At 48.8% G+C, this 140,362-nt stretch overlaps 5 protein-coding genes and 1 long non-coding RNA gene across 18 annotated transcripts; 2 read left to right on the forward strand and 4 right to left on the reverse strand.

Moving 5' to 3' along the window:
* Positions 1-7,181: 7,181 nt before the first annotated feature.
* On the reverse strand, positions 7,182-18,805 carry MRPL22 (mitochondrial ribosomal protein L22; the record flags this gene model as incomplete). Its single annotated transcript, XM_032125362.1, has 7 exons — positions 7,182-13,176; positions 14,285-14,354; positions 15,167-15,244; positions 15,555-15,620; positions 16,740-16,875; positions 18,103-18,148; positions 18,679-18,805. Coding segments are annotated over 7 exons (735 nt in total), but the record flags the coding sequence as incomplete, so codon positions are not given.
* Positions 18,806-18,872: 67 nt separating this feature from the next.
* Positions 18,873-35,950, forward strand: GEMIN5 (gem nuclear organelle associated protein 5). Of its 2 annotated transcripts, none has more exons than XM_032124895.1 (28): positions 18,873-19,049; positions 19,236-19,390; positions 19,893-20,074; positions 20,399-20,550; positions 20,768-20,899; positions 21,065-21,197; positions 21,594-21,753; positions 22,358-22,570; positions 23,251-23,336; positions 23,815-23,909; positions 24,595-24,731; positions 25,920-25,993; positions 26,378-26,559; positions 26,664-26,803; positions 27,225-27,396; positions 27,619-27,846; positions 28,339-28,452; positions 28,648-28,776; positions 29,093-29,188; positions 29,469-29,606; positions 29,962-30,109; positions 30,222-30,341; positions 31,223-31,433; positions 31,988-32,245; positions 32,905-33,067; positions 33,672-34,245; positions 34,683-34,779; positions 35,346-35,950. In XM_032124895.1, the coding sequence occupies exons 1-28, from the start codon at positions 18,899-18,901 to the stop codon at positions 35,499-35,501; spliced, it is 4,596 nt and encodes a 1,531-aa protein (XP_031980786.1). In that variant the 5' UTR covers positions 18,873-18,898; the 3' UTR covers positions 35,502-35,950. The 2 variants fall into 2 exon arrangements, with proteins under 2 accessions (XP_031980786.1, XP_031980787.1); XM_032124896.1 differs by having other exon boundaries at positions 20,771-20,899; positions 35,346-35,560.
* A 947-nt stretch (positions 35,951-36,897) lies between these two features.
* On the reverse strand, positions 36,898-44,740 carry CNOT8 (CCR4-NOT transcription complex subunit 8). Of its 2 annotated transcripts, none has more exons than XM_032124898.1 (7): positions 44,647-44,740; positions 43,195-43,397; positions 41,760-41,953; positions 40,164-40,325; positions 39,258-39,402; positions 38,509-38,619; positions 36,898-38,203 (listed from the first exon to the last, which is right to left on the reverse strand). In XM_032124898.1, exons 2-7 carry the CDS (start codon positions 43,309-43,311, stop codon positions 38,054-38,056), a joined length of 879 nt encoding a protein of 292 aa, XP_031980789.1. In that variant the 5' UTR covers positions 43,312-43,397; positions 44,647-44,740; the 3' UTR covers positions 36,898-38,053. The 2 variants fall into 2 exon arrangements, with proteins under 2 accessions (XP_031980789.1, XP_031980790.1); XM_032124899.1 differs by having other exon boundaries at positions 43,195-43,394; positions 44,647-44,724.
* A 244-nt stretch (positions 44,741-44,984) lies between these two features.
* On the forward strand, positions 44,985-60,220 carry FAXDC2 (fatty acid hydroxylase domain containing 2). Of its 10 annotated transcripts, none has more exons than XM_032125348.1 (12): positions 44,985-45,162; positions 48,700-48,831; positions 50,075-50,190; positions 51,492-51,556; positions 52,679-52,726; positions 55,095-55,186; positions 55,287-55,384; positions 56,100-56,221; positions 56,539-56,744; positions 57,634-57,739; positions 58,792-58,958; positions 59,914-60,220. In XM_032125348.1, exons 3-12 carry the CDS (start codon positions 50,118-50,120, stop codon positions 60,068-60,070), a joined length of 1,134 nt encoding a protein of 377 aa, XP_031981239.1. In that variant the 5' UTR covers positions 44,985-45,162; positions 48,700-48,831; positions 50,075-50,117; the 3' UTR covers positions 60,071-60,220. The 10 variants fall into 10 exon arrangements, with proteins under 10 accessions (XP_031981239.1, XP_031981245.1, XP_031981244.1 ...); XM_032125354.1 differs by having other exon boundaries at positions 48,711-48,831; XM_032125353.1 differs by having other exon boundaries at positions 48,720-48,831.
* A 1,002-nt stretch (positions 60,221-61,222) lies between these two features.
* On the reverse strand, positions 61,223-107,397 carry LARP1 (La ribonucleoprotein 1, translational regulator). 2 transcript variants are annotated; one of them, XM_032125345.1, is made up of 20 exons: positions 106,975-107,397; positions 91,215-91,241; positions 78,369-78,430; positions 76,766-76,831; positions 75,847-76,015; positions 75,130-75,261; positions 74,813-74,956; positions 73,987-74,149; positions 73,610-73,754; positions 73,216-73,390; positions 72,202-72,371; positions 71,571-71,930; positions 70,308-70,431; positions 69,500-69,705; positions 69,298-69,404; positions 68,781-68,932; positions 68,363-68,507; positions 68,072-68,181; positions 67,452-67,579; positions 61,223-66,891 (listed from the first exon to the last, which is right to left on the reverse strand). In XM_032125345.1, the coding sequence occupies exons 1-20, from the start codon at positions 107,315-107,317 to the stop codon at positions 66,670-66,672; spliced, it is 3,150 nt and encodes a 1,049-aa protein (XP_031981236.1). In that variant the 5' UTR covers positions 107,318-107,397; the 3' UTR covers positions 61,223-66,669. The 2 variants fall into 2 exon arrangements, with proteins under 2 accessions (XP_031981236.1, XP_031981235.1); XM_032125344.1 differs by having other exon boundaries at positions 75,847-76,018.
* Positions 107,398-108,352: 955 nt separating this feature from the next.
* LOC116451541 lies at positions 108,353-109,806 on the reverse strand. Its single transcript, XR_004243225.1, has 2 exons — positions 109,511-109,806; positions 108,353-108,583 (listed from the first exon to the last, which is right to left on the reverse strand). It is a non-coding gene; the product is annotated as an uncharacterized LOC116451541 (long non-coding RNA).
* Positions 109,807-140,362: the final 30,556 nt, after the last annotated feature.

Below are 140,362 nucleotides of genomic sequence, written 5' to 3' on the forward strand. Positions count from 1 at the left end.
AGGAATTTAGAGATTTGTTACACCAGTAAGAAACTCACTTTTACTAGGGCAGCTAGGACTCCTTGGGAAGCTTCTTCCTCCTGCCTTCAAGCCTCCAGGCTAAGGAATTCTTCTCCTGTAGCTGCAGGGAAGCTCCATGGGTGGTGTTTCCTCCTGCCAGCACCAGCAGGTAACCACAGCCTCACCTGGGCAGCTCCACACCCCCAGAGCCTCCAACAACAGCTGTGAGGAGAAGCTCTGAGTACTTCACCACAAACCCTTTTCACCTGGTTTGACCTGGGCCACTTACTCAGGAGCAGAGTGTTTCAAGGAGAAAATACTTTTAAACCCAAGGCACCTGATGCTCCTGCCAGATTTGTCCAGTGTTCCTGCACTTTCCTTGCAGAAAGCACAGCAGATTATTGTTTGTCCCCTAAGGCTCCCAGATTTTTGTCTCACCATCTACTATCTTGAATCATAAACTGCTTGATTGTTTGCCACTTCAGGGAGCACATAGCTGAGCCCTGCCTTGGGCTGCTCTTTTCAATGTGCCTCTATTGGGTTGTAGCCACTTTTAATTTAAAGCCCTCATAATTTTTTTTTGTTTGTTTTAAGCATGTGTTGAACTGTTCTTGCTGGAGAGATGTGTTTTCTCAGCAGAAATGGAACTTGTACTGATGCAAAGCAGCCTTCTGTGTAACCAATACGTGGTAACCTTAACATGTTTCTATATGGCTCAATAACTAGGTCATAGTCAGCATGAATAAAAAAATGCTACAGATCAGATTGCTGTCTGTCATGCCCCACAAGAGGAACTCACAGCATCATTTTATGTGATTAACTTGATCTCAGTGTCCAGTTTTACATTTGAGAATGTATGTCCGTGGTCAGAAACACATTAAAGCAAACACTTAACTCCACCCATCAGTTATCTCCTGTCTCAGCCTTCCTGAAATGAGTCATTAGCTGCATTTCATCTGTTCAGTTCCAAAATCCTCAAATTCAGCTGCAAAAACGGAACCCCTTTGATCTTAGATTGCCACTAATTCATAATTGATAACCCAGTCTGGAAGGAAAGGAAAAAAAATTCGTCCCCATTAGTTGTTCCACTTAATATGTTCTGGTGCTTCAATTATGCAAAACCCAACTCTCAGGGCCTGACTGCCTTCCAAAACGTGACTCAATGGGGGGAAGAGAAAAACCCAGATCGAATTATTCCAGCTGTAAATCTTTGTAATAGCATAGATGTCACGAGAGCAATACTCAACACTGAACAATTCTTGTTTGTTTTCCAAGCTGTTCCTTTGTAGAATTCCCAAGGCATCCATAAATGACTCCAGAGAGCTCAGTGGAGGACTCAGGACTCGTTCTCCCTCACTTACATTTTTTTGGTCAGGTCATTAGGCTGTGAGTTGTAATGACCCTTTTTGGCCCAAGGCACTAAAAGCCTTGGAGTAATATATGACCTGGTAAGTGAGTAATCAAGAAGGAATAATTAACACAAGTCATTACGCTCTTTATTTCGTAGAAGAGAAACTGTCACTTCTTTCTGAAGACCTTTGAATTATAAATGTTTAGACTATGAGCACTGTGAAGAAAACAGCAGTGCAGACATCACTGGGCCAAAGCGTGTTTTTCTACTGGGAGAGTGACAGAAGCAGGACTACACAGCAGGGAACTCAGCTAAAAAGGCACAGATGCCTGCAGCACCTCATGAATAACCAGCAATCAAAGATATGGATATGACTGTACCTGTGTTCTGTCACCCAGCAGGTTGTTGGGCTTAAAGAAGAATCTTTGGACTTAAATTTCTCTCAGACAGAACTGTACAACCATGCAGCAAACTCCCAGGAATCAGGGGCAATTAAAGCCTGCAATTGCACAGGTGCTGCTCAAGATCAGGAGGATCACCTGTTCAGGACATTTTGGTTCCACAGTTCTCCCAAATTCACCCACATTAGCACAAAAAGAAAAAACTTGGCTTGATTTTCTAGTGGCTTGTGTCAAGTGACTGATGGAATTCGTGCTTTAGGAAGATGTGAACTCCAGGTGGGAGTTTTCCTGGAGCAGGGCCAGGACAAGGCCTCTTTTCTGGAGGGCATCACAGCTTTTCTTTTTCAGGTACTTACAGAATCTCCCCTCTTCTGTCACTGCTTTTCTATAAACTCCAATCTCTTCTGCACTTGTCCTCAACTGCCAAACCTGGTTGACATCTCCTGACACTGCTGGGAAGCCTGGGAGATACCAAGTGCAAAGGCAAGAGCTTCCTTTCTGGAGCAAACTATGCCGAAGAAACACAATTATTTTGCAACAAATTCACATCTGCTCTTTTCTCTTATGTACAGTGAGTTTCCTACTGTGACAGAGTAAAGTCAAAGGCTTAAGGCAAATGGAGGGAACATCTTCACGTTGCGTTTATTGCCAGAATGTGTCAAAGTCATCACATAAACCGCCTTGCATTTTCTGGTACATTTTAAGGGCTAAGCCATTAACCTCTTACAAGAATAAATCTATCGAGTTCTCCAGGCTTCCCTTGCTCTGTTATTACTTCTCTGTCAAAATCCTCTTGGTACTTGGAAATTGTGGGCTACACTGTGCCTTTTACAGACAGACAGATGCCACTTGTCCTCACAGACCACCCCCTTCTCTCTCTTTCTTTGCCATGTGCTGCAACACACCTGCTGTTACTCTTGCGCTCCTGGTATTCTCATTCCCTCCCAGATTTCCTCTTATTTCTCCAGAGAAATACATGCCTCAGCCTTACACAAGTTTATGAGAGCAGGAAACTCTCAGCTGACTTCCTTGGGCAGTGCAGGCCCTTCCCCACCCCTGTCCTGCAGGTGACAGAGCTCTGGCTTTGCTGGCAGACTTTGGGGATCTTGTCTTGTGGCCAGCAGGACTGGGACTGGGACCATTGATCCAAGGCCAGTTCCTGCCTTGCATTTGGCTTCTCCTGCTGCATGTTCTCCTGTCGTTTTTACTTTTCACAGACACCTGGCAAAAGAAAAACAACCCTGCACCTCACAGACATTTTAATAATTCATATTCAACTTCAGTCACTGCAAGTTTAATAAACAAGTACTTATTGGAATACAATCACTTCTTCTTAAAGCGGGCAGTTTTTAGGAATGAAATCACAATAATTACCTGTAAGAATATGTATGAATAACAAACATTCAGTCCTCCTGTTTTCACTGTTTCGCTCATTTGCATGAAAGACTTCCCCACTGTTCCCCTTGCCTCTGTTTTAGCAAAGACTTTGCTTTTAATTGGACTGAATATTCAGCTGGGTTCAAACCCAAATTTGTATGTAAAAAAGCTACACGTAGCAACCAGCTCATTCTGGAATCCATTAAAAATAACAAGAGGGGTTGGAAAGAGATTATTTCAAGAGCTCTCTTTCATTCACAGGAAAACAGATTAATTGCACTTGCAGAGAAGCTCTCCCAGGCAAGAGAGATGCAGGTGATAATACTGAGTCCTCCTGGTTTTTTCTCTTGTCCACAAGGCAAAACCATGAGGATTTCTGAGCTAATTTCATCCCCGAAAACCAGCTTGCCATGCACTGAGAGCCTGCAATCAACACCACCTCTCTCTGCAGCCTCCTTCCTTCAGCCCTCCCTTGGGATGCATTGTAGGTCCCTGTGAAATTCAACCTGGCACTAAATGGAAGAAATGGAGAATACTGTACAAAACCAAAATAAACCAGATGTTGTTAAGTGGCAACTACAATAAAAACACCTGCAAGAGCCAGGAAAGCAGGTTGAAAAACTGACTGACATCCTCAGAGAAGGTAAGCTCAGCAGCCTCAGCTTTGTGCTGCAGCAGGGGGGTGACCACATCCTGACAACCCACCCTTGACCCAGTCACCCTCTCACAGGGCTCCAGTGAAATTTGGGCTCACCAAATAAAAATCAGCATGTTGCCCTAAGAGCAGAGCACAGTGCCAAACTGCAGCCTGCCACCTCAGCTGCCACCCCTCTAGGAGGACTCAGGCTCTGTTTTCATTCCAGGGGAGGTTTTTATTTCTTTCACTTAAAAAAATAGCTATTTTCATAAAAAGCATCTTTCCCGCACTCCTGCTCACAGCAAGAAAATGGAAAGTGATCCAGATTCTCCTTCTAGCACTTGACAGGGGAAATTTTCAGGATGAAAAAGAAACACTGCTGTAACAAGACAATTAATTGTTTTGGGGGACGTGTTGTGGAACACTTGAATGGAAGAGAACATGAGAGTAGGAAAATTTTGACTTTCTCAATAGGGAAAAATAATACCTTTGTAAATCAGAGGCACACACACCGAGGCTGTAGCTGAATTTTTGAAGGGCAAGTCCTCTACTGAGACTTTCCTCACTGGCTGCCCTGCAGTGACCTCATGCAGCAGCCCCTGTAGAAGCCTTGAAGTCTCCATCTCCAAAGGCACAGGCTCGGATGTGCCTCCTGAGGAGAATGCACATTTAACTCCAGGGCTACAAACAGAGGCCAGGTGAAGGAGCAGCATGTTCTCCTGTGTCAGGTAACACACAGCCTTTCAAGCTGCTCCTCAAAGCAGAACATCTTCCTTTGGACCACAGAGCCACAGGCAGCTCCAGCTTAGGGTACTGGAGAAAGGTTTGTGATCAGAAGGGCGCTGATTAGAAGCCAAATTAAACAAGGTAAATTTGTAGAGGTTTTGAGAATAGGTTTTATTGACTGCCACACACCCTTAAGTGCTGAAAGTCTGCTGATCCCAAAGGTCTGGGCTGCTAAATAAAAGTCACAGGAACCAAGGAGGTTTTCTTTGAAGTCTTGCTTCTAGTTGCTTATAACTCGCAGTTCTCAAACCAAATGAGCTGCCTTTTAGCTCTCTGTAGACAAAGATTTGCACTCACCCTCAGATTTGCACTATACCCAAGGAGCGCCCAGAGCTCAGGCACTCCTCTGCACCATGCAGGTTCCTGTAGGAGTTCATCCCTGGAAAGAACAGTGGGGTCTTCTGGTGAAAGGCACTAAGTCCCACTTTTTCCTACAGATCGCACATCTCAAGTTTGTTGGGTTTTTTTTTAAGAGCAAACTAAAAGGAACTGAACATTAGTGTGGCTTAGTTCTGTGGCAGATAGCTGATAGAAATTAACAGAGCTCTGACCCATATTCCTAATCCACACCTCTTGCCAAGCCAGGAATGGGGGCTGAAACACAACCAGGAAGAATATAGTTAATATGAGCCTTGGCTTCAACAAGGTCAAGTACTCATCTTTCACCTTCATTTTGATAACCCTCACGCCAAAACCAGAAGAGGAAAGAGGCATTTATTTCATTGTCCCGGAGTTCATTCACTCTGTTTTATAAGAGCCTGTAACTTTGTGTCTTCTGCCAGCTCATTTTCCCTGGTGCACTGGCAGAGAAGCATGCTGGGCAAACACAAAAATCCCAACAAAAACACTGACCATGTTTGGATCTAACCTACTTTGGGAATCTCTGGGATGCAGAGGAAGTTGAACTGGCTACCCAGTTCCAGCCGTGTAAGAGCGCCCTGGCTTCTTTTTAAGCTTTTTTTTATGTACAGATCAAACAAACAGACTTCCAAGCGCTTTCATTTAATTTTGATGCCAAACTTTGATGTCTTCACCATTTACAGTAATCATTTTTATGTGCATTTAATATTATTTTTTTTATTTCAAAATGCTATACATAAAAAGACCAACTTCATTTAAAATATGCAGCATTTTTGCTATTTGAAAACTCTGCATTTTTAATTTGTTTCTTATCAGCAGAGTACTTCTGGGGCAAGGAGAACATCAAGTTTTTAATGCCTTTCAGTTGATTTAAATTAATATTTTATGTTTTTATTCAAAAGAGCTGGCTAATAGAAGGGTGCTGACATTTTTTTCACACTCTTTCTCTGGCATGTGTTATATGCAAAGTAATGGTTATTTCTTAAATGTTTGGTGTTTTATTCCATGATGAGTACCCAAAAGATGACATTTCCACACAGCTTAATGCACTTGGATCACTGCTCAAATGCCCAAGCTGGGGAGGAGAGGGACCACAGCCTCTCAAGATTTATAATATATCAAACCATTGTTTTAGAGGCAAACACCTACCTTTGTTGCTTGAAAGCCCCATCCCCTCAAAATAACAAAGCAGGGAAGTGTTTCCCTCCCTGATTCTGTGTCGCTGCTGAGCTCTTTTCGAAAAACATAAAAAGCCAGAGAGGTAAGAGTGAAACTTTTAATCAAAAGGGCCCTGAATGATTTCTATTGCATTTAATAACTGCTTCATCACAGTCTCTAGATGAAAGTGCTGTATTGGATTCCATAGCTGACAGGAGTGGTGAGGCAGAGGACAGTCTTCAATGGGGAAGCTGCACCCCTCTCCTTTTAAAATCGATGGAGGAGGAGAGTATCTGAAGTCACCTGTACACTGCTCAATGCCTCCCCTCCCTTTACCCCATGTAAGAGGCTGATAGAAATCTGGTACCAACAGGATGGAGCTCAGAGAGGAGTCACTGGGGATGCAAACTCTCAGACTATCCCTGCTACAGGTACCACAGTCACATCTAGAAATGTCTGGAAAATGGGGGAACTTAGAGGAGGACTGTAATCACTCAGCCAAGTCCCACACAGCACAGGTTACTGCAGTGTTAGCACATTTTTACAGAAAAGAAAAAACAAAACATTATTGCCATTATCCATGAGGGCAAAGTACAGGGGAGAAAGTTTTCCTCTGTAGGGCAGATGAAGGAGGAGGAGAGCAGTGAGAAGAAATCATTAGTAAAATAATTGGCTGCCTGTTCTGCGCAGTTGCCACAAAATGTTTATGCTGTCAGTGCCATGAGGGTGTTGACTTGCCAAAGTCACAGCTGTGCCAAGGAACTGTCAACCACAGGGGCTGCTGTTGCTTTTTACCTTGTGGGTATATGAAGCACCTCTGGGTCATCACCCCTATTGCCCTGCTTTCCCAGGAACCATATCAGAAAGATTTATTATCAGCCTCTTTCTGAAACCTAGGATTTTGGCCCCCATGATTGCTATCAGGAACAAATACAACATCTGAAAATATCACTGAAAAAATGAAGATAGGATGCTGTGTGATAAAGGATCTGAATTAAGTTTGTGGAGGTTTTTTTTAAGTGAGTAATAACTTGGAAGCTTCTGTGTCAGAGAACAAAAGACCTGTTGTTTTTTCTCTGCTGCAGATAGAAAGAAATGTTAACATCTTATGTTCAGGCAAAATGATACTGAGTTTATTCCAGGACTGTGCTGGAGTGGGGCAGAAATGTCACTTCATTAAAGCAGTTCTGTTTGCTTTTCCACCTCATTTTCCAACTAACTTTAAGAAAACACAACTCGAAGAAGGAAGGATACCTTTGTTCTGTATCAAAGCAGACAGATGCAAAAAAGGACTCCTAAGATACCCAAAAGTGGTTAACTGAGCACATGCAGTCATTGCAAAAATTCCATCAAGAAGCCTCACTTATCAGCAAGAAATCATATTAAAGCAGGGCATGGTCTGGGAAGGAAAGAGATGTACCACACAGTAATTTATTCATATACTACAGGTGTAAAGAAAGCTTCTAAGAGCACAATCCTGAAAGCAGCTGCAGCTCTCTGCAAGTCTCTGCTGCTCTGGGGGTGGTGAGCACACAGCACAAGGCAGGATTTACCTCTCATGGCTATCTCAGCCCAAAGCCAAACTGTTAAATGAATAAAATCCCTGCCTACTAGATCAGGACATGAGAAGATTGCCTGCATTGCTGAGAGATTATCAAGTGACTAAATCTAGCATGTGATAGATAAAACAAATACCCATTAAAAATACAAATCTCTCAATACTAGGAAGAGAAATGCATTCCCAGCACAGACTCTGAAAGCCTTCAAAAAGACAGGCATATCCAGCATCAGAACAGATGGAGAAGATGAACAGTAATTTCTTTCCAAGCATCCATCCCCACAAAAGCAGTGAGTGCAGGCCCCCTAAAGAGACAGATAATAAGAGCAAAAGAAAAATGAAGAATATCTTTGAAACACCTCAGACTTGATGAGAACAGCTGGGAAATTCTGCTTTGAAGTGTGACATGCTAGAGACAAATGCAGACATTTCTGGCTACTCAGCCAATACTTTGGTTGGCATTGCCTTGACCTCAGAAATTTTCACTGACTTTTGTAGGTAAGAGGTGTAACTGCACCAGACTTCTGACTCCTGCTCTTGACTCCACTCAGCCCAAAGTAAATCCAAGCTTCAAATAATTTTGCCCATTCCCTTTGCTGACTTTGGAATCCACCTTCCCCTCCTAAGGGCACCTCAGTTCTGGTTGTTTCACACTAAAATTTCTCTAGATACAACTTGATCTAGAAGATGAAAATTGTCTTCCCTCATTTACCTGTCAAGAGAGAGGGTAGCAGCACGAGGCTTATTACTAATTATTTAATCAGCCATTCGTGGGGGTTTCTGGGCTTGTGCCAGCTCTACCTTCTGAGTTTTCAGACACACACAGTGTGAGGGGAAGGACTCCTGTGCACTCTCCCAAGCTGTTCCATTACACCTGATTTATAGCATGACACCTCTTGTTCTAGCCCATAACCTTGAGCTTTTAAACTACACAGGGGAAAATTTACTAACTACTGAGTTCATCTTAATGCACTACGGGGAATCTTAAGTGGGGAAAAAAGAAGGCAAGGAATTGGGCATCCAGAGGAGCTGGTTTTGAACAACAATCATGTACTGGCCTAGTGCAGTGCATCTCACTCTGCTTTCATTTAAATGAAGTTTTAATTTACATGGCCAGCATACAGTAAGGACCCATGTTTGTCTTGCTCTGAAGGTGATAATCAATAGGAGAGTTGAACACACATTTCCCACCTTATTAGCTGCACACATGGATGGAGTTTCCCACAACAGCATGTACAAATGCCTTTACTCCACTCTTGGCTGGCATCAGAGTTTGATTAATAACAGAAGCCAGAAGACTGGTTTGTAACTTTTCTATTAGGATAGAAAATTGTCACCCACATAAACAATTTCCTAGCAGTAAAGGAGTCCTCATTAGTGTAAACAGAAAAGCACTGACAGCTGGAACATGGGTGCCACAAGTCCTCTACCACACAAAGCTTGATGGCTGCACTGCTGTGCAATACACAAAAGCAGCACCCACAGATGCAGCAGTTACTCAGATGCTCTGCCCCACGTTTTGTCTTTGTTTTCAAGTGTATTACACAGACTTTCAGGTTAATTTCCTCAGCTAATACTCTTGAGGTGAATGCCTAATTTGCCCAAGGTAAAGTTAGGCTCTCCTTGGCTCGTTCCACTCAATGGCAGCCTGCCCTCCGTCCTAATGTACAACTTCCTTGAAACAAGCAGAGTGTGTTGATGCTACAGAGTAAATACAAAACAAGCTCTGCATTCACTGACTATTCCCAAGATGCTCCTTACTTCAGTCTAACTACTCAAAAGTCAGTTCCTGAAACTTTCCCCTTATTTTTGCCATGTAAGGCTCCAGCAAACAGCAACTTCTGTGATTATTTCTGCCATTACAATCTCTTACTTTGGTCAATTTTTAATTATTTTAAATTACATGGCTGAAGTGCTGCTGGATAGATGTCATTCAGCAATAAAGGCTTGTTCTTTGAAGAGCCTGAACTAGGAGGCTTTGTAGCTCATATGCTGGGGAATGTCACACTGTTTCTGTGGTTCATTGAGGACATTAGGAGTAACCTTATTTCTATTCAAAGCAGAATTCTGTTTGCAAATTACTTTCCAGCATCCCAGCAGTGGATTTTCATAGGGACTGGCAGAAAGCAGTGATTCCTATTGTTCCTTCACTCCAGTGACTGAAGGATTTCCCAAGCGACAGTGCAGTGCAGAGGAGACAGGACTGTCACACTGCTCCTGCTTGTGCCAACACAGAATGACAGGACTTGCACTGCACCACCTTGGCTGAGCCAAGTTCACAGGTACAGCAACACAGCTGAAGCACTGGGCAGAACACATCTGGCAGTGCCCAGGTACCAGCTGAGCCCTAATGCAACCCACCTCACCACAGCAACTCCCAGCACAGACCTGGCCAGAACCAGCGGCACCCAACTGTCCAGACACTGACTCACGCTCTCATTTATCTTCCATGTTTTAAAAGAGGCTGCTGATCATTTTATAACTACAGTCATGAGCCTTTCTTGCTCTACCTTTGATGAACCACCTCATAATAACTGCCCAGGAGTCTCAAAAAGGAAAAAAAAAACCAAACCACACAGGTCCATAAAAATATCAGGCTGCCTGACAAAAGTACTTCTACTTTCTCATTGGATACTTCAAAATATTTATGAACAAGCCCAACAGCAGGTTTGCAAGTTTTTCCTCAGTTAAATCTCACATTGCTGAGCAGAGCTCACAGTTCTGCTCTCTTCAGATTTCCCTTCACATGTACTTGCTCCTTTTCCCATTTCTGTACCACCAGCACAAACACACATCAGTGGTGAGTTTACAGTGCCCCCACATGTTACTCATGAAATCAGCACCAAGTAGAGGCCTCACTGCCTCTCCCTCCTGGTGACAGTTCATTTAAAGACATTCTTTTACAATAAATTATCTTCTGCTAAAAGCTTGTTGCAGTTAGCATGGAATTTTGTGTCTGAATCTGTATCAAATACCTGAGGTGCCAATGTACTAATTAACAAGAAAGCACAGTAGAATCAAACCTCTAAAATTTATATATATACAATTATATATAGAACTTGCCAGTATAAAGTTGTATATCACTAGGTCTTACTGAATTGGAAAAGGTTCAGGCTCCCAACACGCTGATGCACCTACCACAGAAACCACTCCAGACATCCTTACCATCCTACCAGGGAAAGGCAGGGACCAAGCCAGTTCCTCACCTCACCCAATCCCCCATCACTCCTGTTACAGCTGTGGAGCTTCCTCAGCCACCTCTTTAAAGATCAGCTCTGGGTTATGCACGTTTAAGATAGCAGAAAAGGCTATTAAGGAACAGAAGAATACTAAAACCATGCCAAAAAGGAATTTTCCCACTTATGGTCTTGAGGAAGAAAACACGCATGACAAGCAACAACCTTGCTTTTTAACTGAGAAATTCTTAAAGCCCAGGTCTGTTTGTTTAAAGGAGTTTCAGGGCCACCTGCTACATCATAAAGAAGCTGGAAAATACATCAGACACATTCTCACTTCCCTCCCTGTCTGCAGATTCATAACCAGAGTAATGATATCTCTAAGGACACAGCCTTCTCTGGAGGTCCAGAAAAGACCTGAAGCAAAATCTACAGCATGCAGGAGAAATAGGTACTGGAATAAAATTCCTAGAAACCAGGTTTTAGATATTTAGATGCTTCTAAGCATAATATATGTGAGTGCTTATTAAACTTGGATTATTTTGCAATTCTTTAGTCTTCTCCCAGATCACTGATCCCCAAAAAGATTATGAGCAACTCAAGTTTGCTACAACTTGTAAGAGATTCACTCTGACAGAGAGGAGTTTAAGGGCAGCTGGCAGAGCCCAGCACAGCTGTTTATCACAGTACAACAGAAACAGTTCTTCAAACACACATCAGGGACTACAGAGATAGAGAGTTTTATCAGAACACACCCTTCAGGCAAGTTACTAAATCGTGGCTTTACAGCAAGAAATGTGTTTGAAAGTGCACTGCAGAAAACCAGACTGCAAATACACCCCCATTAATGGTACTGAGCTCTCATCATGCTTGTTGTGTAACTTCACCATCCCCTCATAATCTTTAACATCATAAGACCCTTTCTTTGGTAGCCAAAAGAAATCACTCTGTACCAACATTTTTTAAGACAATAAAAATAATTTGTTTCCTTATAGGAACTGTCCCTTTGCCATCATCCAAGTACTGATCAAAGTAAACACATGTAAGAAAAGCTACCATGAGTTGGCGTGGCAGAAAGACCCAAATGAGGTAAACAATCTATCTCCCACTCTAATGTTCCCAGAATGGAAAAGAAAGGTCTAAATATCAGACATTTTCATTGACAAGCAGTTGCCCATTCACTTTTTATGCTGATGTTCATCAACTCTGGCCATCTGGATTTGAAAATTTGACTGGGTGAAATGAGATTCCCCCTATCAACCTCAGTCTTTTTCTCTTCAAAGAAGTAATGATAAAAATGTTTTCAGAGAACAGAAAGCCTGATTTGTATATGCAACAAGCAATTCCATATTCAATCCATGGAGTGTTTTACTTTCCTAAATGCTAAAAAAGCAATTTGTTTCCAGACAATGCAGAATTAGTTCACTCTTCACCAAAACAAGCTTTTCTCCATAATTTGCCTGTTACCCACACTGAGTTTCCAGAGAGAACAGCCTGAACTCCATGCCCATATGAGATTATTAACGCCAAGGGCAAAATCCAAAACGGTTTGACCATGCTGGAAGTTTTCACTGCCACTTCCTCTCTGACAAACTAAATATTGCCACCTACTGACTCCCAAAGCCTGAACTTCCACGGATTTCTTTTATTTTCCACTCCCAGACACAATGTCCAAGATGCACAACAAAGGCTGTTACAGCCCAGATAAACCAAAAATTGATGTCTAAAATTCTGAAATATTATTACTTGGTTTTGCCCACTGTTACTTGTTTTTTTCCAAATGCTGTAAACTACTTTAAGACGTCAAATTTTAGTTTGAGGCTTGATCTTGCAACATGACTGTCAAGCACACAGTTTTACAATAAAAGACCCACCATACATAACAGAGACACCAAGCTTTATCACAGTACCATATTTTCTAGATTTGGCAGTCCAGGGTCAAGCTTGAATAATGTGGTCCAAGTACCTCAGAAAAAGTAACAGCTGCAGCTCCAAGATTTTTCCATACCCACGACTTCACAAATAAGAAAAAACCCTATGATTGTTCTCACATCATCCAGCTCCAGCAGCACCAAAGATATAACTAAACCATGATTTTAATCATTCTTTTGCACAATTACATTGCCCAACCAGAGATACCTATACAGCCACAAGAGTGTGTCACAGTGTATGAACAAGAGTTCTGTTTCGCAGCTGCTGCACATATTCCTTTGCTTGGTCAAAGCCAGTCCTTGGTGGCTCTGGGGGAGGAGGAGGACCTTCCACCAGCTTCACAAAGTAGTGGCACCTGCTGATTTTCATGATGCCAAACATGCCCTTGCCGTGGCACCGCACCCGCTTCACGTAGCGGCCTCTGCCCGTCAGCGACTCCGCTGAAGTGAAAAGGAGAGGGGAGAGAAGATTATTCAGTCAAGAACAAACTGCCACAGCTGCAATAAAACACCTGTCTTGCCAGTGTATTTTTCATGGCTGCTTCTAGAAAGTTAATTCTACTCGGGATTCTCCCCTCCATCTTTCTTCTGTTACATTTAGCAGATCACTGCTACAGAGAAACCCGTGAGCTGCACTTAACGCTCTTCAGGAGCACCAAAAAGGTGAATTTAGAAAGCAAGCACACCAAGATAAATATGTGGGGAAGGACAAATCACACTGAGCATTTACTAGATTATACAGCTCTTCTGAAGGTCGTATTCATTTCACTGCCTTTCAGTAGTTTGTCTCATGAATTCCTGTGAAGTCTTACAGACTTCATTTTCCCTCCTTTCTCCCTTTATTGCATTTATCACAGGTATTTTCATTATCTGCACATCCAGTCCTGCACTAGCAGCTCAGTCTTCTTGTGGCAGAGGCCTGGAAGGCTCCAAAAAATTCTAATCAAATCTGCTTTACCGTCCAGGTGACTTTTAGCTTATGAGGTCAGTTTGGTAAAATTTATACCATATTAGACAAAATGAGTATGTTTTTCTCGGTCCTAAAAACACCTATGAGGAAACACTTCCATAATATTTTTCTAGATTAAAAAGTGCTTTAGTTACAAGCTTATCCTGCAAATCATCTATAGCGAAGTCTTTTAATTAATAAGTTTACAGTCAATACCCATTTACTTTTATACTGTTTCTGATGGAAGTTTACCTTTGATCCTGCAAATCTAATTGTACCAGCCACAGACAAAGCTCCCAGCATCTCTGACTAGCAACATTAAAAACTAGAAACAGTTTGCTTCTTGTTGGTCTTTCATATTCATGGCAAGCATCTTCCTCTTCAGGACCTTATGTTCGATAGGGAGCAGAAATTCTGCTCTCCATCTTAAAAATGCTGCAAACATGTGCCTTTCATATTTTGGTAAAGTTTAGCAGAAACTGTCCTCTATTCACTTCTGGTGATTTGAAGCATCAAAACTTTATTAAACATAAAACATTTTCATAGGGTAGGATAGAGTAGGATGACATTTTTCTAATGTACTAAATTTTAAAAATGTACCTATATGTAAATTTGATTTGAATTCCACATTGTGCTTTCTTACAGCCATTTCCTGTGCTTCTAGTAGAACCTGTAACAAAAAGAAAAGAAATGGAAATACTGAGGAGGAATTTAAGCAATGGTATTTCTTATCTCTAGATAACATGGAAGCAATTGAAAGTTTAAGTAAGTGATAGAAAAAGTATTTCATAGAGATAAAAAGACAAACATCTTTTAGGTAAGACGTTCCTTGCATAGAATAAAAAAGCCTTAGGACAATTCTATTACATTTTTGGGGAGATGGTTTCCACCAGCATTAGTCAGCCTTCCATCCACGGACCTTTGTGTAATTAGACATCAGACTAGAAATAAAGTCCAAGGTGGGCAAAATGAACTTGGTCCATTCAATATTTTCAGCTAATACAGGACACCTCTTTGCCATGACTGTCAGAAATCAACGCTTCAGCCAAGAAAATGAGTAATTTGAGAATCCAAACTACTGTATTCAAAGCTTTTGTGCCTTTAGAGAACTCAGCAGCCTCCTTAACAATATCCTTCATCTCACACAGTTTAAGAACCAAAGCACACAGATGTAGCAGCCATTAGTGACCAGGATTCTGCACCATTTACCATGAACTTAACACCAAGCACTGCTAGACAGGACACCCACATGGAATTTCTCATCATGACAAATTAAAACAGCCAGCACAAGTGAGCCCAACATATTCATAAGCCACAACAGTACATGATTGCAATGAAAATATGTTGCTAGAATGTGCTCCCAACAGGCTTACTTGAAACATAAAACCCCACAGAAGTAGAAACACCTCCAAACTTCTGGTGACAGGTATTGATTTTAAAGTTTTCTGGAAACCAGGAGTGTTAAAAAATACTTCTACTTACCTCTTTGATCACCTTTGCTCCCTTTTTGTCACTGAATTCCAACTGAGCGAGAGCCTGATCAATGGACATTCCTTTTATCTGCAATCAAAGTGTTTAAATTAACTTCTGCAATTACAGATATTTCCTTTCTCTTATTCAGAAGACATTCCTTAAATTATACTGCTATTATAAAAGCAAAAATACTGTAGTTTCCTTAACTACCATTTCTTCAGTGTAATATCTTACAGCTAAACCAAACCACAGCCATTCCCTGCCCAGATCCATGCTCATCCCCAGGACTCTGTTATAAAGACATTGATTAAACTGTGATTGAATGAGGCTGTTAAGACAAATACAGTAATTAAATTTTGCATTCTAACAAGCCCAGTACAAAGTACTCTTGGCTTACCAGTTTTGCCAGATACCACATCTTATCTTTGCTGTATTTTATTTCCCTCCGACAGTGATATATTTCCTAGGGGCAAAAAAATAAAAAGTGAAAGGATGAATAATTTTGCTGTGAAAACAGAATGGAGCATCCATGTCTGATCCACAATCTATGTTCTTACTAGGAATAAAAAGGCATGGCTCTGCCTACTATGAGAACAGCGTATCAAGCATAGCTTTGACATTTGAAACTAAAAGCACTAAAAAAAGGTGCTGGCACACAGGAGATTTTAATACAATCTTATGACACTTCGTTTATAAGCAGAAGTCCCTGAAAAGGATAATCAGAAGGTTTTTCACCATCTTTTCCTCTCATCCTCTCCACCTTTAGAAGCAAAGACTGACATGCCCATTCAGCCTTAAAAATATTACCCTGCTGTCAACTCAACCTACTGGCAGAGCAAATAAACAATATTACCAGAATGAACTTAATTAGCTCTTCAGAAGTGAAGGGGGTTTCAAGTTTGATTGGCACAAAAAGCTGCCTCCACAGACCCATTTAACATTATTACTAACAGGGACCAACACCAGCTAGTAGAATCTAACATCAATACAAGTTTGAAAGAGATGGCACTCTATGAACAGGTAAAACACTGATTTAATAAACGAGTCTGTCAATAGCTGCATTTTCACACACACTGCATCAGTCAGCACAGTCCACAGCAGGGATTTTTATGTCCTAGGCCATAATGTTCACAGGAAAAATCACTAAATGCCCATGGCCCACAAAATACATGCCTTAAAAAACCCTTTCCTTTTGAGATGTAAATACTTTTACTTTGCTGAGCAGTGTGTCTAACAGAAGCCACAACACATTAATTCCCAATGAAGAAAAATTATAACAATGGAATTCCAAAATATCAGTTGTTTGACAGTACAAATTCTACCTCCTTGTAGTTCAGAGACTTCTACAGAGGATGGGCCCCTTACAGCTTGAACCACACAAGGCTCCAATATAATTTAGAGATGGAAAACATTCGAAGTGATATTAACTTCTACAATACAGCCAAACTGAATAAAATCCTGAATAATGAGCAAATAAGCTTTCAAACTAGTGCCTTGTGCAGTCACCCTGTGCAGACAGTGACAGTCTGTTCAGAAATTGCCAAACATTCACAGGTAAGGCCATTCACAGGTGGATCCTTACAGCTGGTCTGCGAGGCTCTCCAGGCAGCTGTGGAGGGTAAACAATCCTGTTCTTTTTCTCCCACTTCCCAATTTTCTGCAGAGATGTGCTTGTGTGGATGCATGACAGAGGAAAAAGGCTACCAGATGCCAGCCACCTGCAAGACAAGACCACAGCCTCAGCTGCTGAACACAAGAGTTCTTTGTCCCTGCCCAGCCTATCTGGAAAATTGTGAATTTGCTGTCTTGATAAAGAACTGACACATTTGCCTACTCACAAAATGAAATTGCTAAAGTCCTTTATAGTTTATGCTGAAAGGCCTTTTTAATTCAACAAAAAGCCTCAGGCTTCCTAAAGCAAGCTATGAACACTGGCATATCATGAGATTCCACATTAAGTGTCCTCAGATTGCCACACAAAGTCACAGCCACCTCTGTTCTGATGTTCTCATGGGGCTCAGGACTGACACAAACCATTTATAACTTTTCCAAGGTACTTTCCATACTTAACTTTTACCAACAACATCTTTAGCAGTCAAAACTTCTAGCTTTTCAAGGGGCTGAGTATCTCAGAGCATCAGAGGTCAATAAACATTGTGAAATTTGAAAGGAGAGGTGTTCTAAAGTACTTCCAAAACACAATCAACTCAATACAAAAACCAGACAGCTAATAGCAAAAATTAGTTTTCAGGCATTTTGCTCACCTCAGATTCTGAAAAACCAAGCTGCATTCTGCCCCCTGCTGCCTGGACAAAGCAGCACTGGGCAGCTATTCCTGACTACAACAAACAGATGAGTTCAAGACCAAATACTGTGGGTTTTACTAAGCCTTGAACGTCTTTGTGTGTGTGGCCAACCCGTGCAAAGCATCTTAAAAATGACAGGCAAACAGAGCATGCTGATTTCAAAAGGGCATTGTACACCATTGTTCACATCCTAAAAGCAGAGATTAGCATAACACACATATTTCAATGTCATGGAATACTTTTTTCAGATATTTGCAGGGATACAGCTGGCAGTACCAGTGCACCTACAGCACAACTATGTGATTCCTCCAGAAAGAGGGGAAACTTCAGCAACTAAGAAAAGCAGTGACTGGGGACAGCACAGGTACCACATCACTGTGACCCAAACAATAAAGTCAGAGAAAATATGGATGTCCAACAGAAAGAAGTGAGGAGAGAGATGCTTCCATCATGGCACAAGCTCTAAATACACAGAAGGACACCACAGGGACAGAGGGTGACCTGTTCCCCCAGCTCCAGGGCTGCGTGAGAAGGCCAAACCAGGCAACACCAGGCACCCAGCCCCAGGTACCCCTGAGCAGGGCAGTGCCTGTCCCACTGCCCAGGGCAGCGAGGGATGGGTGACAAAGCCAGACTCACCTCTCTGGTCGTGCCCAGCTGAGGAGACCCCGCGCCCAGGCAGCTCCTGAAGAGAAGGAACAGTGAGCGAGGCATGAACAGAACCATAAAATCACTGAATGGTTTGGGCCGGAAGGGACCTTGAAGAACATCTAGTCCCACGCCCTGCCATGGACAGGGACACCTTCCTCTATCCCAGGTTGCTCCAAGCCCCATCCAGCCTGGCCTTGGACACTTCCAGGGATGGGGCAGCCACAGCTTCTGTGGGCACCCTATGCCAGGGCCTCACCTCCGTCACAGGGAACAATTTTTCCGTAATATCTAATCCAAACCTACTCTCTGTCAGTTTGAAGCCATCCCCCCTTGTCCTGTCATTCCAGACCCTTGTAAATAGTCTCTTCCCGTCTTTTCTGTACGCTCCCTTCAGGCATTGAAAGGCTACAACTTGGGTCGTTGAAGCTTCTCTTCTCCAGGCTGAACAATCCCAATTCTCCCAGCCTTTCCTCATACGTGAGCTGCTCCCCCCCCTCCGATCAATTCGGTGGCCTCCTCTCAACCGAGACCCCCCAAACCAGAGCCGCGTCCCCTCAGCCTCACCCGCGCCCAGCGCCCGACGCGCCGCCATCTTCCCGGCCTTGCTTTGCGGCAGAGCCCCGGGCGGGAGCACGGACCGGGGCGCGGTTTGCGACAGTTTGCGGCGGCGTGCGCGGCGCTCGGCGGCAACGCCCGGGGCACGTGGGGCGGCGCGGGGGGACCCGGGGCGATGGCGGCGGGGAGCGGGACGGGAACGGGGACGGGAACGGGGACGGGAACGGGGATGGGCATGGGGGTGCGGGCACTGCCCGCCTCCCCCAACTGGTACAGCAGCCGCTGCAGCGACGCCAGCAGCGACGGCCGCCTCTTCGGCTTCGCGGCGAGGCACCGCGTCTGCCTTCTGGATGTCGCCGCCGCCGCGCCCGCGTTTTACGGTACCGTCACAACCTTCCCTCGCGTCCCTGTCCCCCGCGCTGTACAGCGGGGACGTGGGGCCTCCCCGCCACCGGGAGCCCAGGGAGGGCACATGGGAGGCGGCGGCGGGAGCCCCGGGATTTTGGGATCCGGGAGGTGTGGGAAGGCTCCGGGTGTCCCGTGACGATTTCTCGCTGTCGCTGCAGGGGAGCTCATCGGGCACACGGACAGGATCTCCGGGTTCGCCTTTTGCCCCTGCCCCGGGCAGAGCAGCCTCTGCGCCAGCAGCTCCGACGACGGAAGCGTCAAAATCTGGGACACCGGAACGCTGTCGCCGGTGCTGGAGTACAGCCTGCACCAGGTACAGCCGGGCACGGCGAGGCAGAGGCAGAGCGGGGCACTCGCGGGTGGGGGTGCGGTGTTTTAGAGCTCGCACTCAAAGCACGGTGAGGCTGCTTTGCCCGAAAGTGAATTTCAAGCCCGGTGGAATTAAATCCGTTGGATTTTGCTGGCCGGCTCTTTGTTCTTAGCCTGCAGCGCTGTTGCATCACCTTAATGAGCTGCTGGTTACCATCAAAGCCGCAGTGAACCAGCGTGCTCGTGCTTTGGACTCATTGCCGCCTAAGCCAGCTCGCTTAAAATGATCTCAGCAAGTTACTGCTGTTGCCCACAGGACAGACTGAATGTATATTTGAAGAAGTTACTGTGGCTCAGGATTCCCCATCAGCAGCTACATCCATCCTAAAAGAACTCAGGAACAAACAGAACTGGTGCTGGGGAGTGCTCACAGATTATTTTCTGCCTGTTATCCTAGGCTAGATAGTAGTAAGCCAGCTTTAAACGTTTTCAATCCTTTTTTTCAGAATGCAATCTCGGCGCTGCATTGGTCACCTCTTGTGAAAGATCTGATTGTGTCTGGTGATGAGAAAGGTGTCATTGTTTGTTACTGGCACAACAGAAATGACAGCCAGCAGTTCTTCCCAGAGCCTCGGACAGTTTTCTGCCTCACCTGTTCTCCTCATCATGAAAACCTGGTGGCCATTGGGTAAATGCTCATTAGTAAATATTCGTTATGTTTTGTTTTCCACTCTTCTTCTGCAAGAATTTATTGGGACGTTTTGCTACATGGTTGAAAGACTAACTTTAAGAGGTCTTGGTGGCTGTTCTTTTACTTTAGGAGTAAAACAAATTAGAAATAACATCTAGATGTGGTAAACCTGCAAAGGCAAAGAAATCTGTAACAGCGTAATGGTACGGGTTGTCTTCTCTGTGATAGGGTGATAGTGACTTGGAAAGAGCTTGTAAATCACCTCAGATATTATTCCACAAGCATCCAAGAATCTTCATTTGTTTAAATCTCTGCTTTCAGCTACAAGGATGGCATGGTGGTTGTAATTGATATCAGCAGGAAGAGAGAAGTTGTGCACCGGCTGAGAGGCCACGAGGATGAAATACATTGCCTGGCCTGGTGCCCTGTGCCTGGGGAAGAAAGGTTACCTGCTTGGCAGGATGAGCTCCAGGGTATGTAGACATGATTAACAGTTTGTGGAGTAGTTTTTAGTTCATGTAAATGTCCTTCCAGAGGACTGAATTCCTTACAGAAGGCTAGTAAGTAGCTAAGCAACTGATAAGTTCAATATCAGAAAATACGTTCTGATACAAATCAAGGTAATATTCAGCTCATTTTTATAAAGCTTTGAATTTGAAAGCATAATAACATGATTTCAATGGTATTCAGCAGCTCCTTCAGAGGAAGGCAAGGTTCCAAATGGGGAGCTGACACAGGACACAGCCACGAAGAAAGGTTGTTACCTGGCCTCTGGAAGCAAGGATCAAACCATACGAATATGGAGCTGTACCAGAGGCAGGAGTAAGTAAGATATAAACAGTAACAAGGTGTGGAACAGCTCTTGAACTGCAGCCTTGGTGTGCTTAAAGCATGGGGAATGTACTTCAAGCTGCAGATTCACAGAACTCCTCTGTCTGTCTGAGATTTTTGATGTGTCAGGTCCAGTGATCCCTCTTGGTTCTGCAGGTGTGATGACTCTGAAGCTGCCACCCACCAAGAGGAGAGGTGGAGCCGTGGATCCGGCGGTCAAGGAGCGCATTTGGCTGACTGTGCACTGGCCTGCTGGCCATCCCACTGAGATTGTGTCCAGTGGCTTTGGGTAAGTGGGCCACTCAGCAGCCTGGGGACCAGCAGCAGCTGCATTCGTTTGTTGATACTGAAGGAAGTACTGAATAGAAGACAACTCCTTCCTTTCCAGTGTAACAGCAGAAAACAGGCCAAGAGTTCAGACTTCGAGAAAGTTACTGTTTGTCCCATAATTTGTCCAAGAATCTGACTGAGTATTGACTGCTAATAGCACTAATTGTGGTTTATGCCCATCTACTGGGAAAAAATGTCAGTTTTCAGGTGGTGTTTGTGTGTGTAGCTTTGTACACGCATTGGATGTCTGCAGAGCTCTGTTACTCCTGACTTGTAGGGTATTTGTGATATAGTCTGTAAAGAGCCTGTGTTGTTCTTCTGAAGTGAAGAATTTAAATAAATTTCAATTTTGCAGAGGAGAACTGCTCCTTTGGAATTTGACCCAGCCTGGCAAACGCAAATGGACTCTTCTGGGATCTTCAGAAGGACAAAACCACTCCCGAATTGTGTTCAATCTCAGTTCTGTGAAGCACCAAGACAAAGAGCTCCTTTTTTCCATTTCAATGGACAGAGATGTAAGAACCATTTAAAAATTAACATAGAAATGCCTGTACTGTGCAGTTTGAGGGAGTGAGAGTAACCCTTTTAGGGCCACAGTTTTTCTCTTGAAGTGGGTTAATTGCAGCAATTTATAACATTTGTTCTGAGCACAGGTTGTGTATGTTTCTGTTAGTTTATAAGCTCAACCTCTTACCATGGTGGAGTGAATGTTTATGATGCTCTGGACTTGCATAGTACGGTTTAATGAAAGGTGTTTTCCACTTCATTTCCTCTATGTTTCCCTTTTAAAAGGCCTGGTTTTCCTTCTTAAAATCATTTAATTGTACAAAGTAATGCATCTATTTTTTTATGGGGTTTTTTTGCAATCTTTGGGGTTTTACAGGCAGCAGAGTGTCTCCTGTTCTGAAATTGGAAGAGCAACTTAGTAAAATGTATTCATTGTGTCCATTCCAGTCTTGCAGCTACTGCAGCCCTGTCTGTGACGTGGAATCCTCTGGGATCACATCCTGTCAAGCCTTGCATTCGACCTTTTGATTCTTCATTGCACTTCTGCTTTGTTCTTTCTTGTCCTATCAGTCACTGTATTTGACCACTCCTTGCTCCTTAAATATTCTTCAGGTGAAATGCTGGGATCTCTCAACTCTGGATTGCAGCTGGACCATGCCCTCCCTTGGAGGATTTGTCTACAGCCTTGCCTTCTCCCCTGTGGACACAGGCTGTCTTGCCATCGGGGTTGGAGACAGCATGATCCGCGTGTGGAATACTTTGTCCATGAACAATATTTATGATGTCAAAACCTTCTGGCAAAGCATAAAGTCTAAGGTTACAGCAGTAAGTGTGCTTTGGATTCCTGTTTTTTCCCCCTTATCTCTTCTTTTCACTGAATTTTTTTCAAGTATGTTTTTCTCACTCTGAAGGTTTTTCCCAACTAAAACGAGATAAAGCCAAGTTGTTCATTTTATACTCAATTCTTTCTGTATACAATACATTTTAGAATCTGGCAACAAATTTTTAGACCTATTTACAATCCTAGAAGCTTGCATTTACATCTAGTGGAAATAAGCTGAAGTCCAGCTGGCTGTTATGTTACTTTTTCACTTTTATCCTCCATGATTCTTCCTTGCTTCATCCGTGGTTACCCTTGCTGTGCTAGGAAGTTTGACAGATACAAAAACCAGTACAACCAACACAGGTCTCTTCAGCTGGGGTTTAACCAGTGGTTGGTCAAAAGTTACTGCCTGGTAAAAGAGCTGGTAGCTATTTCTGTTTTGTAATGTAGGTATTAAATAGCATTTTAATGATTTTAGTCCCTTTCATCTTACCCTATCAAAAATGGAAGGGGGAGAGCCTTTGATACTCAGAGCAGAGTGATCAAATCAAGTGGCTGTGGTTGGAAGGGTGGGTATAGGGCATGGTCCTTCTTCATCAGTTTCTGCATTTTCCTTTTGTTTATTGTTTAGCAATAAAGTGTAACTTAGGCCATTATGTGTCTCTTTCTATTTTTCTCACAGTTATCCTGGCATCCAACTAAGGAAGGCTCCTTGGCTTTTGGAACAGATGATGGAAAAGTTGGCATATTTGACACCTTGTCCAGCAGGTAAAAAAGCAGCTTTCAAATTCATTAGTGTCAGATCCTGCTGGTGTGTTACCATACAGGGGTGTGGTGTGGTCTTTCCTGAGAGATACCTTTGCTGTTAGATGAGTAGGATTTAATTAAAATTAGTCGAGCAGTTGGATTTTTTCATCTGCATTATATCTGAGCTTCTGTGGTAAACTTGCCATAAGTTAAAATTGCATGACCCGAGATCACCTGTGGGAGGATATCAGTTCAGGAAGACTTTATCCAGAAAGACATTTTCAGGGAAGGAGGAGCAGCAAGGAGGAGAAGGTCACCAGCACAATTGGGTTACAATTTTAGTAGTGTCCTACAGCAGATTTTAAAGAAAGCTTGGTTGAGCCATGGCTTTAGAATATTAAAGCACCTGGTGTCTCAAGTATGTTGCTTTGATTCTATCTTTTTTTAATTTCTATTTGGTGAAATGTGACTGCCCCTGCTTCCTTATCTTCCTGCCCAGTGCTAAGAATAAGCCACCTCAGATCTCCAGTACTTACCACAAGAAGACTGTGTACACATTAGCCTGGGGGCCTCCAACTCCTCCTCTGACTTCTGGTGAGTCTTCCAACAGCTTGTGGCAAAACAAAACGCCCATGCAGAGCACAGGGATGCCATGAAGCTGCTATTCCCTCCCTTCTTTGGAGAAGGAGCCCCATTTGCTTGGTGGCAATCCTTTAGAGCAGCTAAGAATGTGCTCTGCTTGAGGAACTCGTAACAGTTTTGCAAGGGTACAAACTCCTGTAGTTTGTGAATTCTGGTACCTTCAGGAAATAGGTGAGAGTAGTGCTCCACACCTCTGGGCTTGCTTCAGGGTGGTACAGACCAGGAACTTCACAGGCTTCCTGCAGCAATTGTATCAAATCAAATACGCCTTCCAGAGTTTCTGCCATTTGAACTTCAGCTCTTCTCACACAACTTGGATTTTTTTTCTTTTAAGGACCAAAATTTAAAGGAAATTTTAGTGTTTGCAGTGATTGTGCTATGAGGGATCTGTTGGTAGAAATGAGAGCTCCTTTCAGAGGGTTGTACTGTGAAAATTTCCTGCTGCTGGACTGCAGGCCAGATGGATACTGCTTTTTAAAGCTGTGAATTGTGTATATGTATATATATATACACACACACACACAGAAGGATGTATATTGCTTTTTGAAATAATGTTTTGATTTATAGTGGGAGGGATTAGTTCTGTGAAGACTGATGAAGAACAGAGTATAATTAGCTCTTTTTCTCTGTTGGATAGGAGAAGAAAGTGAACAGCCCTCTGTAACTTTGTACAGTTGTGCTGGAGAAGGAATTGTTTTTCAACACAATCCCTGGAAGCTTAATGGAGAAGCAAATGACATCAACAAAGTCATCCGAGACACCAATTCAATCAAAGTGAGTATGAATTTGAGGGGGTTTTATGGATTCATAGTAACCATGCCAGAGTTTCCATGGCCTTGTAGTTGTAAGTTTCTGATTTTGCCTTTGTGATGTCTATAACAAAAAACTTGAACCCCTCAGTCTCCACAGATGAACTTCAGAGACACTAGCTGACTCAAACTATTTAAACAGTTCATATATTTGTGTCTGAAGAGGGTGGTTGGTATTTTTTTTCTCCCAGTGTCAACATGGCACATCTTTTTCTGGCATCAGTTGCTTAATTTTCTACACTGTAATTTGCTTAACTGGGAAAGGTAAATTGGAGGATAGAGTTTGGTTTTAAAGCTGTGTGTGGCTGCTTAAAGTAGTAGGTTCATACAGAGCTTTCCAGCTCCAAAGCACTTGAAGTGATAACCTGAATCATGTCCTAGCTTTCACCACGTGGTGGGCATGCATAAGTTATTTACCTCAATTCCTTTAGTTCCCTTACTTCAACCATGAACCTTTTAAGACAAATTTTTCGTTAAAAACAATCATGATTTTGCAGGAGGCTGTTTCCATTTATACTGCAGCCAGTGCAGAGTGGTTGGTGATCACTGAGTATCTTCTCAAGTGTGATCAGTCATTTCCTAGTTGAAAGTATAAAATAAGTGGAGTGGGTTGGATCTTCAGTTCTTTTAAGTCAGTTGAAGTTAGTCAAAGGGTATTGATTTGTATCAGCTGGGTTTTGGCTTCTTTCTTGAGTGAAGACTCGTTGGGAGTTAAGAGAGTAATGTTACAGGCATTGAAATGATCATATTTAGGCATCTAAATTATAAATTGTAAGTACTTTTTGTCTGAATTAGAATGAATAGGGATAATTACAAGTAAACTTTGGTTTCTTTTGAAATGCGATAGAATTTGGTTGCAATGTCTGGTGCTTTCCAAGGAGTGTAAGGAGATGAAACATCCAGGTCCTACTGGAATCCAGACAAAACTTCAAAATATTTCCCAGAACTGATAGAAACAATCATTGGTTCTTGCATCAGTTCTTTCAGTCTTAATTGCTCAGGTTTATGTCACTGTTACAAAAGCAATGGACACTTCTATGATTTCCATTTTGCAGACTAATTGCAGCTCTGTCCAGTTGCCAGCCTTGTTCTGTTGAATGTATATGAGAGAGATTTAAGAGGTTTTGGCAATAATTGTGTCTTCTTTCTGCAGCACAAGCTGCCTGCACGTACAGAGATCAGCTGGAAACCAGATGGCAAACTCCTGGCTCTTGGCAATGAGGATGGGTATGTTCCATTTGTAGGTTAAGGTGGTGTCTGTGCTGATCTTGACTGGAGTCACTGTGGTGAAGCAAAAGCACTTTTTGTTGCCCTGGTTTGTATCTGTTCTTCCACTGCTGATGTATTTGAATCATCATAATTCAGCATTCCCTGCTGTTACTTGTTGTACGTGCTCTTGGCATGGAGGATCCTCATTATCACATTAAATTCTTTTTCAAGGATCCACTCATGGTTGAAATGCACTTTTGCTGGGTTTGAGTTGAATCCAGAAAGCACAAACTCAGTGACTCTTAATTCACGTGCTCCAATTCTGCTCATGCAAGATAACAAAAAAGTTTTCCCATTTTCTCCAACTACTGGAATTCTTACACTGTTGTTCTTATATTTCAGCTCAATTGAAATATTTCAGGCACCAAACTTGAAGCTGCTCTGCACTATCCAGCAGCATCACAAACTGATCAATGCCATTCGTTGGCACCATGAGCACGGGACCCAGCCAGAGCTGAGTTACCTGATAGCTTCAGGCTCCATCAATGCCACCATTTATGTGCATAATCTGAAGAATGTTGTAGGTAACAGTTTGCAGATTATATTCCAAGTCTTGGCATCTTTTTTTTTTTTTTTGTTTCTGTTTTGTCTTTCTGGCCATACTTAATAATTTTCTTTTTTCTTTCAGAGAACTCTTCAGAAAGTCCTTTGACAATAACAGAGCCTTTTCGAACTCTGGCTGGGCACACAGCTAAAATCACAAGTCTTTCTTGGAGCCCCCACCATGAGGGAAGATTGGTGTCTGCTTGCTATGATGGCACTGCACAGGTATTGTCCAAAGCATCTCAGAATTGTATTTCAAATCATCCATTCCACAGCTGACTAAAGAGCAAAACTTGTTTTTGTGACATAAACTTTTGAAGTACTGCAAATTTACCTTTGGTAACCATCTGCTGGTTCTGGATACCTGATATCCAGATTATTTTGTGATTTGTGAATTGATTTTTAAGTCCAGTCATTAAGGTTTTCATATTAGCACTTTCGGATCCTTAGAAAAGGAAGACATTGTGCAGCTGTATCAGTGCAAGCAAAGGAAGCCCTACATTTTCTCCATTTGCATGTTGGTATTTGAAATACCCCTGCAAAATCCCAATAGAGAAGTTCCTGCATGTGCAAATCATGAGAAAATGCAGAGTATTAGGTGAAGAAGAGACTTTCTGAGTAAGTGGATTTCTGTCTTGTTGCCAAGGTGTGGGATGTGATGAAGGAAGAGCCACTCTGCAACTACCGAGGGCACCAGGGCCGCCTGCTGAGTGTCCAGTGGTCACCAGTGGATTCAGATTGTGTTTATACAGGAGCAGATGATTTTTCTGTTCACAAGTGGCACATCTCCAAGCAGGAACATACACGGCCTCCTCAGGGTGAGTGTATTGAAACAGAAGACCTTTCCTGAAGGTGATGTTGGAGCTAAGAAATGGAGGGTTGCCTTGTTGAAATTATGCAAGTTCTTGTGCTGAATTCCAAATCTGCTTCCTCTTCAGGAATAAACTGTGTCTAGGTTTACATTGAGTTTTATCCTTACTTGGAAAGTGTTGATCTTGAGATACAGGCAGCTAATTCACTAAAATTGCCACCTTTTACAGGCAAAAAGAGTGTAGAATTAGAGAAGAAAAGAAGTATGCAGCCAAAAGTCAAAGCCAAAAAGAAGAAAAAGCCAACAGGCAAGAGTCCAGGCAAGCAGGATGCAAATGATGCCATGAATGGAGATGACAGCATGAAGGAAATGTTGCTGGAGGAAAATGGAGTGTCAGACCATGAAGGAGAAAAAGAAGCTCAGGAGGCAGAGTTGGCTGATAAAGTCTCTGTGACTGGTAATAATCAAATCATCTTAGTTCAATGTTTCCAGACTGTTCAGCCCTCAGAGCATCACCAAGTTTAATTTTCATGCAGATTTTCTCATTGTATGGTTTTATTGAAATTGTCCACTTGAAGGAAAAAGGCTCTGGAATGCCTTTTGTAATTTCCCAAACTAGTTTGGGGCTAGTTGTCTTTAGATAACAAGATTCTGGCCTCATGAACAGTTACCATGTTTGGCTTGAAACAGTGTCATTTTTGATCAGCAGTGATAAATCTTATAATACTGGTGCATCTTCATTGGTGTCTTTTGACATCTCATTTAGCCTTCTGACAGTTCTCTGTTTTCTTGATGATTCCTTTCCCTAAAAAGCTGTTAAGTTCTGTGGCAAAGCAAAGCTTGGTTTCTGTATGTTTCAAAATTAGTGTACCAGAATGTGAATATGTGAATTATTCTGTGTGCATTTCCATTCATTGCTTTTCCTTTTTTAAATCACTTGGCTCCACAGTGTCCAGGGATACATCTTCATCTGCATGTGATTATTCTTCATTCAGCTCACCAAAGCCTTTTGTGACCCAGAAGGCTGCTCCCGTGAAAAAGGATCCACCTAAAGAGAAGCCAGGTTAGTATGTTTCAGGGATTTTTTACAGTCCTGTATCAAGGCAGAGTTCCCCATTCTGGACTTGTTTGGCTGGAGCTTCTCTTCTTAATGTGACACCAAATAAATGCCAGAGAAAGAAGAGGGTGCTTTTAAAATATGTTGAGGAGCTCTGCTGTAACTGCAGCAGCAGTGACTAAAATGTGTCTGATCTTTCAGCTCCTGATGCCTCTCTAAAGAAGAAGAAGCCTCGTTCTATTCTGCCCTTCAGCACATTAATGGATCACAGGTCAAAAGATGAATTGCATCAGGACTGCTTGAAGCTGGCTGCATGTCTGAAAACTAAAGGTATCAGTAAAAAACTTAAAATACCGAGAGGGTAGGTGCTCTCAAGTACTCAGAATAAGTGTCCAGGGACTTGACTTCAACCACAGGACATTATTTTTCTTAAATCCTCACCTTTATCAAAGAGTGTGACTAGTTGTGGTATCAAACTTACATCTAAGTACTGAGTGTTGACCAGCAAATTGTTAAATCTGCTATACAGGAAAGAAAGTAGAAAACAGAATTACTTGCCAACAGTTGAGTGGTACAGTGACTTGGCACATTCCAGTTCCCAGTTTTGTATTAAATCCTAAATATTCATTCTTCTTATCTGGTTTAGATAATAATGAAGATGTGTCCCCTGACCTCAAGGATTGCATCCACTTGGGGCTGTTCACAGACAGGGATTCTCTGCACAAGATGATTGATATGGAAGGTAAGTGGCATAAAGAGTGTGTCCACTCTAACTTGTATTCAAGTAGAAAATAAATTGGGAAAAATGCTTGAGTTTTCTTTACTGTGGATTACAGTCTAGGATTAAGAATGCAGCTCTGTGTGAGAAGATGATACATCTTTTTCCCAGATAGTTTTTACATCTTTCAGTTGCAAACCTGCCATACCTTAAGCTTGAGTTATTTCATTCTCCCAAGCTATTTTACTGTGACAAACGATGCTGTTGCACTCATGCTGATGGGAAGTGTGTTTGCTTCCAACAGGAAAGCACCACTTGGAGAATGGGCATGCAGAGCTCTTCCAGCAGCTCATGCTATGGAAAGGAGACTTGAAGGGTGTTCTCCAGGCAGCTGCTGAGAGGGGGGAGCTGACAGACCAGCTCGTAGCCATGTCACCCATGGGTATGTTTGCTCTTGCATCACATAAGCTGGTGGAATTGGCTGCCAAAGGTCCCCTCATTCTGGTGGTTCTGGACAGAAGCTCAAGAATTGGTTCTTTGTAATATGATTAGCATTCCTTACAGCTTGCTGCTGGTTTAAATATCCTTGTAAGTTATTTTACTGGCAGTGAAGTCCTGCAGTCATGTTCAAGGCCTAATTTTGCCCCACTTCATTGACTTGTGTTAGGATGGTTAAGAAATAAGAAACTACTCTGGGGCAGAGAAGAGGTACATATTGAAGAAACAACTGATGGTATCCCACAGGAATTCTTCCAGTTATAAAACTGTCTCCAATGGTGTTGCCTTCTCTTTTACAGCTGGATACCAGGCCTGGGTTTGGACAGTGGAAGCCTTTGCCAAGCAGCTGTGTTTCCAGGAGCAATACGTGAAGGCTGCCTCCCATCTCCTGTCCATCCATAAAGTCTATGAGGCTATTGAGCTCCTGAAAGTGAACAATTTTTACAGGTTGCTGTATATTTATGTTTATCTTGGTTTTCTTGTGGGGTGGATTTGTCATTTTGGTTCACTCTTTGCACACAGATTAACTTTTCTGTCTGGTTTCCCTTATGGGCATTAGGGAAGCGATTGTAATGGCTAAGACCAGGCTGCGTCCAGAAGATCCAATTCTGAAGGATCTCTACACCAGCTGGGCAGCTCTGCTAGAGAAAGATGGTCATTATTCCATGGCTGCCAAATGGTGAGTGTTACTGGGGAGAAGACAGAGTTGGTTCTATGCCTACAACAAAGAAAGTTCTTGGGTTTGTAGCAGTTGAAATCTGTTAACTGGTCCGGTCATTGGTTGTATAAGGTGCTTTCTGAGCCTGATCTCACTAAATTTCCTCTAATATAGGTAGGAAAAGAAGCTCCAGAGAGCAGTTCAGAGCAAAAGATCCAAATGTCATATTACAGTAGAGCCATCTCTTTCCACAGACATTACTGGAAGTTTTTGAAAACTAGTCTAGCAAGACTAAGATTAGGTTGTCTACAAAAAGACTATGTGAGATTTCCAACCTTTCCACTGGAAACATGCAGTGCAGCAGTTCATCTTGAGTTTCTTGAAGCCTCAGCTAATATCCTGGTCATTGGGTTATCCTGCTCCAACTGGAGTGTTTATCCTTTGTGACTACCAAAATTACTAATACCACTTGAAATATTTTGGCTGGAGTAGAGTCCTCTGCTTGATGCTGATTTCAGTTCTGGCATTTTTGTGGGTAATCACAGTTGTGAAAGGATTTGCATGAAACGCAGACAAATGCAGTAGGGACAAACAGCTGCAATATAACCTTTGTCTATTGAATCTGTTTTGTTTTATTGCTCATCCAAGCCATGTGTGGTATGCAGACCACCAGAAATTTCAGTCCCTGACTTTAAGGCTGTTTGACTTCCCCTTGGTAGCTTTGCATCAGATTGTTCACCATATGTCTATAGTAAACTTTGATAAGAAAAAGTGGTGAGAGCTCTGAGAACCTGTGGAAAATCCACAATCATCTTCATTTGCATATTTGTGATACTGTGTTGCAACACAATTTAAAAACTATTTTAGTACCAATCAATTTGTTTTGCTTTTATCTTTTTCAGTTATCTGGGGGCTTCCTCGCCCTATGATGCAGTTAAAGTGTTGTCAAAAAAGGGGGATGTGACATCCCTTAAAACTGCTGCTGAGCTTGCTCTGATATCTGGGGAGGAGGAGTTGTCAGCAACTTTGTCTTTGAGATGTGCCCAAGACCTGCTGTTATCCAGGAACTGGGTGGGAGCTCAGGAAGTCCTTCAGCAACATAAAACTTTATTTGTGAGTCTGGTCCTTTCCACCTTCTTCAGTGTTGTCTCTCTCTAGATTAACTTAACTTGGCACCACTTCCCATACCTGAAGAGTCCACAAGTGGTCCTTTGAGCTGGTTTTGCCTCAAAATATTTTTCTGGGAGTATATTGCAATGACCCTGTGGAAAAGCGTGCACCTTTGCAGAGGGCCATGGTGGGGTGGTATGTAGGCTCTGCTTCTTAGTTACATGAGAGGTGGTTGAGAAAGTGGGATTCATTTTTAAGTGTAATACTGATCATGAGAAGAAAGAGGTAAAGCATTTGCTGTTTACATTAAAGGAACAAATGAGCCAACTCTAAGTCCAGCTGCTGGAGGTTTGAATTTGAAATCTCTTGTGGACTCAGAAGCAGGTGGCTACCTTGGCTTGCTCTGACGTTCCCGTCTGACTTCCCTTAGGCTCTGTCACCAAGAAGCTGCTACCAGCCATGATGTTCTTAAGTCACTCTACCTGCTGTGGTCAGCAAGGGATTGTTTTTCTTGTTGCAACAGCTCAGTGGTTTGTTTTTTTTCCTCCTTGTCAAAGGGACAAAGCCTTGTTTTCTGCCTGAACGAACTGCTCTGCAGGTGCCTCAGTGAAAGGAATCCCTGTGAGCGAAAGAGCCCCATGCCCCCCTGTTACCACAACTGGGAGCTGAACAGACAGGCCTCGTTTTTTGACATGGTGACAGAAGTGTGGCAGAATGTGCTGGGCATGGACACCACTGAACGAGCCACATGTGCACAGGAGCAGCTGCACAGGATTGAGCATCCTCCTTCAACCAGCAACACACACCCAAAGCAGGTAAATGGATTTCAGTCTGTGCAGGCATGAAGCCTTACTGTGGCATAGGCAGTAAACCCAGCCACTTTGTGGTGTTGCACCAGCCATTCCCAGGGAAGTGATGTCTGCACCCTGCTGCAGCATGGGGTTATAGTCTGGGAGAGATGATCAGCAGCTGGGGCAGCTTTGTGTAGCCACCAGTTAGTTTCTGCATTTGTTTGTGTGCAGGGTAAGAACTGACATAGGGTGTTGGGAGTCAGCCTGAGGTCACTGAGATGTGCTGGCTGGGAATTACTGACAGAGCTGAGGAGTCTCAGCACTGATTCAGGGGTTGTAGTGGACTGTTAGGGAGGCAGGGCTGCTTGTTGTCAAAAATCCTGGTGTTCACAAGGTCTGTCCATAGACCAGTGCTCCTGCAGCTCCTCTGTGTGACCACAGTGAATCACCGCTCCCGCGTCTCATCTGCTTAGCAGGACACAGGCAAGCACAGTGGCTGATTTTGCAGCTCAAAGTGATGTAGAAATGCTCTATCTCCTGCATGAAGGAGACTGTGTAAATTGCATTGTCATTAAAATTGCTTTTGGTCAAGTCATGTGCTCCTGGGCTCTTCCATGATTGATGGTCATAAGCTCACACTTTGCAGTGTAACTTTTAACTGTGCTCTCTGGTGCTTCCTGTAGGTGCTTTTCCATATCTCCCATGACCTGGCCCTTGCAGCCCTGAGCTGTCACTTGGGTATGTGGGATGAGGCAGTGAAAGATATTCTTGGAGCTGTGACCCGCAGTTTTGATGCTGGGAATTTCACTCTGATGCAGGAGATTTGCAGTATCATCCTTCCTGAGGGTAAGTGTCCTTGTGTCTCTTCTGCTGGTACTGACAGGGCTCTTCCTTGCCAACACAGCTGTGTCCATTAATGTTCCTAGGCTAAATAATGCTTGGAAGCAGCAAGACATACACATATGTGTGGAATTTGGCTAGTGAAAAGGCCACTGGGCGATGAAAATTCCTGACTGTGGAAGGAAGCTCAGCTATGTCCACCTGGTGTGAGCGATGTAGGAAACTTGAGTGAATTCTCTTCTGTGAGGGAGATGGGGAACATTAGAATGCTGTGTTCATTTCGTAGCTACACATACTCCAACCTGTCCTCCATTCTCTTTAGAGTATGCAGTGCATTTAGTTTGTGGCTCTTGATTATGTGAGTCTTGTGTTTTGCAGCTTGGGACCAAGGAAATTTGCTGTAGCTGATGAGAACATTTTAGCTAGAACAGAGTATTGTGTTCACAAAGATGCCAAAGATGTTTTTGCTTTCATACTTAGTGTACTGCTCTGCCAGTATCTGAGTAAATCCCTGATTGGGGTTTCCAGGGTTTCCTGGTTCATTTACCAGATCTGCTCTTTGTCTTTGGAAAGTTCTATGAACTATTTGTAATCCTTTTCTCATTATTAGGCTGTGATGACCTGAGACACAAACTGGACAGCACAAATTCTCAGAGCATGGATGCCTGCAGGAATTTGGAGGGCTTCATGGCTTACAGACTGCTCTATGACCTGTGGTGGAACCCACCCAAAGACTGCCTTGGCCTGCAGAAGGCTGTGTTGGGTCCTGTGCTGTGTCCCAGTGAGCAGACAGCTCCTGAGAAGAGTTGTGTTTCAGGTGACCCATCCCCTGAGGAAACGGTTCAAACTGCAGCTGAGATGGGTGAAAACCTCTGCAGTACAACTGATGTTCACAAGTGTGAGACACAAAGTGACTCAGGAACTGACTCGACTGATATGGTAGACAGACAGTCAAAACTGAAGGGTTGCCAAGTGCTCCTTTCAGAAGAGATGGCTGCCTTGCAGAACACCCAGAGAGACATAGCTGAGGTCCAGGAGACTTTAGCAGAAATGATCCGGCAGCATCAGCAGCAGAGGAACAATCTCCAGGAAAACACAAATGGAAACACGCAGGGAAGCAACCTGGAACAGAGTTCAGAGACTGAATCAGACAAACAATGCTCTGACAGCAACCAGATGAATTGGTAAGATTCAGCACATAAATGAGTGGATTAAAAAGTGCTGCTTGTTTGTGTGTTTGTGCAGGAAATTTCTTGTTTAGCCTAGACTAGCTCTAACCTCAGTCTCATCCCCCAGGGGCACTTGAATATACAGCTCAGAAATCTTGCATTTCCCTTGGGGTGAACCACCATGTGCATAAACTCAGCTGAACAGTTTTGTGATGCATGAGGTGTTGTTACAGTGAATAAACAAGGCAGCTTGAAAGAGGGAGGATAATGAAAAGGCCAAGCATGACCTAAGAGTTCTGTTTCTATGTTGAACATTGATTTGGGACTTTGGCAAGAACAAGCTCGAGCATAAAACACTTGGCCAGTTCTCTCCTGTGCTCCTTGTCCAGGAGGGAGGCTACACAGGCAACTAACAAAACAGTTACTCATGACACCTGCTCTTCTCTTGACAGCAAAGATGAAGTAAAGCAACCGATTACGCTCCCTGAGCTCACAAAGCAGCTTCTGAAAGCAAAGCAGAAATTAGCTGAATTCCCAGACAATTTAAAGGTAAGTTTTCAGAAGAGCCACTGCAGTTCTGAAAAAAGACAGTCATTCTGTAAGGGCAGCATCATCACAGAATCCTTTTTGTACAGAAAGGAACAGTGATGTTCCTTGTGATCCTGTGGCAGTTTTGGGAGAGAACTGACACATGGCATCAGGGTGGTATTTTTCTTTCAAGCATAATTTTCCCCATGCAGTCGGAAAGCATAGCTAAAGCTCCTGTGTGGGAGAACTCAATGAGACATCCTGTATGGATCATCCCATGCATTTTAAGAGTAATCCCTTGCTACTTATGTATGAAAAAATTTATAAACAATGAAATCAAAACTTTAAGCTATAAAATGGCCTTTATAGATTAGGAGCTGTAGACAGTACACACCACATGCTTGAAAATATGTCACCGTGGTGACTGGGCAAGAGGAGGCAAACCTGGATAAATGTGAGGAGAAAATGCATCTCACTCCTGACTGTTCTGAGGATGCTACAAAGCAGTGTCTTCAGAGAGCTGGCTGATTATGTGGAACAACTGTAATATAAACTCTAGACATCACCTCATGTTCCTTTTTTTGCAGGTCTTCCCCTTCCCTGACGTGCTGGAGTGCTGCCTTGTACTCCTTCACCTTGGATCCCAGTGTCCTTCTGAGCTGCAGGAAGAGGCTCTCGCTCTCCTTAGGAAACACGGTAGTGCTGGGATTTACAAAAAGGCTGGCAGGAGCTTCTTGACATGACATGGAGACCAAACTGTCTCCCTTGAGCTGCCTCCAGCTGCTTAACACCAAGGCTGTTCTTTCTTCAAGTGAAGGCTTCTTTTGATGGCTGTGGCTGTTACTGATACAAAATGTCAGGTTTATACACATCCACTTGTGCTCATCCACTGATACTATTTAAGGAGACTGTTAGAAAATTGAAAAGCAGTAGAGTGTGGGCTTGAACTGTTATAATGGATTTTTGTATAGTTTTTTATTTGTTGGACATTATGCTAATGAAAGCTCTTGCTCTTTACATGCAAGAGAAAGTTTTGAGCAGCTGTATAGTCTTTCAGCAGAGGAGGAAGAGTGAGCTGCCCTCAGGAAAATCAATGGTTTCTGTAAGCAAACTGACCCTTAGGCCAGTATTGTTCTTTAAGCATTGTGAGTTTATTTTCTCTCCTTTAAATAAAGTCTTCTACCACCATGAATTGGTATTAAATTTGATGTACAGAAATTAGTTCTCTAGACCAGTGCTATTCTAGACAGTGCCAAAACCAATCCTGGATTTTGCAGTCTTGAACATGCAGTATTTTGACCAGTCTTGCAGCTTACTTAAATGCTTTGTGTGGCTTGTTAGAAAAAGTAACTTTTCCCATTAAAAACACAAGGCTGCATAAGTGTCAGTGAACACAGCATCTGTCTTAGTCATTTTTAGAGGCAAGGTTTTAAATGCAGCAAAGAAAGTTGATGGGAGAGCGTGCATCATGAATTTAGAAAGTTTCAAGTGAAGATTATTGCTTAAGAGTGTTTAAAAGGAGGAGTGATGGATTTTTTAGATCAAAAACTATTCCAGATTCTTCCAGCCAAAATGCAGACTTAATCCTGACAGAATTCCTGCTTCAAGCTGAGTAAAGCCTGAGAACATCTTCAAGAGCAGCAGGTGAAAGCCAGGGGTTAGACTGAAACAAGATCCTGCTGTAGATGTGTTAATCAGTAAAGTGTTGCCACCAATTTGAATTTGCTAAATTCTGTACGAAGCACCCGAAAACCAGGCGGGGGAGCCAGTGCTTAACCAAACTGCCTTCCTGCACTTACAGCAGGAGCCACTGGAGTTTAGGTGGAGCAGGAAAACTTCACACACAAGTTTGTCCCTTTAAGTGGCCACTCTGCACTGCAGGAATACTGCACCATACTGTGAGCTGTGCTGAGAGACCAGCAGGGAGAGAATACAACTCTCCAGAGCTCTTCAGCTCAGCTTTCCTCAGCTACTGTACAATAAGCTCAAAAGACATTTTACTAAGAACTGCCCCAGTAGCACATCATAAACAGTAAAAGAAACAAACTTGAGCATCTTTACGCATGTATCTCCCAAATTCAGACTCCAAAGCCTCAGCTGTGGAAATTTTAGTGCTTGATGGAAAATCCGAAACAAAGCCTGGTTTAAAAAAATTTATTTTACAAAAAGTAAAAACTAGTCTTTACAAACATTTCAAATACCAGCTCTAAACCTCAACTTTTAATAGTGGATTAAGTTTGTTCAAAACGCCAGTCTTAAAAATTTTTAAGTTTGACATGTCCAAAAGGGTTTGTTCTTTTAAGAAATGTCATTACAGAGCTGTTGAAAAAAAAATACTATAGAATGTTTTTCAAAGTCAGAATCCCAAGTTCTTCATCCTCTTAACTACTTTTCAGGTGATTATAATGAAAAGAAACAGCTGTTTTATCTGTTAAGCATGCCATAAAATTAGGGGCTGGAGAGGCAGGGGGGAACAAATATTTTTCCATCTGCTGACCTAGTTGTGTTGCAGGAGAAGAATAAAATTTGTAGGTTTAAGTTGAAGAAAACTGAAGTCAGAGTATTGGTCCAATCCCCTGTCAAAGGTGAACTTGTGGGCCTCTGAATGTATTTCCAGAACAGTTCCTTAATACCCGTAAGAACAAAGCTGAGGCTTAGTATGGGTCAAACCTGTAACATAGAGAATTAGAAACTAAGGAGTGCTGATCAAATCAGCTCCATTACTCTCCATTCCCTCTGTTGTTAAAGCAAATCTCTGAGTATTTTTAGCTGCAAGGATCATTTTTAATGTCATCCGTTCCCAAACTTCTGCAGTGATCAAAGGGAGCAATTTCCACAGAGAGAGATAAAATAAGCAACACATGAGGTGAAGCTGTCACCCTCACAACATGCAGAAGTTTTAAAATAAGCTTTATAAAACACAAATTACAAATTTGTGTGTATGTCTGTGTCCATTTTCACTGCATTTCCCAACCCATAGCTCTACCCAGTATTCTACCGGTAAATCTTCCTTGCAGATTCTGTACAGTATAAAGAGGAAAAAAACAGAGGTATACACAGTAGATTCTGTCCTTTGCCCTTGGTATTAAAAATATGGCAAACCACAAATGCTGGCATTAGGAATTCAGTCAACTCTTCTGGGTCTCAAAGGAAAATGCAGCTCTTCAGCAAAACTGCAGGCTTGGTGCAACCTGTGCACTGAAGATGCTTTTTGTTTGAGATACTGTTTAGGGAAAATGGCTGAGGACAGCAGCTGCCAATATGGTAAACATGTTCTGCTGAGGGGCACCGCTCATCACGGGTGCATGTTGTTGATAATGGCCAAAATGCTCATTTTCTCTTGGGCTGAGTCCACATCTTCATTTTGTTTCTGAGCCACTCCTGTGCCAAGGCCATACAGTCGTCCACAATACTTTGCATCATCAATTGTATCCTCAAAAAATAACTGCAGATTAAAAAAAAAAGAAGAGAAACAGGTATTGTTTAATTGTGCCTCTAAATCAGAAAACATCCAGTGTTAATTAACAGCTCATTTAAATCAGCCACCTCCAAGATGGAGTGTGTAAATTAAAGTAAGTACATGAAAGGTAAGTAAACAGAACAAGTATGTGCCAGTATCAGCAATTCCTATTCCTGACAGTTTGAAGTGTAACGGCCACAAGGCTCAAAAATCCCAAACCAAAACAAACACCACATTGTACATGTTGACAGTTATGGATAGGAAGTGGAGAAGGAGGAACACTGCAGTACCTCTTTCATTCTGAAGAACGCCATTCCTGTGAGAAGAGAGTCTGATCCTGCCTGGTGCTGTCGTCCAATTCGCTGCAAATCCAGCTGATCTGCCACTTCCTGAAGGCCACCCTGCAAAGAGAACAGAAGAGATTTTATTTTGGCAGATCCATCTCTTGCCAAAATTGCCACGTTTCTCCAAAACATGAGGGCAAACAGGCTGTGATGAACCAGTGCAGATCCCAGCAGTACACACACTCCAGCTGTGAGCAAAACACAGTGGGAAATGGTGTTCAAGAGTCCATAAATAACTCTTTGGAAATTTAGGTGCCTTCCTTTCCTGTTGCAGATACTTGAGATAACTGTGGGTACATTCATAGGTTACACATGCTGGGCCTTTCCCTCCCTTTACTCAAGGCTGTGATTCAGTAGATAAATTACCTTCAACCCTCTTACCAGTTAATCAAGTCAGAGTATTTCATGTAAAAGAAATAGCCTTGCATAGGAAGCATAAATACGCTGAATTATAATTAGCCTCTGATACACAAGCCAGAAGGCTGTGGCAATGTCCCCTTTATAATAAACACTTGGTAAGTCTGAAACTGGGGAGGGCAGCATCCATTAGACACAAACTGTGTCTCAGGTGCTTCTGTGTCACTACTGGCTTTTAACACATTCCAGTTCTAAGACAACATCTGCAGGAGTTCTGCCACTTGTATTCCTGTACATTTACAGTGTTGATGCCCATCACCTGCGTGCTGGGGAGATACCTTGAGGTTTTTGCAGCTCTTCATTAAGTACTTCACATCATAGATAGATGGGAAGAAAAGATTTAAGATATGGAAAAATTCATGTTCCTCTTCTGGTAACCTGGAATCTGTCAACAACTTCACCATGTAGCCAAAGTCATAACCACTGAAAACAAAACCATAGAGAAACCAGGTAAGCAGGCAGCACCTATAACCCAATCAGTCCTGTATCTCCTTTTTCAATAGCATTTTACTTGCTGTGCCTTTCAAGCCTTAACATTTTCTGACATTCATAAAATTCTAGATCCCAGCCAGAACACATCCTGATTTTCTATGTCAATGTAGGATTTTGGGATGCTCCCCAAGTGCCTTCACTGGCCTTTTGTGGAACAGCTAAGCCATTGGGAAGGATACACGTTTCTTCCCAACTCTGTACATTTCTGCAGCTAAGGGCAATACAGAAAAGCAGGAAACCCTGCAAGTATCTGTTGAGGGAGAAGGAGGTGGTGCCAAGTCCTTTCATTTGTGATAGTATCAAGGACCAGAGGCTTCCTAATCAAGTTGGTTGAAATGCTACAAGAAAGATGTCTTAACCACACAGATGGAAGTTCAGAGCACCACCAACACTGGAAGGAAAAAGAAACAAAATCCTTACTTTACAATGCATTTACTAAGTGTAGAAATCACATTTCAACTTGTTAGTAGCTTCTTCAAGAGAGGGAGACTGTAACAGCAAAAGGATTCGCAAGCAGTCAGAAAGTCAGACTATGAAGTGTCCTTACTTCTTAAACTTGGCCTTTGTATCTTGATGTTTGTTTTAAGAACTACAGGACTGCTAATTTTTCTCCTTAAAATCTGTCAATTTCCATGGAAAATGCAGAGAATTAAGAAGAGATTTAACAGGGTCAGTGACCATCCTGGACCCACCTGTGGAAGGACAGCCATTTCACACTGTCACTGAGAACAACCCCAGATGTCATCAGCAACTCAGCAAAATGCAGGGTATCGATCCCTTCTTCTTCATGCTTCTGGAACTGCAGCCCAGAGCTGGCAAGGAGGTCTATGGAATCCTGAGAGTACATGTCTTCCCTGAAGGGAAAAAAAGCAGGTTTGCACTCAGGGTGCTGCCAAGACAAGCTCATTTTAGAAAAATTCTCCCCACACTGTATGTCAAGAATTGGACTAACCAGTAGGATACCTGTGGGTTCCACTCTGTCTCTCTAGAATTCAAACTGACTCAGTTTTAATACCACTACAGCAGCCTCCTACATCCGTAACAAGCTGTGATCACAACTAGTTAACAATTCCATTGCTAGTGCAAATTCCAAAGATTCCACCTCCATAGGACTGAAACTGAGAGTTTTGAACAATGTCGCTTCTGCAAGGCGAAGGGAAGCACCACAGACAAGGGCCCAGAGAAAAGGGGAGTTTTCCCAAACGGGAAGATGTGCAACTCTGAAGCACTGACCATCATTCCTGTCTACATTTTTCCATTTCACTCCACAGCAGGTACCACCTCATCAGCACCTCCACTTCCATCTCTGGGAGTAAACAGAATTGCATCATCCTTGACTCAGGAAGGAGGACAAGAATGATGCGCTCGGTGGAGAGCTGAGCAGGAACCTGACTTCTTTACTGGTTTGTGTCATTTGAGGGGGAGGAAACACACAGAGCAAAGTTCTATCAATATGATAACTCATTTAATGAAATGATTACACAGCAAAAACCACCTCACTCTGATTTCTATACTTTTAAGAAGCTCACAAATTTGTGGAGTAAATAGTGAAATTTTTGGGTTCAAGAACTGGATGATCTGCACATAGTAGCTACAAATTTTTGTAATGCTTTCCAATGAGAGTTTCATAAAAATAGATTGATTTCCTCTACATGTGTGGTTTTGCCAGATAAACCCTTTCTTTATTTCCAGACAGCTCTAGTGGTAATTATGCTGAGTTTATCTTTATAATTACAGGGGAAGGGATAATGAAACTTGTTTCAGCTGCAACCCAAAATATTACAGTATAGAGGAGACAAGAATGGCCACACTCCATTTAATGGCCACACTCCATTTAATGGCCACACCCCTTCTCCTGAACAGATGTGATGATTACACCAACTTAAGCATGCATCTGTAAAGAGGTCTTTTTCTTTTTGATGAGACCAGCACATCCATTTATTTTTAGCAGAAAGAGATGGAATGTGCACATATATATATATATATATATATATATATATATATATATATATATGAAGTTTCAAACATTGTTCCAGAAAAAAAAGGCACATAAAATTATCAAGAGAAAGGGTAATAAGGATAGAATTTTAGCGCGGCTTTGAACTCCAGGACCATTGTTAACTCCTGGCACTCCAAAATAGGTTCCCACATAATCTGTATTAGAATCTAAATTCTTACTACTCAGAACCAGCCAGCAATGAGGAGCACATGGACACTGGTATTCACCAAAGGAAAGCATCACTCCAGCAGAAGGGAACAGGAAATTATTCCCTAGCTCAAAGACTCACGTAAGGTTGAATTTGAAGTTGAACTGCCAGGTATTGATGCCAGAAGGATATTCCCCTTTCTCATTTGTGAAAGTCAGGCCCAGCTGGATAATTTTCAGCAGGTCAACGTTACAGCGAAGGAGCTGGTACTGATAATCTATGGAGCTGCGGAATTCACCGATCGGCCTGACAACAACTCCGGGAAACTCCGTGTCCTAGGAGAGAAGGGAAAATTGATTTCACCATGGATTCTATTAGGAGTCATTACTAGCACTCTGTTAGGAGGATAGTCCAGACAGTGAAAACCTTCACTGCTTCTGAGGAACAGTCAATGCCTACATTAACAAAAACTACTGCCAGTCAAAACACATGTTAACAACAGCAGCCATCTATTAGATGAAAAGCCTCTTACTTAGCCAGTGATTGTCTGCTGTCTTTGCTGAAAACCAACCTGCCACGCTATTTTTACCCTCGGATTAGGTCACTTAATTTCTACTGACTATACACAAAATCTTTCACAACGAACCCAGTGTTGTGCACCTGACACAATCTCTTCCTTGCCCAAGAGGTATTTCTGTCCACTCTTACTGCACAGCCACTAAAGCTGGTCCTAAGCACACTTTCAGTGAGATTATAAAGAAGCAAAAAGTTAATTTCCCATTGACAAATGTTAACAAAAAAATCATATTCACTTCCAAAGCTGAAATTGACACCAAAATCCTACACACTCTGCAGAGGCATCTGTCTTTATGCCACACTTTTAATAAGGACTTTTCCTAGCTTGAGTTTCAGTGTTCCTAAGCAAAACTGACAGAACTTACAGTATCACAGCTAAAACCAGTTCTTTATCTAACACACTGGGTGCTGCCAAGCAGATACAGACTTGTAAGAGCAGGAGGAGATTCCTCCCACCTGGGGGAGATTATGCTCTTCTTAAACAAAGCTTTCTGAACACTGTCTTATCTATAGCCAGAATACTTTTCTTCCCTAAGAATCAACATAAGCACTCATTAAAAGGGAGGCAGCCCAGCTGGCTGGCAGTCACTTGCAGGCCTTTTGACCTCCAGTCCCATGGCATCTTCCATAGCCAAATGGAGAAACATGTACACAGGACAAACACACCAGTGGAAAAATAGGGATTTAAACCCAATTGTGACTTGTTTCATTTTCCTGTTGCACAAAGTAATACACAATGAATAGGTAAATATTAAATAAATTCATGTTTTTAAGTTGGTCTCCCTCTTCCCCTTCTTTCAATCAACCCATACTCAGCACTGTATGTTTGTATTAAATTCTGGAAAGCTACTGAACAGCTTTTTATTTTTTCACCTCTTCTAGTTCAGTTTGACTGGGGGTAGGGAGAAATACTTTCACCTTCTCACTCAATAATCAACTTTGTCCCCAACCCAAAAAAATCCCTTGACTAAGGCAATTAGGTCAAGTATAAAACATTTACCATGGCAATGTAGCTGTAACTCAGAACAATCTCCCGAATTTTCCTCATTTCTTCCTCCAGGTTGTTGGCCCATACTTCACAGATAACCTGGCTGTTCTCTGCAAGGGCTGCTGGCATCTTGCAGGGACCAGAAGAAAGGCAGCTGATGCTGACCTCAAATGATAGCGTAGAATCACAAGCTGTGCAATCTTATCAGTGTGCTGCTGTAAAGAGATAAATAAATAATGCTTTAAGTGAAGGAAGTGACATGTGAATAAATGCTCTGTAGGAGTCAGCCACACATCCACCTTCAAATAACCCATTTAAAGCTTACACCAAGTTCTTTCTTGATCACTTTCTGTAAACATGCTGAATGAAATCTAGAGCATTTGTTCACAATATAAGAGCAGATGCACAGTCAACAGTCCAGTTATTTACGTAAAGAATCATTATCCCTATCTTCCTTTTCCTGGCATAAGCTTTGAAACTTCAGGCACAAGATGCACAGGCAACGAATGCCCATCTTTAATCCTCAGCTACTGCTCCATCCCTGGAAGTGTTGAGGGCCAGGCTGGATGGAGCTCTGAGCAACCTGGTCTAGTGGAAGGTGTCCCTGCCCACAGCAGGGGGGTGGAATAAGATGATCTTGAAGGCCTCCTTCAATCCAAACCACTCTCTGATTCTATGATGAAGACAATTGTTTAAACACAGTAACAGAACGCATTAGAGAGAACCCTCAGTGGCACGAGTTTCAATGTGTATGAATACCTAAAGGGCGGGTGCCAGGCTCATCTTGGTGATGCCAAACAATAGGACAAGAGATAATGGGCAGAAACTGATGCACAGAAAGTTTCAGGGGAAACCCTGAACACGAGGAAGAACATGACCAAAAACCGTGCAGTGACCGGGAACGGACTGCCCAGAAAGGTTTAGGAGTCTGCCTCAATGAAGACATTCCAGAACTGTCTGGACACAATCTTGTGCTATACGCTCCGGGATGACCCTGCTCGAGCAGGGAGGTTGGACCAGGTGACCCACTGTGGTCCCGTCTAACCTGCCCCATGCCGGGATTTTATGGTTCTCTGACGTAACTCGAGACACTCCGCACCGGGGTGTTTCAGCTGAAACCACCGGCAGTGTCCGAAGTGCTACAGCCCGGCTGAGCCCCCGGCTGGTGCCCACTTCCCGCAGTAACACCGGCGAACCGCCCCCAGGCGCCTGCAAGGGAGCTCCAGCCCAGCCCACAGCCGGGCCCTGCGCCACCAGTTACCCGGAGGGACCGAACGCACCGCCACAGCCCGGCGCGGCCCGGGGTCACCTCAGGGTCCCCTCACAGCCTGGGGGCGGCCGGACACGGTTCATCGCGGCCGGGAAGCGGAAAGGCCGCTGTCCCCGCCGCCGCCCCAGCCCCTCAGTGCCTGCCCCGGTGGCTGTCCCGGTGCCTGCCCGCCCGCCCGTCCCAGTCCCCGGTACCTCCCGGCAGCCTCGGCCGGGACGCGCCGCTCTCGCCCCGCGCAGCCGCGATGGCTCCGAGTCCCCCCCGCCGCGAGGGGCGGCGCTTCCGGGTCTCGCGCCGCTTTGGCTCTCGCGAGAGACAGCGAGAGACGGCGGAGCCGGCGGCGCGCGCGACGGGACGGGGGAGGGGGAGGGTCCGTTACTGCGCGTGGCCGTGGTGCCCGTACTGCGCATGTGCCCGGCTCCGGCTGACTCGTGATTCTCCTCCTCCCTCCCCCCCGCAGTGCCGCTAATGGGCTCGCCCGGGCTCCCCGCGCTGCAAACGGCGGGCGAGTCCAAAGTCTGCGGGCGGGGGGTAGGGATGGATGCCTCCGCTCCGTCAGGGAACCGGCGCCATAACGCCCACCGGGGCTGGGCTAGGCTCCCAGCATGGGGAGCCCCCAGCACCCCGATCCCTTGGGACACGGGCGGCCCCGGGCCCTGGCTGAGCGTCCCCGAAAGAAGCAGAGGCCACCCCTCCCTCACCAAGGGGAGGTGAGGGGGTCCCCGGGACGGGGTTAGGCCCGAGCCCCCCCGGGCTCCCAGGCCACGGGCGCGCAGGGTGGGAGTGGGATGAGGGTTTGTTTCCCAACGGGGATTTTCTAAAGCCCAGAGAGCAAACCACTGCTGTCCTAGCACGCGTTGCTCCTATGGTGTAGTGGGTATGAAGCTCATTAATTGAGCAAGTTCTGCTTCTTCCTGCAGGAGCTTAGAAGTCATTTAAGTTCCTACTACACCTGCAGACTTTTAGTCTGGCTTCTCCTGTTCCAGGAATGGAATTTAAATTACGTTAGCAACAGAAGGTTGTAGCTGGTAAAGCAGCTACTGCTTGTGGAACACGGCTGCCAACACTTGCTTTGCTGGCTGATGCTGATGGCAGATAGGCAGTTCATTTGGAAGCTTGTCTACTAATTAAGCTTAGATAGTATTTCCTTTGTTTTAGACTGCCTTCCTTCTGGACAGGGTTGCATCTATTGTAAAATACGTGTGTGCCTATATCTATATATGTTCTGGCACTGGGTTATCTGCCCACCATATGGGAGTCTTTCCTCTCCCTGAATCTCAGCTACTTGCCCAGCGTTTTGATCAAAGTATCTGGAAAACCAGATATTGGTATCTTTCACATGTCAGACATCGTTCAGTGTCTCAGGTTTAATGTTCATGCCTCAGCAGAAATGTTACCTTTCGAAAAGAAGAGCGTTTTTCACGTGCTGCTCTGTCAAGTGACCTTGCTGCTGTCAGCATCTTAGTACGTCCCATTATTGAGCATTATTTTGATTCAGAGTTTATCTTCAGAGATGATGGAGAGTTACCGTTTTGCCTTAGCTCTGCAGTCTCTAGGGTTGCATTATTTATGCAGCATGCAGTATGCTACACTGCCAGAAAGTAATCACCTTTCTTCCTGTGGTCAGTTGAGTCTGGGATTCTCTACAAGGAAATGTATATTGTTAGCAGGTAAATTTAGCAGGCTGGATTACAGCACCCTGTAAATATAAGGTCAAGTTTTTATTTCCCGAAAGAGTTCAGAGTAATTTTTCTTACTCGTAAACCCAGTGCTTGAAGGGATGTTGAATCTAGGGAAAAAGGGAGGATGCATCTCTTCAGGCCATTGTAAATATCTGTGCCTTGGTACTGTAATAAAAATGTGTTGCAGGCAATAACCACCTGTGATAAATTACATTTGTAGTGTTTAAAAATTCGTGTGTAAAAAAAAAAAAAAAGCTGTTCAAGGATGTTTGCACGCACTGGTGGGAAGAGCTGGAGATGCATTTTGCTTGATGAGGTCAGAATTCGTTTTTTTCAAACACGACATGGCTAATAAAGATTCAGAATAGCTGGAAAAGGCACCCTGCTCTTTAAAAAGTCCCATCATTTCTGTATGTGGAAGTTACCAATTTTGCCTCCAACTCCAGCACTCCAAAGCAGGTCTTGAAGAGTCCTCACATCTACACATGAATGTAGAGCTGCATTATAAAGTGGAGTAAAGGCCTTTAGCTCAACACTTTCACACTGGGCAGCTTGAGCTGCATGTCCTGTTGTGCCTTTCCTTTAGAGTTTAGTCACACCACCACAGGAAAACTTAACCTGTGGGAATCCTGAAACGTGAACTTTTGTTGTCCTCACCCTTCCATTGTTCCGTAAAAGCAACCACTGCAGTGCTAGGTCGTGGCACACATGCCCTGGCAGGTGGTGAGAAATCTGGTTCAGAATGCAGGGAATTAGGCAATGGGTGATGTGTGCCAAGTTCAGATGCCTCTTCAGCCTTAGAGGAACTGTCAGTATGGGCTTGTACAACACTCTGAAAGATTCTTCATAGATTTTCCCCTGATGTTCCTTTTGAATAGTGAAACAACTAGTGGCTATTACAAAAACTGTGGGGAGTGAACAAAGTTATGAAGTGTCTGATCAAAAAGCTTTTTTGCTGAGAAGAAATCAGACTTTTTGCATGGCTCAGCAAAGATTGCACCAGCATTGGAGTGTCTGTGGTGGAGACATCAGCAGAGGGCACAGAGCAGCCAGAAGCAGCTGTTAGATGAGTGATAACCTGTGCTAGGCACAAAACTGCAGCAGAAGACAAATGGCATTTACAACCCTATGACTAATGTGCTGAGCTGTCCCTATGGGTATGAATATTTCAGAGATTACCCATGTTGGAACTGAACCGTGGTTAAAAAGGAACACTGAGGTCCAAAATTCACTGTCTTACCACCTACTTTTGGCTGTTGGATGAACAGCCCTCCCCCTGCAAGCTTAAATCCAAAGATGAGCTGAGGACATTATCCTTATGGCACCCCTCTCTTGAGATGCTCATTTCCACTTCCTCCTCTGCACGTGAGTAAATAGTTTGAAGGAATCACATTCCTCCCTGTTGAGTCTGCTCTGTGTGATAAATACCAATTGGTAGCAACTGCTAAGAATGACAACTTCTGTCCCTACCAGGGAATAGCTGGAATTAGGTAAGAGAAAGTGTCGAGGGAAACAGTAACAGAGGGTTAAATCCTGTTCACTCTTGCAGAGCTCTCTGCAGTTGCAGCTCTCCTGGCATGAGGTGTTACTGAGAAGGAGCTTGTGTTACTTCACCTGTGAAGGGCAAACAAGGCTAACTGTGAGGCAGAGGTGATATTCCCTGTCTTTCCTCTTGTGGAAAAATAAATCTGGGGAGTTATGATAGTAACACCCTCAGTTCTCAGAGCTTAGTTCGTAATAGGGAACTATTTATGGGGTAAGTAACAGATTGGGGCCACATTTGCATAATAAAGACTAATGTTACTGTAAATTACATCTTGCTCTCTGCAATACTATAATTACACTCTTTATGGTCTGTAAACATTATGTTTAAAGACAGCTGCGCCCAAGCACATGCTAACCTGTATGTATCTTCAGCTTACCCATGGAAGCAAAGTCTGTAACTGGTTGAGAGCACTGTGTAGCAACAGAGTTGGTGTAATTTTTAGACTTACTACAACAGCATGAAAGCTGGACTGCTGTTTTTTTGCCAAATTCCACAGTGACCCCTAATTGCTTTTAACAAATACACCTTTGACCCATTCAGTTGCACTGGCAGTAGCTATTTTGTGCTCCAGCCGTGAGTTAGTGAATTATAAAAAATGCTTATCTTTAGGGGCATTGGTGGCTTTTCTGTTATAACGATGAAAAATTTACCTGCAGAGATTTATTCCACATGCTTAACTGAGTAACAGCGTGCACATACCCACGGGGAACACTGCCAGCACTAACAGTGACATGGCACTGGCTTCACATGACTTGTCTGGGAGGGGACAGGCAGCACCGGCTTGGAAGCACACCCCCGTCACCCTTCCCTAAACCCTCATAAAGTTTCGAGAGCAGTAGTGAAAAGTGAGGAATTGAGCTCTGGGCTCTGAATAGACACAAAGGACCTCTCCTAGGCTACCATCAGCAGGAGGTGAGCAAAGAACAGGCAGCCAGAGTTCAAGGGTATAGCAGCTTGAAAAGATATGATAGAAACTTTGAGGAAGTCATTTAAAGGCAATGTCATGTGTCTGTGTGAAGTCCTTTGTCAGCTTTTCTAGGAGCAGTGGTTGCCCTAAGATCCGTGCAGTGCTTGGTAGGACATCAAACACCACGTCTGGTCCTGTGTCTGTCCACATAGAGTGGCTGATATGCAGCTGTTCAGGTGACCAGGTAAGTGGTCCTGTGTTTTTTGTTCACTATGTTCTGTACTTTCATGGATAGTCACAGCCTTTTTTCTCCCAGGAGCAGTTTTCCACTGTCTGTGCCCTATAAAGGTTGATTTCAGTGAAGTAAGATCTACAACAGGAGCTTCAGGCAGGAAGGCAAAAGGAATCCCAAGGAGCTATGGTGGGCAGCCAGTCCATCACAGCAGATGGAGCTGCTACTGAGCTGCACCTGCCATGCAGGTCTGTGGCTGGTGGCAGAAGGAGGTGGTGCAATGGGTACAGTACAGGGAAAGGGCACCCGTGCTGCCTCAGCTTGGGGCTGTCTGGGCACCAGAAATATAAGAGAACATCAGGCATGGGGCATAAATGATAATTCACATGTTATAAAAAATGTAAAAAATGCATCAGGGATTTTTTCAGATTATACTCAGATTATGTTGAGCATTTTGAAACATGATGTAGACAAGCTAGCTTTTTTTGGTACCTGAAGTGGAAAATTCAGTGAAAACAAGATCTGTGACTTAATGAACAGTTTTTGGGCAAATGAAGTTATACATGGAAATAATAATATAAGAAAATGCATTAGAATCCTTGTTTGACTAGTGTATGTTCCCCCTTTAATGTCAAGAGACTGATTGGAAAAGCAATTATTTTACTTTATGGTTGAGAATTTGCTTTGGAGCAAATTTCAATTAACTAATTGGAAATAACTGGAAAGGAACTTTTTTTTTTTAAGCAGCACTAGTTCTAGCTGATATTTGGAAATAGCTACAGGCAGCTGAGAGCTTCAGTGGTTGATTCGGGGCTGTAAAACATGCCAACATGAGAGCAGTGCCAAGCAGCTGAATGGCTTTTTTGTTTGCTGAAACAGCCATGGTTACATGAATGGTTTTTTAATGTATTTGCTGTATTCTGAATCAGGAGAGACGTTATGCAATAAAAAAAGAGTAGGTAATGAGATGTTGGGGAAAACCTACTCTATCCAAATTTATCTGGGTTTAATGTAAGTAATGTAAAATCTTATCCTGAAAAGTGGCTTAATAAAGGCAGTGTTCTGAAACAGAGGGTAAGCAGATGTGGAAGCTCTGTTTTGAACGGGAAATCTTTGCCCAAGCCAGCCTTCTGTCATAAATTGATTATTTAAAAAAGAGTACTAGAAATGTGATCGTAATTTTAACTCTTTCCTAAATGCACAGAATACGTGACTCAATCAAGTAATAGCTCCTTCTCCTTCTAAAAACTCAAAGCAGAGTCACATTTTCTACAGTGCTCTGCTCTCTAGCTCTTCACATGCAAAGTTTCAGCAGGTTTGAGTCAGCACTGCTGGATACAGGAACCTCTGGAGCATCAGCCTTCCAGCTCAGTGAGGTTCCCCTTTTACACCTGCCTCACCTAGATCTAATGTTGTCTGCTACAAAGTCATCAGAGCAGAATTGGGGTCTCCTCTCCTAATCTCTTTTAACCACGGAAAACTATGGCCAGCACTATTTACTCTACTATCTGAGCAGAATAATTGGATATTGCTTTTTTCAGCTCCCTGCTGGGTGGTTGTAAAGATAGGGATGTGCACAGGGCAAATAATAGGAGTTATAACCAAAAAAATTCCAAGTGGAAAAAAATTACAGTGAAGGTTGTCAAATACTGGAACAGATTTCCCAGAGAAGCTGTGAAGTCTCCCTCTGTGCAGACAGTCAACTGTTCAAGGCTCTGAACAACCTGTTAAGAAAGCTGGAATGGAGCAAAGCCTCAAAGGAATGGATTGTTTGAGCCTGACATATTTCAAGCATTAGTAGTGTTTTCTTGGAGACAGTGGGCACACCTGCCCTGAGGGGACTTGTGTGACAAGATGGGCACGTAGTGGATGTTACGTAACGGACGTGATTAGAAGGTCTTTTAAAAATTAAGATAAGATCCATTTAAATTTGACCTGTGGCATGTTATTTATGCTGTTCTGTTCAGGCTAGAGGCTATTTTTAGTTGTTTCTTATGGGTATTCTTCATCAGATATGTTGGAGTTCAACTGTATTTTATCAATAAAGATGTGGTTGGCAAACAATATGAGAGGAAAAGAAAATCCCACAGACTGGCTCTGGTAGCTGACAAAGTCCAGTAGTGAGGAGCTCCATATCTGGGGAAGGACAGGAAGCCCTGGGACACTGCAGGTTCCCTAGCACATCCTCATTTTAAGCAATAGCACCTTAGGGCACCTCTCACGCTACTTTTTTTTTGCCAAGGGAGACAAACTAAACTTGGATTTGGTTTCTTTTTTAAGACGGCTACCGAAAGTTAGCATTTCCCATAGGAGTACTTCCAACCCTAGTGCTGAAATTCGGGGTTGGGAGTTGGCCTCAGGGTTTCAGGTTTCAAATCCCTTTCCGCCTTATTTTTCTTTTTTCCTCCTCAGAACTGTCTAACATCAGTTTCTTCCACTAAAGTGTGTGGTGTGGTGGGCTGGCCTTGCTCTTTTGTGTCTGTGAGTAAGCAGGAAGAAGGTGTCTAATTCGTCTGTCTCGTGCCCTTTAACTTGCATACTAATATATAACGTAACAGAGCTGGAAACACTTGTAAATAAACACAGTTGTATTTGTAAGAACATACCCAGAAGGCTGTAATTTCAAATCTAAACTATAACCTCCTGACTAATACAGGACTTCTTCTTGGCAGTTTATTCCTCCTCTCTGAAACGCTGCAAGAAGAGTACTCCCAAGAGGCTTCCCTCCATCATCAAGGTAATAGAATATCATCTTCCTAATGAGTAATTTTCCAACTATTTGTACCCTACACAGGGACCTTTGAACCTTCTCTGTGCTTGCCTTTGTACTTTAGGTAACAGTTTGCCTGTGCTTGAATGTTCTGCTGATTAGGAAAAGCAAAATGGATTAAATTCTGCCATCCTTAGTAATCTGGCCGTCATATTATTAGAAGTTGTGTGTTTGTTCTTAAAGACCATGTGAAACCAAGAAAACATTAAGGAATGTTTCGTTAACTTTTGCTAATTATATTTGACGATAAGAGTGCAGAAATATAAAAACAGCTATGCAATAATCCCTAGGACAGCCAGAACATGGCCTGAAATACAGAACCCTTCATGGCCATGGCCAGCAGTGAAGCCTCAGCAGCTACTTAAATCTTGGGTTTGGTTTATTTTTTTAATTTTTTTATAACAAAATCATCAACAAATGGTCAAGCCAGAGCTAAATGCAGGGAGATTTATTATGAGATGGCCACGTGCCCATTTAGGACCTTAACCCTCTAAGTGACCGTAGCAGGACTTGAAGCAAAGATGATTTTGTTACTTACCATATTCTTAAACTGTAACTTAGAGTTTGAGCAAAGGCTGTGGGGCTCTACTGTGTTAATTCTCTGTGGCACAAACTCACTTTGTTTTCATCCCTGTTCATTTAGTTGCATGTTGTCATTATGGAAGAACATATGTCCCACATTATCATTTCCTTACAGCCTGGGAAGGGCTGGAGTAGCTACTGAGTGCTGCAGTGTATTCCTGGGCCAGATCAAGGGAGGAAGTCTTACCACAACACACCAGTGACACAATCAAAAATCTTTGGTTTTGGCTGTTCTCCCATTTTTCTTTGTTATCCTTGCATCCCTGTTAATCTTCTGGGATACTACTAACTCCTCAGGAAATAAGGGCATTTTTCTTCTCAAGAACTTAGCTTTGCTTGATGGCCAACACATGAAGGATGGAGCAGGACAGGACAGGGCACAGAGAGTAAATGTTTTACACTTTTACCACTGAGCTGCAAGTGGAGGGGATTTGGTGTTGTCAGCATCATATTCTGCCACTCTCCAGCTGTACAAGGTTCACTTACTTAGATCACCTTTTATTTCAGATGGAAAGAGACTCTGGATATTCCTCCACTGCTGAGCTGCAGAAGCAGGTAAAGGCTCAAGGTCATCTTTTAAAGGAAGCGTTATGCAGATGCTTTGGAAGGCTGGATGCGTTGAATCATCTTCTAAGAGAAGTGACAGACATCCTCATTCCAAACATTTTAGTGCAATTAGGAGCTCACCTCTTATCACTAAAGCAACATTTCCCCAGCATTTTTCCCTTCCAGTGGACTGCAGCTACAGCAGCAAGTGGGGAAGGGCCTGTTATCTTTGCTTGCATGGCAAGAACCCACCACAGTCCCCCATAACCAGAAGCTGTGCCACCTCATTGGGCCTGGTCCTCAGAGTGGTCCTGCTAAACACTTACTTCCCAGCTGATGTGCCCCAGTCTCTTTACCTTGCCAGCAGCAGCCCTGTCCTGCACTTAAGGAATTTGCCAACTTCTACAAGCACTTTAAGAACAAGAACTAGCAATTTAAGAGCAAGAACTCAAGCAATCCATGAATTAGTTTGGAAACTACTGTGCCATAGCTGTTGGCATGAGAAGAAGCAGGGTGTTAAGCACTTGGACTTGATGAACGAGATTTTTTTTTCTATGTAAACTTCTCTGCTTCTACTGCTCGTGTAATTATACTGTGTGGGATTCATATAATCACTTCATCACATGCAATAAAAACACAGGCTTAAAACAAGACATATCCTAGCCAAAGGGCTTTTAAAATAGATGAAGTGCTGAGCTTTAGCTCCTCTCTGTCCTGTCTCAAAGCACAACATGCACAGTGTCTGTGAGTATTATGAGTTACTAATGTTTGAAACTCTTGAGCTGGAGGATGCTAAAGCAACTGAAACTTTATTTGGTCTAACTGAAATATCTGACACTTGTAAGACAGAATTTTTGTTTGGTATGCTCTCTCATCATCCCAGGAGAAAAAGGATTTATAGGATACAAGTCTGTTAAAAAGCTCAAAGCTTTTCATAGCTTCTGTAACCTTTTTTTCTAAGGACTATGTAAGTGATGGTCCAGGGTCTAAAGGTTAAGAAAGTCTTACATCAGCATACATAGGGCATAATATGGATGCAACTGAAAGAGTGGAATTGCTAAGAGAGCAAATCTCTGGTCCAGGATCCAGCAGGCACTATCTGATGCTGGAGGAGAGGCTTTTGCCAGCCTGGCATTTGCACTTCAGTACACCCAGTGATAACAGTGGCAGCTGATTGCACTGCTCTCAAATAAATCCAGAGGGTTCACAAACATCAAACTGTAGGGCAAGAGTCATGGCAAGTTACTTCATCCCTGGCTGCTTTTTCGATTAAAAAAAAAGAGAGAGAGAAGGAGGTGATAGGAGGAAATGACTGGTTGTTTGTTTTAATAGTGAATGTTTCAGTGCTAATGAGCAAAGTTCTGTCCTGGGACAAATAAATATTGCTCATAAGTCCTGGGCCACGTTTAATGTACTGTAACTGTTACAGAATCTAAAAGCCATGTAAAGAGGATTCCTTTATATTGCATTACCCTAAACCACCTGCATTTGGCATTTCTCAGAGCTGCCTCTCTTGTTTGTCCTCTCTGACAGGAGGTGAGCAGGACAGCAGCTATGAATCACACTGGTTTTACTACAGTGTGTTTGTGCGGCACAACACCACAGTTAAAAAACAGGAAGGACAGAGGAATGAAGAAGACAATAGCTGGTTAATTATACTGTATCATTTTTGTATTGCATTGATTTTTTAAAAAACATTTATATTGCAGATAAATATAATTCATATTCACTCATGAAAACCAAATTAATTGCACTCCAGAACCAATTCCAACTTGGACTACTCTAAAAGACAGATAATTAGTTATAAATTCGTTGTATATTTGCTAAACAACTTCATTTTGAATATTTAAATATTCAAATATATTGAATACTGCTTTTTGAACGTACTTATTCCTGTTAACCAGGTCATCTGAACACAGCAGTTCTTGACTGCTGTGGGGAGAAAACACTGCATCTTGGGAGGGAGAAAATACTGAGGGAGGAAGGTGCTGAGATGGAGCAACATTCCTTATCGGCAGGTGTTCCTTTCCCACAGCTCTGAGTTATCCAGAAGCCCCTTGAGTTATAGCCCTCCAGGTACTGAGCAGCATGCCAAATAAAAAAAAAGAGGGAAAAAATCAGTGGTCCTTTCTCTCCCTTTGGTTATTCCAGAGAAATTCCACATCAGCCATGCATCAGGTCTCTGTAAGCATGGCAGATGGATGTGTGTGTACTCCCCCCTCCATTACACACCGTATCCCACAACAGCTTTGTTATTGTGTTCTTCAGAGTGTGTGAAGCAAAACAGGCCATCACAAGACTGCCTTCGTCATTTCAAATACCAAAAATGCCAGGGCAGGACACAGCAGCACGTGCTTACTCTTGTTGCTTCTCACAGGGAGAGAAGCTCTGGGATGCCTTGAAGATCAGTGCCTATGTCTTCAGTACAGGCCTGCTCATGTTCACTGCCTTAGTGAACTCTGTTTCTTGGTAAGAATGTTCAAACAAAACAGCTTGAGGAGAAACTTTTCTGTGGAAAGGGGGAAAGGCGGATGGAAAGATGGGCAACCAAGAACTGTTATTCCCACAGGTTTATGCAGAATATAACTTTAGGCAATTTCTGGCAAACAGCATGGCTGGAGTTCTACAACTATATGGAAGGAGATGAGTGGACAATCTTCCTCTTTGGTGAGTTTTAACAATGCTCCTCAGGAGAAACCATCTATGTTTTACATATAAAAGGGGGACATGGACAAGGTTCCTGAACTCACTAATCCTCCCACTGACAAGCACTGGCTTGGAAGCCACCCACAGCTGATGTGGTGCAGCTGTTCTGCTTTTGGATGTGGTCATCATCAGAACCCTGTACAGATTAAAAATCTGATCTTTTTGCTGCTGCTCAAGTGGCTTCCCTGTGAAGACACTTTGCTCCTGTGAGAACCGAATGACTCAGTAGAACTAATTACTAAAAATGTAAGTAAAATCAGTGAATTTTACTCTTGCTGTAGTACTTACAAAACTCTCTTCTGTGATTAACAGCTGGTGAACAGAATTGGTAGGGACCTTGCAAGGTGCTAGAGATCAACTCAACTTTATCCTACTTGCATTTAAAAGAAACAGAGACCTCCCAGCCACCTAGAAAAGCCTTTTCTTAGCTTCAGTTATGTCAAGTTTCAACCTCTGAGACATTTGTCTGCTCTAACCTCCTTCCCATTCTTTAATCTTACCCGAGTGTCACAACTCACCCATATTCCATTTTTAAGCATCTTGGGGCAGGGGATGTGCACTTGGCACATCTGGGTCCCAGCAAGGTCCTCTGGGTACTATGCCAGTGTATTTTGTTCCTGATTTAGCCATTGCTCTCAATTCATTCACACATCTCTGCCCTTTCCTCATGCCACAGGGGCTGCATTGGTGCCTGCACTTGCTTTCTGGGGCTTCAATGGAATCCTTCTGGTGGCTGATATAACAGGAAAGCCAACTTTCATTACTCGCTATCGCATTCAGCTGGGCAAGAATGATCCTGTAAGTACTTCTCACTCTGCCTTTTCTGCTGGCTAAACACTTCCTGCAGTCTCTTAGGCCAGGAATGGGGAGAAGAACCTGTTCTGCTTTTCTCTTGCAACCAGATAGGATTCCAGGAGGATCAAGCCAAGTCTTGTATACCCACTGCAGGGAGGAAGGCAGATCCTGTAATGAGGCTACTGATCAGATCTGCATTGGCTGCTTGTTAAAGAGCTGATCCCAAAACTAACTGCCTACAAATCTTAAAGCTTTTCATCCTTCCAACTGAAACTGCATCACTTCTTTCTTAGCCTCAAGTCCTGACTTCTCTTTTGCAGGTGGACACAAAGAAACTGTGGAAAGCCATCTACACGGCGCTGGGTAATCAGTTTTTTATCTCCTTTCCCATGCTTGTGCCCATGTTCTACATCATGAAATCGTGGGGCAACACCTTCAGCGAGGAATTACCAACCTTCCAGTGGTTTCTTGTGGAGCTAAGCATTTTTACTGTAGTAGAGGAAATTCTCTTCTATTATACACACAGGTGAGCTGAGCACAGGAACAGGACTCTCGATTTTCCTCCATGCCTTTAAGCTTATGCTCATATCCTACAACAGCAATAATCCTCGTCCCTCTGTTCCACCAATCTTGTATTTATGTGGGAAATCTTACAGGTCCTGAAATCCCCCCTCACAACATGAGGCCTTGGTGCTGCCAGTAAACAAAAATGTGTAGAATTTTAAAGGCGGAACAGCTTAAAACAGGAAGAAACATGCAGTTTTGCACAGAAGCTGTAACCCAGCATTCTTTGAAAAGAACAAGACTGGCTGTCCTGAAAGAAAATATCTCAGGGATCAGTGACTGATCTCCGTTCCCTTGTACAGCACCTACAAATCAGGGCCTGGCTCCCAACAGTGCAAGATTTCCAAGCACTGACACCAACATTGGAGGACAGAACTAAAGCAAGGAAGACGGAAGCCTGTGCAGAAGCAAGCACAGTACACTCAGAAATATGTAGGTTTCCCTTTAGGACAAATGCACCCAAAAAATGTAAATGCCATTTTTTACAAAGGACCTGCAGAAGTGAAAATTGTGATTCTTTGACAGTTTCCAGCAGAAAAAGTCAAACCGGTGAAAATACAAAGTGAGTCTTCCCCTAAGTAGTACTCCCAGATCTGAATAAATAAGTAATTCAGGGACTTTGATTTATGGGATTTATCTGGACTGTGTTTAACATCAGCCACCGGACACATTAATTAAGGGCCCAATACAAAGAGAGCAAAGGAAGCAAGGAGTCCTACACTCTCACTGCCAGCTGCTCTGAAATCTTTATGTTAGAGGAGACACGAGCAAGTCACCTGCAGAAATTCTGTGTTCTGTTACTCCTTTCTTGCAGAGCTTAAAACCTGCCTTTCTCTGTTTGCTCTACCTAGGCTTGTTCACCACCCAGTCCTGTATAAGTACATTCACAAGAAGCACCACGAGTGGACAGCCCCCATCGGTGTGGTCTCCATTTATGCTCACCCAATAGAACACATAGTAAGTGGATTCTCCCATGGTCACCCTCCAGTTGCTGTGTGGAGTGTGATTTCCATGGGATGAGGTGGAATGGTAAGAGAAGAGAAGCAAATGTGCCCTTAGAGGCTTCTTCCTTAGGAAGAGGAAGCTGAGCTGCATTGCCGAGAAGCTCGGATCTAGGAGGGTTGCAGTAATTGTTTATACTGGACTCCAGTAGCTTTAAAAGCACAGATCCAAGGGCCTCCACTAGATAAGAAACTGACTGGACAGGGCTTCCATGAGCCCCAAGAGGCCTGGGAGCACAGACAGTGTTTTTAGCAAGAGATCTGACACACAGTCTGAGTAATTGTGTGGACTCAGAATTCTGTCAGGATTTTTGTGCTGGTGGCTGGGATCAGTATTTGCAAGGAGCGTATCCCAACACTCCTCCAGCTGAGACTTCTCAGGAAAACACATACTTCAAAAGATTCCACTTACAAATTCTATCGCCTGTTACCAATAGTCCTGGGCTGCAACACCAGCTCTGAGGGTCTCCCCAGCTGACAGTCTTTGGGCAGTATAATGATTGAGGAGCCCAGCTGAGCCATGCTGGTGCAGGCAGCTGGGTCTGGGCAGCCAGAGCCATTTGTGCCCCGGGCAGGACACAGTGAAGTGATGCAACTGGGTTTTTCACATTGCCATGTGTGTCTGCAGGCCATGCCCTTTCACAGCAAGGTTTCCCAGGAGCAGCTTCAGCATTATTCCAAGGTGAACCTGAAATTTACACCTCAGATTCCAGGGTGATTTACTGGAATCATGCTGCCCTCACACCCACTGTTTGGTGTCATGTCTAACTTCTACTGCAGGCTTGGGGAGCTTGGGCTATGACAATGGTTTGCAGTTAGTAGAACTCTCTTATCTCTATTACTACTTTTGGGATTATTGCCTAACTTTAGTAAGGTGTTTGCAGAGGGATCTTCCCTTTACACCGCACAAAACAAGTGTGATGGATCACCACGTGACAAAATTCAGCTCCTAGAGGAGAGTCTGCTGGTTGTGGACCCATTAATGAGGTAGTTTCTTCTCATTTCCAGATCTCCAACACTCTGCCTGTCATGACTGGCCCGATGATCATGGGATCTCATATTGTTTCAATCTCAGCATGGTTCTCCCTCGCTCTGGTAACAACAAGCATTTCTCACTGTGGCTACCACCTGCCCTTCCTGCCATCTCCAGAGTTCCATGACTTCCACCACCTCAAGTATGTCTGGGCACTGCTCAGCTTCCCATTCTCCTTCCTCTCCTGCCTGTGTCCTGGCACCGACAGGAAAAGCTCCTTTCTGAGGGTCAAGTGGGTCTGCCGAAGTCATGCACCAGCAGAGCAGCTCTGCAGTTCACCTGAGAGCAGGCTGAGTGCTGCCAGTTCTTACAGCAGTTAAATGGAGATTGGGATTTCAAGGGATTCCAGCCCTGTTAAGGATAGTTCTCTGCAAGGCTCTTCCTAGAAGTTTAGAAGACGCTTCATGTGATCTAAAGACAGAGCAAGGGCAAGTCACACAGTGAAATAAGCAAGCCTGCCTGTCTGTCCCTCTCCCATACACTGGGATTAGTAACACTGATCAGATTACACTTTGCCCAGCCAATCACCATTAACCCTTCCTGACAGAGATTCTCAGCCTGTTGTGCTGGAGAGAGAGCAGTTGCAGCAGGTTGTTCGAGGATACATACCCAAGCAGTAGAGAAACATTCCCATCTCCCAGTGGGCACTACATTCAGACATACTCCCCAGAAAAGTCTGCCCCTCCTGCAGAACCAGCCCAGGGAACAGTTCAGTCACCACATGCCAGGACACAGATCACTGCAGAGTCGAAACACTCTGAGTGGAACAGCTGTACCAGCTGGAAGCACATCTGCTCCATATCCCAGGACAGCCAGGTCTTGAGAACACATGGGCATGGTAACGTGGGTGTCCGGTGCTCCCACAGCTCTGAGCTGCCCAGGAGAAACACAGCTGCTGCTCAGTGCCACCACTTCTGGGCAGTGATGGCACCAGAGAGAAGCTGCAAAAGGTTCACCCAGGCTTCGACAGAGCTGCCAGGGAGCCTGTTGCAGGGACAAGAAATCACATGGAGAGATTATCAGGGCTCAGAAAGGAAAGAGGACGATAGGTAAGGTAACCTCAGTAACTTCCAGTGATGTTTATCTCTGGTTCCCAGGTTCAACCAGTGCTATGGAGTGCTGGGAGTGCTGGATTTTCTGCATGGCACGGACAGAGTGTTCAGACAAACCAAAGCCTTCGAGAGACACAAGGTCCTGCTCGGCCTCACGCCGCTCTCCGAAAGCATCCCTGAGCTACCCAAGAAAGCTGAGTGAACCAGCCCAGCAGCTCCTGCCCAGCCGGATGATGAGCAGAGTGAGAGACAGTGATTTATGCCAAATAGTATTTTAATTGAGAAACAAGTTCTTGTCCACATATAACAAAATGTGAAGCTGAAGTTAAATATGCTGCTTGAAATGATTGCACTTTTGCTGCCATTATTTTCTACCCAAGACACACACACAAAAACCCCTGCTCTAGAAATCTTTTTTAAACTAAATTTAATGGTTTGTTCCTCTGTTAACTTGCGCTGGCCTTGGTTCCAGCTGCCTGTGTATGAGCCAGGTGTGTTCTGGGCCACGTGGCTCGGGGTTCTCGTTATCAAGGTTTTAGCACCAGACTTCCCAGGTGATGATTTGGCCTCTCTTATCACCACTCACTCTATAGAAACATTAAAGTCACTCCATCTACACATGATACAATTAAAACCAGTTTTTGTGACTCACAGCACCTGGGATCCAGGACGCAACCCCATGGAAAATCACGGGGGCCACAGCTTTAGAAACAATGCACATGCAACAAGGGCCTGACTTCCCATGAACAGTTGTTCTGCACAGGAAGTCAGTACAGGGCTGAACTGGGGCTGCCACAGCCTCATCACTGCTCCACAGACAGGTGCAAACAAAGGGAGTTTCCCCTCGTGGGACATGGAAGCAGAGCTGGGAGCTGATGTGCTCCAGGGTCACCTCCTCCTGCTGCACCTCCCCTTGCTCTGAGAGACAACCAAAACTCTGAGAAATTACAGAAAGATTTTCTAAGGAAAGCAGAGTCCCTGCTGCCCTGAGCTGTGTGGAGATGAATGAAACCTTCTAAGAGAAGAACAATATGCACATCCCCAAGTACCCACAGACCATCCGAAACACACTGTGAATTTTCTCAAGGATCTCAAGTCTCAATCCTGCCTGGGGCCCTGGAAGAAAAACATCCCATCTCTCCCCAGTGCTAGAGCAGCCCCTCGAGGAACAGGCACACAGGGCTGACCTGTGCTGCACTGACCAGTGGTCAGCCCAGCTCCACCCTTGGAACCAAAGTCACTTGCCCTGCTCCTCTCCAGTCCCTACAGCTGCACCAGGATGAACTCACCCCAGTCACCCACCCGCAGCTCCCTGGGGAGGGCAAGTCAGCAGAACAGAAAATCCAGGCACCACTGTCTTTTGAAGTTTTTATTTTTATACATTTTTTTTGTATTAAAAAGGAAAAAGCATAATTACCACAAATTACAAAGGACTAAAGCATTACTAGAATAATGAATCACATCAGCCTAGAAAGCAGATACTCTGAATAATATTAATGTTATAATACAAGCTCTCATTCAAGTATTTTACATTTTTCTCTTTTCCTTTTATACGCGATGATGATCCTAGCACATGGGTCAAAGATTATGTACTATCGACAGAGATGGATCATGTACAGCGGGCCATATTAACAAGATTTTCCTCCCAAGTGATACACGGTCTGTGATGAGTCATTTTAAGTTTGTCTCTACTATAAATGCAGCTGAAGAAGGTTGCACACACTCTCTAGTTTTGGGAAACAGAAGGCTGAGGTTGGACACACAGGGTTTGAGAAGGGTCAGCACATCGAACCATCACCCCTTTAGCTCCAGGCGAGCGAGCAGAAGGCTGCACTCGCTGGGATGCGGCTCAGTGGGTGTTTCTGAGCCACAGATCCAAAGGTTTCCAACCTCAATGGGACCAGGACAGGCTGGGGGGAAGATGGGGAGCAGGGCTGCACCAGGGAGGCCTGAAGGACCAAGTGGTGCCAAGCAGCCCCTCCCACAAGGGGCACCACAGGCACAAGCCACCCTGGTGTAGGGCTGACACCTGGGGAGAGAGCAGGCTGACAGTGTGGGGAGCTGGAGGGTCCCCAGCACGCTCCACAGGGGCCGGCTGGCACCCAGGGCACTCCCTGCTCCTCTGGAGCTTCCCAAGGGGATGTGCTTGTCACAGATACATCGGTCCTATGTTCAAGTGTCTGCAGAAAGTGAAACTGTAAACTACTGGAAATGCTGCCCTCCAGCCACCTGCTCCACGCCACCGACATGAACGTTTGCTTAGGAAAAAAAAAAGAAAGAAAGAAATTCTTTTATCTGTTACCTGTACTGGAAACTTTAAAAAAAGTCAGTGAGGCATTTAACATCAAGTGTAGCAACCCTCTCAAGAAGAGCCCAGTATCCATTTCAAATAGTGACAAGTGACATAACCAGCCTCAGAGGAGACAGGAGACAATAAGCATTGCAAACACAGCTTGCTACATTTACAGTTTTCCTTTTTTTTTTCCTTTTGATAAAGTAACTGGAAAGGCATTAACAGCTAGAAGGCCCCCTCTGCACTGCCATGGAACATGGCAGGACACTGAGGTTAAACACATCAGTTTGTTACAGTACAACGACCAGTCCCGAGCAGGTGCTGAAACTCGAGGGACCCCAAGGGCTACAGTGAGAAGGCGCCATCAGGGGTGCCAGGGGGGCAGCAGAAGAGAGATGGATAGGCAAAAACAGAGCAGCAGCATCATTACATTTTTTAGGGTTTTTTTTTTTGTTTTTGTTTTTTGTTGGGTTTTTTTTCCACAAATGAGCATGGCAAAGCAACAAAGCCTCCTCAGAAACACACCTTCTACCTCCATTCTGACCCCACACCACAGCTCTGTACCTGTTGCAGCCACCTGCACTCCAAAGACAAGTTGACCTCAGCAAGGAGCCCCTAAGCTCCAGCAGCCTGGAGGACCTCCTAAGAAAAGGGGCAGGATGGGGAATGGTGCCCCAAGTCAGCCTCCCTCAGCCTTTCAAAAGCAGCTGGGGCTCCCCCCAGGCTGTGCCAGTGGCTGGATGCCAGCACCGCACAGCCCTCGCGGGCTGTGGGACAATCAGCGCTCACAGGAGCACGTGTGCAACCACTCAGTCCTCTGAAATCAAAAAAAGCACAACACACAGTGGAGGTGAAGCATCCAAACTAAAAGCAAGGCCTAACTCCCTCCTCTACAGAAGGGCAAGAGCTTCCTCAAATGCAAACCCCCTCTGGACAGCTGTCCCTTCATCCAGTGGGGACATGAGCTGCATGTGATGCCTCCTGCGTGCAGCAGCAGCCCTGCTGCAGCCACTCCTGACCCAGCCGGGCATGGACCAGGCACCTGGAGAGCTCCCTGCCCTCCACCAGCACCCACCCCAGCACAGAGCAGGAGGGAACAGCTCTGTGTTCCCTTCCCTGGAGGAAGACAGGTGTGAGCAAGCAGCAGCTGCCTCAGGCTGTCATGTCCATCTTTGCTCTGTCCTGCCCACTGCTGTCCCATGGACAGCAAAACAAGGCACACAGTCCACAAACCTGGAGGGCACTGGGACTGCTGGGATCGCTCTTCTGACCCACCTTCCCCTGGGTGCACACATTAATGACAAACCACTGACTTGGCAGAGGGGGAAGGGAAAACACTTCCATGCTAAGACTAGAGCCTCAGGATCAGAAATTAAAAATTACTCAAAATCAATCAATATTTTGGGAAATTCTCTGGGAAATGTCCTACCTCTTCTACCACCCAAGCAATTTCACAGTCTGCGCCACAAGCAACAACTCCATAGCAGCAGCCCATCCCTCCCCATCTCCTATTAATTTGTTGCTAAAACGCAGACAATTGGCTTCAAGAAAGAACAAGCACGAGAAAGGAGCACAGACACAGCAGCAAGGATCACCTGTGGCACATCCAGACCTGCCTGCACTCTCAAACAACCAGCAACACATCTACGTCCTTGATCGACTCTCCAGCCTCCTCCTTCCCAAATCAGGGACAAACCCGCCTATATCCGTAACCTCAGAGATCTGACTCCAGCTCACGAGAGGGGGAAATCCAGAGATAACAGTCACGGCCGCAGCACTGTACAAGTGTTACTTTTGCCCATCTTGCCCAGTTCCCACCCCACAACCCCAGAGCACTGCTGCCATAACGGAGTTCACAGCCTCAGATGGGCTGTGCCTGCTGCAGCCATCAGGCCTGCGAGCGGTACCAGCTGCAGGGTGACATGGCAGGGGTGGACAAACCAGGGCAGGATCACACCACCAGGAAATGGCCAAGCGGCAGCTCCCCAGCCTCTCAAACCCAGCTGTGCTTTCAATTTTAGCAGCAGTTCGTGAAGCCACTCCGCTTGGACCAGCCCACCTGCCCCCACCAAGGCAGCATCCTGGAAGCAGTGTCAGTTTGGGAAGTGATGACTTCAGCCAGGGCCCCACAAGCACCCCCAGCCACTGCTGATGGACAGCTTGTCCATGCTCCCCCTCTTGCTCCTGCTTTCAGTTCCTCGCTGCTCTCACTCACCCACTCTGCAGCCGCACAGGGACAGCCCTGGAGAGATGATGACTCCTCCCAGCTATGAGATGCAGCTCTGGCTCAACTGGATCCCTTGGGAAAACACTGTCCAGTACCAGCTTGTGACTTTGCAGAGAGGGCAACGCAATGAGCTGCACCTTTGGAGTGGTGCAGCACGTGCCCACTCCACACTGCACAGAAGAGCACAGCTCTGGAGCTCACAGGGATGGAGCCCCAGAGCCAGAGCCAAGCCAGGGATCCCAGGGACCCATCAGAAGGAGCACAGTAGCAGCAAAGCAAGTGGGTCTGGCTGGAAAGGAACATGACTTTCCAGTGCTACCTCTTGAGCAGCTCCAGAAGTAGCACTGGACATCTCAGAGATATCATGTCTGACACATACCCCTCGCAAAGGATCCAGCTCACAGCCTGGGGAGGGTTTGCCTGCCAAAGCCCACCTGGTGCTGGATATAAGGATCTATCAAGTAAATGCCACAGCAGCTCTGCAGTCACCCCCTACCTCAGCCAAGTAAGGAGCTACACGGTGTCATCTCAGCCCTTGGAAATGCACAGGGACTGTGCCCTGAGTGGGAGACTCCAGGCAGCCGCCTGCCACAATACAACACACAAGGAAACCCAGGTGAGAGCTCTCCTGTGCCAAGCAGGGCTCCTGCCTGCCCTGCACAAGTCCCAGCAGCAGCCCCGAGCCAGTGACTGCTGTGGGGCAGGTTTCCCAGGGCTGCCTCACTCCCTGTCAGGCTACAGCAGAAGCAGCTCACAGCCAGGACCAGTCCCCCCAGCTGCTGTGACAATCTCCCTGCTCACTCCCCAACCACGCTGGAAGCACAGACAGGAGCAGACCACCTCCTGCCCAGGGAGGGCCAGGGGCGCGAGCAAGGCCATGACAGGAACAGTCGCTGTCGTGGGGACAAGGCTGCCATGGTACAAACACGGCGGAGCGGCTGCGAGTACTGCGTGAGCACGAGTCTTGGATGTGACTGCCCTCAGCACCTTCCCCAGGAGACTCAGGCCTGGCAGGGAGGCATCCGAGAGAGCTGTGGGGTCAGAGGAAAGGCCGCAGGGAAGATCAGCTCGGCAGCAATGCCGTGAGGAGTCTCTGGGCCTGGGGGGAGCCAAGAGCCCAGTGCACCCCAGGGTGCAGGAAGCCAACAAGCCTCCCCGGTCCAGCTCCACCATAAGGCAACTTTTTTTTGTGTGTTTTTGGGGTTTTTTGTTTGTTTTTTTTTTTTTCTTTTTTTTCTTCAATAATATTTCCAAGGAAGAAAGCAAAGGGAGATGTGTCTTTTTAAAGAGTTTTTCTGTTGTTGTTGTAGAGGGGGTTGTGGGTTTGTTTTTTTTTTTTTGTCATTTTTTTTCCAAGGGAAAAGGAAGAGAAAAAGCTCCTTTTGCAAAGTCCTGTCTTTGCATGCGATGGGCATTCCTGGGGCAGCGGGTGCACCGTCTAATGCAGGCTCGAGTCCAGGTGCCTGCCAGCCTCCCAACCAGCCATCCTCGCAGGAAGGAGTCAGAACAAGCCTATCCTTGGCAAAGGTCCTTTGGTTGACTTCCAAATTGTCCGTGGTGAAAGGGAGAGGTGGACAGAGGGAGAGCCAGACCCTCGGGAAGGTGAAGACGTCAGGGAGAAGGGAGCGGGAGAACGAACAGGGCGATGCTCCTGTCGCGGAGGTCGGTGTCGGAGAGGCACCGCCGTACGTGGAATGGGAGACGCCAGCCGGGTCATGGAGATCAGAGGCTCCGCAGCATCGTCACACGCTGTGGCTTCGGTCCCCCACTGGGGAACCTCGCTCCTCCGAGCTTCCTGAGCGGCTGCCCCGTGATCCAAGGGGGGACACAGAGGGGACTCATTGGGGCCACACAGAGCACACTTGTTTTGGTAAATCCAGACGAACTTCTAGCAATAATTTAAAACTTGATATATATATATAATAATAAAAAAATCTCCCCTTTCCAACCCAGCCAGAACACATTTTTTTGAAGAGACACTAAGACATGAGTGTGTGCACAGGAGAAGAGGGAAGGGAAAGGGTGGGTCTGCTGGGAGTGGGTCTGGCTCTGGTCAGGGTAGTAACAGCAAAATGGTGTTTTGGATGCAGATCGTCTTTGCTTTCCAGCCACAAGAGAAGAAAATCGTGTGCGTTGAAGTTTCTCCCAAGCAGCCTATTCCTGGGAACCCACCTTCCAGCTCCCTTCCTGTCCCACCCCCTCATGTCTGCCCTTCTCCGAGCCATTCCCCACCAACCCAACCCACCCCACCCCCCGGCAGGAAGCAGATGCTGCAGCCTCTCTACTTCCCCACTGTCTGCGACTCTGCAGCTGATGGGGCAGGGGATTGCTGGCTCAGGTTTTTGGCATCCTCTTGTGCAGGCTGGCTGGGTGAGGCGTGGGCTTGGCTGGATGGGCACTGGCTGACCGTTTTGCTGGAAGACTGGGATGGGTAGCGCTTCCTGCCATCTCCCCCTGATGTCGTGGGGTATCTCTTGTGTCCACCTTCCTCCCCCATGGGTGGCTGGAAGAGAAGCACCCCAGTATGAGCACAGCCTCCTCCAAATTCCCGTCCCTTGGGATCAGGAAAAAAGCCCTCCTACAAGCCTCCAATTGCAACTTCCCTCCCTGGCCCACAAGGAACACACACATTCACCCCAAGCACTCAGTTACCCTTCTGTCCAAATTTCCTGCTGTCAGATTTGACAAAAAGACTGACTGACTTCCAAATTGACCACAATGGTGACAACTTGCTCATAGTCACCTGCTTCCCACACAGGGGCACAATCCAGAAGCTTGGGAGCCAAACCTCCCCACAAAGCTGGCTCTATTCAAACCATCAATGCTCCCTTTCCTCACCTCACCAGGGAGGGCAGGCTCACCCAGCTCCTTATCCCACACCGAGTGGATTTGCCATATTCCAATCCCGCCGTTTGTTCCCAGCCTGGCTGCAATGACTGGGAGTGACAGTAGGTGTCACTGCCCCCCCTCCTGCCACCGCCTGGGGACCCCCAAAATCCTCCTTCCTCAGAGCGCTGTTTGCAGGGGCCATCCAGGAATAGTGCAGGAATTGTGTCTACTCACATCTACTCGGAAGTCCTCGAGGCGCTTGAACTTGCTGAGGTATTCTTGCAGTTTGCTGTTAATATCCAGATTTTTGGCTTTGGAATATTTTAAGAAGGCCCAGAACTTTTCCAGCCCATAGAGCTGCCCTGGAGAGAACAAAAAAAATTCCAGATGTCAGCAGGACAAAAAAACAAACAAGACACTTTTCCTCCAGGCTTCCCCACAAACCCTGCTGTCCTGCTGGTGGGCACAGCCTCGGCAAGATGGAGAACCTGGATGGAAGCAACCTACATCAGTCCTGGGCAGCCCCCTTGACTTGGGATGTCCCCAGGCTCCGCTGACTTGGTGGTGGCAAGGCTCAGCCACTGCGGGGCCTTGAGAAATCCCACAGGAAATGGTGCCACTAGAGGAAGGCTTTGGGAGAGCTGCAGCCTCCCATTGCCCTCCTCCAGCCCCCAGCAATCTTCAGGATGGTGAGGATCTACTCAACCCTCTCCTGAGAAATGAGCAACAGGACATCTCAGTCCCCAATGCACAGCACTATGTGGCTTCCCCAAAATGATGAGAAGAGGCTCAGGAGCACCATGCAGCTGAGCTACACCACTGCCAATCTTAGAGAAGCCAAAGGAGGCACCTACCAGCTTCATAATCCTTGATGGTCTCTTCTTGGAAGTCCTTAAATATGTCTGGCCGGAATTTCTTCTCCAGCCCATAGCTGTAGTATCTGAAAAGGCACTCCAGACCGTACCTGGGAAGGGAGCAGCATGTGGAGCTCAGACACTGGTGCACACAACACAGGGCAGCAGCAGGTGACTGAAGGCAACCCCCAGACCCACCTTCAAGCAAGGCAGAGGCACTGCCTTAATCTGCTGTGAGCATTGTAAAAGGCCAAACCCTTAGAAAAGGCCACTCTGTCACTCCTCTCTTACCTGTATCCCTCCTTCCCATCCTCCACAGCCAGTTGCTTGAACTCCTCATACATTTTCTTGTTGAAGTGATCTCGGAGGAAGAAGGACCAGAACCGGAAAAGCGTGTTCATCTCCTGGGACTGACCAATGCCCAGTCGTTTCCGCTCTGTTTGGGGAAGAGGAGATGATTACAAGGCCAATCCTCTCCCACAGAGTCAGGGACTCACAGGCAGGAGGGCCCTGTGGCACTGTGATGACACCCAGCCCCAGCACTGGACACCCTGAGCACAGCCCACGCTCCCCACAAACCATGGGGACACAGCAGCTGCCAGCAGGGCTGTCCTGTAGGACCCTGCCTGTGTCCATCCCTGCCATGCTCCTGTCCCAAACACAGCAGTGCAGGGACACCCTGTCCCACCCCTCAGTGCAGTGTCCCTACCGTTAAGGCAGCGCCGCCGGTACTTGTGGTAGACGTGTTGTGTGAAGCCGTTCTCCTTGAGCAGCTCGTGCGAAGGATGCTGGAACTTGGGCAGGGACTGCGGGGTGCAGCCGTAGCTCCCGACAGCCGGGGTCCCCTCCGAGGGGCTGGAGCTGAGCGTGAGAGACTCCTGTCAACACCCTTCCTCGGCATCACCCAGCAGAGCACGGTCACACTCCACCCCACCTGTTGGTCCCACCCACGCCATCACTACCCTGGGTTTGGGACATGAGCCATGGAGCAGCCTACTAGGAAGGGAACCAATGTTTCTAATCAAGTCTCATTTTGCTCTTCTGCAAGGCTACAGATTTTCCCCAAGCCTTTCCAGGAAGGGCAGGTTTGATCCCTGTCCTTTCTGCAGCCACCTAACAGGAGACATCCCCTGCAAGACCAGATGCTGCCTTTCCCCTTCCTTCCCACACTCCCTCCCTTTCCCGTTTCTGCCTCCTCCATGATCCCACACGCCTGTCTGTGGTACCTGATGGAGGCAGTCCGGGGCCTGTGCTCCCGAGAGTCCATAACCCAGCCCACGTGGCACTCCATCGGAGGGTTCGAACTGTGCCTCGTCTTCCTCTTACGTGGAGTCTGCAAGACACAGTGCATCACAGATGTGTTCCTGTCCTCCCTAGGCCCCAGCTGGGAGACCCCAGCTCCCATTCCCCAGCCCAGCCTGGTCCCACCTTGGCATCTATCGTCCTGCCCTCTTTCACCACTGGGTAGAACCGGGGCGTCTGTGTCGGGTCCTTGAGCTGCGGCGTGCGCGGGGTGCGGGGGGTCCTGGCGTTGCGGTAGTTGGGTGATTCTGGGACAGTCGTGGGCAAAGAGCGGGCAATGGTGGAAGGCTCAGGGACTCCGAAGAGCTTGTTGGCCAAAGCGTCTGTAGGTACTGCAGGGAGAAACCCCCGCCCCGTGTCAGGCTGGGCTCTGGGCACCAGAGCATCACTACCATCAGGCAGCTGGGAAGCAGCAGGGGCAGGAATGCAGGGACACATCCCCTCTCCCACACAAGCAGCTTCAAATCCAGTTTGGCTAGAAAGCACAAATCCTAGCAGCAGATGCAAAGACTGAGCTCCCCACAAGGTATCTGCTTCCTAGTGGTTAACAGCAGCAACAAATCCCTGTCCCCAAGGACACGGCCCTGGTGTCACACAGGCAAACAAGGCCCAGCAGGCAGCTGCCTCCCAAGTACTCAGAGAGGGTCCAAGAGGAGAGCCAAATCCACGGAAGTACATCAGAGTCTGCCAAGGTTTCCTCACTCCACTGGGACAAAGACTGTGAGTTCTAGATCCCCAAAGTATTCAGCTGGAAGAGCATCATTAATCTGGGAAAGATCCAACTCAGAATATTCTGTGAACTTTGTGAACTAGATAATCCACCACACCTGTGACCCCAGTTCCATCTCCCTAGCTGCCACCCAACCTCCAAGAACCTCTCACCATGAGGAGCAGGGACAAATTTAGTACCACCCATTCATGCCCCATCTCTTACCTTGCTGGAACCTGGGGGGACCAGGAGGGACTTCCTGGTTTGGATCCACAGGGGGCTCTGGGGTCAGGGTGTCAAACTGCTCCCTGCTGATCATATTCACCTTCTTGAAGTTCTCCACCTCTTGCTGCATTGGAGGAGGAAGATGGTGAAGAAACCACTCACCCCATCACAACCATGGCTCTGCTTGTGCAACAGCCACAACGCTGGGTCCTGAGTGCAGTCCCAGGGTCTGGGTGCCCAGAGGGCACCTGCTGCACAGGGGCAGGAAGGGGAGATGCAGCAGACACAAAACTGGGCACTGCATAGGCCAGGTCTGAGCCATTGCTGCTCCCAAGCTTTCAGGGATCCCACAATGCAGCTTCACTAACCAGCACCTGCTTCTTTCAGGCTTTTACCACCCAGGTCAGAGCCAGTGCAGTAACGTTCAAGATGAGCTCAGTGACCTATTTATGGCCAGGACCCCCCTGCCACCATCTTGGGTCCTTAGAGCCCCCCTCCCCAAATCTTCACAGCCACACTGGCAGCAGGGCACAACACTCCCATGGATCTGAAGGACCCACACCCCCAACACACTGTCCCTGTCACCCTCAGCTTCTGTCACCCCAGAGAGCACTGCTTCAGCAATGGGCCAGGTACCAGACATAGAAGCACTGAGCCCATCCCATCTCACAGCCATGATTTCTGTCACTGAGTGAGTCTAGGCAAGTCCCCAAAAGTAAGAGTCACCAAGCTGGGACCCATACATTTCAAAACAGCAGGTGGGCTTTCTATAAAAAGCCCGTGTCCGTGCAAACTGACACCAAAATGGAGAAGAGCACAGGCCAAGACCAGCCCAGCCACCTATGAATTTGTTCCCAACACGTGTAGTCTCCAACAGCCTGCACCACAAAGCGCAGGGCACTACGGGCAGTGCAGAGACACCCAGTTCCCCTCACAGATCTGGGACTGCCAGCCAAGGTCCTGGCAGACAGCAGAACAATGGACCCCACGTTCCAGGTCACCTCACTACTGGCACTTTGTTTACCTGGCTGCAGCCTCACGTCTGGTTACAGGGCTGTGTTTATCGCTGCTATGGCTGAGCATGATGCTGGGAGCCAAGAATCCCAAACATTGCAAGAGGACTAATCCCAGCTTAGTTCTACTCCACGAGTAGCCTGCAACCCGCTGCCCTGCCCTTTTCACTCCAGCCCAGCAGCCACTGCTGCAGTGAGGCTCTCCACAGCCCACACGGATCCCTCCCATCCTTGCATCAGCCACTCTCACCTTGATCTGTGAATACTCCGGCTCAAACTGCTCTGTCCACAGGTCCTGCTCATAGTAGTAGAGCCCATCGTTGATCACCTTGGCCAGCTCTGAGCTCATTTTAGCCCTGGAAGTGTGGTTGCCAGTCCGGTCCCCCCCAGGATGCCGGCGCAGGTACGGAGGGGTCTGCGTCACGATGAGGATCTTGTTCACGTCGCGGTCGTCGATCTCGTAGTCCGAGTCTTCGTCTGACCAGTCGGTGAAGGTGTTCTTGCGGCCGTCCATCTGCTCCATCTCCTCATCGAAGAGGAAATCGAGCTCCTCGGGTTCATCTTGGTCCTTTTGCTTCTGCTGCTGTGGTGTCTTTGACTCCTCTGGTTTCTGCAGGTAGGGGGGCAAGGGGGACACAGGGTGAAGACCACACACCGACATGAGACCCAGCTCTTGCCCCTTGTTTCTTTACCCCAGCCCATCTGGGGAGAACACCTCATTTACACCACTGAGGAGTAGCTCCAAAGGGGCTCAGATGGAAATGGGACAGACTGGGACATCACTCCCAACAGATCCTACTTGACTGAAGCCTGCCTATGCATGATCCAAGTCACCCCAACCACTGGGAGACTCCCACTCCAACAGCTCCTACATCACTTACCTTGGGCCTGGCTGGGGAAGGTCGGGGTCTCTTCTTCACTTCAATCCATGTCTCTGAATCCAGGTCTGGCAGGCTTGTGGACAGGCCCTTGGGCATTGTCTTCAGGTTACTGACCTCCTCTGTTTTGGTAGGGACTGGGCTGGCAGGACGTGGGGAGCCTGGAGCGGACTCTGGAGCCAACAAGAGCCACAAGGTGCTTTAGAGGGAGGGAGGGAACCCAGGGGGTGTGTGTAGCTACGAACTACCCAACCATTCTGGAAGCATGGCACAGCCTGTAGGGCTAACTGGCATCCAGTGGCCAAGGCTTACCAGCACAGTGCCCACAAGTGCTGGAGTGGGAATCTCCAGTTAAGGCTGTGATGCCAGGGGTGGCCACAGAGCTTTGCAGGTAACATCTTCCCAGACACACAAAGCCCTAAAGCAGGTGCTCTGCTGCTCTCTGGGAAACCTTCCCAAGAGAGTCTGGAGCCAGAACTTCTCCTGTCAAAACTCTTAAAACAGCACCAAGAAGATCCTTACCTTGGGCTCTCAGGCCCAGCCCTGGGCTCCTGCCAGCCCCCGTGGGATGGGGTGACAAGAGCATGGGAAGCCCACGAAGGACAGAAGACCCTTCTGCAGCACTTGGTTGACAGCTCCACACCTGCTGCCCAATTTGTGCCCAGTATCTCCTCAACCAGTAAAGAAAGGCTGGATTCACAAGTGCCCTCTGCTCTGCCCAGCAGCTGTACACTATTTCCAGGCAAGTCAAGAGACTTTCAGCAGGACTGACCCTCCCTGAATCCCTTCAGCCTCAACTGAGGAAAAGCCACACTCGGTCTCTCACACCACCCGCATGTCTAGAGGCATCAGCATTCTGGGGCTCCAAGGACAGAGCCCACACCAGCTCCCACCACCAAGGAGAAAGCCAACGGCAGAGCCCTGCCCTGGGGAACACTCCTGACTCTCAGGGTCTCAGTCGTGCTGCAGTCCCAGCACTGCATCCCACACCTCCCTCCACATTCCCCCAGGGCTCACCAGTCTCTTTCTGGAAGCTCTGCCGGGGCACAAACTCAGGGCAATTGATGAACTGTGAGAAGTCTGTCTGTGTGTAGTCTGCCATAGGGGGGCCAGGCAGAGCCCATTTTTCTGGCTGCTCTTTTCTCCTGATCTTCTCATCCACGATTTCCACCACCTTGCTGTCCTTCAGAGCCTGGAACCAAGCAATACTTGGTTAACTTAGGGCTTTGTTTTGGCATATTGAGGGCCTCAGCCCAAGTCATTCCTCCCTGGAAGCAGTAATAGGAGGCAGGAGCAAGTCAGGGACAAGAGAAGGCTCCACTTGCACCTCATCCACAGCAAACAGGCATCAATCACACAGGGGTGGTGAGAAGCAGAACAAGGAGGAAAGGTCACCTTTCCTTGCCCTCACCTTGATGATGAGGCTGATGTCGGTGGTCAGCGCCTGCACCCGGTGGAAGCTGGCGATCAGCGTGATGGGCAGGAAGCCATCCGAGTCCATCTTGCGGCGCAGGAAGAAGTCTCGCTCCAGGTTGTCCACGCTGAAGTAATATTCTCTATATGGACAATGTGTCAGTGAGAGGAAGCTCCAAGCCACCATCCTCTGGGCACCCCCACGGAAATAACCCACACACACACACTGAGGGGAGCAAGCCTGGGGAGCCCAGGCGTGCTGGTGCTGGAAGCGAGGCAGGGACTCAGCACACCTCGGCTCTAACCCTTCCCGTGGGATTGGCTGCACAGTCCCCACCACCCAACACTGGGACAAGGACAGGAGGTGGTGCTCACATCTGCCTCTTGATGTAGTCCTTGAGCAGCTCCTGGTCCACGCTGTAGAGCTCAGCACTGCTGATGTTGTCAAAGTAGTAGGTGATGTTGCTGGCGTACTTCTGGGTGCGGGAGCCGTCGGAGCCCTCGAATTTCCGGTATCCGTACTGATAGTCAAAGTGCCCTGGGGACACCAGGAAGGGTCAGCACAGAGCCCCTGGGATTTGCCGCACAGGCTGCACTGCCAGATGAGGCTGGACTCCTACACAAACAGTTCCCTCTTCCTAAGGGCCCCCTGGAAGCCCGCAGTGGGGCACCCACATCCCTCATCCTCCTGCTCTCTGCCTTTGCCACAGAAGAGCCCAGGAACCCTCTTACCCAGGAGCAACTGGGCAGCCCAGTTGACACACAAAGGCCCTACACTGAAGCTGCATCAGGGCTAGCACAGACACTGCCCAGTCAAATGCTAGGGCACATGCTCTTCCTTATCCAAGCCACGACTCCTGCTTGGCTCTCCACATGGCATAAAGCCTTTACAGACTATCAACAGGCTTCAACTCCTGCTCACAGAGGTATTGCAATGAGCAGAAAACAGGAAAAAGAGCTTGGCCTGAGTAGCAGGAAGACATTTGCTTTTATAAAAACACTAATAAGAATTATTTGCTTTGTTAAAAGCAGCTCAAGTTACCATCTGGAAAGACCTGCCACAATATTCCCCTGTATCCCTGGAGTGCTCTGCCCTCCCCAGCCCACATTAGAGCCCCAGGTCTCTCAGGCACACAGACACAGAGCCCTGCACACTGCGTCACTCTCCCTGCAGTCACAAGAGCACACACACAGTGATCACCTCCTCTGCCACGGCCACGGCCCCTGCCCCGGCCGCGGCCTCGGCCCCGGAAGGTGCCTCGCACGGCCCCTCCCTCGCTCTTCACGCTGGAGGTCTCATCGTGGTCCTGCCAGCTGCGCTCGTGCTTGTTGTCGGGGTGCCAGCCTGCAGCACATGGGAAGGAGAGGCAGGAGGGGTATTAGGGCACAACAGCACCTCCCTGGAGCAAGCCCGCTGCACCCAGAGCCCTCTGAATGCAGGAAAGTTGCCCCCTGGTCACCGGGGCTTGCTCTGCCCCGCAGGCAGGCCAGGAGCGGGTGCCCAGCCCGAGCCCCCACCTTTGAGCTCGCTGCGGTTGTTGGAGGGGTGCCTGTGCTGCTCGTTTTGCCGGTTGTTCCGAGAGGCCGTTTTGTCCCTAGGTACCTCTGACTTCATGTCTATCTGCAAAGGGACCCACTTGTGTTTGTTGCCTGCAAAAGGACAGGGTTTGGGTGTGACACAGGTTCAGAGAGCATCTGCTTCCTCTCCCGCAGCCCCCTCTTGCCACGCAGCCCCCACGCGTGGGGGAAAGAAAGCAGCAGGGCCTTTTGGACAGGCCCTGTCCTCTGACATCCCTCCAGACCTTGCTGGGTGCAGAAAAGCTCTGACGAGGACTCTGAGACATGGAGGGACATGATTCAGAACTTGCCTGTGGCAATTATCACAGCACTTGTCCTTCTTCTGCCCTTTTCTGCCTGCCCAGGCTCAGGCCAGACTGAGCCCACGTGTCAACCACAGCTGATACAACCCACAATGAGGGGCTGCTCTGCACCACCATGGAGCACACAGGAGGGCAGGCTCCTGCCCTGCCCCTCCCTGGGCCCTGCTCCATCTGCTCCCACCAAAATGACACCTGAAGCCTGCAAACACCTTTCCCCACAGCTGTCCCAAGTGCTGGGATCGTGTCCTGCAGCAAGGCCCCCAGGGAAAGCAGAGGATGCTTCCACCTGCCTGTGGGTTGTGAAGGGGGAGACAAGCTGAGCCCAGGGGACAGTCCCCATCAGCTCCTGCCTTACCTTTCTTCTTCTGGGCTGACTTCTGGTTGTCATCGTCACCATTCTTCTCCTCCCCAGACTCATCAGATTTGGTTTTCAGGCTCTCTTTGCCATCACTCCCGTCCCCCTTTTCCTGCTCTTTCATGTCTTTCTTGACAGGTAGCTTCCGAAGGGATGGTGCTTTGTGTGGCTGCTGGGGACACATCAGTGGAGGAAAGATGTGAGAGGTGAAAGAAGTGAGGAGCTGGAGGCAGACCCCAGCTGCCCCAGCAGGAACAGGAAGACCTTGCCCTAGGCTGGGTGCATCCCTGGTCTGTACCTCCCAGAGCTGTCCTGCTCCTAGGGAAGGGCTCGTGGCTGAGCAGGGCAAAGATGCTGGGAAGTGCTTGAGCTGAGACATCAAGATGGGCTGACAGGGAGACCTTGTGCTCATGGACGGGGTCGTCCTATAAGGAACCAGACTGTCCCAGTGGCAAAAGGGTGAGTGACCACCTTGCCCTGACAGCCAGCCAGGAGCTGGCAGAGCAGCATCCAAAAATAGAAAGGTTACAATGACACCCATGTCCTCAGCAGGAAGGAAAGGCCAAGCCCCTTGGGCATATCAAACCTTTCTCGTGCATTTTCAGTTCCTCCCACCAAACTCCTGACTTTGGCCCAGCCCCTTGCTGCACAAAGCAGCCCTGAGAAGAGCAGGTCTGGGAGTTGCCCTACCTGCTTCAGCCAACCCAGAGTTTAGACTGGGCTCCAGCTTCCCAGAATAGCACTGAGGGAGGGAGTCCACATGGGCAGCCCTAAAAGGAAATTCCCTGCACGCTATTCCTGGCTGCCTCCGCACTGACACTCAGCACCCCAAACGGCCTGGCTCAGCCAGTGCTTCCAGAGAGACAGGGAGGTCTGCAAGGGCCTTATCCTGCTCGTCACAATGGTTCTGTGCTCTCACCTGGACACTCTTGTGGGCTATTTCTCCAGGTGTTGGCCAATTTGTGGCATCACCGAAGTCACCAACCTTGTACCAAAGAGAAAGGTCCTGTTAGTGCACAAAGCTGCAGGTGCTGTTCCCTGCAGCAGGGAAGAATCCTTTCCACCCACCACTGTCCCACAAACAGCTGTCGCCAGGAGGCTGGAGGGAGACACTCACACTGCACATGCACAGTCCCTCTCCCCACCCAAGCAGGGTCCCTGAACTAATCCCAAGTAACTGCAGACAAATTTATGTCCATCAGATATGGTAATGAGGCTGCCATGAGTCCTGCAAGCTCCCAGCCTCTCACCAAACATTCTCCCCCAGCAGCAAGTTGCCCAGGGTAATTCACTCAATCACAGGCACCATCCCTTGGACAGGGAAAGCACTCAGCTTCCAGCATTCTAAATCCACCTCAAGCAACCACATCCCACTGAAGAAGCTCTTCCACCTAGCGGCAGTCACAGCCAGGCACAGCCCCACTGGAGTGCCCAGCTACAACCACCACGTGCTGCCAACAAAGTAAGGGAATGGTCTCGTGGCGGGGGAGAAAATTCAAGCAGGTGTTGAGGACTCCCTCATTCCAGTCACCCCATGGTCACACAGGGGAACATCAACTACTTCTCTGCTGAATAAATGACCTGGTCACTACTACTATATCTACCTCTTTCAGGTTTCAGAGAATCTGCAGGACAGAGGAAAGAAGCCAAACAGCTGCCCAGGTACCAAATGAATCATGGCTGGGCACTGAGTTTATGTGGGCACAGGGGCTCCTCCTTGCCCTTGTGGGATTGTTATTTCCAAATTAATGTGGAGTCAAATTAATTTTTTATCCCTCAGGAGATCACATCTTTACATGCAGGTGCCATGCTCCTCTGCCCAGGAGGCAAGTTTCCTGGGAAAACCAATTCCAGTGCAGGGCCATGCCTGTTTCACAGAGAGAAGCACCTTTCATCCCCAGGGCCCTCCTCTCTCCAAAATGGAACAGAGGAGAAAAGTCCTATCAAGTTGCAGATACATCTCCACTGGCTGCTGGGAGCCAACACCAACAACCCATGGCCCGAGCTGTGCCCCAGAAGGAACTGTCCCTCCATCACCACTGACTGCCTGGAACAAACTGCCCTGGTTCCTCCAGAGGAGTTGCTTTGTCTGACATCAATTCCTGTGGCTCTCTGTGTGCCAGTGAGGAACAGACTGCACAGGGAAGGACAGAGCTGCGGACACACCACTGTCACCACCCTGTCTGCACTGCAAAGCTGGGCACAGGCTGAGCCCACAAGGAATTTGGGATGTCCTCACAGTGGCATGAGATGTTTCCCACATCCTGGACTCCTCCAGGTGCCTCCCTGTTAGAGGGGAGGTGAGAAGGTCTCCCCTGACCTGGCTGGGCAGAAAGCCAGTCAAAGCAACATGCAAGACCCCTAAAATGCTGAAGAGGATATAGAGAACAAGGCCAGCACACTAGCCCCTCCACAACCAAACTTGTGAAGGGAGAGCTCTCCAGACCTTCAAGAGGCTCATGCAGCACTGACAACTGCACCGGAAATAGGGGGCCATTGAGAGGACAGCAGCACAGCCTTACCTTGCTTCCTTTCCTCTGTCTTGGGTTGGCAGCCCTCACCACTTTCGCTGGAGTTGTAAGTTCTGCAAGAGAAGGACAACAAAAGTGTTAAAACACAGCTGAGGGCTGTGGGTGGGAGTGCTGGCTCTGGAGAGAAGTGGGTAGGAAGCAAAGCAGCTCCCCCTTTATACAAGGAGGGCTAAGAGGAAAAGGTGAGCAGAGAACACAGCTAGCTCCTGACTTGAGTCTCAGAACAGCCCCATTAAGATCAGAAAACTCCTGACCAATCCAGGTGGGTCAGAGATGGACTTTTAACCCTAACCTGCTGCAGGAAGGCACTCCCTGCCTTAGCTCTGCCCTCCCCTCTTGGCCTTGCCAGCCAGGGAGGAAGGGGGACAAGGAGCTCACCTCATTCTGCAAAGCACCCACAGAACAGCAAAACAAACATGCCCTTGAAGAGCCAAGGCCCATCACGGCACCATGAGGCCGGTGCTGCCCAGGGAGCAGAGCAGGGCTCCAACAGAGGGATGCAAAAGTCTCTGGCTGCTGAATCCTGGTTTGAACTCAGGCATCCCAGCAGGGACAGCAAGTTCACAAGAGGAAATGTACAGAGAGAATGAGCCAGATACATCAAGTGCCTAAATCCTGCTACAGCTGAAAGTATTTAGGCACTGAAGCACCTCTGGGGTGTTTTAACACATCAGAGTGAGACCGTTGGGGTTCACACCACCAAAGACCTCACAGCAAGTCAAGATCTCAACCTCACCATGGCCCATCTTGGGTCCTGCTCACACACCACCTCCTCACAAGCAGAAATAGGAACTCAATTTGCTTTCTCCCTCAGGTTTGGCTGCGAGGTCTCCCCATCAGGCTCACACACGGCACGCAGAGTCCAAGCAACAGAGCAGCACGACTCTACCAAACACAAACCAGCCCCACAAGGACCACGAGGAGGGTCTCCTCCAGGACACTGGTGCTCCACAGGGGGAGGAGAGCCTGCTGGGCCTTGCCCCAAGGGACAGCCTGTGCCAGGTGCCAGGCTCCAGCAGTGAGGATTTCTGCTGACTCACTGGCTTTGTTTAGAAGAAAAGCAGCCCTGACTGGGGTAGGGAGAGAGGATCAGCAGAGGCTATCTGGGGATGCCCCGGGAAACACCCTGAGTAGCCTACTCAGCTCTGCTCAAAGCTGCCTTTGATCTCCTGCACAAGGCTGGACAACTTTGCCTGGATGATCAAAACCGGTCCCCTTCTGAGCCTCAAAACCAGTGATTCATCCTGGCCTTGCTCAGAGCAGGAGGCTTTGAAGTGTCAATAAGGCAGAGTCAGACACGGCAGGACAGAACCATGTGCACTCCCCTTCCCCAACTCCTTTCTCTAAGGCTCCCACATAGGGATTTCAACTGCAGAAGAGTCCAAGCTCTCAGCTGGGTCCCTGAACCCTCCCTTTTTCCCCCAGGACCTCCCCAACCCACCTGCAGTGCCTCCCTTCATGAGCAGCGGCAGTCCCACGTGTGCCTCATTTATTCCATGTGTACTTCATTGAGAATCCCGGCTCCACGGCACAAAGCTTGCCACAAGCCTTTTAAACTTCCCTGCTAGTGTAGGAAGAGCCAGCGCTTTCAAAACAGCCCCCAAAATCCTCCACTCAATGCCCACAGATGTCACCAACTAAATATAGCTTCAAAAGGCACCAGGAGCTACAGCACAAACCCACAGCCAGCCCGGTTTTCCACAGATACAGAGCACCCCTGCCTGCTCCAACAGCACTGATGGGACTGGCACAGCCTCATCAGGCTCCGATCTCGGGGCTGGGGGACAGCAGGGCTCTCTCTCTCCCTGCAAGGATCCCATCCAGGCGCCTGCTCCCACCACAGAAATGGCATCCAGCCCTTTCCTCCAGCTGCTTCAGCTCAGGAGCCCTCAAGGCCATAGATGTTCTTGTGCTTTTTTTTTTTGGGAACCAGTCAAAGAGAAGGGGCCCTCACAAGTACCCGTGAAAGAGGATGAAGGGGCACAGGCTGCAGGGGCGGGTGCTGCAGACTCCATCATCTCTGCGGGGGAGGGAGGAGATTGTTTGAAACAAGTTCTGCCGCTTTCCTTATCTGCAAGATACGAACAGGGATCCCTTATCTCGCTGAGGTGCTGAGAAGACTAATTAGCATTTGCAGAGCACTGTGGAAGACAAAACACAAAGCAAAGGACTGCTGCCCGGCAGCGAGGGAGGAAGGGAGGCTGCTCCGGACTGTGGCTGCGGGCAGCTCTGGCCAGCTTGGAGCATGGATGGAGCTGAGATCCAGCAATTCACGGTGGAGACCGAGAGGGTGTGACTGCGCTGGTGGACACATGGTCAGACACACCATCTGCTGAGTCAAGACCACGGTATGCACAGGCCACGCATGGCTGGCACCTCCAGGGCACAGTGACATAATCAAGGGCACCAGCAACATGTCTTGTGGTCCTCAGCTGAAAAGACCCACTGCAGGAAAACCTCACTGCATCCGCCTGAGACATGGAGAGCAAGTCAGTGCTGCTCATCCCACACAGGAGCTCAGGACAGGCAGGGAGGATACTGCCTTGGTTCACAGCCGAGCCTTTAAAAGCTGCTGACAGATGTCTCAGACCCCTGGGCGTCTCACAACCCTCCTTTTGCATCTGTTTGGTGGCAGTAAGTAATTTCAGTTGCACTAGCAGTGCCTGACCACCTCCCGAAAAACAGGGCCTCTCTGTGTGAGGGGACAGACAGAACAGCTGCAGCAGGAGCCAGAGTTTCAGTGGTGTGAGGCTGGCACGGGGACAGCGGGCAGGGAAGCAAGGAGCAGCTTTGCCTGCAGCCACAGGGCAGATGCTGGCACAGCCAAGAACAGAAAAGCAGGTCTTGAGTTTTGATCTGCTGCCTGCAGCCAGAACCTGATCGTTTGCCTAGCCGTGGGGTTGCCCAGCCACGAGGAGACTACATCTTAGCAACCAAGGGGATGAGGCACAGGTGGCAGCACCCACAGCAGCCCCAATGCTGCTATCACAGTCAAACCCTTCCCGTGGCTGTGCCACGGCCACAGCACTCGCCAACACACCTGACAAACACCAAGGGCAAGGCTGTGCAGACACCTCGTGCCTTCCTTCAGCCCACACCTGTCTGGGGCACAGAGCCATCGAGGTGGAAGGCTCACAGGGGCATCCAGGTGAGCACATGCCTCTTATCTGGAAGAGGAGCCCATGCACATGGACCAGACAGCCAGAGCGACAGCAGATCCACAGCTAAATGTCCCTCCACCCCAACAGGGACATATGACATAGGACCACTGAGCTCAGCCAAGGAAACATATTTACTGCCTTATCCGGGAAAATGAAACCAAACACCCAGCAGTCTCGTTTCCTGCCTTTTCTTGCATCCAATGACATTTATAATGGAATTTTAGAGAAGGTAAATGAAGAGAGGGAATAAATCTGAAGTGCTGGGCAGAGACCTGGCATTATTGGAGAAATACCTGTACCTATAGCAAGAACGCTGTAATGCCTGCTCCGGGTGTACCACTCATGTGCAGTGCAGACCAGGGCTCAGAGAACCCCAGCAGCAGCTAGGACAGCCTCAGGGGGCAGCTCAGGCTCCCAGCAGGAGTGCAGAGTCCTCAGCTCTGGCACACTGTCCCTGACACAGCACCCCCTCCTTACCCAGCAGCCAGGTTGACAGAAAGGAGCCATCCTGCTCCCTGCTCCACAGCCTGGCACCTATGAGAAACTGCTGATAAAGGTGGTTCCAAGCCAAGAGCCCGGACTTTGTGCTGAAGAGGCTGAGGCAGGGGCGCATGCTCTGTGATGCAGGTCCTGATGGAGCTGGAAGAGCCAGACCAGTATCCCCAGTTTCCCCAGAGCCCTGGCAGGAGCTTGACGGTGCCGCGTGGGACAGACAGCCACGTGCCCAGCAGTCCACCAGGATCCACTTCACTCTTCTGTCTCCAAACAAACCTCCCTCCTTCCCACACTCCACGGGACACTCTTGGCACATGTGAAGACTGTAAGTCACAACCAACACAATGCTCCTTCGAGGTTTTTAGGTGAGAAAGAGCAAATGCAGCTTGGGCAAGGGTGAGCTGAGAAAAACGTCTGAGAAAAAGGGAAAAGGGTGAACTGAGAAAAATGTTTCTGCCTGGGATTAGCTGTTCTCCCTGGAGAGAGGTAGCTCCTTCGGAATCATTCTGTGAGGGCAGGGGAGTCCCTCCTGGGGTACTGACACAACCTGCAAAGAAATTCCCTTAAGACAGACCCAGCAGGCAGCTAGCCACAGCCAAGCCTGCCAGGACCCCACCATGGCTGCAAGAATCCCCTTCCGGGCCTAGAAGAAGACTTAGGGAGCCAACAGAGAACAGCTCCAAAGGTGCATCCCCACCATGCCAACATGGGAAACTCAGGGCACCAACCCTGTCCCTGTCCTTGCTCCAGGCCTCAAGCAATCTCTCTCTCAGGGTGGCCTAATCTGCACAGCAGCAGAGGCACGACATGGATTCAGAGACTCTCCTGTGGCACTCCTCACTGTCCATGCACTCCGTGCAGGACATGGAGTCTGAGCCTGACCAATCCATCAGAGGACACAGCTGGTGAGCTTCATGTCCACCAACAGCACACAGAGACATTTGCAGGACGAGTCCTGCAGGCCAGATGTGATCTGCAAGCCAACAACAGTCCCCGCTCCCACCAGCAGCCTGTCTCCTGCAGGCAGTGACAAAGCTCTTTTCTTTCTGAGTCCATCCCAAGAGGACCCCCTGAACTTAACTTAAAGGCAGAGAAGCCTTGAGGGATGGGCAAATGCCCCTTTTGTGGGTGCTGCACCCGTTTCTGCATCAGTAAGAAGCTGTGGTGGGCAACACACCCTTGCTGTAAAGGGGCTGGGAAGCAGCAGCAGATGGGAGGGGACCTCAGGCTCCCCAGGGAGCCATCTGGTAGCACCCCTGTGTGCAGAGAGGCGCAGATACCCCCAGACACCAGCAGATCCACCTCTGCCCTGCCTCCCAAGGAGCTGCTCCCAGCACGGCCTCAGCCATGTGCCAGAACTAATGCCAGACTGAGATGGGAAACACTTGTCGCTGCAGCTCCACACACGGGCGGAAAAGCCTGGGATTTATAGCACTGACTGCTTGGCATGCTCACATTTTGCTGAAGGCATCACAAGGCACACAAAGCCAGAAAGGTTCAGGACAGGCTCGGCCCACAGACTGCACCTCCTCTAGGTTTGCAATGTTTTACAGCTCTACCTCCCACCAAATCACAGCCACAGGCGTGTGAGTGCATGGAGGAGGAAACGAGGGAGCACTGGATGGAGTTCTCCAACAGCTTTAAATGAGATGTTATCACAAGGAATCTTCCAGCACAAAGGGGTTGGTGTCTCCACAACAGGGGCTCCCACCTGCTCCTGGGGACTGTGGAGAACCACAGTCAGCCTCATCATTTGCAGCATGAGGTCTCACAGCTCCCAGCTGGCAGCATTTGGCCTTGCTTACAAAGGTAAGAGGAATATCTGCAACACCTCAGCAATATCAGAAGTTTCCTGTACATGCAAGAAAAACTGCAGTAGTATGGCCAAGGTCAGGATCAAGCAGAAGACTGGATCCTTCAGGTGAATGGTTGAGCAGTATTCAGGCTTGTAAATCATGTGGAAAGCCTGGAGCAGGAGATAAGCTGCAGGTACCACAGCTCAAAGCCTTCCAAGCAATTTTCCACAGCTCCTCAGCAGAAGCTCCACTGTACAAGCCCTACTGTAACAGCAAAGGAAGCAAGAAGCTGCCTACACCTCTCTGCAATGCAAGCTCTGCAACTGCTGCAGAGATCACTCGCTAAAAATAACTTCAAAAAGGGCATCTGACAGCCTCACAGAGAGCATGAGAACACTCCCACCTGGGTGCCCTAGGCAGCTCCAAGAGCTCAGGAGTTTGCCCTGGAAAAGCACAGGGAGGGAGGCTGGGGTACAGGCAGGTAGAGCGAGGACAGCGCTGTCACAGGCTGAGTGTGGGCATCCGAGTTATAATCCCAGCTCTCCAAGCCCTCACATCCCTCAGCTGATAGTCCTGAAAGCCCTGGAACAGGAGGAGCAGCTCAAGACACATGCAGAGCCCATATCTGCTGACAGCACAAACGGGCAGCACAGATCCTCACAGCAAGCAGGGGCTCCAGGCAGATCACAGCCCTTCTCAGGGAGCTGAGGAACAGCACTGCTCCTTTAAACACACAAAGCTGCTACAAGCTCTACACATGTGCGTTATCTGCAGGGTCTGACTTTTATTTCCAGAGCAAATGAGGGGCAGGAAGGGTCTGGACTTACCAAAAATGCACGATCATCTTCCCTGCAGCCTCTCAGTCCAAGACAGAAATGCTCCAACTTGTGACCAAGCTACACTCCAGGAGGAGCGGGTTAGGAAACGCCAACAGGCATTTCTAACATTAACAGTGTCAGTGAGGGCACACTGGATTCTTCCTGGCACAGACAGCTACTATTAAAGGTAGCAAATGAACTCCCTCTTAAGGGCAAGTGACATCTTTCCACCGCCTTTTCAAGCAAACTTCTTTCCTGAGGAGGATTTCTAGGAAACTCCTGACACACAACCCATGCTCACAGCGCTGCACACGATCCCTGAGATGCCAGGCACACACGGAATGAGACAGCACATGAACCACCCCCCAACCACTTTTCTACAAAAAAAAAAAAAAAAAAAAAAAAAAAAAAAGGAATCCTAAACTAAGGGCTCTCCAGGGGAAGCCAGTGGTTCCCAGAAACCAAGAAGCATCGCACAGGGGATACAGCCAAGGTCATCCAGCCGACAAGACTTCAGAAACTCAAAATGAGGAAGCTGGGCTGGCTCAGGCCCCCGCAGCTGCTGAGCCGCCCTGTTGTCTCTGAGCAGGGAAAATGCACTCACCACCCCTGCAGGAGAGGCTACTCCAGCATCAGTGCCTGACCCAGCACGTCTGGTGCAGACACATCTCCAGCTGGCAGAGCATGTCACCAGCAATTCCTCTGCCAGCATGGAAGGCAGAAAAGCCTTCAAGGACACCTGCGAACACTGGGTCAGGTTAAATGGTTCAGGGAGAGGGGCTGGAAAAGCCGGCCGCGCTCCAGGGAAAACACTCCAGGGAAAACGCCGCGTCAGTCTGGGCCCCTGAGAAAAGGCTCGAGTTGATCCAGCTGCCGCTCCAGGCACGAGGCACAGCAAGGACACCTCAGCGCTGGGACAGGAGGGCACCTGAGGCAAGGCTGCAGGGGCCCAGGGTATGCAAGTGAGCCAAATCGTGGCAGAGATGGAGGGTCAGGCCCTCCTTCAAGCCAGCTCACAGACCAGTTGATAGTTCACGACCTAAAAAATAAAATCAGTCACGGGGGAGAGGGAGGGCTGACATGAACAGGAACTACAAGACAGCAAAGACAGACACCAGACTCATAACTCCTTATAAAACAGAAAAAATCCCACCCCACTCACCTCTGGGGACAACTGATTTGCAAATTAAAAGGGGGTGTCCACCCTCCAGGAGGGATCAGGAGCAGTTCCCTCAGCTCCCGTAGCTCTGCCAGGCTCTAATGAAAAGCTAGTTAACAGTTAATTATTACCCATTCAGACACACGATCCCCTACTCTGACTGCCGGCTGGGAGGGATAAGACAGTCACGTGATGCAAAAATCCCGACCTTATGAAAGCACGGGCAACTATATTTAGTTGGAAAAACGATGACCTAGCGAGCCTGTTCCTCCCTGGCCCCCCCCTCAGAGGAGCAGACCTGCCACCTCCCGAGATCTTACCTCCACGGCACTCTGGAAGATCCTCATCCAGCAGGAGTTGTAATACTTAAAACAGGGACACCTGGCACGGGAGCAAGCCCTGTGTGCATGTCCAGGTTATCCCGGGTGGAGGGGCCAGACCAGCACATAGTCCAGGCTGGGGGGACCCTCCCTCTCCATCCTCAGTGCTCTGGAATGGGTCACCTTGTCAGCAGCAAAAGCTGATAAGCAGCAAGAGCAACAAACAGGGGCCTAGCCCAAGGTCCTGGACCTTATCTTGAAAGCAGGAGGCACACTGGGAACCTGACCAGTGTGACCAGCACAGGAGAGGCATTCAGCAGCAATGCTCCAGCTGCTGGCTTCTCCATGCCAGAGCTGGTGACAGGAGTTTGCCTCCCTGGATCACTCTACTCCTCTCAGAGTACCTGGGTGACCAAGACAGACACCGGCGTGCTGAGAATGGAGTGGGAGCCAAGGCAGCACCACTGCGGAGAGATGGCCCCAGAAACAAAATCCAAGAGCATCACCTGCTCCCTCTGCAGTGAAAGAGCGTCAAAGCAGAAGAAAAACAAAAAGCCTTAGGACCAGACATCATTAATCTGTTGTCATCAGCAGAAGGGTGCTCTCTGCCTGCATCCTGCTGCGGCTGATGAGACAGCACAACCGGCGGCGCCCATGGCACGAGCGAGAGGAGGTCACTGCATCGCTGCCGAACCCAGGGCGCCGTGCTGACACGATCCCTTTAATGGCCGTCAGCCTCCTCTGCAGCTGCATCTGGGGACTTGGAAGCTGACAAAACCCTTCCTGGGAAGCATCTGGTACGTCTCACTGTAAATATTTAACAACAAAGAGACAGGAATCGAGAGCCAAGCGCCTGCAGAGAGACCCTCCAGCTCCAAGCGTTCGCACTGTCTAGGAGGAGACTGTGCAGCTCCCACTGTGCCAGTGGAGGGGGAGAGGGGTTGTACAAGGCAAAAGTACAAACTCTGCACAAAATATGCCTCTGGAAAACCTGTCATCTCAAAGAGAATGGGTTTCCAGAGAGGAGACTGTGACGTAATTTAAATAACATCATTCCGAGTTCCTCCCACTGTGATTCCTGTACCTGACCAGCAACTTCTGCAGCGGCATCCCTGCAAGGCCAGAGTGTCCCCTGAGCAGTGGCCACTTGCTAAGTGACCACTTAACCTCACCCTCAGCCTACACAGCTGCAAACTTGCCTCCCTGACTGCATAGAACAAGAAGAGACTGAGCAGCAGCTCGGCTTGTGAGGCCAAGGAAGACAAGGCCAGCACCATGCAGAAATCCAGCCCCATCTCCTGGGGCAGGAGAAAGCAATAGGGATTTGGTGGTAGGAGCAGGTGCAGCAAACTTTCCCAGGAATTTAGGGAGGTCAGACCTAGGTCACCCACTAATCAAGGTGTCTCCATAAATGCGCTGAAGAAATCTTACAGTCCCGTAACCACCTGGATTAAACTAAGCACAGGTATGGGGGCTTCCTCCTGTTGGTGAATCCAGAGTATTAAAACCATGACAAGGTACTCAAATATCCCTGTGATCTTTGAGTGCAAGCAGAAGGGCTTCTTTTTGTGTTACTTCAGGATTACTGTACCTCAGCTGAGCTGATTTCAGGGCATGCTTTCCAAGCACAGGATACACCATCCTCACTTATGCCCCCCAGCTTAAGTGAGATGCAGTGACATTCTGGGTTATTTATAAATCACTCTGATATAGCAGCTTCCTTCCTGGGTTCGCAATCACATGAATCCTGATGCATAAACCACTCTCTAACAAAGCTAATTCCTGTGCTACAGGTGGCTACCTCCCATGTCAATACAGAGCATAAGAGTACAACACCCTAATCCAACTAAGTTTTCCCACAGGAGTCAGGAATACCCAATTACAAAAGAGTGCAACATAGCACTTTCCTAATTTAAAGATCTATCTCCCCTCCTTTTCTTTCTAAAGGATTAAAAACCACTTCCTTGCAGTGGTAGCATCACCCTCATCTCTTTACGGAAAACTTCACAGCATTTAATTCAAAGGCGCATTTATAAACTCAAGAAAGATATCTCAGACACTGCTGACAATTGTATAAAATGATCAGGTCAGGGTGCAGCAGATGAAAAAAGTCATCAGGAGTGGTGAAACCAAGACAGAGCATCACTTGCTGCTCTGTGGAACATCAGCGCATCCACAACTGCACCCTGCAGTCAGCTCTGGTCTCTGGAATTCAACAAGGGCACAGAGCTGTTACAGCTGCTCAAAGAAAAGCAATTAAACCACCCAGAGGCAGCTCCTCCAGAGGCGAGACTAAAAAGGCTGGGATCCTCCACCACGGAGAGGCGGAGGGCTGGCTGCAGCACACAGCAGGCCAGGAGGGCACAGGCACAGCACACTAAGCTAGCAGGAGATCCATTTGAAGTGGCAAAAGTATTCCCTTCCAGAGCAGGCAGCAAATTTCACATAGTAGCAAGTCCTGGGAGCTGAACAGCATCGGTCACCCGGCAGAGGAGTTTGGTGTTCACACCAAAGTTGTCCGCAGACATCCAGCTACAAATGCGCCCTCCCAGTCCTCCTCAACAGCAGAAGTGGGAATGTCAAAGTGCATCCCTCTGCCCACCAAGCCCAACCCTGCATCTCTCAAGGGTGTTGAAGTCTCCCAGCTTTCCATCTGAACTCCAGATCACATGGTTTGAAGTGGCTTCTTCTGAAAAGCACCCTACAGCTGCTGAATCCTGGTTGTGGGATGTGGGAGAGGAGAGGACAGAGGAACTGCTGTGCCAGACAGAAGGAAAGTGAGGCCTCTCTCCAACAACTGCTTTATTTGCAAACACTATTAGGTAACTGGGATGCAAACACTGCTGCCCTTCCACCTCCATAGCGCTTGCACGTGACATGGGAATGATCCAGGCTGAGGGCAGGACACCACTGGCATCCATATGCTAACAAGCAGGAACATGCTCTGGGGCACACTACAGCTACTGAGCCTACAAAATGGCAGATTTTTGGCTCAGGCGCCCCACCTATGCAATTCCCAACCCTGATACTGCAACTCAGCATCTTCCATCACTCTGCTAACCATTTCCTTGGGAGAAGAACAGACTTCTCACCCAGAGGGAAAACCAGCCATAGAAACCCACCTGACTTACCAGGATTAACCTTAAAAAATAGACCAGACACGGGTGTGGGAGTTCTGGTGACCAAAGCAAATCAACTCATTCAGTAACCTCAGCAATGAAAAGGAGGTGAGGGAGTCAAACCCAACAGCCTCAGGAGTGCACAACAGCTCTGGTAGCAGGAGCAGTGCTACTCGGCCTTCGCCTGCTGCCTTCACACTTCAATGTGTTTTGAGATACCAGAGCTTCCAGATAAGCTTAGTGCATGGGAAGAAAAAGCAAGGCACCAGCTTTAAGCCTTTTCTGAGAAAGACTGCACAGTGTCTTGTGCAGCCACCATTCAGAGGAATCCTGTTTAAGCTTTAACTTATCTCCAAAAAAACATACAGAATTGTAAAAAAGCCCCCAGCTCTGTAGGTAATGTCTTCTGCAACACTACTGACATGTAACAAACACTCTCTGAAGCACTATCATCTGCTGCAGACACACACTCATGCCCCACCCTGGAGACAGCTGTGCAAGGTCCCCAACCAGCTGGAGAACAGAGGATGGAGCTGTGCCAAACAAAGGACATCTCTGAGTTTGCAGCACAGGCAGACAAAACCCAATACCCAAAGAAGACAGATCTTCAGCAGGGTGAAGAAAAGCCTCCTATTAACTCAACAGATGGGAATATACCTTTGCTGCTTCAAAACCTTAGTATTTCACTCTCGTATGTTGAGAAAGCAACAGAATCATGAGAAACTTACAACTGTGGAATCAAAGCCTTAATCCAGTGCATCTAGTTGTATACCACGGCCTTGTTAGCTGGCTAGAGCTCTGGAAACACATCCACAAATTTCATCCCTCTGATCAGCTCAGGAACTTAAATTACAGTGCCTCCAATGTTACACCAGACCACCTTTTTTTTTTACTGAAATCAGCTTTAAGGCAACAGAGCTGATTTCCATACTTCCAACACCTCCACCATCAACAGCAATTTACCCTCACACTATCCATGAACTGGTGAAATGGGATCCCATGCAAAGCCAAAGATGGGCATCAGAGGTGGACACAGTGACATGCCTAGGGTGACACAAGGCCACATCAGGCACTGACTTCCATTCCCAGTGCCTTTGCTATAGGACATCCCCACATGGCACCACAGCTCTGAGACAACAGGCTCCCACTGAATGATCTTGGTATCACTGGTTAAAACACAAACCTTTCCTTCAGTCTTGGCACTTCCACAACACCAACCTGGATGAGGAGCTTCTGGCAATTGGGAAAGGCATGAATTGAGATCATCAGTATCTGCTTCGGAAAACTAATTCCTTTCCTGATTTGAAACCTCCATCCAGAGCAACCTCCCTCCCAGCAAGGCTGCACACACCACTGGGGCCAGGAAGTCTTTTCTCTGCACTGATGGCAACACAGTGACTTGTCCTGGTTGTCCTTAACAGCAATACTCAACAGCAACACACAGACTACAAGCCATGGGGGAGGTCTGTGTCTTCCCAAACTATTGCAAATTCAAATATATAACCTCGGGTTCATAGGCACGTCCATCTGTATACAGGTAACATATAAACAACAACAATCTGAGCTACATTTGCATCTTGACACATCAGTGTTTTCAATTATGTGTGATGACCAAGACCTACAAGTTCCCAAACTCTTTCACCCCGGACATCCAAATTTGCTATGCTACAATGTACAGGAGGAAAGAACCTTCCAGCAGTTTAGTCATCACTACATGAAAGCATAAAAGATCTCCCTGCTATACAGGAATGGCCAAATATTAAAGGTCTGTACTTTCTTTACGAAGTTGTTTTGCTTTGGTTTTTTGGGGGTTTTTGTTGGTTTGGAGTTTTTTTGTTACATTAATGTCCATTGCATATTCTTGTACCAGTCTTTTAAGTCTGGTTAGCGCTGACTCTGAAGGAAGAGAAGCGCAGGGAAGGCAAGGGAGAAGGAGGTTTCAAGAGCTCCATTTTTATTTAATACATACCAGACTGGCCGTCAGTTGGAAATATATCTGTAAAAGAAAAAAAAAAGATCAGTATTGGTTACAGCTGGAGTGCAAATCACATTTAAAAGGTCTCATCTCTCTATTTGTTTGCTTTAGCTAAACAGAGGAAGTATTTTCTTAGTATCTCAAGTTAAACATCAATCCAGCTTGGAACCCACCACAATTCAACCACTTGTTGTGAGAAAGATTTTGAAGGAGTCTGTGTTTACCTGAATGCGTTGCTCTCATAAATAACCTTCTGTATTGGCTTCTAGCAGACAGTAGTGAGCAATAAAAAAGGTTGTTGAGATGTACAGAGATCCACACAATGAGCTTGGTGGCACCCCACACTCTCCCTGAGCAGCAATATCAGATGGAAATCTACAGAGAACATCTAACAGGGAGCACAGCTGGAAGCCAAGGCAAAAGCCAAGTACGCATTCTCCTGATGGTCCTTGGTTTTTGCAGCCACAAGGGACATCAGCAGCTGTGCCTGGCTCTAACACAGCACTTACACCAGACATACACACACTCATCACCAAATGGACACCCATGGCCTTGGCACAACACCCATCACACCAGGAGAACCCCTTCCCAGCTCAGGAGTCTGTGTCAGCAGGCACAGCCAGCTGCACAGGACAGATGGAGTCTGGAGGGTTCAAACCCCAAAACAGATTATTCAACCTCCCCAGCCCCCCAAGCTCTTTCCACTTAGAGGTACAGGCCCTTCTCTTGGAAGGCCTTATGTATTGCTGGGAAGATATTTACTTAAGTAGCTGTGAAGGACCTGACTTTTCATCTGAGGAGCACACAGGACAGTGTGTGTGGAAAAACCCTGTTGATAACAGCTCCCCCAGAAGATATGAAAACAGTACTTTTGAGAGAGCAATACATTATGTTTTCTTCAAGGATCCTGAAAGATGAGGGGGAAGGAAGGCTGCCAGCAAGGCAAGGTCCTCCTGGGACAGGGGCAGACCCCTGGCTCCTGCTTATCAGCTACCCAAAACACACATTCAGCTGGAAAATCACAAGAGTTGCAGCAAGGACTACCTCTGAGGCAGGGCAATGCTCTCTGGCCTGGGCTCAGCTCATGCAGAAACAGCAAAAACACCCCTCTGCCAAAATAACTTCTCTTCCTTTGACTTGCACCATGTTCAATGCATCCTCAGGCAGGGATGCTTTCATCCCACATAAGAACGGGAAGAGCCAAGCGGAGCAAAAATACCCAGAAGTTAAATCAAGACTCCCTCCATCCCTATTACAGTTATGGTCTGTGGCCATTTGAAGGCATGATATCAAGGACAGCCCAGCACATCCAGAACAGTCTCCAAGCACCAGTTTGGATCCTTCGCAAGGTGGAGGTTCTACTGCAATCCTCCACCAGCCCATGTCCCAAATGCATTTAAACATCTTATATTTCTGTGATGGCCACTGATGAGTTCAGGCTTCTACATCAGCAAGCTGAAACACCCTGTACTTCACAGAATCATAAAATGGTTAAGGTTGGAAAAGACCTTTAACATCTCAAACGAGATACAATTTATTTCCCTACTTGGGCTTCTCTGCAAAGGAACAAGGTGGTAACACTGGCATCCCACCTGTTTGGATCAGCCAGCAGTACCAGATGTTACCAAAAACCAAAATAAATAACAACAACACAATGGTTGATAAAATAAATTCCTTTGTGCCAGCCAGGAATTCAGCAAAGCCCGGCTTTGGCAAACATTCCCCTTGCTGTGCCCTGAGGGATGCAGTTGTCCAGTCTGCATTCCTGCTAGGCTGTCCAGCCGACTCTTCATCAAACACACACCATAGAACCAAGCCACTCACAATAGGCTCTGGACACCACAAGTGCCACCAAATCAGGCAGCAGCTGCAGGTGACCCCTCAGCAACATCTCCTATCAGACATGTCACCACCACAACTCCAAACTTGCATTCTCTCAAGGTCTCCTCTCAGCTCACCGCTGTATTCCCCACTGCCCTGTCCTGCTCTAGATGTGCAGCAAGGCTCTCCTGGCTCCTCCTGAGCTAAGCCACAACTCTAGAGCAGCTTTGCCACTACATTTACTAGAAAAGCAATGACTCTACTCAATGGCTGAGGTCCGTAGAAAGCAAGGACCACATGTGATGGCCAAGGGCAGATACAGCTCACATTCACCTCAAGGGGTTTGCCAGGGCAACTCCTGTTAAGGAAGGACACTTACATCCAGTGCTCAGCCCCCTTGTCTGGGAGAGGCTGAGCATGTCCAACTCATCACACCTACTACTAATACAGATTTGACTCCAAGCTCTCCAGAGCAGACACTGAGGACACTGGGCTTGCAGGCAGCTTTTCCCGGAGCTGAGAGCAAGCACAGAGCAATCAGTCTGCAGGACTTGCTCTGAAAAACGGTGCTGCTGGGAGGACACATCTGAGGCAGGGCTAGTCAGGGACCGGCAAGCACAACGACCCTTTGGGACACCTTCTTCCCCCGCAAGCACAAGTAACTTAAATTAAAAATTAGCCTGCCAATTAAGGGCAGCACCTCAGGTGCCCAAGAGAAGTCTAAATCAGGCAGTGCTTTCTTTTCCCAAGAAAGTCATGGTAGGGAAGGAGGCAGAAACATATGTGGCCAATGGGTAAAGCCGTGGACTGCTCTCCAAGGAGCCCATCTCCTACACTGCAGGACTGAGGCTGCCTGCCCAGCTCAGCTGCTCCTTTTTCAGCTCTCCCAAGGCTAAAACTCAAACACAAAGGACCCAGGCACAGAGACTGGGATGGGATTTTGCTCCAAGTCCCAACACAGAAAGGTGAAGCCAGCAAACCAGCCCCACCAATTCCTCCCACCACACACACCTGCTACCTTGCAAGGCACCCCGATGCCAGGTATCCCAACACTGGCCAGATGCTGCAGGACAGTGCTTCACAGCAGCTCTTCATCATCCCATCAGCCACCTGCTCAGCAGCAGGTAATCCCTACATGGGACCCAGGCAGCTCCGCCCCTGCCTGCACAACACCCTCCCAGCCATGCCCAGCCTGCCCTCCAGGCAGCTCAGTGGGAAGGAGCACAAAATAACAGTATCACAATGCAAATGAGCAGACCCACGAAATTTGGACCCTATGGTCTCACATTTCCTTCCCCTTCTTGCATGCAGACACTTTTGTTTCTCAGCATGTGCTCAAAATCAAAAACTGGTGTCTGAACAAAGGGACTGTAGTCACCACAGGAACCAGTGATCTCTTCACTGCAGCACCAGTCTCTGCAGAGCCAGGTACTTCCCAAGCCCCTGACCATTCTCTTCAGCCCTGCAGAGTATCCATACAGCCTACAACAGATCAGCAGAAAACACATACTGTGAATCTTCCTATTATCAGGAAGGGGCGGGTGGGGGAGGGGGGTTGGAGGAAGGAGTGAGGAGGATGAGGTCAGGGGTGTGCATGGCAGCTGGCAGGATGTTGGGACAGAGCCTTTCAGGACCATCACGTGAAGGTGCAGATGTGGTACAGGGGTGCTTGCTCTGAGCACCAATACCCAGAGTTGCTGCACACTGAGCCCAGGAGATATAACTAAATTGAGGGCAGTTGTCCTTAATTTAGGTGGTGCTGGGGGTGGATCTCAATTTCAATTTCTGCCTGATGGTATTTTTACACAAAGGAGAAGACCGTATGCTAAAATGGGGCATTTAAAGAGAAAAGCTGATGCATCCACACACATACCCCCTCCCCAGGGGCTATCTGGCTACTGCTGCTATTCAGGTATCTGGGACAGGTCCAGAAAAGTCACCCCATTTATGAGCCCCCATCTCCCCTCCGCTGCTCTCTGCGGAAGCATGCGCCAACCATGCTCCTCCACCAGCCACGCTTCACAGTGCTGAATCCAAACGCCTGCACAGGAAGCCTGTCTTCTTCCCAGCTCAGGAGCTACAGCTGGGGAGGGACCTCCACCACCCACTCCAGCCACCCTTTTCCAGTACAGACACTGCTTCCTCCTGGCAGGGCCTGGGAGGCAGCGGCTGAAGAGCAGCTCACTATCCCTGACGCAAGAGAAACACTGACTCGTTATTACAGCAACCTGCAGCCATAACTGCCGAGGGGCCGCGTGGCCGCAGGCCAAGCACCAGCAGGAACCAACTCCCTGCTGGCCCCCACCTCCCATTACCCTTCTGCTCTCCAAACAGGGGGAAAAACGACCTCAGAGTGCTTTATGTCACCTGCCAGTCACCAAAGCGCACTGACTGGTACCAGCACACCAGTGTGCTGGGTGAGCGCTGTGCCTCTGCACGCACAGGTACAAGCGCAGAGATGACAGCCAGCTCCTCGGCTGCTCCCAGTGGGACATGGGGCTCATCCACACTGCCACAGGAAGACACCAGCTGATTTATTCTGGCTTTCGACCCATGAAGTTGTAACCAAATCATCCTCCACGTTTTGCAGACAAAAGACTCGGACGTCAGCAAAAAAAATGACCTCTCCAAGGTCACGCGGGGACTCGGCAGCAGAGACGTGACCAGAACTTCATGACAATGGCTCGAAAGCTGCAAGGCAGCACTGACTGCCCAGGAGAGGGACTGGGGAAGGAAGTGCTGGCAGATGGCAGGATCGATTGGTATCTCTCCTCCTAACCTGACCTGCTGCCTGGCAGGGACGATCCAGGCAGGGAAAAGGTCCAAATTACATAGTTTAGCATGTAGTGCAAAGAGACCAGAGCTGCTTGAATCTCTTCTCCAGCTCCATGCAACACTTCAGTTCAAACCTCTGTCACCTGGCTCCCCCTCGGAGGCCAAGGCAGTGTCTGCACAGGTTCCCGAGACAGTTACAGGCCTCTTCAAAGCAGCACTCAGGAGAAGGGGGTGAGGTCTGCTAGGGAAAAGTAGCAAAGCAAGAAACCCTAAACCCGAAGATTAGCATGGCCAATTATATCCCTCCCTAGATCTTGTTTGTTTCCTGTTCCCTTCCTTTGTTACCTGCTGAGCAGGATCAGGGAGGGTTCAGCTCTCAGTCACCCAGATCGTCCCAACCCTCTTCAGCTGCCAGATGTATGCAAACACCTCCCATGCCTCTCAACTTACTATAATATCTTTACCCCCTTGAAGAGAAGCTGAAGCATGAGACAGATGGATCAATCCTAACATGATGCTGGCTAGGTCCCAAGGCACCACTAAGGTCTGTGCAAGAGGAACAAAAAAAAGCTACATAAGGGTTTATCCCAAATCAGTTCCTCTGCAAGGGTATCCAGACCACCAGTACCTGGTAAGGGGTTTTCTGTCCTCTGTCCAGAGGAGAGGTTAGATTTGTTCTCAGACACCCCCATCACCTGCACTGGCTCAAGAGCTGCAGCCACTGTGAGCTCTGACATCAATTTCCCACAAACCACACAGAAACAAATGCTTGAAATAGGTTTTCAGTGTATGAACAGCTGTGGGTTCAGTGAAGTTCAGCTGTGGCGCTCGTGATATCTTCATGTACTTGAAAAGTAGTGAAGACTTCCAACATCACAGAGTTTCAAGAGGAACAACCCTGGGGAAAAAATCACCTACTCCAAAATCAGAGAGTTATCTGAGGTAACTCCCTAACTTCACACCACACACTAAATGAGTACCTCAGTGCTGACGTTCAGTCTCCTCCAGACCGAAGGGGAGCAGTGCAGACCCAGCAGGGCTGTGCCACCAGCTGAACACACAGTCGCCAGAAGGACCAGCACCGTGCCCAGCAAAAACACCTTTCAGAGATCCATATGGAAGAGGGTCCAGGTCTCTTCTCCCAACACCAGAGATGCCAATGGGGTTCTGGGGAACCTGACCAGAAGAACGAAAGCTCTCCAAACAGACAGTCCTGTGAATCCAATGCTCACATATGCACAGGCACACAAGGAATAACTGGAAGGTCACAGGCTGTTGTTTCTCCCATCCACTTATCAGTGTTCGAACTGGAGAGAACAAACACTGGGTGTTCTCTCCCATTAACCCCTTCCTCTCATCTCCAAAATGGAGAAGCAGCGAAGTGCTGCTGCTCCACAGCACGAATCCCAACATTCCTGATCACGAACCCAAGAAGGGGCTTCAAAGAAAGTCCAAGGCAACTTAAAGGTGCTCAATGACTGTTCCCATAGAGCAGCTGGTGACCCAGCTCTCTGCCTCACATCCTTTAATCACCAGTAAGCATGGAGTGACACCACTGGAGGCCTTAGGCCTTCTAAGAGAACAACCCTACGTGAGTCTGGGCCCAAATATCACAATCAGCCTCCCCAAATTGCTCTTTAAGCCACTGGATATTGAACAGGCAGTAAAATTTCTGGCACGATCAAGCAAAATATACATGTCTTAAAGACTCTTGTTGAAATACAGGAGCCATTTTGGTGTGGCCCACAAGCCAGCTGAGTCCCACACTATGGAAACTGATATAGGATGGTGCTTCCCTCTGACAAGGTTGTTGCACTCAGCACTGCAACACACTTTTCTGCTTGCACATCAAAGGCAGACCCAAACTCCAGAGAAGCTTTGCCCAAGGACAGCTTAATAAGCTACGGGCAGGACAGATCTATCCCCCCACAAAGGAGAATCCATTAATGCACCCAGAAATCCAGTCTCTCCATGAAAGAGGATCCCACACCACCTCCTCAAATGCACCAGTATCATGGTAATGCCCCATAACGTCAGACGAAGATGCCATAAACCCCTATGAAAAGCCCAAAAACTGAACATTGCAAGGCTCTTCACACCTTTGGGCTGCAGGCAGAGGGCCAAGCAGGAGGCTGTAGGATACACAAGGCAGCACAGTGAAGACAACATAATTAAATCTCTTAACTGAATTACAAATCATCAGACTCAGAGAGTCTGAGGCATTGCCTCCCTCTGGTCCAGGCTAACTGCTTGATTTTAATCAAACACTCAGCCATTCCAATCACCTTCTAAACTCCATCCTTGCTTGATTCCACTCTCTGCTGACAATTAGATCAACTCAGATTTCACCTCCAACTGAAGCTAAGAGGGTTATCTCGCTGTAATCTGCCATGTCTCCTCTCACAATTGTTTTTACAGGTTTAATTTTAAAATTTAAAACCATGGCTCATTTACAGCAAAGTCCTCCTGGCAGAGCATGCAAATGTCACATTTAACATTCCACAGTTAAAAAAAAAAAAAACAACAAAAAAACCAAAAAAACAGAAACAGTGAGCTTAGAGAGCTCACTTGAGACTGAAAAAGCCAAAAGAAAACAGTCCCCTTTTTGTTCAGCTCAGCTCAAGACCCTCTGCAGTGGCAGAGGATTTCTGAGCACTCAGAAGATGCATGAGATCATAGTCGGTATTCCCCCGAGCTCTCAAGGTTGAGCTGGGAGTTGGGAACTGAAATTCAGTATGATTACAGACAGTGAAGTCTCATGCTTTGTCATCTGAGCACATGGTGGAGACACCTCCGTGATTCGCTCTTCTGTCTTGCTGGGTGGAACCTCATGCATAAACATCCCATCACTTCTGTTTCAGTCACAGTAAAAACCTCCCAACAGCATTTTTGGGATGTGTTTATCCACATTTCAGTATCTGCTGCTACAGACACATCATTTCTCAACATCACACATACTGGTGTCACTCCTTACACTTAATTCTTCATGCTGTTTTTCCCTCTACTCTCCCTCTTGCAAAACCCTGCAGCTGACCTGCCAACATGAGCCCACCTGGAGGTAACACAGCTACGGTAAAGTGCTTCAGTCACTCCTTTAGGTGTCTCTTTTTGTGCCACATGAGGCCAAGAGCATTGCTATTTGTTATTGTGGTTGTCTTCATTTTCAGTAGGCTTGTTCTGTGAGGTCAGGAGAGCTGACACAGACTTTTTGACTACTTGGAAGTGTAACCTTTCCAGTTACAGCAAAGGCATAAAAATTGCAGTGAGAATATGAAGGGTCTTGCAGGAATAAATTCAAGTGCTTCTTTTGCAACATTTAATAAAAAAAAAAAAAAAAAGGAAGATGTGACCTTGGAGAATCTAAAGAAATTAGTATCTTGTAGTTCAAGTGAACATTGGCTTATCAAACATTTGAGTGTTGCTTACTACCTATAACTATTTTATTCTGTCACTAGTTTCCTCATCTGAAAGCATGCAAACCAGACAGAGTGCTAGCTAAGAGTTGCTAAAATAATCACTCGTTTATATCACTGACCAGAAGCTTTCAAAAGCACACGCAAAGAAAAAGAAAATAAAAAAGGCTGTGTGATTTAGTGTGGAGGCTGACTATAGATCATAAATAATCTGCCTAAAGACAGTGCTCAGTATTTAGCAACATACCCACCTCTGGCAGCACCTCTGAGTTACCAGGCAGGTAAAACACCAATCTCCCCACACACCTTTTCTCTTACTTTCCCATCAAAAAAACTCTACCCTTCCCTCATTTTTGTGGTTTTTCCGATTTCATACTTGTTTCCCCACATATTTAGCCAGGGAAAAAACTCACCTCTTCTGTTTTTTTTCAGACTTCTTAAAAGCTACCTTATCTAGCCCTGAAAACCCCCTGTTCTTTCCATGCATTCATGCTGCAGGTGAGTCAAAGAAGTCAAAAACGACTACCAGGAAAGGAGAAGATGTAAGAGCCCCCCGCGCCCGCCCGTGGCCGCGGCTCGCTCCGGCGCAGCCGTGCCCTGCAGACTGCAGAGTCACTCTGCAGGAGCTCGGCACACGCCGCCGCTCAGCTGGAAAAACGTGCTCAGCAGTGTGCCCGGGACAGGCTCTGCTTCCTCCCATCCCGCCGCCCCCCGAGCTGCGCCCCCATACCTGGGGCCGGGAAGAGCGGAGCAGCGCCCGTGTCCCACTGGCCGGACCCCACCTCGGGCTCGCCAGCCCCTCCCGACCAGCAGGAAGGGCACACAGCACATTTCCGCCCCCTGTCCAGCTTCCCAAGCTCGCTTTAACTCTGCTTCGTATGTCAAGGACACGTGAGGTTCACAAGCCCCAGCCGAGACCCCATTTCTCCCGGTTGTCCCCCAGCTGTCACAGTCACCAAGAGATCTCTGCAGAGCCTGCCAAAGTGACACTGAGGAGCACCATAGATGCTTCTCCTCCAGCATCTTCCTGGTGGGGCAGGGATGCCTCTCCTGGGCCCCGTCAGAGGCCAGGGCTGCTTTGGGGAGCAAGTTGGGAGAGGAGAGAAGCACCTGCTACAGCAGCAGGTTGCAGACCTGTTCCCAGCCACTTCAAGGGGTGTTCAGCAGGAAGCAAACGTGCATCCCCAGGAGCACAGGTCAGGGCAGGCTGTGCCCACCCGCACGTTCTGAGTGTCACACGTATTCTGGAGGAACCAGAGTGATGTTTTCTAGATCAAGAGAACAAAGGGCATTTGTGTCACCTCTGAGTGTCACCAGAGCCAGAGTGAGCAGGATCAAGACCTCAGTCACACCAACAACCAGCCCCACTGACCATTTCTAAAGTAAATTAAGGTTTCCACCTGGTCTGTTGTGACACAGCACCAACCCAGCCAGGGCCACCATGGTCACCTCCAACACATCATCTGCAGCAGAGAACTCTACCAAACCTTATGGTTTGTCACCACATAGAGGAACAGGGTGACTTGAACCCACAAAATAAAAATAAAATCACAACCACTGTAGAGCACTGAACCGTGCTGGGTGTTCCCATACAATGCTGAAACACATGGAAGTGTCAAGGCAATCTTCTGTTCCTAAGTCAGCTTTGCTCCCCAAGGACAGTGAAGGTAACCCACTGATAAAGCAGGTATTAGATGAGCCAGTTCCCAGCCCTTCCTCCCTCTCTGCACGTCTCAGCAGAACATCCCCCAGCACACGTAGCTTTAATGCTGCAGGAAGAGCTCTTGATCTTGGCAATACCCACAGTGAGTGCCACACCGAAGTTGGGCCAGATGACTTGTTAAGGATGGTTCCAGCAGCTCACCTAGCACCATCAGCCTGGTGCAATACTCAAACCAGCAGAGGCACAACACATCACACACCAGTTTGCTCAGGAAAGGCAATCCACCCACAAAGCCCCCACAAAGTGCAGCACAAATGAGTGCTCTGATAGAGGAAAGTTCAGTTAAGAGGATCTTCTGGGAACCTCCAATTACAGGATGAGCTTTCTGTAGAAACATGTTGACACTTGACCACAGTTTCCACAACCTTTCCCAAAAACAAAAGTTTATCTTGCACAGCATTAGAATTGCCATCAGCAAGCCTATTTCCATCAAACACCTCATGCCAGTTTTTGCTCCACAGCTGCAGGACATTCATGTGCACACCCACCTCTCCTTTCTGCCAAGCAATCCAGACTGACCCTGACCCAAAACTTTCCCCACAAAGAAATCTGGTAATTGATTTATTCAAGGCCAAGTTCAGTTCCCATTTGTTCTGGTCACCCATTAGTGTTACCTAAATACACAAGTAGCTGTAAGTTATCCCAGCACTGCATTAACTTCTTTGAAGCCCTTCTTTTTCCCCTCTCCTCTGACCTCAAGTCATGCAGCTGAATCATTTGATACAAGATATTCAGATTAGCCAGTTATTTCAATGCAAGGAGATAAGTCTCCCAGCTCCATTCAGACCTCACTAACAAGGACCTGGACCTGCAGAACAAGTGGAACCGAAGTGAGAAAAGGAACAAATGCAGAGTTGGCCGTGCCAGAGACCACAGAGTGGATCCAGAAATCCACCCACAGCTTTAGCCAACCCCAGGAGACAACTTCTCGGTCATAAAAAGCTCCACCTAGACGGCACTATCACCATGGGAGAGCTCAGTAGGTATCACTAAGGTTGCATCACCTCTTTCCCCAAGCTCCCTGTGTACACAGCAAGCCAGGGATTTGACAGAGCCTGCAGTGCAGAGACTCAGGCCCCTGGCAGGAAGTCAGCAAAGGGTCCAATGCCAAGATGACCAGAGGATAAGTTAACATATTAAAGACCGTAATGTAAATGTGTGTTGCAGCTGGGAATGAACAAAGCTTACCAGTCCCAACTGGACCTACAGTAAGAGCACATGTAATAACTGTTAGGGTTAAAACGTTCAGCCTGGTCTGAACAGCAAGCACAGCTTTCTACTAAAATGCCCATTCCTTATTTTGCCAAACAAGCACAACCACAGAGATGGTGTTGGAGATTCACTATAGTCGCAAGTATTTAAAGAGCAACCTAACTCTATCCAAGTCGGCATTTGGCATTGCCCTGAGGATAATTTCACACTGTTCGAGCACAGCAAAAAGATCAGGTGTCATAATTTGGAAGGGAGAGCAGAGCATTGCAGCCCCAGTGCCCCCATTCCCAGTCCTGCTTTCTGGACTCAATTTGTCTTCACATCTGAACCAAGTCCTTCTGCTGCCCAACCCAGTGATCCCTGATGCAATGCTGGTGGAAACCTCCATGGCACCACGAGCAATATAAAGTTTAAAAGAAGAGTTGTGAGGCTAAGGAGATGGTTGGAGAGAATCCTTCAGCGATGCCTCAGACCCGGCAATCTGGAACAGGAGGTCGCAGCAGAAGCAGGCGCTGAAGCCCAGCAACCAGGCCCAGTGAGTCAGCTCCCAGGAGCTGCGCTGCATTCCCCAGCCTTCTCTCCCCGAAACAAACAGTGCAGAACAGGGCAAAGGTCCAGCACAAAGCTGAAGGGCAAAGGTATGCGGGGGAGGGAAAACACTAAGCCTCACGTTTTTTTGAGCAAAAAGTTCCAGTTACCCTCATCCTCCTCAACAAGATGGGAAGAGTTACTCAAACGTGAGTTGAGGGATCGGAACAAAACAGTATTTCGGAGAGGAAGCTTGGGGTGGTGGGGGGAGGCCTCCTGCTGCGATAGCAGCTCTGTTGCAACAGCCAGAACAGCTCCACAATTACGTGCCACGACAGAGTGAGAATTGCCCAACATTTTGGAAATAGGTGTGTGCAGGACTACCAAACTGGATACCTGAGCAAGCAGATGTGCGTGTCTACTCTGAACGTGAAGAAATGCCAATGTAAAACAAGCTTCCCATCCATCTTATCTCCTGCACTGGAGGCTGGTTTCAAGGAAGGCCCTATGGGGAGTTAGTCAGCAAGGGCTGAGATGCTAATGAATCTTCCCCTGCCTTGTCCTCAGTACCGGTAGCCAAGTCAGCCTCTGCTCAGGCATAAAGCAACATGCACTCTCTCTGAACAATAGTCAGCTCACCCCTGGTGCTTGCTGCTAGCAACTAAGGTGTGCCTTCTGGAAAGTACTGCTTATCCACCCAGCACGTTTGCCAAACAGCATGCAGGAAACTCTACTCAAGAAATCAAAGCATCTCCTGCATCTCCACTAGGAAATGCACCGCTTTCCCTGGCCAAGCACTTGCAAGGAGAATGAAAAAAGTTAGCACATGCAAAGCTCAGCGACTGCAGTGCCGGTCATTAAAACCTGCGCGTTCTTACTTCCAAGATGTAAATGGCTTTAAAAATAAAGAAGTGCCAAGTGCCTTGATGCAACATTTCTTGAAATACATCCAGCAGGTTTTCAAAACGGGGTGCTGTTAACACCTGTCCACACCAATGCTTGCATCAGCACCAGCCCTAGTGCAGGGCACAGCAGACGAGTACAACATGTTCCAGAAGGTCGAGCTGTTTTAACTGTAAGCCACACTTCTCATCTACAGAAGAATTGGAGAAAACACTTTGAATTTGGTTTATAGCCAGTAGTGCAAAGCTGGTTTTGCCAGAAAATGTTTTCTTCTCTACCGCAGACACACACACAACACCATCATGTGTCAGTCAGGTTGCTGGCTGCACTTATTTACATGATAAGAAGGGAACATGTAATAACAAGGGCATGGTCACACAGACCTTGCTACTAGATCATTAGAGAGTAAAAATGAGGCATCATTACAGCTCTGCAGCGACCCTCACAAGCAGTCAGCAGCGTCAAGTACAAGCCTTGCCACACAGGACAGGACCATGTGTATCTCAGGACTCAAAGGATCCCCCCCTCTGCTCTTTGCACCCCGACTCTGAAACACACATGAATAAAAAGGTAACGTGCATCTTGTCAAGACACCACAAAAATTTTCTGGTGTGCCACTCCAGCTGAGCCTCGGCCTCTGCTCACAGCATCAGCAGTATCACTGCTGTCTAACTCAACCTAATGGTTGCCCCACTTACTGCCAAGCCGTTGCGCTTTTGGGAGGTTAAGAAGCAAGGAGAAGCTTTGCTTTAAGAGCCCTCCTTCCTGAAAAAGCAGAAATGCTTGCTCAAACATCCTATTATATTACAGGCTTCACTGCCAACTTCGAGCATAAAAATACTGCAGCAGGTAGGCAAGACACAAGCTTCTGAAGGTAAATCCTAATCCATGAAAAAAGGACCCTGTTCTTCGGTCCCTGTGTCAGGCCCCCAATGCACTCAACGTGCCCAGCCATGGTGAGTGTTCAAAACAACCTGGTGTTCTGACCACCTGGAGGTGGACTTAAGCTCTTCCCTGTCCATATTCCAACACACACAGCAGAAACTCAGCAAGATCTGTGGCTCTGTTATCCCTGAGCTCAATGCTTTTGCTTTATTCTAAGCACCAATTCCAACACAGGCCATTACAGGATGCATGAACACCTAAGGAGAAGGTCTTGTCCATTAAATCTGCTCTATGGCTCTATAATTAATATAATCATTATAAAAAAAACTAGGGCTTTCAAAGCCTGTAAAACAAGTCATAGAGGGATCCCTTTATCTTTACAGAGCTGTCTTCACTACACTGTCTGGTCTCCTCGCTACCTCTGGCAGATCAGGGCTGGAAACATTTCCCATGTACCTCCAGCACAGAAGCACTGCACTGGGAACACAGTTGGATTACGAGCCAAGGCTTTGTAAGCTCTGCTGAGAAACCAAAGACTTCCAGCAGTGACTTTCCACAGTTTAGAAGTTCTCAATCCACTGCAAGCATAGAAAAGAGTTGCTTTCCTTCGGTGATCGTCCTGGAGGTCACAACATGACAACTCACCTCACCAGCTGATTCTTTCACACACATTCACGTTCCAGATCTTTTTTGGTAAGTGTCTGCCAAAACAAATCCTCCACCCAATGAAATGAAGACACAACATGAGCCTGCAAACTCTAAAAGAAGGTACTTGGGTGCAGGGCTGCCAAGCAAGGTCAGCTGCCAGCCTGCCTCTCGTGGGAGCTCACCAGCCATGTTTATTTTACACATTTTCTCTTCTGCTAATGAACAGGCACCAAAAGAAACAATGACTCAAGAGAGGAGAGCCAGGTAGCAGCACTGGGGGCATTGCTGGAACCAGTCGCTCCTGCCAAGAGTCCCAGAACACACCACTAACAAATTCCATTTTTTAAACACCTTTGGGAATATAGAGACAACTGTGCTGGGCCCAAGGACAATTCTGAGTGTTGCAGCATTACTCCCTTCCCCTGCAACTGTGTGGACACGCTAACGACACACTCTCACTCTCTCCCTCAAAAAATCATCCCAGGAGTTGCAAGGGCCCCCTGCTTGTGCTGGGCAGCTGCCTCGTTGCTGCTGACTCTGACAAATCATGCACCTTTGCGACTGACAGGCCTGGTAATGAATCTGGACACCCCTTACACAAGAGACTCAAAGAGGAACGTTTAATCTCGCAACTTTGCATTTTTTGGTTTATTTCTCAGGATCATTATCTCAGAAGGCATCACAATAGAGTGCAACCTTCACACAAAGGAGCGATGTGACCAGTTTTGTGTCATAACGCACGAGGCGAACGCAGACAGCGACACTGTCCTGGATTTCCTTAAGCTTTGCTTATGTCCATGACTACAATGACAAACCACCAAACAATCCGAACAGAGACTTCTACCTGGCACGATTAACTTGTCCTCTATACTTTCCATTAAGATGACAGCTTTCCAGGTGGAAATTGCAGAGCTGTCCGTCTCCCAAAGATCAATAACTCTGATGAATCATCATGCTAGGCAGTAACAGTTCCTACAAAACACTAGCACATACAGTAATTGGGAATCTGATGTCACATCTGGCAGTGTGATTTCAGAGTTAACAGAGTCAGGTAGAAAAAGATTAAGTCTTTCCCAAACAAGACGCTTAGCGAAAACTTCTGTGTTTTCCTCCTACTCCCGATTCACTTGAAGCAGATACGAGGGGAGCACAGCACCCATCCCGACAGGCGAGGAAATGGTGTTCTGCAGTTTCAGCCTTTGCTGACGACAGCAGCGTGTTACAAGCGCGATTTGGACAGCGCAGCCCCTCCGCTTCCCTTTTCGGGGACCCCCGTTCCCCAGCCGTGCCCCTAACGCAGGGCAGCGACCGCGCTGGGCAGAGCCGCGCTCGGCCGCGGCCCCCGGCCCCGCCGCCGCCATGAGTCGGCAGAGAAAGGCGGCGCGGCCTGCGCGGGGGAGCCGCGGCCGCGCACACGTGGGCAGCGCAGGCCGCGGCCCGGGGAAGGGCCCCCGCGGGGGCGACGGGACCGCGCTCCCGGGGGAGCCGCACGCCGGGAACCGACCACGTTGCCGGCGCTGCTGCGGCGGAATGCCGGGAGCGGGAGGGGAGGGGGAGGGGGGGGCCGCGTGTCCGCCGCCGGGCCCGCCCGCCGCCGCCGCCGGGCCCCCGGCGCCCTCCGCTCCCTGCCGCCGCATGGCCGGGCCGCGCTGCCCTCCCCGCCTCGTGGCCGCGGCCGGCGCCGCCGCTCTCCCCCGCTCCCAGCGCGCCCCCCGCCCCGCCGCGGCCCCGCAGGCCGCGGGCGCGGCCCCACGCCGTGTGTGCCGCATGGCGCGGCCGCCCGGGGCGCGGTCGCCGGCGCACCCGGCCCCCCCCGCTCCGCTCCCAACGACCCCCGAGCACCCACCGGGAGGCGACTGCCCGTTCACGGCCGGCGCGTTCTTCGTCCAGGGGTTCACCTTGGGCGGCGGGGCCTCGATGAACTCCCGGCGCCCCGCGCCGCCCGCTTCGCCGCCGTCCTCCGCCTCGCCGCCGGCCCTCAGCAGGCTCTCCTTCTCCTGGTTGTTGCTCTCCTCCTTCTGCTGCTTGGCGCTGGGCGGCCTCGGCGCCGCCGGCCCGCCGTCGGGGCCCATGGGCGGCTCGCCCTTCTCCCGGCCGCCGTCCTGCGGCGGCTTCAGCACCAGGGCGCGCTCCTCGGCGGGCAGCAGCGGGGCCGTGCCGGGCAGCAGCGCCTCCACCTGCGTCGCCATCTGCGCGCCCCCGAGCCCCGCCGGGAACCCCCCGACCCCGGTGCCGCCGCAATATGGAGCCGCGCGGGGACCACGCGACTGCCGCGGGGGCGCGCACCGCCCGCCCGTGCGCGCCGCCGGCGAGGGGAGGGGCCGCGCGGGGCGCGCCCCCGCGGGGCGGCCGGCGGCGCGCACGGGCCTGATGCAACGCCCGGCTGAGCTGGGGGGGGGAGCTTAAAGGGCACCGGCCCCTTCCCCGAGTTGCCGGCCTCACTGTCCAGCCGGGAGATGCCGGGCTCAGGCCAGGGGTGCGCTGCCGGCTCGGGGACTCCGGGGACGAACGCACCGGTGGAGCCCCGGAGTCCCCAAGCCGGCTTCGACAGTCTCCCCGGCCGGCATCCGACAGTATCCCCGGCCGGGGATAACGGATAACCTGGTTGGAAAGTGCAGAAAGGGACTCGGTGCGTGTCCTGGGGAACACAGAATCACAGAAACGGTCTGGTTGGGCCATCTGGTCCCAGCTCCTTGTGTAAACAGGGTCGTCCCAGAGCACATGGCACAGGGTTGTATCCAGACGGTTCTTGAATATCTCCATTGAGGGAGACTCCACAGCCTCTCTGGTTTCTGTTCCAGTGAGGGTCACTGCACAGTAAAGAAGTTCTTCCTTATATTCCAGGTGGAACTTCCCGTGCATCAATTTTTGCCCATTGCCTGTGTCCTATTGCTCGACACCACCGAGAAGTGCCCTGCTCCATCTCCTTGGCACCCCCCCTTCAGATATTTATACACATCGATGGGGGAGAGACCACCTCTTGTCTCCTGTGCCCAGAAAAACCTTCGTTTGAGGAGGTTAAAATACATAATTGATCTCTAGCTGATAGAATGTCACATGCTCATCACCATCATTAATGTTTCTGGTATTTGTCCTCAGTTCTTGCAGCCAGCAAGACAGTGGCTGCAGACTCTGTGTGTATGTGCACATGAATTATACACGTTTAAAAGGCAACCTGCATTGCTGTTACCATTTAGCACAACCTGCCTAATTCACAGCAGCCCTTACTTGATGCCTTTTTTATTCAATGCAAGCCTCTCCCAGCCTCTTCCCTCATCACAGCAACCACGCGACTCTGCTTCTGCCCGGAAAGGTTCATCTGGAAGTCCCAGCATGTCCCACAGCCCCAGGGACACATCTATGCAATCCCTGCAGGAGACCCGTCAGCATGACAAGGCACTGAAGACGTAGCTCCCAGCTGCTGATGCGTGGAGAAGGATGAAAAGCTGATTTCACTGTTGGAAGGAAAGAAGAAAGTGAGAAACAAACGTGAGCTCAGCACAACATTTGGAAGGGCAACAGCGTCAGGGCTCTGGTGGATCCATAGAGGGAGTCCCAGGCTGTCAGGGATGCTCCACTGAGACCATCTTGGCTCTCTGCATCCCTTGGTACCCAACCTCTTGGCAAAGAGAGTACCATCCTGTGCCACAGCCTCAGGAATCATGAGCAGTTATCCCAAATCATTCAAGAACTTGGCCAGTAAAATTCCAAAAGGAAGTTTAAATATAACTCCAGTGAGCTGTCTGCTGGCCTGGCTGCCTGGCTGGCTCAGTACCTCAACTGCAGTAACCCAGGCCACACCCTGTGCTCTGTATGGCCCAGTCCGTGATGTGCCAGGCGTCCCTGCACTTCTCATGAGTGTGACTTGGGAGCTGCACAACCCCCAGCCAGTCTCCCACCTACACCCTCTCTAGGAGCAGCTCCTTGGGTGGGGAGCACAGTGGGGTGAGGAAGGTGGCTGCAGCCAGGGGACCTGCAGCCCAGTGGTGTCCCTCACCTGTCCCCCAGCCAGTGTGCAGCATTCCAGTTCGGTCCCTTTGGGACGCTGCTCTGCTGCCACGTGAGCGGGAAGGAGCCCGCGGTGGCCAAGAGCCAAACTGGCTCCAGAGCTGCCAGGCAGGAGGGAGCTGGGCGAGTCTCACCCTCATGCTGTGCCCAGCCAGGCCAAACCCCGGCAGGGTTTCAGTGCTAGAAAATAAATGCACAAGCGAGGGGGGAGAGAGGGAAGTGTCCATGCAAGCTTCCTGCATCAGCCGTAGGGAACATCACCTTGGCAGGTCAGCTCTCAAACACCCCATCCTTCATGGGAAAGGAAGCTGAGTGTGCACCACCTCCAGCTGGTGTAAACACACCGGCCATGTCTCTCCCCTTGGTGTCCTCACCTCTGTTGGACCCATCTTCCCCTGCTCTGCCCAGCATCCACGGCACTTGGATATTCTGCTCCTCCCTCCAGGGGCTTGCTGAGAAGCAGCCAAGGAGTCTCCACATTTCTGCAGGAAGTAATCCATCTCCGCTTTCCCCAAATTCAATGAAAGCACCTGACCAGCATCCCCAGTCCTGCTTCTCCACCTCATCCTTCACCCCAGATGTGTCCCTGTGCCTGCCCAGACCACATCAAGCAGCTCTGGGTGCTGCCTCCCAGCCCTGTGCTGGCCCTGCGCAGGCTCCGAGGAAGCAGTCTCCAGGGAAACTCCTCTGCTGAGCAGTGATTTGGGCAGGAGCTCCCCACCTCCCTTGCTCCGTGTACAACAGCTTATTTATTTCTCCCCGACTGAAGCGTGGCTTGCATATTTATCACAGACAGCCGGCTGCTTTGGTGCTGGCCTGCAGGTTTAAAGATGCTTTGATGGTGGCCATTAATGTCTCTGAGCATCTCTGGGTCTTGCTTGGCTGGAATATCCCCAGCTTAATTTCTGCTGGTCTGGCAAGCTCACCTAGGGTCCCAACCTTCCCTTTGGGATCAGCTTTAGTTCAGTGGCGTGGAGCAAGGCTGTGCATGGCAAGGAGCACAAAGCAGCCAATGTGACTGATACGCTCCTTAACTTCACCATCCTGTTTGGCTGGTAGTTCAGCCCCTTTCTCAGGTTCTACTTTCCTAATTTTGTCCAGCGCTGTGGCAACGAGGTCACCGTTAAAAGTGTTTCCTGCAGTTTCACCTTTGCTCTAGTCTGGGGCCAAATGCTGATCAGCGTCTGCAGCACACTCCTGATCACACCTCTTCTCCCTGCATCCAGGGGCTGTGCAGACCTCGCAGTCGGCTCAGATTTGAAGTGTGCTTCCCAAGGGAATTTTCTCTGCCCAGCACCTCCAGACCAGTTTGCCTGCTGCCAGTGCTGGTCACGCTGTTCCCTGGTGAGATGCCCAAGCTTTACACGTGGATGGCAGAATATTAAGGCTCAGGCATCTTTAATGCTTTGCAAAAGAGAAAGAGGATTTTGCCAAGGCAGGTCCAAGCTTCCTATCCTGAGTCATATGCTTTGACTTATTTATGTGGTTGTTATTGCTCCATGAACCCTGCCAGGCAAAAACATTGTCAGGGACAATGCACACAAGGCTGGGCTGACTTTCCTGCAGCAGCCCTGCAGTGTTGCCCTCCAACAAACCCCACTGCCCCTGAGGGGTGTCAAAGTCCTGCTCCCAAAGGACTTGCAAATGCAGCCTGACCATCCAACTGCTGGTGCCCACAGGGAAAAGCTTTTCAAAGAACACCCAGAGCTCATTCCTAGAAGAGAAACATCTTCTCTTTGAGAGGGTGGTATGCTGGTGCAGAACCATTATCAGGACTCCGGGCCGGCATTTACAACTCTGAGACTGAAATGGGAATTTTCAATTTCAGGAAACCTGACTGTTTCCCATTGAAAAATACTCAGCTTGCCCTGAAGTTGCTCATCAGGATAATCTGACCCAACCTTTTCAGTCTGGGTGAGATTCTTTCCCACAAGGCAGTGGAAACCCAAATTCCAGTCCTGGTTTGCTGTCCCACTGGTGAGTGGGGCTGAGGGCAGGCTGCCAGCAAATCCCTGACACCCTGCCATGGCAAGTGCCTCCCAACCCCAGCAGACACCTATTAGTGGCACATTGTGGCCACCACAAAGGACTCAAGTACTTTTAAAATAAAACACCCAAACCTTTTATTCTACTACTCAAAATACTCACATTTCAAGCTGCTTCAGCTCAGAACCAGAAGAAAGTGCCCATTCCTGCAGGTTTCTGCCAGAGAGACTTCCAACATCCCATTGTTTAACCCAGATTTTAGCCTCTCCTTGCTCTGTGTTTTTAACCCCAGAGCTCCCACCCCTGATCTGGAGTGAGGGACCGTGTACTAAAGCACAACACACAGCCTCTTCTCCACTTCTGCTGCCAGGGCCCAGGGGTGAGAACACACTGAGTGCTCCCAGACAGTCCCACAAGCTTTTTCTATCTGCAGCCATGTGATGCACAGAGATGGAAGACACTCCCTGGCTCTGAGATTAATTCACTTTTGGACCATTCTAGCAAAGCATATGAAAGATCAGCATGAAGAGTGAGCACATTCCCACCAATAAGTAATTTTCAACCTGCATAATAAAACAGCAGACGCTAACGAGTTCCATTACATGCCCATTAAAAAGTGCTTTCACTTAGCAGGACTCCACAGCCCAGGGGCTGGGGCTCAGTGGTTTGATGCCAAAGCCACTGTGCTCTCAGGGCACTCGTGCCATGCATGGGGTAGGAACCAACTCCTGGAGTCGCCGGCCCCTCGCTGCTTCCACCCATCCTCTGCACACTGGGAAGTGGTGCTGCAGATGTGTTCGTGCCTGAGAGTGCACCCCATGGGTTTTCCTGGTGTTAGGAAGTTAGATTGAAATGTGAGCAAATATCCTGTAATTAAAAGTCTGAAGTCTGCCATGGAGTTTTTGCATGTTTTTAATAAGCGGATTGGAGGGAGGGATATCGAATGATACATAACTGCTTCTACCATCCCAACTTTTCCCTCCAAAAGCCACAGTTCTTGTAGGACTCCCCCAAAGCCAATAAATAATCTTGACTGCTTGAGAAAAATTCCCCCATTTCCTAGTTATTGATGACATGGGCTTTTGAAAGCAATATGTCCTCTAGAGCACAATTTCTCACTTTGTATATTTTGCTGGAGATATATTAGCCCAAGGTTTCTTATGTCCCCTAAACTACTTCCATTTCCAGGAGCTCGTGAAAACATGACATAAGCTGACCACTGAGCCTGATACTTGCTCTGAAGGATATTTACCCTCCATGCCACCCCTCTACCATCAGGAATTTCAGCAGAAATATTTCAGACACTTCTACAAAGAGAAAGGAGATATAAGACCTCTACATCCTTGTTCAAGATGCCTTAAACTCTGCTTGCTTCAGATGCGATGTCCTGCATCCTTCCCAGGTCCCAACCACCTACAGTGCTGGAGGTCCCTGACTCAGCTCGCCCAAGGATGTGCCATTCCTATGGAGAAACAAAGCATGCTGGCAATGTGCTGTGATTCCCAGGAATTTGTGTTTCCCTGCCATCAGCTCCTTGCACCAGCACTGGCCAGGGTCATACATCTTTCTGCCTTGTGCTTGATGTGCAGGGAGGCACCAGCCAGCAGCTACTCTGCAGAGCTCAATTAATTCAAGCAGTGGCAGCTTGTGCAGGTGCCCTAAAAGCTCCCAAAGACTCAAGGTGAGAATCAATAAGATTGATGGGTGGAATTGCTGGGATATTTTCCTCTAAGCACCTAAGGATAATTAACAGCCAAAATGCTTGGAGTCAACCACCAAAGTTATGAAATACTAAATCAGAGGCAGCTCCCAGCAGCTTCGCTTGCTCCCTTTGCAGGTTGTACATTTGTGATGAAGCCATCAGCCACGCATGGCCGCAAATTCTCTCTTTTCCCATGGGACTTCTGCTCCTTTCAGGGGCTGGCAGTTATTTAAATACTGTTTTACCCCTCTGCAGTCAAAGCAAAGCCCTGGGCTTTGCCATTCAAATCCTGGCCTGACCCACAGCACAAGGATTTCACTGCCAGGTGTTTCCCTGGCAGGCAGCACGCTGGGATCTGTGCGTTGCACCAGTAGGTACAGATCCAATGGGTGCTGTTCTCCTCCTCGGATAGCCAGGGGACTGAAAACTGGTGAGAAGTTAAAATCATTTTGCTCTTTTGTGTGCAAGAGTTCAGACTTCTGCTCCCCCACTTTTGAGGGCACTGGGCATCCTACCCCAAATGCTTTCCTTCCCACTTTTGCAGCCACATTGACTCTGGTGCCAGGCACAAGCAGCCAGCAGCCTGGACTCCAACAGGCGTCCTGGGGGTACCAGAGGAGGTGGAACCAGGCAGGAACCCCATCAAGAGCCAGTCTGCAGTGGTGGGGCTGAGCTGCCTGCCCAGCTGTCCCACACAGAGTTCAGGTCTCCTCCTGTGACCCGCAGCAGAGGGTCAGCACACACCCACTCCCTGTCCAGCTGGTCCTGGCTGCCTGCCCTGAACACCAGCCATCACACCATGAGTGACAAAGGACCCCAGGAGGGTACAGCACATCTCTGTGTCCAAAAGCTGCACCGTGCACGTAAGCAAAGGGGCTGGAGCAGGGGCAGCTCCATGCCTGACTCCACCTGACCCCCAGGCATGACTAAATGAGCCTCCTTTAATTTTGGGATGTGCTGTGTGGGCCTGTTGTGCTCCTGGTATCACGAAGTTCTTCCTCCACTGCATATGTTTCTGCTCCCATTCCATTGCAGGGAAGCTTCAGTTTTCAGGTTTTCCTGCCTTTCCTCCCCACGCTGTGACTTGGGAGGGCTCCATCCTGCACAGATGCTCCCCGTGCAGCCAGCACAGCTCTCCCGTGCACCCAGCACCCAGGGAGCATGGAGGGGACATGGCTCCATGCTCTGAGCATCCCCTCCCCTCGGGCTCTGCCTCGAGCCAGGCCCTCCGGCTGTGACTCCCACTCAGCCTTGCCAGCTTTGTGTTTGCTTTCCCAAATATTTTGCTGGTGCAAAGGAAACATCAGCCTGCTGAATCATGAGCTAAGCCACCTCCACCTTCGAGCTGAAGCCCATGAAGTGGGAGAGACGATAAATTAGAAGCAAAGCAACGCCAAAGCGTAGAGCAACATACACCAGTCCTCTTCGCCCCCTGGCAGTCTGCCCTGGTGCCACCAAGTGAAGCTGGGGACAGTCCCCGCAGCCAGGATGCTGGCATTGCCACTGCACCCACCACAGCCTCCTGATAACACCCTGTCAGCAGCTAATCAGCGAGTCAGAGGTAAAAGGGCTTCAGCAAAGTGCAGTGCCAGCACCCAGCCGTGGCCACCGCTGTACAAGCATGGCCTGTGGGACACAGGCAGGGGGATTAAGAGATCTGTGTCAGCAGTGGGCTTGTGTACACAAACACGGCAGCTAAAAGGGCTCGTGTTCATGCTTTGTCCCCAGGGAGGTCAGTGGGGATGGAAAAGGGTCGTGGAGGGCTGGACATGCAGCGTCTGTGTCAGTCCTCTCAGCCAGAGGAGGAACAGGGCTGGGGATGGCAGAGTGAGATTGGCCTCAGGCAAGGGGACTGTACCCCAGCTCCCCTCCCCGCAGAGACCCGGCCTGGGGATGGCAGATAATGCTGTAGTGCCTGGAAGGTTGCAAGGAACTCCCTGGCTCTGTAGTGGCCCTCAGGAGGGCTGGAGAACCTCACCTGGTTCTGGAGATGGGAGCAAAGGAAAGGAATTGTTCCACCAGTGGTTTTAAAAAGCCCGGAGCTGTTGCTGTAGGAAAGAGTCATCGAGGTCAGCAGCTGCAATGGCATTAACCAGAGTATCTCTAAGTAACCCCAGGATATAGCTTGTCTGCTTTCCCAGCTCCAGGGGGCAAGCAAGACTATGGGATGCTCATGGACATGCTCCTGTAAAGCTTCCAGGAAGATCTTGAATCCATAGACCACAGAGAGCCAGTGGACCAGGAGCCCAGGCTTCAAGATACTGTATTTTATGAATTTATATATTTCCCCTTGCCTCTTCTGTCCCTGTGCTTCCCAATGAGCTCCTGAGGTTCTTGACAGCCGAACAAGCAACAAGGGGAAAAGAGACTAACCTCAGGGACCTGAAATATCCTCTGCCTCCAATGCTGTCAGGGGAAATTAATGTGGGATGAGAAGTTTAATTGCAAATCTGGGGATGCAGTGGCCATGTTCTGCATCAATGAATTCATTTCTACAATTACATCAAGCAATATCAATTACATCCAGTGATTGAGGAAGTCCTGAGGATGTTAGGTGATGGAGATTGATGCAGGAGTGACAATGACTGACCAGCTCCAGCCACATTTGGTGAAAGAATCTCAGGCCAGAAGTGCAGAATTTGCAGGTGGATTTTGTTATATTTTGGCTGCCCAGTTTGGCGGTGATACAAGAGCTTTCCCTTGTCTGGTGAGAGGAACAGTGCTGACCTGTAAGGGAGTCTGTCCTCCTGCCAGGCTTGTTGTTAGACTTTGAAGTCAAATCATGAGCGAAATAAATGTGAAGTCGTGAGCAGTCAGAGCCAGGATTTCTCGCCTGTGTTTCAGTCTGTTCAATTTTCATGCTTCTCAGCTAACACTGTTTGTTCCTAAACACATTTTCATCCGACAGCAAGCAAGGCCAGGACTTCAGAGTGGAAACAACAGGAGCCAGAGAGGAGTTTATCCTCTTCAGAGAGAGACATTGTTCAGGTTGTCTCCATCCTCAGAAAAAGAACAAGGAGAAAAGCACATATTGCCCCTCTCCAGCCCACCAAGTTACTTAAGCTCCTGTTCCCACAGTGAAATCTTGCCTCTGTTTCAGTACAGCCAGCACAAGGTCAGCACAGTTCCACCTCAAGGTGGTCTTTCCAGCTTTCCAGAAACCCTTGACAGCAATTTCTGTCCTAAACCAAGATCACCCTGTAAGTCTGCCCAGCAGAAGAGACATCTTTACTCTTGGAACGGGATTTTTTTGAGCTTGCTTCCAGTCTACAGCCTTATCTTATTATTTTGTAATTCCTCTCCTAAAGACGCAAAACCAAAGCTCGTGCCAAACCAAAACATCCCTGCAGTTTATCCGAGCAGGGAGGAGCATGAGATGGTGGCCCAGAGCCTGGAGCAGGATGGCAGCTGGAGCCTGGAGAGCAGCTAGGGATGGTTAATGCTAGTGGGCCACAAGACCTCCCCAGGACAACACGACACAAAACCCACGTTAGTGGCTGCTTTTGACTTTCTCTCCTGCCTGGTGGGATGGGGACACCAGAGAGGGGAAACCCCAGGGCAGTGTCCCTGCACACACATCCCTCCCTCCCTGCACCTGCCAAATCCAGCCCCATTCCTCCTCCCAGCAGGTCCTGAGGTGGTTTTGCCTGAACACTCCCTGTGGCAGGCAGGAGCCATCCTGCTCCGCGTGGCACTGCCGTTCCTGTGCCAGCACTGGCCGTCTCTGCAGCTGTACTGTCTAAGCTGTTAATTTAATAATTAACTTTAGCGAGCCTCATTAAGGCACCTCCTGCCTTTCTCCACATGGTGATGGCGTGTTATGGTCACTGATAATCCCAGCCAAGGCCGGAGCACTGAGCTGCTGCTGCTGTGAGGCACTGGGGCATGCTGTCTGCTTCATCCTCAAACACAGACATGTCCTCCCAGGGTCCTCAGCATTTCTCCTCCTCCCCACACTCTCTGGGGGCTAAACACTTCCATGTTGTCCCCTTTCCAAGCAGGGGGTCCACTGACAGATGCAGTGCAATTGCTTTTTGAGGACTATTTGGGATGGCAGTGGAAGATGAATCCATGGAGTTCCCCAAGTGCTGCTGTTTGGGATGCTTTGCCTACTGAAGCTGTTCTCTTTGTAATCCCTCTAGTGTCCTGCTCACTTGTGTGGTAGCCCAAACACCAGGAAAACTCCCAGGAAATTGCAGTGAGGTTGGCTGCTCACATTTAAACTTTTTCTAACACACTTTTGTCCCATCTTGAAGGTCTGCTGGCTACTGGAGGGCAATCCTGTCCATTCATCCCACTCCCAGGGACAGGACAGGGTTTGAAGGCAGCTCCTGAGCTGCACCTGTCCCAGGAGCAGCTGCTGGTGTTTGGGGGTTTGCAATGCCAGCACCAGAGCAATCAGGATCTGTCCTTCCCTGGAAGAACCAGTTCCCCAGGTAGCAGCAAATGGGACTTTCCCTTGGGCAGAGGCCAGGGACCCTGTCCTGCTCAGCAGGGCTCTGCAGATAGGCAGGCTGCAAGGCGTACAGCTGCAAGGAGGGGAGATAGCACAGCCGGGCTCCGAGCACTCGGAGAGGCCAGAGGGATGGAGTGAGCCAGCAGGGCTTTGCCCATGATAAAAGCTTCAGCACCCCTGTGTGTAATCAGGAGAGGGCAGCCTCAGCTCTTAACTGCATCTGTGGTGAGCCAGGCTGGGTGGGGTGACACAGGCACCCAGGATGGCAGTGCCGGAGATAACTCGGTGTGCCAGGAGACAGAGCCGGCAAGGGAGAGAGGGGCTGCCTCTGACAGGGAGGATTTCCCACCGTGGCAGGTGCCAGTGCGGCCCAAGAAGTTGTGCAGCTGTGGTGGGCTTCCCTGCATGGTCAGTCCTTTGGGAACTGGCAGTGCCATTCTCGTGCCCTCTCCCTCACCCTGGGCCTCTGCAGTGGAAATTCCCCCATCCCTGCTTCCAGGGAGAGGTGATCCAGGGAGTAAAAGGGAGATATTTGAGGTTGGCTCAGCACCATCTGAGGCTGCAGATCCTCCATCACCAGCATCCCCAGCTGGTCCCAACCAGCTCCTGTCCTGCTCAGAAGCACATACAAGCTCAGAGACTCTCTCCTTGCTTGCAGCAGTTTTCATGTGCCTCTGTGGCCACATTTGGGCTTCCTAAAATCATATGGCTCCAAATCAGGACCTGGTCCCAGCTTTGCAGCCCACACCATGACTCTCAGGACAGCTTGATCCCATTCCTGTGCCCACGCTCCTGGCAGGAGCTGCTCCACCAGCCAGGGATCTGTGCTCTCAAAACAGAGTTTTTTCCTCTCCCTGTTTTTAATTTATTCCTTTTTTGACCAAGCAGGGTGTTAGAGGAGCATGGCAGTCTGGGGAGGATGCTCCCAGCTCCCTGCCAGGGGTTACAGTTCTTTCCTCCTCTATTTCTTTGAGGATAGCACAGCCCCAAGCCTCCATCCAGCTGATGTTGCAGCTCTGGGCACTTGCCAGCCCTGCCCCGTGACTCAACAAAACCACCTGACCCTGTAAACAGGCACCCCAGAGCACCCCAAGGATGAAGGGGGGTGTCCTTGGCCCCCTCCCAGCATTGCACCGGAGCCAAGTGAGAGCTTTGGTTGGTGCCTTGGCCAGCCATGCTCTGCCGTGGGTTCTGGCTGAGCTCCCAGCAGGTGGTAGGTGCCATGGAAAACCCACTGAAAACCTGTTTATGGCTCCCGCAGCCTTGTGCTGTGCTTTTTTTTTCTGTTTTGTTTTCCAGAGAGTATTTGGAGGTGAGAGGAGGTTTCCCCTCTCCCTGGTCCCCGGGGCTCTCTCTTGAGAGGCATTAGAAAATCGGTGCAGTGGGAATTGCTTATCCTTTCCGGGAGGCATGAGACCCCAGGATGGTGCAGGCAGAGAGATGTTTGAACTGTCACCGTGCCCAGCAGGGCCCTGCCAAGGTCACGGTGGAAGCTTTGGAGTGGTTGAGGATGGGGAGCAGCACAGAGCCAGCTTCAATTTGCCTGGGGGCTTCCCCTTTCCTGCTGGGAAAGGAGCCAGGGCACGGCACAGTCAGCAGAGGAGCTCCTCGCGCCGCAAGGAAAATCGGCTTGGAAGGAAAAACTGCTGCTGGCTCGTTCCAGGACGGACCGGGGAGCGGGGGAGCCCCGGGATCAGGGAAGTCCGGGGATGAGGGGAGCCCCGGGAGCGCAGCGCAGCCCCGGCTCGGCTCTGCTGCCATCTGCCGCCGGCAGCCCGGCCCGGGGGGAGCCCGGAACGCTGCTCAGCCCTTCTTCCAAAAACAGTGAAAACAAACCCTTTCTCTCTTTCCAAAGGGAAACACTTGTCCTGCGGGAACAAAGGATTTGCTTGAAAAGTAGCTGCCCGGGGCAGGAAAGCAGAAAGCCTCCTCCTGCCTGGCTTCATCCCAGAAATACATCCCAGGAACACGCTGGGACGTTTGCAAGGTGTCCTCAGCACAGTACGGGTTGATACGCCCTGGCTCTGGCTGGGGCATCCCCGAGATAAGATCTCAGCTCCCAGAGCCGGCATCCCGCGGCTCCGGTGCCAGGCCAAGCAGCAGCGCTCTGCCAGAGCCTGCGTGTGCAGAGAGATGCAAATACCCGCTTGTGCAACAAATAAATCCCATTTTCCAAGGGTTCCCAAAAGAGGCGATTTTTTGTTTCTGCGTCCTCTGCTCTCAGGGCCAGTGAGCGCCAATTCCTCCCCCTCATTTCCCCAAATTTCAGCTCTACAGACAACACAGCTGCTTCCAACCCCAGCTACACCTGGAGGGCTGGGTTGGCAGAATCCCGAGGTGAAAAAGCCCAGAGGTTCCGTGCTCTTTGCAAATTTGGAGATAGTTTAAGGTAACAGTTCCTAAACCCTGCTGCTCCCTGCGGTGCCTTGCAGTCCTCAGGGATGGGAGAGCCAAACTCCCCAAACAGCAAGAGCCCAGCTGGGAGAATGAGCTTACAGGGCTGTGGGTTAAGTCACCCCACGATGCCCTTCGCCCAGAGTCCTGTCTCTGAGCCCCGCTGCCCCTTTGGGTCCCGCTGAGCCGGGAGAAGAGTCCCAGGAGTGCCAAATATCTCCGTGTCCCACCGCCAGCAGCCAGATTTGAGGCTCCTGCCGCGGGATAGGAGGTTTCCAGTCGGTTACGCCGAGTGTCCAGGGGGTGGCACATGTGGACTGCGGCTCCACTCGGGGCTTGGCCCGATTCCGCTCTCCTGGGTCCCGTCCTGGGGATGCTGCCGGCCAGGTGACGGTCACCTGTGAGAGGGAAATCCCTACAGCACGGTGAACGCACGCATCCTGCATCGCTCCTTTGAGTTGTTCCCACTGCGGGTGCGCAGGGAGGCAGATGGAGCTGCAGACAGGCCGGGATAACCCTCTTGGCCATCAGCTCCCGTCACGAACGGGTCTGGCACTGCCCTGTGCTGCTCTGCAGAGCCCTCTCCGGGGATCCTGCCTCCCCACCATTCCCTGAGCAGGGATGCACTATGGGATGCACTTGCTGCCAGCCTGCCTGCGCTCCCTGTGCCATGGGAGCTGTCCCCATCCTGCCCAGCACAGCACTTTGAGCTGCCAGGATCATGTTCCAAGTGAGGCAGGGCATTCATCAGGTCTCCAAGGGTATGGCCAGCACTGAGCAGCTGCCTGAAAACATGCCCAGGTGGCAGTGCCAGAGTGGCAGCACGCATCCTCCATTCTGGGCTGGATACTCCCCTCCTGCCTGCCATGAGGGTCCCAGGAGTGCTTCCTGCTAAACTGAAGGTGGACATGGATCACAACACTTCAAGCTGGAGCATCCATGCCTGGATGCCTCCCACAGGTTGGCTTGTGGACTGGGCAGGGATGGCCATTGTGTCTTCTAAGGAAACTGTTATGGCTGCAAAACCAGGATCTTTTCCCTTAAAAGTCCCTTGATCTTTCCTCCAAACATCAAATCACTCTGCTTGCTCAGGGACCACTCACCTGCCAGGAGGATGTTACAGCTGCTCTTGGATGTGTTCAGCAAGGCATCACAGCATTAGCTGTGCACTCTAGCTCAAACATTCATCCAGCTCCCAGGGCTACCATCTCTCCTCTCTGAAGTCCTGGTGGTGATTAATCATCTGGGGGAAAGCGTGTGGCACGGTGCCATTTGTGGGTGTTGGCATTGCCCAGGTGGGACATCTCGCTGCTGTCAGCCTGCAGTGGGTGTGATCCAGCACTTGGCACTGGAGGGAAGGGGCTGGGCTGGGGTGCAGGACACGCAGGTTGGACTAAAAGGAAGGGGCGACGGTTCAGGTAAAAAGTTTATGAACGCATTGGACTGTGGAGTTTGAGCGAGCTGCTGCCTCTCGTGGTAAGTGCAAAACGCTTCCAAAGGATCATTATCAATAGACATTAGCCCATGGGATGGAAACCGCATGGGGGGAAGCCCTGTAAAGCCAGGGACATGCTCCGGTCCCAGGGAAGCTTGCACGCTTGCACCCCTGCACAGCAGCGCCTTGCACTGCAGGAGGGAGTGCCTCCCCGTCCCTGGCTGGGCAGGATGGGAGGCTTGGCAGCCACAATGGCACAGCTGATGACTGTCCCACGACCATGGAATGAACCATCCCATCTCTCTTTGCACACACACTGCTGCCAAGTGGCCGCCCGGCCGCACGGGATCTGGTGTGGGGGCACTGGGGAGAGCAGCCCGGAGGAGGGTGACGGGCACGAGTGGGAGCCCCGAGGCTGGGACAGGCTGAGGGAGTGCATGAAGGGTCCTGTGCTGGCTGGAGGAGCCAGATGTCAGGTCTCGTCCGTCTCCGAGGCTCGGGCTCCTCCGTGATTAACTGCTGGGCTGCGCTGCAGAGGAGCCGCGCGGCCGCTGCGTTTGATGTATGGAGCAGGAGGCGGCGAGGGATTTTCCTCCCCTTCTGGGGTTAATCCTTCCCTGCCTATCGCAGCCCTTTGATTGCAAAGCCCTGCAGATAAACCTCCTTAGTCACCAGCAGACTGCGACAGAAAGGATGCGGGCAGGAGCGTGAGCTGGGGAGATCCAGGATTTGGGAGCTTTCCTGCTGCAGACGGTAACTGTGGAGTGCGTGTGCTCCTTGCAGCCTGCGAAAGGGGAGGAAAGTGCTTTTCTTTTGATTAATCTTGATTAATTCTGCTTTTTTAACCAGAGATCCAAAGTCACATGAAAAGAGCCACAAAACCCCAAACGAGCACCGCTCCCCACTGTCTCTGTTTGAACGAAACCTTTCCAAAGTCGGAGCGCTTCAACAAATCAGGAACACACCCGTGAACATGCGGTTTGGGATATGGCAATAGCCACACCACTCTGCCGCTAGCCCCAGCCAGTTTTCATCACGCACAGGCAGCCATAAAAGCCAGCCTGGAACAAACGGGGTTGTTTTTGCAGGAGTGGTCGAGTTTTGGATTTTAATAAGCCTCAGCTTCCACATAATTTTTCTCTTTAAAATGCCAAAAGGCACCAGCCCAAAACAAGGCTTAGAAAATAGCTTGAAAATTCCTGTAAAATATCTTGTAAGTGTCTAAAAGCTGCCGAGCTTTGCTCTCCTGGGCTTAGAAATGCCACCTCCAGAGCAGAGCCACAGAGTGAGGGAGGGCCTGGGGAGATCTCTCTGGTCCCTGTCCCACTGCAGGGCAGGAGCTGCTGAGGGGACATTGAGTGGTTCAGGCTGTGCTGTGACAGAGGAGTAAATGGTTTGGGTCAAGCCTGTCCAGCCAATTAGGAGACAGAGCTGCTGGAATGGGGACAGCCAGGGATGCAGGACAAGGATGTCCTCAGTGCATGATGCCACTGTGTGTCCCCTGCCTGACCACCAAGCTCAGGGAATTAAAGCCCTTCTAAGCCCCACACTTGCACCTGACTGCCCTCCCACAGCCTTGTCCAGCTTGGTTTTACTCATCACATAACCTGGCACAGGCTTGACTGTCCTATGGTGCCTGAATCATTTGTCTTAATACCTGACCTGTGAGCTTTCTCATTGCAAACTAAGTTGATTACATTTTGTCCCAACTTCAGCAGACCCTGAGATCAACTGGTCACTGTTGTCTCAGAGGTCCTGGGAGACTCTTATCATGTCCCTCTCTCCATTTCCAGCTTTCTAGAGAAAACAAAGCCCATCTCTTTGGTCAGGTTGGACTACCCACTTTGTCATTCCTGCTGCTGCACTGACTCCTCTGAGTGTCTACACCCCTCCCTGAGCTGGCAGCCCTGAGCTCTTGGGGTTCACGTTGATCAGTGTTCAAAGTAGGGACCCCAACGCCCTGAGTCACTTGCTTTGCCTACGTACTCGAGTGCACATGTGAGTTGAGGCCAAATGCGGCTCCTCAACCCTTCAAGCCTTGAAGTCGAGGCAGGACATCCCCCTGCATCACATCTGGAACTGGAGGGACCAAGCTGCCCACATGCTCCAGGCTGAGGGGTCCTCAGACCCTCACCACCAAATGCACATTCACATCTGCATGAACATCTGCACGCCCAGAGCCACGTGCTGCCTGTCCAGCTTTTCAGTCGAGGATTCTCCAAGCCAAAGGTGGAGTGAGCTATCCCAGACTAGAGGATGCTGTGCTTCTTGACTTTATTATTCCCAGCAAACGACACCCCAAATCCCTCTCATTTGAGGTCAGCAGCTTTCCAGCTGCCCAGACTTCAATGCTGGAAACATAACATTTTTCACCCACCCCTCTGCCAATCATCCTCCCCTTCCCCCACTCTAGGATTTAAAGAAAGATCCACAGGACAAACAGCTCAGAGCCAGCATCCGAGCAATTAGAAAAGTGCTTTCTGCCAGCTGCTAGACTGCTCGTCACCAGTCTGATGGGTAGACTAAACAGCAAGGACCTGGGCTGATCCCCCCTGCGCTGCTCTGGCCTGGAAATGGGGGGGGATCGGGAGAGCGCAATGGTTTGCATCAAAACTGGCAGCAGCATTCTAGAGGAGAAGGCCAAGGGAATCCTGTGGCTGCTTAAGGGAGGCGGGTGGGAGGAGGTGGAGAGAGGGCTGAAGGGACTCTGGAGGATGGAGCCCAGGCTGTGGGAAGTGGGGAGCCCCTGGATTGGAGTCACTTTCCTCCCTTGCTGCAGTCCAGCTTTGCATCACCCCTCTTCTGTTGCCAAACCTGTGTCCAAGCCCAGCATGACAAGCCTGGGGCTTCAAAGGTGATTTTTTTTTCCCCTTCAAATTTTTCCCTTTCAGCCCAAACTCTCTTCTTCCTCTTGCTCTACAGACAGACAACACAGACAGTTTTCCCCAGGGGCTGGGGGACTCATCTGGAGGAGCTGGCGCCATTATCTGGGAGTCATTCTCTTATCTGGCAGCCGATTTTGGCTCTGGAGAGTCAGCACCTCTCAGGTGAGGAAGGCTGGGACAGCAGCTGCCCGTGCTGTGCAGTCAGGGGGGGTTATCAGTCTGGCCACCCCCTCACCTGGCCAAGCCCCATCAGATAGCAGCTCTCAGACACCCCTGGGGTGACAGGGTGGAAATGGGACATTGCATCTGGGGAGCTCTGGGAAATGCCTGCTGCTTCCTTAAAATAAGGAAAGGAAAAAGCATAATTTGGGCTCGGGTCCCTCTTCCCACCAGTTCACAGCAGTGTGTGATTGTGCCAAAGCAAATGCAACGGCAGTGGCGCTGGAGAGAGCTGCGGCTTTTATTGCTCTTATCTCCCAGCTTCTGGAAGATCCCTCTGCCTGCGTGGGGGTCTGGGCAGGGACACGGTGCACACGCCACAGGGAGAGCAGCTGCCCCCTAAATCAAATTGCCATGATTTACACAGAGGCTCACAGGTTAGGTAACTGCAGTAAACAGAATAAACAGACCTCCCTCTGGATTTATGGACTGGCAAAAGGACCTTTAACCACAAAAGAAATGTGCTTTCCAGCCCTCTTCTATCACCAGATCCCAACCAAAGGCTTAAATGCTTATGTGAAGCCCACAGAGCTCAGGATTTGGTCTGGATTCAAACTATTCCTCCATCTTCCCTGCTACCCGGATAAGTCATCTCACAGTTCATCTCCCGTTCAGCTCCCAGCTGACACACGCACGTGTGGTGCCAGAGCAGCCAGAGGGAGCAGGGACAGGATTTTTCTGTTTGGGGCTTAGAATAAGTGACTCTTAAATGCACAAGCAGGCAAAGGTGTGCAAGTGCAAGGGGTTACTTTCTCCTGGAGCTTCCCATTCCTCCCCAGTAACTACTCCTGGTCAAGTGAGGAGCTTCATCTGCTATTGCCGAGCTAAACCTTCCCAGCACAAGAGCTGCTGTCTAAAGAGAAATTAAGGGTGTTTTTTATATTTTCTTGGAGTAAAAGAGGTGTTAGATTTTGATGTGTTCTCAAATATCTCATGAGTTTCCCCCTGTAGACGTGGAAACTTGTATAATGATGCTATTACTAATGTTTCATGCCAAATCAAAGAGTGCAAAATGCCTGAGGAGTCCTTTGTTAGCGACCTTGAGACCATTATTTTTAATGTGGCACCCCCGAAAAGAAAGCAGCTGGAGAAGAGGAGCCTGTCCATCCCCAGACAGTCACAGCTCATGCTTAGGGAGCTGGTCCCACCAGTGGCAGGAGCACATTAGGGAGTGCCAGAGGTTAGAGTAAAACCAGAAACCAGGATGAAAAATTTTGGAAAGTTTGGCATTAATAGGACTTCTTGCTTTCTTATACTCCTCAGCTGAGTCAGCCAATGCATCAGCCACACAGAGCAGCCCACATGGCTACCAAGGAAGTTCTCAGAGCCCAGACTTACCCCTTCCCTTCATAGCCAGAGAGGGAAAAACATTCAGGAAAGTACTGCTTTCCCTCCATCTTGCACATCTTTATTTAATTCCATTGAAAGCAAGCACACATTTTTGAAATGGAACAATTTAAATCCATGAATTGTTCTGAATCCAGGAGAATTGCCAAACTTTCTGTTTTAATACATTTTCAAATTGCCTTTTCCTCCTGTCTTGGGGAGCCAAGATATGGCTATTTAATTATAAGCACAACCTCCATTTAAGAAACCCTCGTAATGAGGCTGGCGTGGAAAGGCATCCAATTTTTCCGTTGTCTGACTGAGGGGCTGGAATTAATGTGTTTTATCCCAGGTTTGCATTTGGCAGGGCTCAGTGAGAGATGCTGTGGGGAATGGACTAGAGGCAATCTCCGTGCTCTGGGCTCTTCGTTATCCTGCCTGTTAGAGGGAACCAGACCCAGACTCTTTCCAGGGGAAGAGGGTTTGGGCTGGCTGAATTCTGCAGCTCACACCTGAGAGCAGAGGCATTGAGTCCTCCATGGCACAGGTTGGGAGAAAGGGAGTGGGAAAGAAATACAAAAGGGAGGGAGGTTTGGGTCAAAGGCAGGCAAAGAAAACTTGTGGTAAGGGAGAGAAGCAAGAACAGCATTGCAAAGAAACTACAACATGGGCCTTGTGGTAGCTGCACAAAAATGTTTCCTTTGGCTTGCTTTGAGTCGGGAACAAGAGCTGGCCCATGGAGAGAGCAGTTCCAGGTATGTTTGCAGCAGCTCAGCTCTGAAAATCACTGCAAAAGCCTCCCTGAAGGCTGGGGAGACCCACATGTGATGCACCATCATTTCAAAGCTGGGATGCCCTAAACCCAGGGTAGGGACCCCTCAATGCTGGAGCCCACCCTCCTGAAGGGATCAGGGTGTGCAGAGCCCACTCAGACCTGCTCCCAACCCAGGAAGCCTAATTTAAACAAAAGCATCTCCCTGGCACAGCAAGTGAGGACCATCTGCTTGCAGGTCTCCCTACGGCATAACGCTGCTGCTAACAGATGTGGTGTCACCCCAGCAGCATGGTGGCAGTCCCCCCATCACCTGTCAAAGCCACCCACTGCCCTCATCCCATCGAGGGGACCAGGGTGGGCTGCAGAGCCACCCTGGAAGTGATGGAGCAGGGTGGGAGCATCCCCTCCCCACTGCTCCTCAACCAGGCTGCGGATTTGGATATGCACTGCCCACCCTGCTCCGTGGGCAAGGGGATATGGACAGGACCCTGACTGATGTGGTACCAACACCCCCTGTCAGGGCTGGTGGAGGGCCCAGCATCCCGTGCCGGCTCTCCATCCCAGGAACTCGCATTCCTCCAGGCTCAGGGAGCGCTGGGCCGGCGGCTCTGGCTCCCAGTAAGCAGCCGGCCATGGTGGAGCCAAGCTCATCCTCATCCATCATCCTTATCAGGCGGCGCTGGCAGCCCGGCGGTCCCTGGCAGCGGGGCTGCACGGACGGCAGGCCGGAGCCATCGCCGAGAGACAGGCGGGAGCATCGCGGCGATAAGCACTCACAAACAAAAACAACAACTCCCCTCCTCGGGACTTCAAAGCGCCGAGCTGAAATTTATGTGGTCACAGAGACTGCGTGGGTGCTGGGAGGGTGCGGGCAGTCCAGGGTGGGGACATGGGCAGGACGTGGGGAGGGGACCGCGCTTTGCCTGCAGGAGCTGTGGATGTGACAAATGGAATGTAAAGGGAACGCAGGCAAGGAGCAGAGCAGGTTACCCTGCACTGAGATGGGCACAAGTGGTAAAAGCAGCTCAGCCCCAGACGGGGTTCTGCTCCATGGCCATGGGCTCTCTGTGCCTGCAGGCTCCCAAACCATCCCATAAAAATGTACTGCAAGTGATTTGCCAGGAGTGATGAGGGACAATTGCTTGTCACAGGCATAAAGTAGCTTTGGAGACCGGCTCGAGGGCTGTCAGGACGGAGATTGAGGGCTGTTCCCAGGGAACACTCCAACAGCCACACTCCACCTGCGTCTGAGAGGTCCCACGAGCGTTACTCCCGCTTGCATTAACAGGGATTTTATTCCTCCGATGGTCCCGATGAAATCCGTGAGACCTCTTGTGGCACGGGCCGAAACTCCACGCGCATCCATCAGGCATCACACCAGGGCATCCCGCGGTGGTGTCCCCACCCCTCCCGCGCTGCCACCGCACCCTTGGGGACGGCGTCTGGGCAGCACCAGAGGGACGTTTTTCAGGACTGACTGGCGAAAGAATTGTGTTGTGCTTAGTGCAGGGGTGAAAGCATCGCACAGCTGAGATGATCCACTGCTGCAAGCTCCAGGGAAAGAGACCCTGACAGGAGATCCGAGAGGTGTTAAAGCCAGGCTGTGGTCTTGGGGAGGACAGCAATGTGGAGTGGAGGGATGATGTACAGCACATGTCCACTCACAAACACTTCTGCATACACATATGTTCAGACACTTATTAACTTCCAGCTGTACATACACATACCTGAATTTACAAGTGTCATAATGCTATTAAAACAAAAAGACACACAGTGTAGCTGGCAATTGCCTCTTGTCCTAGGATTCACTTTCATTGAGCTTTGTCTCTATCCCAAGTCATGGTGAAAAATTAATGATCTTTAACTTTTTATAAAGTCTCTTGAATTTATATAATCATTATTTATCAAGGACTCTCTATTTGTCGACAAAATGACTCAGAATTAGAATTTTAATCACAATTTTATTTACTTTACTTTCCCCCAAATTTCAAAGGTTGTTCTCTTTCCTTTTTCTCCTCCTTCCTCATTTTCAGCAAATGAGAGGAGACTTAAAGAACAAGGGGATCTCCATCTATTTCACTTGAGTTGAATTTAATTGAAGTGGAACAATTGCTTATCATTTGATCTAGTTCATCACAAATTAGAGCTATTCAAATGAAGAAGTGTTTATTTCCCTCTGTATTTTGTGGAGTAAAAGCCCTTTTCCTCAGCTGCCTCCACAGGTGGTCTGGAGGAAAGCTCCCATCAAATACCCTTCGACAAAAGGCATCTGGATGCTGGAAGACTCCCATTCCCTGCCTCATCTCCTCCATCAGGACACCCCTTCTGCCATTCCCTTCCTCCCATGACCATGGTCTGGGCCTCTCTTGTCACACTGCCACCTCTCCAGAGCCTTCCGCTTTGCTCCCAGCAATGACATCACACACCAGCCCCACATATGGGCATCAACCACAATGCACCAGGATCATGGGCACCAACAACCACCACTGCACACCAGGATCATGGACATGAGCACCAGGATCACAGACATGAGCAACCACTGCACACCAGGATCACAGATGTAACCAACCACCATGAACCAGGATCATGGACATGACCAACCACCATGAACCAGGATCATGGGCATGACCAAACACCATGAACCAGGATCACGGATATGATGAACCACCATAAACCAGGATCATGGATATAACCAACCCCATGAACCAGGGTCATGACCAACCACAATGTCCAATCACCACCCAGCAGAGCTCAGTGCCGTTACCTTTTCTAGCAGCTGTAGTGATGTCACAGGAACCTGTCACAGCCTGATTGGCTGTCAGATGCTGGAGGAGTGGTCTTTCTGCTCCACCACCCCTTAAAGGGACAAAACCCCCAGCCCAGGAGGGATGGTCCCTGCTGGGGACAGCCTGGCAGCATCCTGCTCTTTCCCTGCCAGGAGAGCCTGCCTGCACACATACATACTTACATACATTATGATATCTTGTTTTAATTACATTAGAGCAAATGACTCCTTCCCCTATGGTTTATATCAATGCTTTAGGTTTGTAATTTATCTTGGCACAGTCTAGACTGGAGCCACTTTGAAGCTGTTTCAAACAGGATGAGAACAAACAATTTTTCCAAAGTGGCTGGATTAAGAAAACTGGCAGCCATTCATCTTTGGGGGAAGGCTTGTGGCAGTGCCATGTCCCTGCTGGAGTCCTGCCAGCCTCCTGCTCCCTGCCCTGAAGGGACGGAGAGGTCCTAACCCTGCAGAGAGTGGGAGATGGCACCATCAGCTACTTTGTGCAGGGGGGCTGACAAAGGGCACCATCAGGGGGGTCTGCGCAAGAAAGAGCTGATTTATTGCTAGTTGTTCACACTGAGTTTATCCCCAAGTGTTAGAGGTGAGGATGGCTGAGCAGATGGTGCCGCAGCAAGAGATGCAGCATCCAGCATCGGGAGCATCAGCTGCAGGTGCAGGCCATGGTCTCCCCATCCCAGTCCCTGAGCATGGCTCCTTCACACATTCATCGACACCTGCACAGAGCTTTTCCTATAAACCTCATTGACATCCTTACTACAGGAAATCTCTCCTTATTTTCTTCAGATAAAAGTAATCCTGAAAATGTCTTGACTTACTTCTGCAGTTTCCCCAAGATATTTTTTGTCTTTAAATGAATAAACCAACACCTAACTCCTTCACTAATTGGGAATGGTGGTTTTCTTCTAGATCACTGTCTTCAGACACCCCAAAATTTGAAGGGCTCATTTTAGGACAAGCGCAGTAAAGGGAATATATCTCCTTAAACCTTGCACTGGGATTATATGGATGCCCTTCCATGGGCAGGGTGAGGGTCCCAGGGGGTCCTCAGGGTCACCCAGACCTAATAGTGTCCTTGAGCCCTGCCAGAGATGGCTCTTTATCACCTAGGACATACCAGGCTCCACAGCTGCCCTGCACTGCCACAAAGCCAGCTCTGCACAGCAGCAGAGCTCGCATGGAAACACACGTGTTTTCTATATTTTTCCACCCAAATGCTGGGGGTTTAACTGTTCTAGCAGCACTGTTTGCTCAGTGAAAGCTGCCAGGGTTTATGACAGATCCTTCCTCCTTAAGGCTTTGAAATAAGGCTGTAAACATGCTCGCCAGGCTGAAGTGTTACCTGTAAAGGGGGTTGCTACCCTCGTGATGTGCCTATTGGCTCCAATTAGCACTGGCAGGAGTCAACTGCAAAAAGAAGGCAGAGCTTATTCTGGGAGTGAACTGATTTATTTGCAGCGTTTTCAAAGCAAGATGAATGTGGCCATTTTTTACTTTTTCTGTTCTTTATGAAGCTACCCATTTGCAACAGAGAAGAAACCCCAAACCTTCAGCTATCCTCTAAATAGGTGGAAGCAGGAGGATGCTGTCTGCTTTCCCCAAGAAGGAAATTCAGCTTTGTTTAATAAGGGTGGGATAAGATTACCTGGTGTTTTACTGGCCGTTACCAGAGTGGGGGACAGGGAATCCTGCCCAGCCATGCTCAGAGCAGGGGACAAGCTTCCTGACACACCAGGAGGTCAGGAGCCAGGGCAAAGGAGCTGGATTTCCTCAAGATGCCACCAAGGTACCATGAAAGTTCACTTGGGCAGGTGCTGGAGGAGGTCAGCCCAGATAGATTTTAGATGCATCTCATCCAACCATCCTGTCACAGAGTTACTGTGTGGAAAATCTGTGGTAGCCCCATGAGGAGACAAATCTCCTCGTGCAGGAGAGCCAGGGAGTGGGATAGATGAGCCTCCCCATGGGGATTTCTGCTCCCATGACAGTGTCCTCAGTGAGAAGCAATGGAAGGGAAAATCTGAGCCCATGGGCTCAGCCATCCTCCCATCCCGCAACACCACATCCCACCACTGCTTCAGGTTTGCTTGGGTTCATTGCCCCACCAGCACACCCAGGCACCCACCTTCACCCTTCAGGATCTTTTCACCTCCATTACTCCCCAGCTCAAAGTTCCCTTCTGTGTCAAAGCAGCTGCTTTCTGTCACAGTGCTGTTGGGAAGGAGCTGGGCAAGGAGGTGTTTAAATGTGTGGGAGTTACAGCCACGGCACCTCTGCTACCGATGGCACCTCTGCTCCCCCGGCAAGAGCCGAGAGTCACGGCCGTAACTCGGTGCTGAAGCTGCCTGGGTGAGGTGGCAGCTGACAATGGGGTTTATGGGCTTAGGAGGGGACTTGGTTAGTGGTAAACTCAGGGATCCTGGATGGCAGGAAATGCTGGGAGCTTGTTGTGATTGTTAAAGGAGGGGAGCAATGAAGTCGGGAAAGGTGGGCGTGCTACCAAATGCTGCTCGCTGTGCCGTGTTCCTGCAGGTCCCTGTGTCACCATGGTGGGTGGCAGCTCCTTTCCTTGCTGGGGCTCAGGGTCCTCCAAGAGGAGCAAGCCCTTGGCCCCCTTTCTCATGCTCACCAGTGAAGGGAAAGGGTGGAGCACTGCTGGAAAATTAAAGAGGATAAAATCATGACTCCTTTGGGTCTGCCCAGGGATAACCTGTGCCTAAGTTTCCCTGCAAAACCTGCTTGTGACACACTGCTGTTCTCAAGACAGAGGGACAGCTGGAGCTCAGCTCTGCCTCTTGGGACAAAACAGGTGAGCCCGAGCCCTGGCACCCCAAAACTGACAGCAGGAGCATCAGCACCCCAGTGCTGACAGCAGGCGAGGGCCAAGGCCCTGCTTTGGAGCTGGGCTCTGCTCAGCAGCTGAATCAGCAAATAATTAGCAGCCCCAGAGCCGGGGGATTAACATCCCTCTCCTCTCCAGCCGTCCAGTCTGGCTTAACCCTTTCATCTGAGTGTCTCCGAAGTCCTGAAGCTTTGGGGTCTCCCAGGGGGAGATGCTACCGTGGGGATGGCGCCTCTGGGGGGGTGCCCAGGGTGTCACAGGCGGTGTCCCCTTGCCAGGTCGGTGTCCCCTTGCCAGGTCGGTGTCCCCGTGGCAGCAGCAGCCGGGGAGCTGGCGCAGGGTCGGGGCGAGCCGTCAGTCCCGTGGCTGGCGGCTCGTTTGTTCACCTCCGGGCAGCCCGATGACAGCACTTCCCTTTACTACCAGCTGCAAAAACCTGGCAGCTGATTTAGGAGAGCTCCCGGGGCCCAAAATGTAAACCGATTTTCACCAGGAATGTATAAGCAAGCCATAAAATAAGGGATTTGAGTCTGGTCACATGGGACAGGCCTCCCATAAAATTGAAGCATTGATCTGTATTTTAGTGAGCAGCTTCGAAACTGCCCAGATGATTGAAGACCTGAGTTTTAACAAACTCTGTAATCTCCCACCATACATCTGAAGTGGCATGTTTGAAGTCCGAGGAGGAGTTATTTATATTATTTGTATAATACACGGTGAAAGGACATTAGCCACAGCTCAAGCACCAGTGGTGGGTATTGCTGCTGGGCAGAGGGGAGCAGCTCTGTGAGGCGTCGCTCCTTGTCGGGCTGCTCCACATGTGGGCACGTGTGTGACAGCTGAGGTGGCCTGTCACCAAAGGATCTGGCCATGCTGCTGCACACCAATGCCATCCTGGGTGCCCTGTGCCCTCTGCAGCTGCTGGGCTGGGGTGCAGGGCCCTGCCCTGCTCTCCTGATGGGCATCATGTCTTTTCTGGCATGTGTCACTCCCTTCTCAATGTCTGTCACTCCCTTCTTGATGTCCATCACCTCCTTCCCAGCAAGTGTCACCTGTTCTTGGCATGTGTCACACACTCCACAGCATCTGTGTCACCACCATCCTGGCTTGTGTCACCTCCTTCCCAGTGAGTGTCAGCCCCATCCTGGTATGTGTCACCCCTTTTGCAGTGTGCCACATCTTCCTGGCATGCATCACACCTTTCCAGCATATGTCACCCATTTCCAGCCTGTCACCCCCTTTCCAGGATGGATCACCCTGTTCCCAGTGTGTGTCCCTGCTGTGGATGCTGTCCAGGCTCCACTGCTCATGGAGTTCCCTCTTCTTGGCAAAGTCACGCAGGGAAAAACCCCATTTCCACCCTTTCCTTTTCATGGCCCAAACTGCCCTTGCCCGTCAGCAGCAAAAAAAAACTGTTGGAGAAGTATATATTCACTATAAAAAGTGTAAATTTGGAGGTAAGCAAAATCATTCATAAATTCTAATCAAACTCCTCTCAACTCAGGCAAGGCTGGATGCCTGGAGTATGGGCTGAGAAGGCCAAGTGCCATTTAAAAATATGACTTGGTTTCCTATGTCTGGGAGAAGTTTCCTCTGTGCCCTAAGTGCACATTCTGTGATTTGAAGGGACTCAGCAAAAAAATGGTTAAATCTGGAAAGTGTCTCCTCCAAAACCAAACCAAACCAGTATAATTTGGATCACGTAAGCACATTGCAACCTTTAAATGAAGCTTCTTGGTAGCTTTCCTGTACCAAAATCACTGATTTCCCCACTATATATTTTTGGGGAGAGCTGTGAAACCCAAAGCAGTCAGTAAGTGTGTGGGAAAGGGAAGCTCTCAGTTTTGGTGGCAGCTCCCAAAATGCTGAGCTCAGTGAAACGTCATCTGCTTCCCCACTGTGCTGGAAGAACACCCCCAAGGGTGATGCAGAGACACCCAAAATCCAATTTTTCTCTTTCCTGTTTCTCTCTCCTGGATTATCACTAATCACAACAATTAGTGATGTTATCATCCAAGTAACCAACAGCCCCTGGAAACCCTACAAGCCCCCATCATGCGAGCCACAGCTGGGGCAGGCGCCACAGCTCGAGCTCAGCCCCAGTTTCCCACTGTGGGCTTCGGGGGTAGGTGGAAATCTGTGCAATATTCAGCCTCTGGAGAGTATTTTGTGGAGGCCAGAGCTGTGCTCCTGTGGCCTTGGCAGGACGATGGGAGGCTGTGATTACTAGATCCCTTGCCCGCTTAAGGCAGGCTCGGTGCTCCAGCCCACAGCGAGGCATATTTGAAATGCTTCGGGCCAGATTCGGACTCCTGTGCTGCTCAGGCTTCCAAATGGTTTCCCAGGAAAAAATCCTCTCCAAAATAACCCCTGGCTGTAGCACTGTATGGGGATCCTTGGGGTGGGTGCTGCTATGCCCATGGGAGCAGGGACAGGGGGACAGGGAATGCTTTGTCTCATGGAGGCAGCCCCAAACAGAAAGAGCCAGGTGAGGCAGCCAGGGCTGGCTGCTCCCAGGGCTTTGGCACCCTCATAGTGGGGTCCAGGCACAGAGGGGCCATGGGGGGGTCACCATGACCCTCGTGGGGAGCATTTCTTCTCCCCCGAGCAATGCCCCAGGAAAGGGAGCCAGTTAACTCCGTGCCACTTTAAACAGGGATTAAGCACACAAGCCTGATAAGGGACTAGGAGGGTCATTCCTCACTCCCTCCCCAGTCAGCAGGAGGGGCTGGGGCTGCTGGTGATGGGGCTGAGCAGTGGGGTGGGCGGGGTGTGTAGCCTCTGTTTGGGGAGAAGGTGGCAGAGCAAAGCCACAATGAGTGCCCCGTGTTTCATCACACAGGGAAATTATTAGGGCGGAGTTCTGGCAGGGGCAGAGTGCCACTTTAACAGCAGTGACTTTAACAAGCATGTGTGTGTTTGCAAGATGCCTGTTAAGTTCCCTTATCCCAGGGAAAATGCTCCAGTTACCTGTTTGGCTTTCATGGACTGGGAAGAACTGGAAAGGACCAAGCCCATTGCTTCATCCATCCTGATGAGCAAAATTCCTTGCAGTCACTCGCTGCTTGGCCAGAGTTAAGCCTCAACCTGCATCTTGCAGGGAAATAAGACACATCAGCTCTGGGTATGACCTCTTCTGCAGGAAGGTACAGCCCAATCTTGTCCAGCCAGCTTGTCCTGCCCTCCCTGCATCCCTGCAGCTGGCTGAGGGGCAGCTTTTACACCAAAACTGCCAGAGTCCTGAAGTTCTGTTTTCTGCATGAGAAATCAGCTTTTCTTAAAAAAAAAAAAAACAACCAAATATTTGAAAAGATTTAAGTGTGATCACTTAAAAAGGGGTGTGTGTGCATGTAAATAATTTTAAGTCAGTCTCAAGAGCTTTGCTTGCCTGACTCATGATCAGGGTTTTTTTATATATCACATCAGAAAGTACTGTAAAACATACTTTCAAAGCCTCAGAGGACCTTGGCCTCCTTGGAGTATTCAAAAGCATCAATTACACGAGCATTATGGGCAGGATAGTTTGTACGAACCCTGTTAAAAAGTCAACCTGAGACTTGTGCCTCTAAATCCCCTCACTGCCCCCAGGGCTGGAACTGATTTTTGCCCGGGCTTCGGCACTAGGAAATGTTTCAGTTTAAAAAACGTTGAAAAACATTAAAACCAGGCCGTATGCACTTATTATTGAGAAAATCCCACACAGATGGACTGCATTGAACCACGAGCAATTATTTTCTGCCGTTCTCGTGGTTAATGAGATGATCAGAAGTCCCCGGCGGCCTTCCTCTGCCTGCAGTCCTGTGCATCAACCTCCTCTTCTGCAGCCTGGGGCTGCACAGCTCTGGCACCAGCCCCTGCCAGCCTGGGGCTCCCTGCCAGCGGGCTGAGAAGGCAGCGTAGGCAGATTCTTGGTTTTCAGCAGCGGTAAAACCCAGAACACAGGGGGTTTTTTGGTCCTGAACGTGTTTGGGTGTGCCTGTGCATCACGGACCCACGCGCTGGCAGGAGTTGGTGCCCTGTGGCAAACCCACGGCTGAGCGGGAGCTGCAGGGCTTTGGCACGGCACGGGTGGCCGAGACAAGAAAAAAAACCCCTTTATTTCCCTTTTCCTAAATCAGGTTTGGTGCTATGCTGCCAGCGAGGACGTGTTTGCCATGCTTGCTGAGCACACCCCGCTTTTGCTGAGCTCGGGGTGCGGCAGCGATGGATGGAGAGCCCTGGCCGTGGTTGTTTACATCCCCCGGTGCCTCCGCGCCGCCGGAGCCCTGCGCACCCGGAGTGATGCACACTCACTGCTCTGGCATGAGCAGAGCCCAAGGTGGCTGAGCTCTGCGCCCTTATCAGCGCCAGAGCCCTAATTACTGTCCGAACCTCTAACACCGCAGGCTCGGCCGGTACCTCGCGGCCCCGGTTCCTGCAGACAGAAGCTGTTATTGTCCAGATGAGGGGTTTGAAGTCTTGCAAACACAAACCTACCCTCAAAGGGAATTTCTTTCGCTGACACTTCCCAAGACAAAGAAACATTTCTGCTTGGGTTTTTGCAGATGGATCTGGCTTTTTTTTTCTTCCTCCCCCCCCCCCCCCCCCCCCCCCCCGCCCCTCTGGATATTTGCTGGGCTGCCTGCGTCTGCTTTCAGTAAGGAAGGGATATGGGCAGGGGTCAGGACCACCACCCCCGTGTGGGGCAGGAGGGCAAACCCCACTGCCAGAGGGGCTGCAGCCTGTTTTTCTGGAGGGCTGGGCCCCATTTTAGTGGGACTCCATGGTGGGATCCATCCCACGGCTCTGGGGCTGTGAGCCCTGCCACTGTGGGGATGCCGTGGGCTTGGGGTGGCAAGCATAAGAGCAGGGCTGGCAGCAGGCAGCTGCCAGTCAGGACAGTGAGGAGCTGCTCCAGGCTGCTTTTCACAAGGTATGGAGTTGAAAGTGTCACTTCCCCTGGCGCCATCACACAGGCACAGGCTGGATGTGGCCCCAGACAGCCACTTGCCAGCCCTCTCCCAAAATTCTGTTTATAACTGGGAAATGTCTGGATCCTTTCTTTGTACCATCCACCTGCTTCCAGCAGGATGGGACACTGCCTGCTCTGGCTGAGGTTGGTTGAGCAAAACAGTGAAGGGAAATCTGCAATGGGAGTTAATCAAATTGTGCCCTGTTAGTGGCACACGAGGTGAGAGCTCAGAGCAAAGCTCCTGCTGCCCGTGCTGGGCTAGAGCAGGCTCTCATACACCAGTGGAATCAGCGATTTAAAGGAGTAATGTGATCAGATGTAGCCAGTTATTATAACGGCCTTGGTGACTTTAATGAGGTCCTGCGCAGACTGGATTACCATGGTCACTCATCCATAGTTCATTAGAACCTGCGAAAGGGGATCCACAAGAAGTCATGAAATACGATCTCCTAATCTCCCCTAAGTAGGAGAAGCCCAGCTATAAAAAAAATGCCTTTTAAAAATACCCGTGGAGTGAATAAATCTCCGTTGTGCTAAAAGGCAACGACAGCGGACCCGTGAGAAGGGGATCTGCTCGTGGGATGTGTTTTCCATGCACGCAGTTAGAGAGGCTTCGCACAAGGAGTGGCATGCCTGGGTGGAGGAACAGGAGACTTTCTAATGGTTTTTCTGGGATTCCTGGGGAAAACAAATAAATAAATAATGGCTGGGAGGAGCAATGAGACAGGCAGACCTGCTGTCCCCATGGGCAGCAGTGGGCAGAAAGCCTAGAGGAGGAAGGTCTGCCCATCTTGGAGGGATGCCCAGTTTCTGGTGTCTCTTACTGTTCCAAATGCCCTCACCCAGTTTGGGGCTGGATACATCATTTATGGGCAGTAAATGGCAGCCAGCTGGCACCTGCTCCTCTCAGGCTGTTCCCAACCAATCCCTTTCCCAGGAAAGGTGGGCTTGGCATTACCCCAGGTATCTGCCCACCAGGACAGCTTATTGGGATGAGGATGCTACTCTGAGCATAACACATCACCTCATGCCATCAGGTCATGTGTGCAAATTCCTGAGACTCACCTCAACTGGAATGTCTGGATCCTCTCTGTGGGGTGACATGGTGGCTGAGGGCTATTTTGGGGCAAGGAAGAACAAGGTATCCCCTGAGACCTGGAGGAAGAGGGATGGAGCAGCTGGGACAGAGCTGTTCCAAGAGCTGGCAGTGATTTCAACAGCTGGTTCTGTCGAGATGAGCTGTGTCCAGTCCCACTCTATGGGCAATGGAAAGTGGAACATCCCTATGAATGGAAGAGAAAGCAGAGCTTCAGAAAGTATGGGACCACATCCACAATCCCTGCATTATGGTGCAGGCAGCTCTCTTAACTGGGAAACCCACATCTCTCCATGGGCAACGGAGCTGGCATGGCAGCAGGGCTGCCAGTGTGGAGGGATGCCCATACAGGACTTCCCAAGCAGGACATGCAAAGAGAAACCTTGAGAAAGTTCCCTGTCCACCATAAACTATGCTGGCCCTTATCAGGGAGAGCATTCAATAAGCGATTAAGTGAAGACTTTATTAATACTGCTGCAGCTGGGACTGCTCAGGGGCTTAACCTGAAGCATGTGCTCCTCTGGCTGAGGGTCTTAATGCACTTAGTGAACATCTGGATACGGCCCGCCCCTTCCAGACCTTTCTTCTCTCCACGGGCAGTCGGGTTATCTGGAGGGGAAGGAAGCCTGAAAGCTGACTCTGTCCTCCAGGGCCGCTTTCATTCCTCAGTAAGCCCAAGGGACAACTTGGCAGTAAGGAGCGTCGCGTAAAGGAATGTCCCGTGATGGACGGCGCTTAATGGGACACCTCCACATGCACCCCTGGCCACGGGTGCAAACCTTGAACTGTTCCCAGCAGCCTCCTGGTGTGGAGAGGTGATGGTGAGGCTGAAGGATGCCCACACTCACCCTCACAGTGGGGTGGATGCTTTCCCTGCAGACACCTCTGCACAGGCACTGGTACCTCTGGACGCGCAGGCTCTGCAGACTCCAAACGCCGAGAAATGTTTGACAGAGCAGCATACATATTCCAAACATTGTTTGATTCATGTTTTAAAGTCTCACTTGCAAGCATACTTCCCCAGCTCAGGCATCAATCACTGCAAATATGTTCTTATAAACAAAGCAACACAGACTGACTGTCTCTTCCACCCTTACCATACGCAGGTCACCGGGCAGCACCCCGGGGAGAGGCGCTTCCCGGCGCATCTGAGCCCCCCTCGGAGGACACCAGCACAGGTAGCTGGGGAAAAGCAATGGGAAACCTGTCCCCAGTGGCACGGTACCATCCAAGGATATGTATCCCAAAGGAAGGCAGTTGAATCCATTGCTGTGCCAGGAATGACTCGCTCCTGCTGCCAAGGGTGGCTGTCCTCAAGGTTACAGCTGTGCCTTCATCTCCTCATCTCACTCCATGCCCCACCAAACACACATCCCTGCGAGATGAGATCTCCCCAGGCAGGGACAGGGGAGATGAAGTTCCTGAAAGACAGGATGAAGTATTTCCCAGCACATGGGCTGCACACATATATGGATAATGAGAGCAGAAGCATAATTTCATTTTATGTTTTAACCCTGAATGCCTGATTATCACATCTAATGGCTCAAGAGACCCCCCCTCCTCAGCATTAGGGACCTGCTGTGTGCGGTGTGGGCATGGGGGTGTCATAGCTGGCTGCTCCCCACTGTTGCTGCACAGTCACCACCAGAGTTTCCCTGTCCCTGCTGCCTGCAGGGACCCAGGGAGGTGCTGGGTCGTGGTTGTAGTTGCTTCCTCCACTACTGTGGACATCCCAGACCCTACAAGCCTCAGCCCTTGCTACCACACAGCAGGGACCCCAAAGTACATGGACCTCTGGGGCCGCCCCTGCCATCAACCAGGCACCCCAAGAATCTGGACAAAAGCGATGAGACATGACAGGGACAGTGGAAAAAAATGTCTGCCCCAGACTCACAGGTTTGGACGCTTTTTAAAGTAAACTCCCTTTCTTTAGGACACTCCAGCGAGGTTCAGGATCCTGTTGGTAGGTGACTCTTGCACTTCTCAGTTCTCTGTTTAGGAAAAATAAATAGGAAAGAATCCAGAGGCGGTGCTTTCTCCCCGCTCCGCAAGATGGATCAGTGCTTGCCACTGCAGGAAAACTGTCCCACCGTGATCCAACCCAGTGCTTTGTCCTGAAATGCTCTGCCATGGCTGAATACATGACTCCTCTGGAGCAGGGTGACACATTCCAGCCCCAGACAGTGACACTAACAGATGCAATCAGCCTGCAAGGTTTAATGGGAACATGGTGCTGGTGGAGACAGCAGTGGGAAATTTATGAGGAATTCATGAGCGGAAGAGGAAAATGAACAGCATTTGCTGATGCAAAAGGGAGAAAGATCCCAACAGGGCAGCAACTGAGCCATGGGGT

The sequence above is a fragment of the Corvus moneduloides genome, chromosome 15 (genome assembly GCF_009650955.1).
Source record: "Corvus moneduloides isolate bCorMon1 chromosome 15, bCorMon1.pri, whole genome shotgun sequence".
In the NCBI taxonomy this organism is placed as follows: Eukaryota; Metazoa; Chordata; class Aves; order Passeriformes; family Corvidae; genus Corvus; species Corvus moneduloides.

Coding starts and splice junctions, on each gene's coding strand:
- CNOT8 (XM_032124898.1), bottom strand. CDS start 43,311: ATGCCAGCAGCCCTTGCAGAGAACAGCCAGGTTATCTGTGAAGTATGG. Junction 41,954..43,194: donor GTTACAGCTACATTGCCATG/GTAAATGTTTTA, acceptor CTTCTCTCCTAG/GACACGGAGTTTCCCGGAGT. Junction 40,326..41,759: donor AACTTCAAATTCAACCTTAC/GTGAGTCTTTGA, acceptor TTTTCCCTTCAG/GGAAGACATGTACTCTCAGG.
- FAXDC2 (XM_032125348.1), top strand. CDS start 50,118: ATGCAAAGTTTCAGCAGGTTTGAGTCAGCACTGCTGGATACAGGAACC. Junction 52,727..55,094: donor CTGCTGAGCTGCAGAAGCAG/GTAAAGGCTCAA, acceptor TGCTTCTCACAG/GGAGAGAAGCTCTGGGATGC. Junction 56,745..57,633: donor CTCTTCTATTATACACACAG/GTGAGCTGAGCA, acceptor TGCTCTACCTAG/GCTTGTTCACCACCCAGTCC.
- GEMIN5 (XM_032124895.1), top strand. CDS start 18,899: ATGGGCATGGGGGTGCGGGCACTGCCCGCCTCCCCCAACTGGTACAGC. Junction 23,910..24,594: donor AACTCCTCCTCTGACTTCTG/GTGAGTCTTCCA, acceptor TCTGTTGGATAG/GAGAAGAAAGTGAACAGCCC. Junction 32,246..32,904: donor GCAACACACACCCAAAGCAG/GTAAATGGATTT, acceptor TGCTTCCTGTAG/GTGCTTTTCCATATCTCCCA.
- LARP1 (XM_032125344.1), bottom strand. CDS start 107,317: ATGGCGACGCAGGTGGAGGCGCTGCTGCCCGGCACGGCCCCGCTGCTG. Junction 74,957..75,129: donor CAACCGCAGCGAGCTCAAAG/GTGGGGGCTCGG, acceptor CATGTGCTGCAG/GCTGGCACCCCGACAACAAG. Junction 69,706..70,307: donor TCCCCCCAGGTTCCAGCAAG/GTAAGAGATGGG, acceptor TTCTCCCTGCAG/TACCTACAGACGCTTTGGCC.